This window comes from Coregonus clupeaformis, chromosome 14, assembly GCF_020615455.1.
Source record: "Coregonus clupeaformis isolate EN_2021a chromosome 14, ASM2061545v1, whole genome shotgun sequence".
NCBI classification, from domain to species: domain Eukaryota; kingdom Metazoa; phylum Chordata; class Actinopteri; order Salmoniformes; family Salmonidae; genus Coregonus; species Coregonus clupeaformis.
The window spans coordinates 34,904,859-35,040,711 of record NC_059205.1 but is presented as its reverse complement, the minus strand read 5'-3'; the positions used below and the strand labels follow the sequence as shown (position 1 = coordinate 35,040,711).

At 44.0% G+C, this 135,853-nt stretch overlaps 1 protein-coding gene and 1 pseudogene across 1 annotated transcript; both read left to right on the top strand.

Moving 5' to 3' along the window:
• Positions 1-26,736: 26,736 nt before the first annotated feature.
• On the top strand, positions 26,737-35,517 carry LOC121581315 (annotated as a pseudogene).
• A 15,697-nt stretch (positions 35,518-51,214) lies between these two features.
• Positions 51,215-135,360, top strand: LOC121580978 (rho GTPase-activating protein 21). The gene is given in 26 exon segments (XM_041896230.2): positions 51,215-51,436; positions 52,253-52,478; positions 69,853-70,047; positions 72,567-72,585; positions 81,345-81,437; positions 82,690-82,768; positions 82,869-82,923; positions 92,569-92,595; positions 94,825-95,040; positions 95,042-96,512; positions 110,124-110,273; positions 110,878-110,980; positions 111,106-111,151; positions 113,216-113,341; positions 113,584-113,877; positions 115,313-115,377; positions 115,532-115,662; positions 116,160-116,302; positions 122,178-122,339; positions 126,593-126,671; positions 126,835-126,908; positions 127,048-127,137; positions 127,247-127,414; positions 129,231-129,342; positions 132,043-132,074; positions 132,347-135,360. Coding segments are annotated over 25 exon segments (5,646 nt in total). The 5' UTR covers positions 51,215-51,436; positions 52,253-52,409; the 3' UTR covers positions 133,994-135,360.
• The last annotated feature ends 493 nt before the right edge of the window (positions 135,361-135,853 follow it).

Below are 135,853 nucleotides of genomic sequence, written 5' to 3'. Positions count from 1 at the left end.
TATGTGAGTATGGACACGGTGGTGTCCTGTGTGTTGTGTACGCACTAAGTTGTGGAAACATCAAGTCATTATGCCCTCGTTTTAATGTAATTTCCTCGTTCGCTCTCTCACTTCAAATTCATTTGGGTTTTTAGTTGCCAAATGTTACTGTTAACCAAAACCCTTATACTTGTTGATCTATTGTTGTTATTTTTATGTGTACTTTCTAGAGGTCGTAACCCGTCTAGCTACATTCACTCATGTACTTATATGTTAGATTTCTCACTGTACCTTTTGCCAACTGTCCCAATTCTGGTGCAGCAATCCTAACTGGGGAAAAATTTAATTGATAACCAACTGAACAATGCTGCCTAATTGAAAAGCCATTGTAGAAGAAACCATTTCTGGAGAAAATCTGTCTTTCAAGGATCTGTGTAGTAACTGTTTGTTTTTGAGTATATTGAATCAGAATCCAGTTAAACAGGGAAGTCATTATTTAAAACATGTCTTCAGTTACTCCTAGCTCTGCTGATGCAGGTAACACCAGGACTGAACTTACAGTAGCCATGATGCACAGGTCATGAGATGCTTTTTACCCTGTGAAATAGTTGAGAAGATACAATATTTTCCTGTGATTCATTGTTCAGCCACTGTTCAAGGCACTCTCATGCAATGGAACTATACTGTTCTTTAAACCCAGAGTTGATTAAATATAGCCAATTGAATATGTATTACAAAATGTTACAGTATATGACAGCATTCTTTCTTCCACTGTATCAAGAACCACAAACCTACATTATAATGTCACCTGCATCCTTGCTTTTCACTTCTTCAACTGACTTGTATCAGTCCTCAGAATTCATGAGCATTTTGAATGTTGATGTGCTAAAAGGTCTGTAATGTTCACAGCAAAACTAGAGATAGGAAAATTCCTTCAGACAAACAAAGTTTAATATTTGGACATTTGATATACTTGTCCTTATGTTGTGTGGACTATAGTTATTCTTTAGTATTTTGTCATTTACTTTTTATAGTATGCTATTGTATTTCATGGTTCCCATATTCTTGCCAATTAGCTCTCTCATGATGTGATTCTGTGAACATTTGCACATTGTACTTGACTTGCTTTGTTGAACCATAATTTCTACAGTTTCAACATTAAACTTATTATACTACTATATAATACATCAAGACAAAACAATGGCATTTTATTATTGAATATTTGAGCGAGAAAACAAGAATAATACACTGATGATTGCCAGTTTTGCAAAATCTTATAGTTTTTATATGTGATATAGATTTTAATGCACATATTGTAAATTCAGCTTCACAAACAATGTACTCTAACAAGTTCAACAAAGCTCACTGGCCAAATTGCCCTCTAATTCATTGATTTGTTGTGCCAAAGTAGAAGTATTCATAATTTATTCATGTTGAAAAACTCTCAATAAAACTGTCTGTAACTCCCGCATTAACTACAAGTGAATCTCAACTACTTTATACAGGGACCCTGAGCTCTACAATCCATTCGCTCCAGATCCAGATTTAGAAATATGCTTGTTTGCCAATAAATGCAATATGATAACACACTCCATATAATATAGCTTTTTTGTTTTGATAGCTGAAAAGAGAGGTTCAGCATTCAGCCATTTGTAAAATATATATATATTGCATGTAATTTGTTCTTTAATAAAATACTGCTGTGTTTTTGAACCATTTGTCAGACATTTACATATATGTTTCGAATAGTATTCTGGTTCACTTGGTCTTGTCAAAGTTATGACACAACATGCCAGGAGACCGGTGTACGGATATCAGAAAAATATTTGTATTCTATTTTTAACATTCTATCGCTTATTTATAGTCAAACGTGTATCTAATCATGGTTCAGGCATTTTCATTACTATTTGATGTGTAGGCCTACAGCATGCTTTGTTATATGACCTTAGGAGTCACATCTGACAAGGAGAGCATTGTGAAGGGTTTTGGCTCTCACAGTTTATATTTATGTGAGCATAACCCTTTGGTTATGGAAATGTTGAAGCCTGGAGTGTTTTGTTACACTACACGTGAAGGACATTCAATTTCAGTGTCTTCCAAGAGCTTTTGTGTCAATCAAAACCTCACACCGTTTAGTCAACCAATGGTCCCCCTTTGCCACATGTTATCTGACATTTCCACAGCTCTTTCAGTAGAAATAAACAGGGCTGCACACAGTACAAAGTGTCTGGCAGGATGTGCTCTTCAGAGAGCTTCCCTGGTAAAGGTCAGTTGAGCTGTAGCCAGGCGATGGACATCAGAGAGTCACACAGACGGAAGAAGACTATTGTCATCCAAAGCAGTGATAGTTTACAGTTTATCTGAATTGGCCAATGTGGGCAATTTGAAAAATAGAATAATTAACCATGGCTATGTTGATGTCCATGCTGCTATGCATATCAGTACTATGGTGTGGACATTATGAAGATAGTGAGAGATTTCTCCTCTCCACATACGGTTGATTGGATAAGGACTGGCAGATGGAAGGCTGAAACATCTCACAAGTCAAATCTTGTAAGACCCTTTCCAATAAAAAGAGGGGACATTATAGACCGTGTGTGTGCGCACGCACACCTGCATGTATGTCTAAGTGTGTGCGTGTGTGTGTGCTTACTAGCATGTGGAGGGTGTTATCTCCTGTATGTAGGTCAATCAGGAACTCAATCACTTCCTCTTGTTGTCTCGTACCCTTGAATGAAACAGGCAGTGGAGCTGGAGTGGCCATGTTGTTGTTGGGTAAAACCCCCTATACTACCAATTAAGACATTATTTGGCTGGACAGTGGCATGTCTGGCAGAATTAATTTCACAACTTCTGCATATTCATAATTGCCTAAATATAGTGTGTGATGGTGGGAGAAAGGGACAGTAGGCAGAGAGGGCTGTAGAATAGATAGACACTAGGCTTGACTGCTGAGCGATGGTGAAATGCCAGAGCCGGACTGCTCACCGGCCCCAGGGCTAAGAAGAAACGGGACTCTTTCTCTAAGAGCAGAGACGGCATCAAAACGATTTGACCACACACACTTGATCAGTGTCCAAACCTTGATCCCTCTCAACTCAGGCTAAATTAAAATGCTGAAAAAGAAAGGAGAGCATTGCCCATCACTTGATGTTCATTTATGGTATACTGTTTGTGACATGATCATAGTCTGAAGTCCATTCCACAGCACCGTACTTGACAGTTTACTGACACTCCCAGATTTGTCATGGCCCACAACAACCCTATCATTTCATTCAGGACATTCAATGACAATGGCCTGCAATGAATGTCACAACTCATTCCTTCCAGATATAAGAAGTGAACTCATGGAGAAGTATCAAAGCCACTAAAGTAATACCTTATGATCTAAAGTACAGTATATTCACTACTTCGGGTCCACGGCGTTGAAGAAAAAAACAGACAATCCAATGATTCTCAATTCCATTTGTATTTGGTCAAATGTACATAAATTCATGAGGTGGAAATAACTAATATCGCCAGGCACCCCTATTTGGAATAACCCCGCCTTACTTCCAATGTTTAAAGTCCTTGTTCCAAAATAGCATCATGAATTTTAAACATGTGTACTATGATGGATCTCTACTGTCATTCAATCAATTACAAGAAAGATTTGGATTATCCAAGGCCCATTTCTTTAAGTTCTTTCGTTTCATCTTATTCAATACATCTTATTCAATTGCTTCAACAGAATCTGGATGAACCTAAGGCATCTAGCATAGAAACAATACTGGAAGATGTTGCTACGCTAAAGAAGTTGATTGCCAAGCTATGTCAAGGGTTGATTGAAACTCTACCTGATGTTTCAGAACCTATAAGGAAAAGATTAGAAACCGATCTAAAGGAAGAAATTGAAGAGAACCATTGGTCACGGATATGTGAAAAGGCTCATACCTGTTCCTACAACTTAAGACATAAACTACTGCAATTTAAGATAATTCATAGTACTTACTACACTCCTGCCAGAATGCACGTAATGCACCCAGAAATGTCACATCTCTGTTGGAGATGCAAAAAGCACAAAGGAACCCTATTACATATGCTGTGGTCCTGTGACAAACTGACACCATTTTGGGATAATGTAGCCTATATGCTATAATTTCATTGTGTCTAGGAATTTGTATTCATCCACCTCCACAATTATGTCTGTTGGGAAATGTAAATGTTGGTGATCAATATCAGAGAAAGTTTTGTAATCTAGGTTTAATTTCTGCCAAAAAAATGTATAGCCATGAATTGGAAAGCATCATAACAAACTGGAGGACAGAACTATCTAGTTACATCCCTTTAGATACAGTGCCTTCAGAAAGTATTCATACCCCTTGACTTATTCCACATTTTGTTGTGTTACAGCCTGAATTCAAAATATTTTTTTTTCTCATCCATCTAAACACAATACCCATAATGACAAAGTGCAAACATGTTTTTAGAAATGTTTGCAAATGTATTGAAAATGAAATACAGAAATATCTTATTTACATAAGTATTCACACCCCTGAGTCAATACATGTTAGAATCACCTTTGGCAGCGATTACAGCTGTGAGTCTTTCTGGGTAAGTCTCTAAGGGCTTTGCACACCTGGATTGTACAATATTTGCACATTATTATTTTGAAAATTCTTCAGGCTCTGTCAAGATGGTTGCTGATCATTGCTAGACAGCCATTTTCAAGTCTTGCCATAGATTTACAAGTCGATTTAAGTCAAAACTGTAACTAGGCCACTCACAAACATTCAATGTCATCTTAGTAAGCAACTCCAGTGTATATTTGGCCTTGTGTTTTAGGTTATTGTCCTGCTGAAAGGTTAATTTGTCTCCCAGTGTCTGTTGGAAAGCAGACTGAACCAGTTTTTCCTCTAGGATTTTGCCTGTGCTTAGATCTATTCCATTTATTTTTATCCAAAAAAAAAAAAACTAGTCCTTGCTGATGACAAGCATACCCATAACATGATGCAGCCACCACCATGCTTGAAAATACGAAGAGTGGTACTCAGTGATGTGTTGGATTTTCCCCAAACATAGAAGCTTTGTATTCAGGACATAAAGATAATTTCTTTGCCACATTTTTTGCAGTTTTACTTTAGTGCCTTACTGCAAACAGGATACAGGTTTTGGAATATTTGTATTCTGTACAGGCTTCCTTCTTTTCACTCTGTCATTTAGGTTAGTATTGTGTAGTAACTACAATGTTGTTGATCCATCCTCAGTTTTCTCCTATCACAGCCATTTAAAGTCACCATTGAGTGGTTTTCTTCCTCTCCGGCAACTGAGTTAGGAAGGATGCCTGTATCTTTGTAGTGACTGGGTGTATTGATACACCATCCAAAGTGTAATTAATAGCTCCACCTTACTCAAAGGGATATTCAATGTCATCTTTTTTTACCAATAGGTGCCTTGTCTTTGTGGTTGGATCTGTGTTTGAAATGTATTGCTCGACTGAGGGACCTTAGAGATAATTGTATGTGTGGGGTACAGAGATGAGGTAGTCATTCAAAAATCATGTTAAACACTATTATTGCACACAGAGTGAGTCCATGCAACTGATTATGTGACTTGTTAAGCAAATGTTTCCTCCTGAACTTATTTAGGTTTGCCATAACAAAGGGGTTGCATACTTATTGATTCAAGACATTTCAGCTTTTCATTTTTTATTAATTTGTTAAAATTTCTAAAAACACAATTCCACTTTGACATTATGGGGTACTGTGTGTAAGTCAGTGACACAAAACCTGAATTTAATACATTTTAAATTCAGGCTATAACACAACGAAATGTGGAAAAAGTCAAGGGGTGTGAATACTTTCTGAAGGCACTGTATGTTATATCATAAACTTTAAAAACTGAGACATTTGACAGAATTTGGAGGACATATATTGATCACCTTGGATAATGTTTTGTATAGTGGGCGTTTTGTTTTTGTGTTTTTGTGTTATGTTGTTTGTGAAGTAGAAAAACTATTTTAAAAAATATATGTCAAGAAGTGAACTCATACAGACTACAAAGCTTTGAATCATTTCAATCATTTTCAGAACCCCTGGCTGCAACACTATATTCTATTAGTGTTAAGCTACTCCATTCTTTAGAGGTGACACACTAAACTGGCAGATAGAAATCAAATGTTTCTCACTGTTGACATCTGGCTCTCCAGCTGTCGTTATACCCCTGTTTAACAATTACAGCTGCTGTGGATGTGGATGGGCCCGCTCTGCGCTACACGGCGCAGGAGGGTGGCCCAGACACCTTGTCCAAACCTCTTAAACAACTCCCAGCAGATGCAACTAATGTGGAGCGACAGAGCTATTCCACAATGGATCTCCTGCTGCTAAACAAAATGAACAAAAATTATCCCGTACGGTTTTATGGGAGGGGAGAGGAGTCTTGGAATCTTAGAATTTGGCTCATTAGTTCAATCACAAAGATGGATAAAATTAAAGGTGGATTTATATGGTGAAATGTTTAAAAGGAATCATGGAAGAATAGTGTTTGGTATATGTGTGGGGCCAGTGGACCACTAAGCAGAGGTCTGCACTGCAGTTTGGTGTGTGTGTGTGTGTGTAGTGTGGCCCTGTATTCTCCATCTAGCAGAGGTCTAGCAGAGGTCCCTCTTGTGGTGAATGGGTGTACAACCACCACTACAGAAGGAGCTCTGTGCAAGTTTGTTTTCATACCGCAAGATGGCAATGTTAATCCACTTCCCTCAGTATAGAGCTCTCCAGCTTGCAGTCCTAAAAACCAGAAATTAGTTACCTTTGGTTTGTTCAGCCATTTCTATGGGGAAAATGAATGGGGAAAGAACAGGGTTTTGGAATAAAAACCGAAATATGGTCTGAGGTTAACACAGGCTTAGGAGATCTTATAAGTTTTGTTCTATGAGTTAACATGGCCTTTATGAATTATGAAGCCTTTTATGTGCTTTATGTGTTTTTTTAGTACATATTTTAAGTGACATTAGCTGATGAAGATTATCTCATAACAAAACATATAAGATCTCCAGACTCCAGAAACCCTACAAAAACTAGATGAATTTGCCCATAGGCTTTGCCCAACGAATCATGGCAGAGTTAGTGCCTACAAAAAGACACCAATAGTATTGATCTGGGAGTTTAGCATCTTTCAGATTATTATTGATACATCATTCGAATAATAATGTTACTTTTTTTTCTTTTTTTCAAGTTTAGCCATTCACCTATGACTTTCTCTAACGCTTGTATAGGGGATTCTTCCATTATACAATTGTTTCATGCACCGCCACTGAGGTAGCTCCCTGCCACAATCTCCAACTGACTACTACCTCTATGGAAACCAATTTGGGTTCCAGAAAAGTGTTTTCCTGGAAAACTAACATTGCAGACGATTCAACCATTCAAACTGGGGGAAAACACGGAGGAATTGTGGTAAATACAATGACATAGTTTGGAAAAGATAGCCTACTGTAGGCCTACTTGGCTATGGGATGCACCCTGAATTAGTGATCACTTTGATGTGGATACTTGCTGTGAAATATGTTACATATTAATGAATTGGCAACCTACTACAAACAAACTAAATGAGTTTGATTGTTTGTTACATTATTATTACACATGCCTGGTAGTTGCCTGGTATGGACCTCACTTGTCACTTAAACTGCATGCACATATTTGTATGACTGTTATATTTTCCCTCCTAGAGCAATCTTGACTGGCCAGGTTACAGTTTAGAGCCGTTTAACTCTCCAAAACACTACCCCTCCTTCTATGTGACCACTGACATAGGGAAACTACAAGACTTTCATTCGCCCAGTCCTCATATAGATGTAGGATCTTAATTTGATCACCCTGTTGCAGGAGAACTTTCCTGCAATGCAGGACATTTAAAAGGTGTACTGTATTTGAGGTTTAAAAAAGCTTCTGAAGTTTGTAATTAACACTCATTTGTAATTTTCCCCTAAGAAAAATGTAGCAACCCCTAAAACAATTGCTATTAATTATAATACACATAATAATTAACATTTCCTGTTTCTGCAGGATTATTTTCCTGCTGTGAGAAACTGGTCAAATTAAGATCCTACATCTGTAGTTCTCAGTGGTCAAACAGAAGAAAGGACAAAGAAAGGAAGTTATTTTTTATCAGGATATTATCAGTTTGAGTGAAGATACAATCAAATCAAATCACATTTTATTGGGTGAACAGGGAGTACAGGAGGGGGCTGAGCACGCACCCTTGTGGGGCCCCAGTGTTGAGGATGAGGCAGAGTGGAGATGTTGTTTTCAACCTTCACCACCTGGGGGCAGCCCGTCAGGAAGTCCAGGACCCAGTTGCACAGGACGTTCAGACCCAGGGTTCAGACCCAGGGCCTCGAGCTTAATGATGAGCTTGGAGGTTACTATGGTGTTGAATGCTGAGCTATAGTCAATGAACAGCATTCTTGCATACAGTAGGTATTCCTCTTGTCCAGATGGGATAGGGCAGTGTGCAGTGTGATGGCGATTGCATCGTCTGTGGATCTATTGGGGCGGTAAGCAAATTGAAGTGGGTCTAGGGTGACAGGTAAGGTAGAGGTGATATGATCCTTGACTAGTCTCTCAAAGCACATCACGATGACAGAGGTGAGTGCTACGGGGCGATAGTCATTTAGTTCAGTTACCTTTGATTTCTTGGGTACAGGAAAAATGGTGGCCATCTTGAAGCATGTGGGGACAGCAGACTGGGAGAGATTGAATAAGAAATGTCTTACTCACGTCGGCCACGGAGAAGTAGAGGCCACAGTCCTTGGTAGTGGGCCTCGTCAGTGGCACTATGTTATCCTCAAAGCGGGCAAAGAAGGTGTTTAGCTTGTCTGGAAGCGAGACGTCGGTGTCGGCGACGTGGCTGGTTTTCCTTTTGTAGTCCGTGATTGTCTGTAGACCCTGCCACATACGTCTCGTGTCTGAGTCGTTGAATTGCAACTCCACTTTGTCTTTATACTGATGTTTTGCCAGTTTAATTGCCTTGCGGAGTGAGTAGCTACGCTGTTTGTATTCTGCCATATTCCCAGTCACCTTGCCATGGTTAAATGCGATGGTTCGCGCTTTCAGTTTGAAGCCAATAGCCTACTGACAGTATACAGACAAACAGATAGAGAGATGGAGGGCAGCTTTGAGAGAGTTTGGATTGAGTAACACCCTCTTATCTTTCACATACTTGTGTTGCAGGACAGAGCGGCTTGCCCGTAACATCATGGGAAACCTGGGCGACCATGACATTGTGGTGTTATGTGTGCTGAAAGCCGGGGATCAGTTCTGTGCCGATCTGGTGGAGAGGATCAAAGCACTGAGCCGCAACTCACACCACACTCTGCCCATTAGTGTCAACTTCATCCCCCTCAAGAGTTATGTTGTAAGGACCTTAATAACCAACTTTTTCTTATTACAATGTAGAAAAGGGGATGCTGATGAGCATTTTTCTCCGCTAATACATGAGTAATAAAGGCCCAGTTCACTGAGCCGCGGAAATGACCAGTTCTCACTTAAAAAGTCAATGAAGTGTCTTGAAAGCAGTGGATATGATCATGGTGCTTCTCAGTAGTAGTTGTTGTTATTCTGAACTGGGAAAGATTTGGGCAGTGTCTCTAAACAACCAAAAGGTGGTAGTCTTCCCCACACTCAGCCTCCCAAGTTTTGGAGCTGAAATCAAAGACTGTGGTTAGTTATGGCCTTGATTAGATTTAATCCACAACATGGACATGTGACAAAGCTATGACCACATCTTTCCTCTTCAGTCAGGACTAGAATGTATCACTATTTCTGGCAAACTGCTGCTACCAATACTCCTTCCACCAATTAAAGTATATACATTATATTTGCGACATACAAAGTTTGTTTGCTTAAATAGCTGCTGATGTCATACTAGAAATATAGTATCATTGCTCATTGTCTTGGGAGAACAAGACAATGGCTTAGTTTGTCACAATCCTGCAGTGCCAGGGCCTCAAATCTCTCTCTGTGTGTGTGTGTGTGTGTGTGTGTGTGTGTGTGTGTGTGTGTGTGTGTGTGTGTGTATGTGCGTATGTGCGTCCAGCCATTAATGGGATCATAGGTCAGCGAGGGAGACGCTGCTGACATATAAATCAGACACACACACTGACACACCCTTTAGTGAGGCGTGGCTCGGATATCAGTGTGTAGGAACATGCTGAACCATTGATGAGTTATGAGATGGTGAGTTTAACTCATTGCTCTATTGCTTTTCTACACAGATCATTTTAGGACTGTGTGTGAAATCATTTACAGTTACTATGAGGTTTATTGTTTCTTTGAGACAGATACTGAGTATTGTACATAGAGTAAAACTGTGGATTGTTAAGTAATTGCGGCCTATGGAAAGTTGACACAATGTGTACTACTGATGTACTGTAGATACTAGCGAGAGATTCCAGTTTGTATCCATGTGGTTTACACTGTCTGGATTGAGGATTAAGATTAGTAATTATTTACTGTCTCGAAGAAATGAATGACTCTACTGAGCCCCAGACAGACAGACAAAGCATCAACTCAGCATGGCTTAATTTCTGCTTGACAACATTCTTCACCTGAAATGAAAGTACAGTACAGCACTACCACTGTATGTAGATACGTTTGTTTTTCACGCAGCATGTTTAGGGTTGGGATGTCTATTGTCTTCTCTTGAGCCTTGAGAATGCCTTAATTCATATTTGCGTCAAAAGTTCCTCAAACGCATGTCCATAAATTGCAGACATTGCAGGCGGACAGAGAGCCATAGAGAGAGAGAAGACAACACAGACTTTCTAGTCAGATAAGCAAGGCATTCTTTAGACATGCCTTGTGTAATCACTAATATAAAGTAATAAGTCACACACTGCTAGCATTAATAATCAGGAGGAGGAGGATCAAGCCCCTGGACGACTGAGTGGGAAGCTCTTGTTTTGCCCAAATGATTGGCCACCTTATTTCTTCTGCAACATGTGATGTCTGGTATTGGCTGGCTGTCCCTGCCTGCATAGGGCAATAGGTCAACAGTGGGAGGCATGCCTCTGATTGACTTTTTCAATATCAGGAATGTTCAGTTCCTCTGCAACTGGAAGAAAACAATACTTTTCATAACGGATCACTTTGTCTAGGGAAACCACTCATTGAGTAGTACTGTATTCTACTTCTAAAGCCATATGTCCCATGCCATGTTACAGACTTCGTAGTGCCTTTGTGTGGGCATAGGCATGTACTCCTTTTTGGATGCTTACCATTGTCAGAAATGTTTTTGTGTAACATTGTTTTAAGATTGATATTGTTCTATCACTCAATATATAATGTGCATAACTACAGGTAACAGCCAACATAAAGGAAACACTTGAGTAAATGAGAGATACAAAGTATATTGAAAGCAGGTGCTTCTACACGGGTGTGGTTCCTGAGTTAATTAAGCAATTAACATTCCATCATGCTTAGAGTCATGTATAAAAATGCTGGGCAGGCCTTATTTTGGCTACCATTGTCACACCAGCCTTCACTTTGGCTCCCCCTCCTGTCCAGCTCAGGCATTTCGGCGTCGCCGGCCTTCCGGCTGCTGCCGAACCTACTGCTGGCAAACGCCCTTGACTCATCAACCCTGGACTTGTCTCGCTATCATTACACACACCTTGTTCCCATCCCCACTCTACCACTGTATGTATACTCCCTCTGCCATTTGTCTTTGTCGGTCATTGTAAATGTTACTTGTTTTCCTGAGAGGAATCTCTCCTACTATTTCCTGAATACTTTATATTTTGTACTTTGGGTTCGCCCTGTGCCTTTTTGTTTATGAAGACATATTTTGAGCACAACAGCGTTTGGGTTTCGTCCCGCTTTGATCTATGGTGCTTAAATAAATTCAGTAGTTCTAAACCTGCGACTGCCTCCTGCCTACTCCTCTCTACACCAGTGACAGAATGATCGACCCAAGAAAACAGGAAGCAGCAGGACATCCCGACCTCTCCACTGTAGGAGCGAAGCTCCGCCACCACGACTCGTGCCTGGAACTCCTCGGGACTGCCATGGACGAGGTGCTCCGGGCCGTACGCCAACTGCAGGCTACACCACCACCTTCCCAGCTCCCCTGGAACACCTGTCCCAGTAGGAGAACCAGGCAAGGAAGCGACAGGCAGAGGAGCGCTCCTGCATCTTCCCAGGTAGGCGTGGACGTGCCTCGCTCCTCTCTGTCCACCCAGCCCGTCCTCCTCCCTGTCACCTTCCCTGACTATCCTGGACCCCCACTGAGTCCTGCCCTAGTGGACTCAGGTGCTGCAGGCAATTTCCTAGACCGATCAGTGGCCTTATCATTATGCATTCCTCTAGTCTCTTTACAACCCCCTATCCCAGTCCATGCTCCAGACAACCATCCACATGGAACAGGACTGGTGCGCCAGACCACGATTCCCATTTCCCATTTCCCCCCCAGTTATTCACAAACACCATGAACGCATCACTTTACTCATCTTAGACTCTCCTGCACACCCCGTCGTTTTAGGTTTCCCCTGGTTACAGTTGCATAACCCCAGTATATCGTGGACAGAGAGGAGGTTGTTGGGTTGGTTGCAGGAGTGTCAGGGGAGGTGTCTCTCTGTATCAATCTGTGCCACCTCTGTGGAAAGTCCGGACCAAGCCACCCACGTCCCTATCCCGGAGGAATACCGGGACCTACAGGTGGCCTTTTCGAAGACTCGTGCCACATGCCTGCCCCCTCATCGCCTATGGGACTGCACTATCAACCTACTGCCTGGTTCTACCCTCCCGCGGTGGCACATCTATCCTCTCTCGCATGCAGAGACCGAAGCCATGGAGGCCTACGTCCAGGAGGCGCTGGCCCAAGGATCCATCCATCTGTCCACCTCTCCGGCCTCCTCCAGCTTCTTTTTCGTGAAGAAGAGGGAAGGAGGTCTCCGCCCCTGTATCGATTACCGTACACTGAAGAAGGCTACTGTTAAATTCAGTTATCCCCTGCCTCTCATACCCACTGTGGTCGAACAGATGCACGGTGCTAAGTACTTTACTAAATTGGATTTACTCATTGCCTACAACCTGGTGTGCATCAGAGAGGGGGATCAATGGAAGACCGCCTTCAGCACCAGCACCGGGCACTACGAATACAGAGTAATGCCCTACGGCCTGACAAATGCACCCTCTGTGTTTCAATCATTCATTAACGAGGTGTTTAGAGACATGTTGGGTTGCTGTGTAGTGGTGTACATAGACGACATCTTGGTGTACTCCACTACACGCGAGCAACATGTCTCTCATGTCAGGTCCGTTTTGGAGAGGCTGATAGGGCATCATGTAAGGGTTGGTGTGAGGTGTGACCCAGGTGCGGTGCAGGATAGACAGTAGGTAGTAGGCAGAGATGGTGAAACAAGGATCTTTACTGGTGGTCCCAAAACCAGGATACAAAATAACGGACTTGTCACGATAAAATAAAGGAGGAGCAAATTGGTCTCCAAAAACAGGCTGACAGCAAACATACCAAATACTAACTACGACTGAAAACAACAATGAAACAGGGAGAAGACTTCTCAAGTACCTGTACATACGTCTCGCGATCAGACACTGAGTAGTACTGTTTGGCATCGAGAAACTAGCAGAGAAAACAGAGCAAGTGAGGGCATAAATACAGGTGAACAGGTAGACACAGGTGACACAAATAGAATGATGATTAGTCCAGACTGTGAGTGAGGAGGTGCCTAAGGTTGTCAGAGGATGACACATAGTGGGTCGCTCCGGAACTGCAACCTCCTCCTTTAACAGTGGGTCACACCAGCCTTCACTTTGGCTCCCCCTCCTGTGTTTGGCGTCGCCGGCATTCTAGCTGCTCCCTGACTTGTCTCGTCATCATTTTTTATTTTTTTTTATTTAACCTTTATTTAACCAGGTAAGCCAGTTGAGAACAAGTTCTCATTTACAACTGCGACCTGGCCAAGATAAAGCAAAGCAGTGCGATAAAAACAACAACACCGAGTTACATATGGGGTAAAACAAAACATAAAGTCAAAAATACCACAGAAAATATATATACAGTGTGTGCAAATATAGCAAGTTATGGAGGTAAGGCAATAAATAGGCCATAGTGCAAAATAATTACAATTAGTATTAACACTGGAATGATAGATGTGCAAGAGATGATGTGCAAATAGAGATACTGGGGTGCAAATGAGCAAAATAAATAACAATATGGGGATGAGGTAGTTGAGTGGGCTAATTTCAGAAGGGCTGTGTACAGGTTCAGTGATCGGTAAGGTGCTCTTAGTGAGGGAGATAAGAGTCTCCAGCTTCAGAGATTTTTGCAGTTAATTCCAGTCATTGGCAGCAGAGAACTGGAAGGAATGGCGGTCAAAGGAGGTGTTGGCTTTGGGGATGACCAGTGAGATATACCTGCTGGAGCGCATACTATGGGTGGGTGTTGCTATGGTGACCAATGAGCTAAGATAAGGCGGAGATTTGCCTAGCAGTGATTTATAGATGGCCTGGAGCCAGTGGGTTTGGCGACGAATATCTAGTGAGGACCAGCCAACAAGAGTGTACAGGTCACAGTGGTGGGTAGTATATGGGGCTTTGGTGACAAACGGATGGCACTGTGATAGACTACATCCAATTTTCTGAGTAGAGTGTTGGAGGCTATTTTGTAAATGACATCGCCGAAGTCAATGATCGGTAGGATAGTCCGTTTTACGAGGGCATGTTTGGCAGCATGAGTGAAGGAGGCTTTGTTGTGAAATAGGAAGCCGATTCTAGATTTAACTTTGGATTGGAGATGCTTAATGTGAGTCTGGAAGGAGAGTTTACAGTCTAACCAGACACCTAGGTATTTGTAGTTGTCCACATACTCTAGGTCAGACCCGTTGAGAGTAGTGATTCTAGTCGGGTGGGCGGGTGCCAGCAGCGTTCGATTGAAGAGCATGCATTTAGTTTTACTAGTGTTTAAGAGCAGTTGGAGGCTACGTAAGGAGTGTTGTATGGCATTGAAACTTGTTTGGAGGTTTGTTAACACAGTGTCCAATGAAGAGCCAGATGTATACAAAATGGTGTCGTCTGCGTAGAGGTGGATCTGAGAGTCACCAGCCGCAAGAGCGACATCATTGATATACACGGAGAAAAGAGTCGGCCCAAGAATTGAACCCTGTGGCACCCCCATAGAGACTGCCATAGGTCCGACAACAGGCCCTCCGATTTGACACATTGAACTCTATCTGAGAAGTAGTTGGTGAACCAGGTGAGACAGTCATTTGAGAAACCAAGGCTATTTAGTCTGCCAATAAGATTGTGGTGGTTGACAGAGTCGAAAGCCTTGGCCAGGTCGATGAAGACGGCTGCACAGTACTGTCTATTATCGATCGCGGTTATAATATCGTTTAGGACCTTGAGCATGGCTGAGGTGCACCCATGACCAGCTCGGAAACCGGATTGCATAGCGGAGAAGGTACGGTGGGATTCGAAATGGTCGGTGATCTGTTTGTTAACTTGGCTTTCAAAAACTTTCGAAAGGCAGGGCAGGATGGATATAGGTCTGTAACAGTTTGGATCTAGAGTGTCACCACCTTTGAAGAGGGGGGTGACCGTGGCAGCTTTCCAATCTCTGGGGATCTCAGACGTTACGAAAGAGAGGTTGAACAGGCTAGTAATAGGGGTTGCGACAATTTCGGCGACAATTTTTAGAAAGAAAGGGTCCAGATTGTCTAGCCCAGATGATTTGTAGGGGTCCAGATTTTGCAGCTCTTTCAGAACATCAGCTGTCTGAATTTGTGTGAAGGAGAAGCGGGGGGGGGGGCATGGGCAAGTTGCAGCGGAGGGTGCAGAGCTGGTGGCCGGGGTAGTGGTAGCCAGGTGGAAAGCATGGCCAGCCATAGCAAAATACTTGTTGAAATTCTCGATTATTGTAGATTTATCGGTGGTGATAGTGTTTCCTAGCCTAAGTACAGTGGGCAGCTGAGAGGAGGTGGTCTTATTCTCCATAGACTTTACAGTGTCCCAAAACATTTTGGAGTTAGTGCTATAGGATGCACATTTCTGTTTGAAAAAGCTAGCTTTGCTTTCCTAACTGCTTGTGTATATTGATTCCTAACTTCCCTGAAAAGTTGCATATCGTGGGGGCTATTCGATGCTAATGCAGTACGCCACAGGATGTTTTTGTGCTGGTCAAGGGCAGTCAAGACTGAGGAGAACCAGGGGCTATATCTGTTCTTAGTTCTGAATTTTTTTGAATGGGGCGTGCTTATTTAAGATTGAGAGGAAAGCACTTTTAAAGAACAACCAGGCATCCTCTACTGACGGAAAGAGATCGATATCCATCCAGGATACCTGGGCCAGGTCAATTAGGAAGGCCTGCTCGCTAAAGTGTTTTAGGGAGCATTTGACAGTGATGAGGGGTGGTCATAGACGTCGTCGGGTGAGGTTGTGTCTCTCTCTGGCGGGAGGTAAGCTTGGCTTATATGGCTTATATACATAGTTTAAGCTTTGTCGAGTAAAGCTTGAACTATGTACTTAGATTGTAGTTAGGTATTGTAGGTAGTTATCGTGGGTTGTTGTATGTAATTATTGTAGGTATTGTATTCGGCTGAGCCCGGTGAAGCACGAAGCTAGCTAACCCACTACCTGGACTAGCTAGCGGGTAGCTACTGGTAACTATTAGCAACTGTGGATAGTTGTTTCACGCCTGAGAGTACCTGTAATTACGCCAGCTAGCTGCCTACAATAATTACATACAATAATGCCTACCATTCAGCTGTTTTTCTAACCTCATTGTCTGAAGCGTTAACGTTAGGTAGTAAGTGGCTACTGTGCTCGAAATGTAGCTAGCTTGTTGCTACCTGGATAGCTACTAAACAATAGCTGGAACGACCTAGCGAACAGACGCGAACTGGCTGAGTCGATTCAGTGGCTAGCTTTGCACTTGGCTAGCTAACAGTAGCTGCTAGGGGTAAGTTATAACCTACATTTGTGTTTTGTTTTTACATACTGGTAGCCAGAGTCGTTCAAGGGAATTCGGGACATGGGTGACTAGTTAACGTTAGCTTGGTTCTCTCTGTGTGTTCGTGCCGTGGGAGGAGGGGTTTCTTCGTTGGCAGATAGCAATGGCTAGCTAGTATGCTAACTATTCTAGCTAACTAACTGGCTGAATAAGTTGACGACGGACTCGCTCAAGCTGTCGGGACCAACCCACAACGTTAGACACGGACACGAATGATCTGCTTGGCGTGTTGACACACTGGTAGTTTGTTGTGGCCGAGTATTGGTGCTAAACCGTTTTGTTGGAGTCCGGCATGCTAGTTGGCTGTGGCGTCATATGACTAGGTGCCCTGGATGGTTTTCACGGAAGAATACTGTACCAAGTTAGCTAGCTGAATAAACTAAGTTAGTCTATTCCTAGAAAATATTGAACCGCTGTAGTTTACAACAATTATAGTTTCTGAGGTGGAAGTTGGGAGAGTTATATTTGGGTGTTTCAGTGAAACGTAAGTGAGGGAGGCCCCGCTGTCTCGCTTTCCCAGATGTTTAGTTCATTTCATTCCGATCTCCTTTGCATTATTGTAGCCATTTTCTGTAGCCTGTCAACTATGCCTCTGTCTATCCCTGTTCTCTCCTCTCCGCACAGGCTATACAAACGCCTCACACCGCGTGGCTGCTGCCTCTCTAACCTGGTGGTCCCTGCAGTTCCAGGTCTCCGGCAGCCTCTGGAACTGTCGTTCTGCGGCCAACAAGGCAGAGTTCATCTCAGCCTTTGCTACCCTCAAGTCCCTCGACTTCTTGGCGCTGACGGAAACATGGATTACCACTGAAAACACTGCTACTCCTACTGCTCTCTCCTCGTCTGACCATGTGTTCTCGCATACCCCGAGAGCATCTGGTCAGCGGGGTGGTGGCACAGGAATCCTCATCTCTCCCAAGTGGACATTCTCTCTTTTTCCCCTGACCCATCTGTCTATCTCCTCATTTGAATTCCATGCTGTCACAGTCACTAGCCCATTCAAGCTTAACATCCTTGTCATTTATCGTCCTCCAGGTTCCCTTGGAGAGTTCATCAATGAGCTTGACGCCTTGATAAGTTCCTTTCCTGAGGTTGGCTCAACCCTCACAGTTCTGGGTGACTTCAATCTCCCTACGTCTACCTCATTTCTCTCTGCCTCCTTCTTTCCACTCCTCTCCTTTTTTGACCTCACCCTCTCACCGTCCCCCCCACTCACAAGGCAGGCAATACGCTTGACCTCATCTTTACTAGATTCTGTTCTTCTACTAATCTCACTGCAACTCCCCTCCATGTCTCCGACCACTACTTTGTATCCTTTTCTCTCTCGCTCTCCTCCAACACTACTCACTCTGCCCGTACTCAGATGGTAATGCGCCGTCGCAACCTTCGCTCTCTCTCTCCCGCTACTCTCTCCTCTTCCATCCTATCATCTCTTCCCTCTGCTCAATCCTTCTCCCTCCAATCTCCTGATTCTGCCTCCTCAACCCTCCTCTCCTCCCTTTCTGCATCCTTTGACTCTCTATGTCCCCTATCCTCCCGGCCGGCTCGGTCCTCCCCTCCTGCTCCGTGGCTTGACGACTCATTGCGAGCTCACAGAACAGGGCTCCGGGCAGCCGAGCGGAAATGGAGGAAAACTAGACTCCCTGCAGACCTGGCATCTTTTCACTCCCTCCTCTCTACATTTTCTTAATCTGTTTCTGCTGCTAAAGCCACTTTCTACCACTCTAAATTCCAAGCATCTGCCTCTAACCCTAGGAAGCTCTTTGCCACCTTCTCCTCCCTGCTGAATCCCCCCCCCCCCACCCCCCCACCCTTCTCCCTCTCTGTGGATGACTTCGTCAACCATTTTGAAAAGAAGGTTGACGACATCCGATCCTCGTTTGTTAAGTCAAATGACACTGCTGGTTCTGCTCACACTGCCCTACCCTATGCTTTGACTTCTTTTTCCCCTCTCTCTCCAGATTAAATCTTGTGACTTGTGACGGCCGGCCGCCCAACAACCTGCCCGCTTGACCCTATCCCCTCCTCTCTTCTCCAGACCATCTCCGGTGACCTTCTCCCTTACCTCACCTCGCTCATCAACTCATCCTTGACCGCTGGCTATGTCCCTTCCGTCTTCAAGAGAGCGAGAGTTGCACCCCTTCTCAAAAAACCAACACTCGATCCCTCTGATGTCAACAACTACAGACCAGTATCCCTTCTTTCTTTTCTCTCCAAAACTCTTGAGCGTGCCGTCTTTAGCCAACTCTCTTGCTATCTCTCTCAGAATTACCATCTTGATCCAAACCAGTCAGGTTTCAAGACTGGTCATTCAACTGAGACTGCTCTTCTCTGTGTCACGGAGGCTCTCCGCACTGCTAAAGCTAACTCTCTCTCCTCTGCTCTTGTCCTTCTAGACCTGTCTGCTGCCTTTGATACTGTGAAGCATCAGATCCTCCTCTCCACCCTCTCCGAGTTGGGCATCTCCGGCGCGGCTCAGTCTTGGATTGCGTCCTACCTGACCGGTCGCTCCTACCAAGTGGCGTGGCGAGAATCTGTCTCCGCACCACGTGCTCTCACCACTGGTGTCCCCCAGGGCTCAGTTCTAGGCCCTCTCCTATTCTCGCTATACACCAAGTCACTTGGCTCTGTCATATCCTCATATGGCCTCTCCTATCATTGCTGCGCAGACGACACACAACTAATCTTCTCCTTTCCCCCTTCTGATAACCAGGTGGTGAATCGCATCTCTGCATGTCTGGCAGACATATCAGTGTGGATGACGGATCACCACCTCAAGCTGAACCTCGACAAGACGGAGCTGCCCGTTCCATGATCTCACCATCATGGTTGACAACTCCGTTGTGTCCTCCTCCCAGAGTGCGAAGAGCCTTGGTGTGACCCTGGACAACACCCTGTCATTCTCCGCTAACATCAAGGCGGTGACCCGATCCTGTAGGTTCATGCTCTACAACATTCGGAGAGTATGACCCTGCCTTACACAGGAAGCGGCACAGGTCCTAATCCAGGCACTTGTCATCTCCTGTCTGGATTACTGCAACTCGCTGTTGGCTGGGCTCCCTGCCTGTGCCATTAAACCCCTACAACCCATCCAGAATCCCGTCTGGTGTTCAACCTTCCCAAGTTCTCTCACGTCACCCCGCTCCTCCGCACACTCCACTGGCTTCCAGTTGAAGCTCGCATCTGCTACAAGACCATGGTGCTTGCCTACGGAGCTGTGAGGGGAACGGCACCTCCGTACCTTGAGGCTCTGATCAGTCCCTATACCCAAACGAGGGCATTGCGTTCATCCACCTCTGGCCTGCTGGCCCCCCTACCTCTGCGGAAGCACAGTTCCTGCTCAGCCCAGTCAAAACTGTTCGCTGCTCTGGCACCCCAATGGTGGAACAAGCTCCCTCACGAACGCCAGGACAGCGGAGTCACTCACCACCTTCCGGAGACACTTGAAACCCCACCTCTTTAAGGAATACCTGGGATAGGATAAAGTAATCCTTCTACCCCACCTTACCCCACCCCAAAGAAAGAAAAAAAAACATATTGTAAAGTGGTTATCCCACTGGCTATAAGGTGAATGCACCAATTTGTAAGTCGCTCTGGATAAGAGCGTCTGCTAAATGACGTAAATGTAAAAAATGTAAATGTATGTTTGACCGCGGACCCGTTACGGACACAGGCAATAAGGCAGTGATCGCTGAGATCCTGGTTGAAGACAGCGGAGGTGTATTTAGAGGGTAAGTAAGTCAGGATGATATCTATGAGGGTGCCCATGTTTACGGATTTAGGGTTGTACCTGGTAGGTTCCTTGATAATTTGTGTGAGATTGAGGGCATCTAGTTTGGTTTGTAGGATGGCCGGGGTGTTAAGCATATCCCAGTTTAGGTCACCAAGCAGTACGAACTCTGAGGATAGATGGGGGGCAATCAATTCACATATGGTGTCCAGGGCACAGATGGGGGCTGAGGGGGCTCTGTAGCAAGCGGCATCAGTGAGAGACTTATTTCTGGAAAGGTGGATTTTTAGAAGTAGGAGCTCAAACTGTTTGGGCACAGACCTGGATAGTATGATAGAGCTCTACAGGCTATCTCTACAGTAGATTGCAACTCCACCCCCTTTGGCAGTTCTATCTAGACGGAAAATGTTGTAGTTGGGGATGGACATTTCTGAATTTTTGGTGTCCTTCCTAAGCCAGGATTCAGACACTGCTAGAACATCAGGGTTGGCGGAGTGTGCTAACGAAGTGAATAACTCAAACTTAGGAATGAGGCTTCTGATGTTAACGTGCAGAAAACCAAGGCTTTTACGGTTACAGAAGTCAACAAATGATAACTTCTGGGGAGTAGGAGTGATACTGGGGGCTGCAGGGCCTGGGTTAGCCTCTACATCACCAGAGGAACAGAGGAGGACTAGAATAAGGATATGGCTAAAGGCTTTAAGAACTGGTCTTCTAGTGCGTTGGGTACAGAGAATAAAGGGGGCAGATTTCCGGGCGTTGTAGAATAGATTCAGGGCATTATGTACAGACAAGGATATGGAAGGATATGAGTACAGTGGAGGTAAACCTAAGCGTTGGGTAACAATGAAAGAGATAGCATCACTGGAGGCATCGATTGAGCCGGTCTCGGCGTGTATGGGGGGGTGGAACAAAGGAGCTATTTGAGGCAGTTTGAGAATGACTTGGGGTTCTATATTGAAATTGTATAATAAGAACTAACTGGAACAGCAATAGGCAAGGAATATTGACATGGGAGAGAGGCATAAAGCAATCACAGGTGTTATTAGAGAGAGCTAAGACAAGAACTGGTAATGGCGATTGAAATTTTGGGCTGAGGCTAAACAGATAAACAGGACAGGGTACCGTGTAAAGGAACAGTCCAGCAGGCATCAGCTGTGCAGCTGAGTGATCATAAGGTCCAGTGAACAGCAATATGTGAGTCCAAGAGCAGTTCGAATTAGTGCTAAAGCACAGCGAGCAGGAAGCACGGCTGTTGTTTGCGTGTGCTAGCTGGCCGGGGCTAGCAGATGGATCTTCGTGGTCGTCGCAACGGGAAGCCTGTTGAAACCACAGACGATTACGTCGGCAGACCAGTCGTGATAGATCGGCGGGGCTCCGTGTCGACTCTAGGAGGTCCCGTCCGGTTGACAGAGAGGTAGATAGCCGGGAGATGTGCCTGACTCGAGGCTAGCTCCAGGCTGATTAGCCAACAACAACATTCATTTGGTTGCAGCTAGCTAGTTGCGATGATCAGGTGTTAAAGGTCCAGTGATTTAGTGATTCCGGCAGAAAATCCGATATGTTCTGGGTCGATAACGCGCTGTGCAGACAGTGCAGACTGGCCGATAATAGTCCAGGCTAGAGCTGGCTGGTAGGTAGTGCAGGCCACGGACAATGGTGAAAAACCGCTAACGGTGGCTAATAGCAAGTAGCTAGTTAGCTGGCTACTCCCGTCCGGTAGACAAAGAGGTAGATAGCCGGGATATGGGCCTGGCTCACGGCTAACTGGTGCTTGCTTCGGGGGCAGTGGTGATTAGCCTAAAGCAACATCCATTCGGTTGCGGCTAGCTAGTTGCGATCCAGTGTTAGGGTCCAGTGATTCAGTTATTCCGGCAGAAAATCCGATGTTCTGGGTGAAAACCGCTAACGGTGGCTAATAGCAAGTAGCTAGTTAGCTGGCTAGCTAGTTTCAACTGGAGATTCTAGATAAAGGTGAGTATATAATAGAATCCGTTCCACATTGAGTGAGGCGGGTTGCAGGAAAGTATATTTAGTAGAAGGATGAAAAGTGTGATAGGGAAATATGTACAAAAAATACAATAAATACAAAATAAACAGGCTATTTACACAGACACACAACAAAGAACACGACCGCACTGCTACGCCATCTTGAATGGATCTTGGATCATTGCACACACCTGGTTCCTATCCCCACTCTATCACTGTAGATATACTCCCTCTGCCATTTCTCTTTGTCGGTCATTGTAAATGTTACTTGTTTTGCTGAGAGGAATCTCTCCTACTATTTCCTGAGTACTTTATATTTTGCACTTTGGGTTCGCCCTGTGCCTTTTGTTTATGAAGTTATATTTTGAGCACAACAGCGTTTGGGTTTTGTCCTGATTTGATCTATGGTGCTTAAATAAATTCAGTAGTTCTAAACCTGCGACTGCCTCCTGCCTACTCCTCTCTACACCAGTGACAACCATGACTATGCCCCATAGGTTGACAATGCCCCCATCCACAGGGCACGAGTGGTTACTGAATGGTTTGATGAGCATGAAAACGGTGTAAACCATATGCCATGGCCATCTCAGTCAGCAGATCTCAACCCAATTGAACACTTACGGGAGATTTTGGAGTGGCGCCTCAGACAGCTTTTCCACCACCATCAACAAAACACCAAATCATTACATTTATTTTGGAAGAATGGTGTCGCATCCCTCCAATAGAGTTTCAGACACTTGTAGAATCTATGCCAAGGTGCGTTGAAGCTGTTCTGGCTCGTGGTGGCACAATGCCCTATTAAGACACTTTATGTTGGTGTTACCTGTATTTCACGTGGTTATGGAGTCGCTCCCATTTGAAGACTTTATTTCCAAAACGCTATATCCACCAATTTTCACATTTGTGTTTTTAATCAGAAATGATTGCTTATGGGCACCTTCATGTGTGTGTAAAATATTACTGTTCTCATTGCTGATCTTCAGAAAAAAATCATACCGCTTGACTTTTTCAAAATGTTCTTGTGTTACAGCCCAAATTTGAAATTGATTAAATTGAGTTTTTTTGTCACTGGCCTACACACAATACCCCATAATGTCAAAATGGAATTATGTTTTGGGAAATTTGTACAAATATTAAACCCCTTTGTTATGGCAAGCCTAATTTAAGTTCAGGAGTGAAAATGTGCTTAACAAGTCACATAATAAGTTACATTGACTCCCTCTGTGTGCAATAATAGTGTTAAACATGATTTTTTAATGACTACCTCATCTCTGTACCTCACACATACAATTATCTGTAAGGTCCCTCAGTCGAGCAGTGAATTTCAAACACAGGTTCAACCACAAAGACCAGGGAGGTTTTCCAATGCCTGGCACCTTTTGATTAGTAGATGGGTAAAAATAAAAAAGCATACATTGAATATCCCTTTGAGTATGGTGAAGTTATTAATTACACTTTTGATGGTGTATCAATACACCCAGTCACTACAAAGATACAGGCGTCCTTCCTAACTCAGTTGCCGGAAAGGAAGGCATCCGCTCAGGGATTTCACCATGAGGCCAATTGTGACTTTAAAACAGTTAGAGTTTAATGGCTGCGATAGGAGAAAACTGAGGATGGATCAACAACATTATAGTTACTCCACAATACTAATCTAAATGACAGAGTGAAAAGAAGGAAGCCTCTACAGAATAAAAAATATTCCAAAACATGCATCCTGTTTGCAACAAGGCACTAAAGTAATACTGCAAAAAATGTAGCAAAGCAATTAAACTTTTTGCCCTGAATACAAAGTGTTATGTTTGAGGCAAATCCAATACAACACATTACTGAGTACCACTCTCCATATTTTCAAGCATAGTGGTGGCTGCATCATGTTATGGGTAGGTTTATAATAGTTTAGGAAATGGTATGGAGCTAAGCAAAGGCAAAATCCTAGAGGAAAGCCTGGTTCAGTCTGCTTTCCACAAGACACTGGGAGATGAATTCACCTTTCAGCAGGACAATAACCTAAAACACAAGGCCAAATCTAAATGAGATATTTCTGTATTTCATTTTCAATACATTTGCTAACATTTCTAAAAACATGTTTTCACTATTTGTCATTATGAGGTAGTGTGTAGATGGTTGAGAAAAAATATATATTTAATCAATTTTAAATTCAGGCTGTAACACAACAAAATGTGGAATAAGTCAAGGGGTATGAATACTTTCTGAAGGCACTGTATATCCATTGTTTAGCTGGAATAGAATGTTCGCATCCTGTATATTTGACTGTGATGCATGGTTGTCTCACCTGGCTATCTTAAGATGAATGCACTTACTCTAAGTCGCTCTGGATAAGAGTATCTGCTAATTGACTTTTTCCACATTTTGTTATGTTACAGTTGTTAAATAAAACATTTTCCTCATCAATCTACACACAATACACAATAACGACAAAGGGAAAACAGGTTTTAGAAATGTTTGCAAATGTCTAAAAAAGATAAAAACAGAAATACCTTATTTACATAAGTATTCAGACCCTTTGCTATGAGACTCGAAATTTAGCTCAGGTGCATCCTGTTTCCATTGATCATCCTTGAGATGTTTCTACAACTTGATTGGAGTCCACGTGGTAAATTCAATTGATTGGACATGATTTGGAAAGACACACACCTGTCTATATAAGGTTGACAGTGCATGTCAGAGCAAAAACCAAGCCATGAGGTTGAAGGAATTGTCCGTAAAGCTCCGAGACAGGATTGTGTCAAGGCACAGATCTGGGGAAGGGTACCAAACATTTTTTGCAGTATTGAAGGTCCCCAAGAACACAGTGGCCTCCATCATTCTTAAATGGAAGAAGTGTGGAACCATCAATAGTCTTCCTAGAGTTGGCATCCTGGCCAAACTGAGCATTCGGGGGAGAAGGGCCTTGGTCAGGGAGGCGACCAAGACCCGATGGTCACTCTGACAGAGCTCCAGAGTTCCTTTGTGGAGATGGAAGAACCTTCCAGAAGGACAACCATCTCTGCAGCACTCCACCAATCAGGCCTTTATGGTAGAGTGGCCAGACGGAAGCCACTCCTCAGTAAAAGACACAACAGCCCGCTTGGAGTTTGCCAAAAGGCACCTAAAGGACTCTCATACCATGAGAAACAAGATTTTCTGGTCTGATGAAACCAATATTGAACTCTTTGGCCTGAATGCCAAGCATCACTTCTGGAGGAAACCTGGCACCATCCCTATGGTGAAGCATGCTGGTGGCTGCATAATGCTGTGGGGATGTTTTTCAGCGGCAGGGACTGGGAGACTAGTCAGGATTGAGGGAAAGATGAACGAGCAAAGTACAGAGAAATCCTTGATAAAAACCTGCTCAGGACCTCAGACTGGGGCGAAGGTTCACCTTCCAACAGGACAACGACCCTAAGCACACAGCCAAGACAACGCAGGAGGGCCTTCAGAACAAGTCTCTGAATGTCCTTGAGGGGCCCAGCCAGAGCCCGGACTTGAACCTGATTGAACATCTCTGGAGAGACCTGAAAATAGCTGTGCAGCGACGCTCCCCATTCAACCTGACAGAACTTGAGAGGATCTGGGAGAAGAGAGAAGCTTGAGAGAAGAATGGGAGAAACTCCCCAAATACAGGTGTGCCAAGCTTGAAGCGTCATACCCAAGAAGACTCAAGGTTGTAATCGCTGCCAAAGGTGCTTCAATAAAGGGTCTGAATACTTATATAAATGTGATAGTTCAGTTTTTTCTTTTTAATACATTTGCACACAAAAAAAAACTGTTTTTGCTTTGCCATTATGGGGAATTGTGTGTAGATTGATGAGAAAAAAAGTCAAATTGTCTGAATACTTTCCGAATGCACTGAATAGCGTTTTGGAATGAAACTCTTCATACTGTATGTACAGTACACATCGCAAATCCGTCTCAACCGAGTTGTTCAGTTAATGTTATCTTGGTATGCATGTGCAGCACTGTGGTATATTGTAGATAAGTCTTTACGCATTCCTACCCATGCAAAACTGCTTCCTTTCTCTTTTCTCTCTGACATGTGCTTAAAAAATAATATCCTAATCGTGGAGGTGAGTCAACATGCTTATTTCCTTCCTCTCCTCTATTTGAGTCTCAGAGTGCATCCATCAAATACACCATCACTTTCTCCAGATGTTTATCCAGGTCATGGGGAGCGGCTCTCATTCTCTGAATGTAGGTCTGAGTTTTACCAGACCAGGGTCGTATTCATTAGGCACCAAACAGAACAAAACAGAATGAAACAATGAATGACTACACAAACTTATCCAATAAGAAAAGCTCATTATCGTTTACCATTGCGAAATGTTTTTCTACGGTGTGCCCTAATGAATACGACCCTGAATAGGACAGTCAAAACTTTTCTAATTGATTGTATCAGTCTGTCCATTAGGGAAGTTTGATTGTCCCTTATCAGAATTGATTCAGAAACGTTCCTCTTAGCACAGTAATTGGGAGCCTATTATAGGGACCTCTACATTGGGAAAGATTCTCTTTGAAATGAATAAAAGCAATACTGTCATACAATGAGGGAAAAAAGTATTTGATCCCCTGCTGATTTTGTACGTTTGCCCACTGACAAAGACATGATCAGTCTAGAATTTTAATGGTAGGTTTATTTGAACAGTGAGAGACAGAATAACAACAAAAAAAATCCAGAAAAACCCATGTCAAAAATGTTATAAATTGATCTGCATTTAATGAGGGAAATAAGTATTTGACCCCTCTGCAAAACATGACTTAGTACATGGTGGCAAAACCCTTGTTGGCAATCACAGAGGTCAGACGTTTCTTGTAGTTGGCCACCAGGTTTGCACACATCTCAGGAGGGATTTTGTTCCACTCCTCTTTGCAGATCTTCTCCAAGTCATTAAGGTTTCGAGGCTGACGTTTGGCAACTCGAACCTTCAGCTCCCTCCACAGATTTTCTATGGGATTAAGGTCTGGAGACTGGCTAGGCCACTCCAGGACCTTAATGTGCTTCTTCTTGAGCCACTCCTTTGTTGCTTTGGCCATGTGTTTTGGGTCATTGTCATGCTGGAATACCCATACACGACCCATTTTCAATGCCCTGGCTGAGGGAAGGAGGTTCTCACCCAAGATTTGACGGTACATGGCCCCGTCCATCGTCCCTTTGATGCGGTGAAGTTGTCCTGTCCCCTTAGCAGAAAAACACCCCCAAAGCATAACGTTTCCACCTCCATGTTTGACAGTGGGGATGGTGTTCTTGGGGTCATAGGCAGCATTCCTCCTCCTCCAAACACGGCGAGTTGAGTTGATACCAAAGAGCTCGATTTTGGTCTCATCTGACCACAACACTTTCACCCAGTTCTCCTCTGAATCATTCAGATGTTCATTGGCAAACTTCAGACGGCCCTGTATATGTGCTTTCTTGAGCAGGGGGACCTTGCGGGCGCTGCAGGATTTCAGTCCTTCACAGCGTAGTGTGTTACCAATTGTTTTCTTGGTGACTATGGTCCCAGCTGCCTTGAGATCATTGACAAGATCCTCCCGTGTAGTTCTGGGCTGATTCCTCACCGTTCTCATGATCATTGCAACTCCACGACGTGAGATCTTGCATGGAGCCCCAGGCCGAGGGAGATTGACAGTTATTTTGTGTTTCTTGCATTTGCGAATAATCGCACCAACTGTTGTCACCTTCTCATCAAGCTGCTTGACGATGGTCTTGTAGCCCATTCCAGCCTTGTGTAGGTCTACAATCTTGCCCCTAACATCCTTGGAGAGCTCTTTGGTCTTGGCCATGGTGGAGTGCTTGGAATCTGATTGATTGATTGCTTCTGTGGACAGGTGTCTTTTATACAGGTAACAAACTGAGATTAGGAGCACTCCCTTTGTCACGATCGTCGGGAACAGAGGACCAATGCGCAGCGTTGAATGCAAACATATTTATTTAATCTGAAAGATAACACGAACAAAACAACAAAACGATAACGTGATGTCCTTAGCTCAAACACAACCTACTAGGAACACGGAACAAGATCCCACAAACACTGAGAGAAAACAGACTGTTTAAATATGGTTCCCAATCAGAGACAACCAGCAACAGCTGACACTCGTTGCCTCTGATTGGGAACCACTCTGGCCAACATAGAAATACAAGACCTAGAATGGAAAACAAAGAGCACAAAACATAGACTCTACACACCCTGGCTCAACATAAAAGAGTCCCTAGAGCCAGGGCGTGACAGTACCCCACCCCCCAAAGGCGCGGACTCCGACCGCGCCAACAGAACACCACAGGGGAGGGACCGGGTGGGCACTCCGCCTTGGCGGCGGATCCGGCTCTGGGCATGATTCCCACTCCCTCTCTAACCCCCCACAGTACCCCTGGTCCGGTCTGGCCCTGCTGGCCGGAGCTGGACTGAACACTGGTGGAGCGGATTGCTCTAGCTCCGACGTGGAGCAGCTGACCGGTACCGGACCAGGCACCGGTGGAACAGGCACGGGCCGTGTCGGACTGACGACGCACACCACTGGCTTGGTGTGGGGAGCAGGAACAGGCCGAGCCGGGCTGACGAAGCGCACCACTGACTTGGTGCGGAGAGCAGGAATGGACCGGGCCGGGCTGGCGACGCGCACCACTGACTTGGTGCGGGGAGCAGGAACAGACCGGGCCGGACTGGCGACGCGCACCATCGGCTTGGTGCGGGGAGCAGGAACAGGCCGGACCGGGCTGGCGACACGTACCATAGGCTCGGTGCGGGGAGCAGGAACAGGCCGGGCCGGGCTGGCGACGCGCACCATAGGCTTGGTGCGGGGAGCAGGAACAGACCGGGCCGGACTAGCGACGCGCACCATCGGCTTGGTGCGGGGAGCAGGAACAGGCCGGGCCGGGCTGGCGATGCACACCATAGGCTTGGTGCGGGGAGCAGGAACAGGCCGGACCGGGCTGGCGACGCGCACCATAGGCTTGGTGCGGGGAGCAGGAACAGGCCGGGCCGGGCTGGCGACGCGCACCATAGGCTTGGTGCGGGGAGCAGGAACAGGCCGGGCCGGGCTGGCGACGCGCACCATAGGCTCGGTGCGGGGAGCAGGAACAGGCCGGGCCGGGCTGACGACACGCACCACAGGCTCGATGCGAGGAACAGGAACAGGCCGGACCGTACTGGGGACACACACCACTGGCCCTATGCAGGGATCAGGAACGGGCCGGACCGGACTGGTAACACACCCCCAGTACCTCTCGCCGTGCCTCCACACTTTCCCTCTCCTCTGTGACCAGTGGCCCCCTTAACCTGGCGGCCTCCTCTGCAAACCCGCTGGACCGCTCCATCGCGGCCTCCTGCTGCCCCGTCGTCCACGGCGTGAGCCCCCCTAAAACATTTCTGGGGGTCTCTCCTCCCCGTGGGCCAGGCCTCTATAGTTCTCGCCCAACTCTCGCTCTTCTGCTTCCAACTCCAGCCACTCTGCTCTTCATTTGGCTTGACCCAGTCAAGACTCTTCCTCCACTGTTCCCAAGTCCACCCTCTCTGCTCTTCACTAGGCTTGACCCAGTCGAAGTTGCCACGGAGATCCGCTAGCGATTCCCCTGGCGATGGCTCCTGGACACGCTGCTTGGTCCAGTTTTGGTGGGATCTTCTGTCACGATCGTCGGGAACAGAGGACCAATGCGCAGCGTTGAATGCAAACATATTTATTTAATCTGAAAGATAACACGAACAAAACAACAAAACGATAACGTGACGTCCTTAGCTCAAACACAACCTACTAGGAACACGGAACAAGATCCCACAAACACTGAGGGAAAACAGACTGTTTAAATATGGTTCCCAATCAGAGACAACCAGCAACAGCTGACACTCGTTGCCTCTGATTGGGAACCACTCTGGCCAACATAGAAATACAAGACCTAGAATGGAAAACAAAGAGCACAAAACATAGACTCTACACACCCTGGCTCAACATAAAAGAGTCCCTAGAGCCAGGGCGTGACACCCTTTAAGAGTGTGCTCCTAATCTCAGCTCGTTACCTGTATAAAAGACACCTGGGAGCCAGAAATCTTTCTGATTGAGAGGGGGTCAAATACTTATTTCCCTCATTAAAATGCAAATCAATGTATAACATTTTTGACATGCGTTTTTCTGGATTTTTTTGTTGGTATTCTGTCTCTCACTGTTCAAATAAACCTACCATTAAAAGTATAGACTGATCATTTCTTTGTCAGTGGGCAAACGTACAAAATCAGCAGGGGATTAAATACTTTTTTACCTCACTGTACAATGAGTGCTTACTTTAAGCAGACATCTTTAGAACAAGCAAATGAATACAGCTGTGTCCATTAGTAGTCTATACAGAAACCTGAAGAAAATGTCAAAATACTGTTACAAAATGTACAGAATCAAAGCAAATGGCACTTCTAATAGAGACTGGGGCAGTCATTGGAAGTTCTTCTATGAGCCTCTTTTAGTCCTGTGCAGTTATGTTCTTTGTATCAAAGAATAGGTTTTCGTATTAAAAGGACATACACTCTCTCATTTCTAGTCTCACTCTCATCTAATGCACCTAATGTGTCATGAACTAGTTGGCCTATGTCATCGAATGCCATAAATGACTATATGACAAGAATGGCTCCATTGCATTTGTTGCATTGAGGGATTATAGGGAAATGTGTTCGATGACATCTCCCTCACAGTCACTCCCCTACACACACGAACATACACACACACGCCAGAACAATGAAGGGGTAGTTATGTGTCACATTATGAATAGAGGAGCCACACAAAACAGCTTCCCCTTCACCCCAAGCCCAACGACTGAAACCCCCAGTGTCACTAATGGTGTTCAGGGTCAGATGGGTTTCTGTGTTACCCTGGTTCACACTTTGGTTGTCCCCTTTTTAACTGTGGGTTCAGACTGCTCAGTGCGGCTGGGGCTACACACATAGCTACTGTACACACACGCACACATCATTTATTTTTTAGAGCACTCTTATTTGTTTTGTTAGTGTGAGATACCAGTGAGCTCTCAGCTTGGTGTATCTTTGACATTGAGTGTTGACAGCCACTCTCATAGTCATGCTGCTAAAGTTATTCTGTGTTTTTTGTCCCCCGCAGGCCATTGTAGACAGAGTCAAGACAATTATGACTCTCCTTAAACACGTGGAGGCCTTCATGCCCAAGATGATCAAAGTAGCATGGTGAGTCCTGGCATAGAAACACTAACACCACAACAGACCAGGTGACCCACACTGAGTCACTCAATTTCCTGTTTCCAGTCTAGACAGAAAGGAAGGAAGAAAGGAGCTTAGTTTCAGTGTACTACAGGTTGAAATATTGAAGATGTTTCAATACTATGCTTGTGTTGAGTGTGCCTCCTGTGTTTCTGTTTAAGTTTGCTGGTGAAGAGAGAGCCAAACGGTTCAGGTTGTCTCCCAGATTGTATGTAGCAGTTCTATAAATTGTTAATTTATGTTTTCATTATTATATGTTAGCTTCAATGCACCTTGGCATAGATTCTACAAGTGTCTGGAACTCTATTGCACACACACCCTTTAAACCCCTTATGCTCCTTTGAGACCCATGTTTCCTTTATTTTGGCAGTTACCTGTATAGAGTGCTTGCAGTTGCATCACAAATCACCTAGCAACTGCACCAGGCGCCATGTTGGAAGACCAAACTCAGTCTGTTGGAAGTCCTCCAATCGTCCACACGGCTGGCTGCGTTTTGCTACCACAGGAAACTTCGGGAAGATTGCCCATTATTTAGTTTTTCTAAGGACCCAAAAAACAGAGGCAGTGGGAGAACCTATTCAAGTAAGTAAATATATTTTGAAAGTGATCAAAAACGATGTGCACTGAACAAAAATATAAACGCAACATGTAGTGTTGGTCCCATGTTTCATGAGCTGCAGAGGAGTATTTCTGTCTGTAATAAAGCCCTTTTGTGGGGAAAAACTGATTCTGATTGGCTGGGCCTGGCTCCCCAGTGGGTGGGCCTGGCTGCCAAGTGGGTGGGCCTATGCCCTCTCAGGCCCACCCATGGCTGCACCCCTGCCCAGTCATGTAAAATCCATAGATTAGGGCCTAATGAATTTATTTCAATTGACAGATTTTCGTTAACTCAGTAAAATCTTTGAAATTGTTGCATGTTGCGTTTTATATTTTTGTTCAGTATATTATTAGCTAGCTAGCTTGCTACAGAAACTTAGTGTGCAGACTAACTCAAATGAGCTGCTAACGTAATGTTTGCTTGTTAGCTAACTTTACATACTGTATAGCTAGCTACGTGAATTAAATATCACCAGCTTGCTAACTTCATATTAGCTAGTTATCTATCTTGATGTATTTATCATTGTAACGCCAAATCCATTTGTAGCTAGGTAGCTAGCTAGCTAACAGCCATGGAAGAGGGTGAAAGGATTAGCTAGCACTTCCACTCCAGCTGTCATAAAAGATAGAGTAGGCTACTCTGGATAGGGCAGGTACAATACCTTTGTGAGAGGACATTATGAAACTATTCTCCAGTTCCAGGACAGAGAGATATAGCAACATAACATTCAGGGCTGTCTAACTTGAGTATAATGCAGCCTGTTTCTTTGTGATGTTTTCTGTCCTCAGATACAGAGAGCAATCTGCAGATGAAGAGGTCCCAATGAATGTCCCAAGAGAGTAAGGATGCATCCTTGTATGCCATGGATTATATGTGTACCTATGTTAGCAAATTTTGTGAACAAGTTTAAAAGTCACAGAATGTATAAACCTATTACAACTGGAGCAGGCCAACCGTTATCAATAAAACGTCACAATACGGTGCAGAGCGTTACATTTGGCTGCTGGGGGGCAAGGAGACCATCTAACTTTCAGGGGATAAAATAGATGGCTATATCGAAAATATTGTTGGATTTTCTTGCCATCTATAGTGGTGATGAAAGTAGTCTGACTAACAAATAGTTATAACATTATTTTAACGATCCCTTGAAAATGGTACATAGTTGGTACAGTTTTCAAGGGATCGTTAAATAATGTTATAACTATTTGGTTTTAATATCATCACTTCTTGAAGAGCCTAGTCAGAACTACACATTTCCGATTCTTCCACATTTAGCTCTATCATCAGAGTTATACGGCAAGTAACTGCATGCTTTTCATGATCAGTAGCTAAACATCAATTGATCATGTATTTTCAGATACGTGAAGGTAGCCTATACATTTAGCTAGCTAAGCAAACAACGTGTGATTTAGTTCGCTTAATCTGAGATTAGGCTTTTGGAGTTTGACATCTGCAAATCCTTGTCGTGGTAAATGTGTTAGTCAGACTACTTTCATCACCACTATAGATGGCAAGAAAATCCAACAATATTTTTGATATAGCCATCTAGTTTATCCCCTGAAAGTTAGATTGTTAACTAGCCATATTGACATGATCTGTTATTAGTTAGCCAATTTGATGTGGTCCATCAATCAATGTAGCAGTTCATGTCTATCATCTGTCAGCAATTGTGATTAAACACTCTTAAAAACAATGTTGAAAAGGGGATAATGTTAGCTGACTTCTCTAGGTAGGCCTACGTTGGTTGAAGAAAAAAGTACATTAGGTCTACTTACCACTATGTTTAGCCAACTAGGTTTATACCAGTAGCTTGCAAAGTAAACATTATCAGCTAACAGTACTATGGCAAATGCGACCTTCTGCTGTTTACAGGCAGAGCCCACAAAATATGGGAAATTAACCTAAACCACTCATACCTGTCAGGTATAGTTCACTTTTATTTTATATCACTCAAATATCCAATTAATGGTGGCCAATATTGAGAGATATTGTGAGGCTACCCTCACGTATCTGAAATTACATGATCATTTGATGTTTACTGATCATGAAAAGCATGCAGTTACTTGCTGTATAACTCTGATTCGAGCTAAATGTGTGCAATTGTTTTGCATGGAATAATTGGAAATGTGTAGTTCTGACTAAGCTTTTCAAGAGGTCCACAACCAAATAGTTCACATTTATTTAACAATCCCTTGAAATGGCACGCAGTTGTCAATGGTTTTAGCGGAGCTTGGGGTCTCCTTGCCCCCCAGCATGCAAATCGAACGCTCTGCACCTTTTTGTGTCCTTAATTCCATGTAAGAATTATCTGCTCATTTGATATTACCTGTAACATTACCAGTTACAGACCTAGCTCAGTTATAAAAGGTATGTTGGTTTTTGTTAACATTGCTGCAGGGCTAATCCCTCTGCCACATCTATTCCATTTCAGATGTTGGTTTTGAGATACCCAATCGTTTTATTGTTGGATATGCCTTAGACTACAATTAGTATTTCAGAAACCTCAATGTAAGTTCTTCTTTATTCAATGCTGATTTTAATTTCAGTGATACACTTGTAGCATTCTTCACTTGGTCCTCTTCAGGAAGATCATTCTATAATGGCCACCTATGGGCCCCTAATGATATGAATAATAACATAATGTCACAGGGACATAAAACAATTGGCCAAATGTAGCTCATATCTTTCATATGCATATGACTTTTTTTTTTCCTTCACCCTCAGCATATCTGTATGATCAGTGAAAGCAGTAAGCTGAAATACAAGGTCTAAGAAGAAGTGATGTTTATAGGATTCTGCAGAGGAAAAGTGTTTCCACAAGAAGCTTGGACACTTCCCATGAGACCCCATGCAGTGGCAACGGTTATCAAAACCAAAGACCCTCACTCTCACTCTCTGCTGGTTGGCCACACTCCGTTACACATCAGAACACCCCAGGGCTTAACCATAGACTCACCAATGGACTTGTTGCATAATAAGAACCTCCATAGTAATTTTTCTAACAAAGCTGTGAACCTGTAATTTGCTACAGTGAGGGAAAAAAGTATTTGATCCCCTGCTGATTTTGTACGTTTGCCCACTGACAAAGAAATAATCAGTCTATAATTTGAATGGTAGGTTTATTTGAACAGTGAGAGACAGAATAACAAAAAAAAATCCAGAAAAACGCATGTCAAAAATGTTATAAATTGATTTGCATTTTAATGAGGGAAATACGTATTTGACCCCCTCTCAATCAGAAAGATTTCTGGCTCCCAGGTGTCTTTTATACAGGTAACAAGCTGAGATTAGGAGCACACTCTTAAAGGGAGTGCTCCTAATCTCAGCTTGTTACCTGTATAAAAGACATCTGTCCACAGAAGCAATCAATCAATCAGATTCCAAACTCTCCACCATGGCCATGACCAAAGAGCTCCGCAAGGATGTCAGGGACAAGATTGTAGACCTACACAAGGCTGGAATGGGCTACAAGACCATCGCCAAGCAGCTGGGTGAGAAGGTGACAACAGTTGGTGCGATTATTCGAAAATGGAAGAAACACAAAAGACCTGTCAATCTCCCTTGGCCTGGGGCTCCATGCAAGATCTCACCCTGTGAGTTGCAATGATCATGAGAACAGTGAGGAATCAGCCCAGAACTACACGGGAGGATCTTGTCAATGATTTCAAGGCAGCTGGGACCATAGTCACCAAGAAAACAATTGGTAACACACTACGCCGTGAAGGACTGAAATCCTGCAGCGCCCGCAAGGTCCCCCTGCTCAAGAAAGCACATACAGTGGGGGAAAAAAGTATTTAGTCAGCCACAAATTGTGCAAGTTCTCCCACTTAAAAAGATGAGAGAGGCCTGTCATTTTCATCATAGGTACACGTCAACTATGACAGACAAATTTAGAAAGAAAATTCCAGAAAATCACATTGTAGGATTTTTAATGAATTTATTTGCAAATTATGGTGGAAAATAAGTATTTGGTCACCTACAAACAAGCAAGATTTCTGGCTCTCACAGACCTGTAACTTCTTCTTTAATAGGCTCCTCTGTCCTCCACTCGTTACCTTTATTAATGGCACCTGTTTGAACTTGTTATCAGTATAAAAGACACCTGTCCACAACCTCAAACAGTCACACTCCAAACTCCACTATGGCCAAGACCAAAGAGCTGTCAAAGGACACCAGAAACAAAATTGTAGACCTGCACCAGGCTGGGAAGACTGAATCTGCAATAGGTAAGCAGCTTGGTTTGAAGAGATCAACTGTGGGAGCAATTATTAGGAAATGGAAGACATACAAGACCACTGATAATCTCCCTCGATCTGGGGCTCCACGCAAGATCTCACCCCGTGGGGTCAAAATGATCACAAGAACGGTGAGCAAAAATCCCAGAACCACACGGGGGGACCTAGTGAATGCCATGCAGAGAGCTGGGACAAAAGGAACAAAGCCTACCATCAGTAACACACTACGCCGCCAGGGACTCAAATCCTGCAGTGCCAGACGTGTCCCCCTGCTTAAGCCAGTACATGTCCAGGCCCGTCTGAAGTTTGCTAGAGTGCATTTGGATGATCCAGAAGAGGATTGGGAGAATGTCATATGGTCAGATGAAACCAAAATATAACTTATTGGTAAAAACTCAACTCGTCGTGTTTGGAGGACAAAGAATGCTGAGTTGCATCCAAAGAACACCATACCTACTGTGAAGCATGGGGGTGGAAACATCATGCTTTAGGGCTGTTTTTCTGCAAAGGGACCAGGACGACTGATCCATGTAAAGGAAAGAATGAATGGGGCCATGTATCGTGAGATTTTGAGTGAAAACCTCCTTCCATCAGCAAGGGCATTGAAGATGAAACGTGGCTGGGTCTTTCAGCATGACAATGATCCCAAACACACCGCCCGGGCAACGAAGGAGTGGCTTCGTAAGAAGCATTTCAAGGTCCTGGAGTGGCCTAGCCAGTCTCCAGATCTCAACCCCATAGAAAATCTTTGAAGGGAGTTGAAAGTCTGTGTTGCCCAGCGACAGCCCCAAAACATCACTGCTCTAGAGGAGATCTGCATGGAGGAATGGGCCAAAATACCAGCAACAGTGTGTGAAAACCTTGTGAAGACTTACAGAAAACGTTTGACCTGTGTCATTGCCAACAAAGGGTATATAACAAAGTATTGAGAAACTTTTGTTATTGACCAAATACTTGTTTTCCACCATAATTCGCAAATAAATTAATAAAAAATCCTACAATGTGATTTTCTGGATTTTTTTTTCTCATTTTGTCTGTCATAGTTGACGTGTACCTATGATGAAAATTACAGGCCTCTCTCATCTTTTTAAGTGGGAGAACTTGCACAATTGGTGGCTGACTAAATACTTTTTTCCCCCACTGTATACAGGCCCATCTGAACTTTGCCAATGAACAGCTGAATGATTCAGAGGAGAACTGGGTGAAAGTGTTGTGGTCAGATGAGACCAAAATGGAGCTCTTTGGCATCAACTTAACTCGCCGTGTTTGGAGGAGGAGGAATGCTGCCTATGACCCCAAGAACACCATCCCCACCGTCAAACATGGAGGTGGAAACATTATGCTTTGGGGGTGTTTTTCTGCTAAGGGGACAGGACAACTTCACCGCATCAAAGGGACGATGGACGGGGCCATGCACCGTCAAATCTTGGGTGAGAACCTCCTTCCATCAGCCAGGGCATTGAAAATGGGTCGTCAATGGGTATTCCAGCATGACAATGACCCAAAACACACGGCCAAGGCAACAAAGGAGTGGCTCAAGAAGAAGCACATTAAGGTCCTGGAGTGGCCTAGCCAGTCTCCAGACCTTAATCCCGTAGAAAATCTGTGGAGGGAGCTGAAGGTTCGAGTTGCCAAACGTCAGGCTCGAAACCTTAATGACTTCGAGAAGATCTGCAAAGAGGAGTGGGACAAAATCCCTCCTGAAATGTGTGCAAACCTGGTGGCCAACTACAAGAAACGTCTGACCTCTGTGATTGCCAACAAGGGTTTTGCCACCAAGTACTAAGTCATGTTTTGCAGAGGGGTCAAATACTTATTTCCCTCATTAAAATGCAAATCAATTCATAAAATTTTTGACATGCGTTTTTCTGGATTTTTGTTGTTGTTATTTTGTCTTTCACTGTTCAGATAAACCTACCATTAAAATTATAGACTGATCTTGTCTTTGTCAGTGGGCAAACGTACAAAATCAGCAGGGGATCAAATACTTCTTTCCCTCACTGTATATACAATGTTCATGAAACCTGTCTGTATTAATGAAAAATATAATCAACTGACATTGTCATGTAGCATGTGTAGCCATACTGTATGTTTTATTCTAAATTGTGTATCTCAAGCTTACTGCTACTGTATAAGCAGTTTGTAGGACATATTTTGCCTATGTGAAGGTAGGTTGATTGAAAAAAGATACGACAATCATTCATATGAATTCATATTCCTTTTGTCCATTGAATTCAAATTCTGCTTTTCTGATAAAAGGGAATTGCACTGTTTTGTGAGGAGAATGTGCTTCACTGCCATTGGTCATCTCATTTTAATGATGTACTAAACTTAAATTCAGCCATGATATATAACAGGGTATGAGACATTGCAATTTTTTATTTTTATTATTTTATTTCACCTTTATTTAACCAGGTAAGCCAGTTGAGAACAAGTTCTCATTTACAACTGCGACCTGGCCAAGATAAAGCAAAGCAGTGCGGTAAAAACAACAACAACACAGAGTTACATATGGAATAAACAAAACGTACAGTCAATAACACAACAGAAAATCTATATACAGTGTGTGCAAATGTAGTAAGTTATGGAGGTAAGTCAATAAATAGGCCATAGTGCAAAATAATTACAATTATAATTTAGTATTAACACTGGAGTGATATATGTGCAGAAGATGATGTGCAAATAGAGATACTGGGGTGCAAATTAGCAAAATAAATAACAATGTAAATAACAATATGGGGATGAGGTAGTTGGGTGGGCTAATTACAGATGGGCTGTGTACAGGTGCAGTGAACTTTAAGGTGCTCTGACAACTGATGCTTAAAGTTAGTGAGGGAGATAAGTGTCTCCAGCTTCAGAGATTTTTGCAGTACGTTCCAGTCATTTGCAGCAGAGAACTGGAAGGAATGGCGGCCAAAGGAGGTGTTGGCTTTGGGGATGACCAGTGAGATATACCTGCTGGAACGCATACTACAGGTGGGTGTTGCTATGGTGACCAATTAGCTAAGATAAGGCGGGGATTTGCCTAGAAGTGATTTATAGATGACCTGGAGCCAGTGGGTTTGGTGACGAATATGTAGTGAGGGCCAGCCAACGAGAGCGTACAGGTCACAATGGTGGGTAGTATATGGGGCTTTGGTGACAAAACGGATGGCACTGTGATAGACTACATCCAATTTTCTGAGTAGAGTGTTGGAGGCTATTTTGTAAATGACATCGCCGAAGTCAAGGATCGGTAGGATAGTCCGTTTTACAAGGGCATGTTTAGCAGCATGAGTGAAGGAGGCTTTGTTGCGAAATAGGAAGCCGATTCTAGATTTAACTTTGGATTGGAGATGCTTAATGTGAGTCTGGAAGGAGAGTTTACAGTCTAACCAGACACCTAGGTATTTGTAGTTGTCCACATATTCTAAGTCAGACCCACCGAGAGTAGTGATTCTAGTCGGGCAGGCGGGTGCAAGCAGCGTTCGATTGAAGAGCATGCATTTAGTTTTACTAGCGTTTAAGAGCAGTTGGAGGCCACGGAAGGAGTGTTGTATGGCATTGAAGCTCGTTTGGAGGTTTGTTAACACTTTGTCCAATGAAGGGCCAGATGTATACAAAATGGTGTCGTCTGCGTAGAGGTGGATCTGAGAGTCACCAGCAGCAAGAGCGACATCATTGATATACACAGAGAATAGAGTCGGCCCGAGAATTGAACCCTGTGGCACCCCCATAGAGATTGCCAGAGGTCCAGACAACAGGCCCTCCGATTTGTGACATTGAACTCTATCTGAGAAGTAGTTGGTGAACCAGGCGAGGCAGTCATTTGAGAAACCAACGCTATTTAGTCTGCCAATAAGAATGCGGTGATTGACAGAGTCAAAAGCCTTGGCCAGGTCAATGAAGAAGGCTGCACAGTACTGTCTTTTATCGATCGCGGTTATTATATCGTTTAGGACCTTGAGCGTGGCTGAGGTACACCCATGACCAGCTCGGAAACCAGATTGCATAGCGGAGAAGGTACGGTGGGATTCGAAATGGTCGGTGATCTGTTTGTTAACTTGGCTTTCAAATACTTTCGAAAGGCAGGGCAGGATGGATATAGGTCTGTAACAGTTTGGATCTAGAGTGTCACCCCCTTTGAAGAGGGGGATGACCGCGGCAACTTTCCAATCTCCGGGGATCTCAGACGATACGAAAGAGAGGTTGAACAGGCTGGTAATAGGGGTTGCGACAATTTCGGCGGCTAATTTTAGAAAGAAAGGGTCCAGATTGTCTAGCCCAGCTGATTTGTAGGGGTCCAGATTTTGCAGCTCTTTCAGAACATCAGCTATCTGAATTTGGGTGAAGGAGAAGCGGGGTAACCAGTTCTGTAGGTAACCAGCTCTGTAATTTACTGTATACAAACACATACATCTATTTGCCATTTAGCAGGCGCTTTTAGCCAAAACGACTTACAGTCATACGTGCATCATTTTTTTTAGGTATGGGTGGTCCCGGGAATCAAACCCACTACCCCGGCATTGCAAGCACCATGTTCTACCAACTGCACTACAGAAGTCCAGTCAACACATGGTTTTTCCTTCATAGTAAATATAGTGTCTTTATGTATGCTTTTTGTACTTTACTTTGGTCACTATGGAGCTGCTCACCAGATTGAAACCCACTGTTCATCACGTCTCCCTTAGGCCAAACCATGTATCAAGCTGTTGATACATTCAAATCTGAAAGTCCTACCTTATTCAAGCAAAATAATTGTGTGATGATAGTATACCATAGTCATGGCATATTTCATATCCCTGAGCGACTATTACATGACAACACAACTCCAAAATTGTTGTCCTCATTTTCTGTCCTTTCCCAATATCTTGGTCATAAGCACCTGGTCTTCTTGGAAGCCATTTAGGGTTCTGGTTGTCTCACCTTGTAGTGGAGAAATGGGTCAAAGAGACAACTTTACAAGGTTTGAACTCGCCTCAGCAGACTTTGACCTGGTAAATGCACTGAAAAACTAGGCCAGCAGCAGAAAGACTAGAGATACTTAAAGGAACAAAAGAGAGCAAGTTGTGTGTGAACTGCTGGGCCCATTGTATACACCTGACATATTATTCTACAGTGTTTAAGCAGCGGGACAAGCAGTATTATAAAAACAAAAAGGCTTTGTCTGTTTACCTGCTAGTTAACTCTCTTATTGTATGTGATAAGTGATTGCCTCTCCATATAAAATGTTACAACAGATAATTGAGCCATTACTATCAATATCAACCTATTCCAGATGTATATATTGTTGGTTATGTCATGTTACTTACACCTCTAAAATAGAGCTGTGCCCCGCATGCCCATGAAATGTAAGTATCGCTTCTAGCCACCACAGCCCCTCGCAGAACCGTTGGAAGTAGAACTGGCAGCCGTTGGAAGTAGAACTGGCCAGGCAGGGCAGCATTGTGAAAGTCCCCTGGCCAGGATGACCTCCTTGACAAAAGCCACCAATCCCAGGAACAGGTGGTCCCTTCTGTTGGGAAGGAATGAAAGATACATTTGTCTGGGCCCTGAGAAAAACAGCACTTTTAAGTCCCTCCTTTCAGGTTTGTGCGTGCGTGCAAGTGTGTGAGTGTGAGTGTGCGTACAATGTAACAAACTATAACACAGACCATGTCATTTTAATTCCCCACTGATCTAACCAAACATATCTAAGTATTAAAGGTTAAACTAGCGCCTACATCAAATTACTCTGAAAAAGCTAAACGTAGAACCTTAATGCTATAATTCCAGTATAATTCAGTCAGAGAGCCCAGCCAGTGTATGTGCCAGATATTACTACGGAGGAAAACCAAAGAGGTTAATGATGATTGTATTAGATGGTGGGTAGGGGGAACTGTGCACGCCTATCTCTCATTCTCTCTATCACTCATACAGTGGGAATACACATTCCACAGCCACTGCTATCCACATGCCAATCCCTTCTCGACCCCACTGAACCAGCCACCTCGTGACTATTGTAATCTAGCCAAGCAGTTGCTGTTGTTGTATGGGTGTATGAGTGTTTGTATAGGTGTTTGTGTGTGACAGAGATAGAGAGAGATACAGACAAACATACAGTACCAGTCAAAAGTTTGGACACACCTACTCATTACATGGTTTTTCTTTATTTTTTACTATTTTCTACACTGTATAATAATAGTGAAGACATCACAACTATTAAATAAAACATATGGAATCATGTAGTAACCAAAAACATGTTAAACTAATCAAAATATATGTTATATTTGAGATTCTTCAAATAGCCACCCTTTGCCTTGACAGCTTTGCACACTCTTGGCATTCTCTCAACCAGCTTCACCTGGAATGCTTTTCCAACAGTCTTGAAGGAGTTCCGACATATGCTGAGCACTTGTTGGCTACTTTTCCTTCACTCTGCGGTCCAACTCATCCCAAACCATCTCAGTTGGGTTGAGGTCGGGTGATTGTGGAGGCCAGGTCATCTGATGCAGCACTCCATCACTCTCCTTCTTGGTAAAATAGCCCTTACACAGCCTGGAGGTGTGTTGGGTCATTGTCCTGTTGAAAAACAAATGATAGTCCCACTAAGCCCAAACCAAATGTGATGGCATATCGCTGCAGAATGCTGTGGTAGCCATGCTGGTTAAGTGTGCCTTGAATTCTAAATAAATCACAGACAGTGTCACCAGCAAAGCACCCCCACACCATAAAACCTCCTGCTCCATGCTTTACGGTGGGAAATACACATGCGGAGATCATCCGTTCACCCACAATGCGTCTCACAAAGCCACGGGAGTTTGAACCAAAAATCTCAAATTTGGACTCCAGACCAAAGGACAAATTTCCACTGGTCCAATGTCCATTGCTTGTGTTTCTTGGCCCAAGCAAGTCTCTTCTTCTTATTGGTGTCCTTTAGTAGTGGTTTCTTTGCAGCAATTCGACCATGAAGGCCTAATTCACACAGTCTCCTCTGAACAGTTGATGTTGAGATGTGTCTGTTACTTGAACTCTGTGAAGCATTTATTTGGGCTGCAATTTCTGAGGCTGGTAACTCTAATGTACTTATCCTCTGCAGCAGAGGTAACTCTGGGTCTTCCATTCCTGTGGCGGTCCTCATGAGAGCCAGTTTCATCATAGCGCTTGATGGTTTTTGCAACTGCACTTGAAGGAACTTTCAAAGTTCTTGAAATGTTCCGTATTGACCCAGCTAACAAGGAACATTTGTAACATTCCCCTTAAGTCTTCCAGAATAAGTATTATAGAGGTTATAAATATCAGGTCGCTATAGAGACATCATGGGAACATTAAAAACATTCCTTGGTAGTCCATGAAAGGTTCTGAATATCATGTTATTTTGGAGATATCCTAGGAACATTTCATAACGTTACATTTAGAGCTATGGTTTGTCTTCATATAACGTTACAATCGGAATGATAGAAATACATTTTGGAACATCGTCTGTAAGTTTCAAAATGATTTTGTTAGCTGGGGACTGACCTTCATGTCTTAAAGTAATGATGCACTGTTGTTTCTCTTTGCTTATTTGAGCTGTTCTTGCCATAATATGGAATTGGTCTTTTACCAACTAGGGCTATCTTCTGTATACCCCCCCTACCTTGTCAAAACACAACTGATTGGCTCAAACACATTAAGAAATAAATAAATTCCACAAATTAACTTTTAACTAGGCACACCTGTTAATTGAAATGCATTCCAGGTGACTACCTCATGAAGCTGGTTGAGAGAATGCCAAGAGTGTGCAAAACTGTCATCAAGGCAAAGGGTGGCTATTTGAAGAATCTCAAATATAAAATATATTTTGATTTGTTTAACACTTTTTTCATTACTACATGATTCCATATGTGTTATTTCATAGTTTTGATATCTTCACTATTATTATACAATGTAAAACATTGTACAAATAAAGAAAAACCCTTGAATGAGTAGGTGTGTCCAAACTTTTTACTGGTAGTGTACATTTTCATACCTTTTCGTATTTGTCCCCCGTGGGAATCAAACCCACAACCATAGCGTTGCAATGCTCTACCAACTGAGCCACATCATCACATCACATCATCACAAACCAATTGATGTTTGTTACAGGAGGGAGTTGCAGTTCCGGAGCGACCAACTAGGTGTCATCCTCCGACAACCTTAGGCACCTCCTTACTCACGGTCTGGACTAATCATTATCCTATTGGTGTCACCTGTGTATACCTGTTCACCTGTGTATTTATGTCCTCACTTCCCTGTGTTCCCTTGATCAGTTTTCTCTGCTAGTTTCTCTATGCTCAGCAGTACTAATCAGTGTCTGATTGGAGAAGTATGTACAGGTACTTGAGAAGTGTTCTCCCTGTTTCTTTATTATTTCAGTCGTAGTTACTATTTCGTATTTTGGCTGTCAGCCTGTTTTTGGAGACTTACTTGCTCCACCTTCCTTTTATTGTGTTAAGTCCGTTGTTTTGTATCCTGGCTTCGGGACCACCAGTAAAGATCCTTGTTTCCACCATCTCTGTCTACTGCCTACTGTCTATCCTGCACCGCACCTGGGTCACACCTCACACCAACCCTTACAGTTGTCTCAATGTACTCAATTACTGTATTGTGCATTGTGTTTCTTCATGGTGATGGAAGTCTACAGGTACAAACCCAGATGACCAGCCTATGTACAATACATGAATGTACATTTACATTAAGGCCGCGAAGGACATCCTACAGACACCCGACAAGGCCCAAATCCCCGTCATTCGCATGAGGAAGAGACGGAGATATCGTGGACGTAGGTCGGGGTGCCTTGTAAGGATCCGACGGCGAGCGAGTAAACTGCCGCTCCCATCAATCCTATTAGCCAATCTTTAATCATTTGAGAATAAATTGGATGACTTAAGATTACGGTTATCCTACCAACGGGACATTAAAAACTGTAATATCTTATGTTTCACCGAGTCGTGGCTGAACGACGACATGGACAACATACAACTAGCGGGCTATACGCTACATCGGCAGGATAGAACGGCTGACTCCGGTAAGACAAGGGGTGGCGGTCTGTGTATATTTGTAAACAACAGCTGGTGCACAAAATCAAATACTAATGAAGTCTCAAGGTTTTGCTCGCCTGAGGTAGAGTATCTTATGATAAGCTGTAGACCACACTATTTACCAAGAGAGTTTTCATCTATATTTTTCATAGCTGTCTATTTACCACCACAAACCAATGCTGGCATTAAGATTGCACTGAATGAGCTGTATAAGGCCATAAGTCAACAGGAAAACGCTCATCCAGAGGCAGCGCTCCTAGTGGCCGGGGACATTAATGCAGGGAAACTTAAATCAGTTCTACCTAATTTCTACCAGCATGTGAAATGTGCAACCAGAGGAAAAAAAACTCTAGACCACCTTTACTCCACACACAGAGACGCATACAAAGCTCTCCCTCGCCCTCCATTTGGCAAATCTGACCATAACTCTATCCTCCTGATTCCTGCTTATAAGCAAAAACTAAAGCAGGAAGCACCAGTGACTCGGTAAATAAAAAAGTGGTCAGATGACGCAGATGCTAAGCTACAGGACTGTTTTGCTAGCACAGACTGGAACATGTTCCGGGATTCTTCAGATAGCATTGAGGAGTACACCACATCAGTCACTGGCTTCATCAATAAGTGCATCGATGATGTCGTCCCCACAGTGACCGTACGTACATACTCCAACCAGAAGCCATGGATTACAGGCAACATCCGCACTGAGCTAAAGGGTAGAGCTGCCGCTTTCAAGGAGCGGGACTCTAACCCGGACGCTTATAAGAAATCCCGCTATGCCCTCCGACGAACCATCAAACAGGCAAAGAGTCAATACAAGACTAAGATTGAATCGTACTACACCGGCTCTGACGCTCGTCGGATGTGGCAGGGCTTGAAAACTATTACAGACTACAAAGGGAAGCACAGCCGCGAGCTGCCCAGTGACACAAGACTTCCAGACGAGCTAAACCACTTCTATGCTCGCTTCGAGGCAAGCAACACTGAAGCATGCATGAGAGCACCAGCTGTTCCGGATGACTATGTGATCACGCTCTCCGTAGCCGATGTGAGTAAGACTTTTAAGCAGGTCAACATTCACAAGGCCGCAGGGCCAGACGGATTACCAGGACGAGTACTCCGAGCATGTGCTGACCAAATGGCAAGTGTCTTCACTGACATTTTCAACATGTCCCTGACTGAGTCTGTAATACCAACATGTTTCAAACAGACCACCATAGTCCCCGTGGCCAAGGACTCTAAGATAACCTGCCTAAATGACTACCGACCCGTAGCACTGACGTCTGTAGCCATGAAGTACTTTGAAAGTCTGGTCATGGCTCACATCAACACCATTATCCCAGAAACCCTAGACCCACTCCAATTTGCATACCGCCCCAACAGATCCACAGATGATGCAATCTCTATTGCACTCCACACTGCCCTTTCCCACCTGGACAAGAGGAACACCTACGTGAGAATGCTATTCATTGACTATAGCTCAGCATTCAACACCATAGTGTACTCAAAGCTCATCACTAAGCTAAGGATCCTGGGACTAAACACCTCCCTCTGCAACTGGTAACAACACATCTGCCACACTGATCCTCAACACGGGGGCCCCTCAGGGGTGCGTGCTCAGTCCCCTCCTGTACTCCCTGTTCACCCATGACTGCATGGCCAGGCACGACTCCAACACCATCATTAAGTTTGCCGATGACACAACAGTGGTAGGCCTGATCACTGACAACGATGAGACAGCCTATAGGGAGGAGGTCAGAGACCTGGCCATGTGGTGCCAGGATAACAACCTCTCCCTCAACGTGATCAAGACAAAGGAGATGATTGTGGACTACAGGAAAAAAAAGAGGACTGAGCACGCCCCCGTTCTCATCGACGGGGCTGTAGTGGAACAGGTTGAGAGCTTCAAGTTCCTTGGTGTCCACATCACCAATGAACTATCATGGTCCAAACATACCAAGACAGTCATGAAGAGGGCACGACAAAGCCTATTCCCCCTCAGGAGACTGAAAAGATTTGGCATGGGTCCTCAGATCCTCCAAAAATTCTACAGCTGCACCATCGAGAGCATCCTGACTGGTTGCATCACCGCCTGGTATGGCAACTGCTTGGCCTCCGACCGTAAGGCACTACAGAGGGTAGTGCGTACGGCCCAGTACATCACTGGGGCCAAGCTTCCTGCCATCCAGGACCTCTATACCAGGCGGTGTCAGAGGAAGGCCCTCAAAATTGTAAAAGACTCCAGCCACCCTAGTCATGGACTGTTCTCTCTGCTACCGCACGGCAAGCGGTACAGGAGCGCCAAGTCTAGGTCCAAAAGGCTTCTCAACAGCTTCTACCCCCAAGCCATAAGACTCCTGAACAGCTAATCAAATGGCTACCCGGACTATTTGCACTGCCCCCCCACCCCCACCCCATCTTTTTACGCTGCTGCTACTCTTAATTATTTATGCATAGTCACTTTAACTCTACCCACATGCACATATTACCTCAACTACCTCAACTAGCCGGTGACCCCGCACATTGACTCTGCACCGGTACCCCCCTGTATATATAGCCTCCCTACTGTTATTTTATTTTACTTCTGCTCTTTTTTTCTCAACACTTTTTTGTTTTATTCTACTTTTTTTATTGAAAATAAATGCACTGTTGGTTAAGGGCTGTAAGTAAGCATTTCACTGTAATGTCTGCACCTGTTGTATTTTCGGCACATGTGGCCAATAACATTTGATTTGATTTGATTTGATGAAGAGGTTTGTAAGGATAATAAATTAATACTGCATAACAAGTGGTTGTTTCACATGTTATTTGATCAAGAAAAATATTTTAGTTGATGTGGATGTTTTGTGTCTTTGCCAATAACTTTGCACCTTTTGATGTAAATGTTTGAGGACAGGGTTTTGTTCTTTCTTGACCCATTAGAATGACAATTGCAGAGAAAGGGACAGGGCAACAGCTGTTACAAATCCAACTATTGAATCCTGTAAGATACTTTTCTTAATTATACAACTACCTTTTTTGCCAAAGCTGAGATGCTGAAAATAAATGTTGGTCCGCTAATACTAGTAAAGGCCCAGTGCACTACTTTTGTGAGAAAAAAAAATTCAACTTTTTTTAATTCCGATATTTTTTTCATTCTGATATTTCAGGGGGAGCCGCACACCCCCCCTCCCTGCTTCCCACGACTATATTAAGCAGCAATGATTTCTAATCCAAGATTCAAGAAGGACAAACTAGGAAGTTATCTTGAGGTCTTTCTTCAACATTTGAAAAGCAGACTTTTCTAAATGATCATGTAATGCTAACAACAGGTAGATTTCAGAACTATTTCAGTCCTTCCGAGTTTTATCACTTTGAGTGCCCCAAAAGTTAAAAAGTGTCTGCCTCACTAGCTAGGTTTCCATCCAATTGGTGACAGATTGTCATGTCAATAGTCTAAAATCTGCAGAAAGACAATATGCACATTTTCCCACTAGTGGGAAATTAATTTTACAGACACAATTATACCAAAACTACCTGTTTATTAACCACGTTTCCATCCACAGTTTTTTCCATCCACAGTTTTTATTCATATTAAAAAAATTAAGACAGCTGTGATGGAAACAGAACATTTCGGTACAATTTTATAAATGCAGACATAATTTGTTTGTTCGACATGGTGGGATCATTTTGTGTAAGTAACATTTATTTTGCGAGAAATGGCAGTGGAAACTCCTTTATGTGCAAATATTTATATAATAACCATCATATGGAAGTAAACTTGGAGTCATATTAAGATATGTGTGGTCCTCCCATGATGACTCCGGAAACCATGCAGTTTATTAGGCTACAGATGGAATAAGTTATAATAAACTTCACAGGGTGGTGAAAGTGCATGGTGATCTTGATGCTCCTTTCCAATCAAATTAAGGGTCTTATTCTGGTGACATGACGCTTGACTGCCGTTTGGCAAGTACAAATATTCTCACTCTTATCCATAATAATCGTATGCAGTCTAGTTTACCCGCACAACCTACCTGCACTGTGTCTGCGAGCTGTTGGCTAGAGAGCACGTGCCAAGACCAGAGTATGCACATTTGCTATTTAACACAACAGTTTTTGTGGCAAAACTATCGGTAGAGTTGAAAATGCAATGGAACCACATTGAACTTTAGATTTTTATTCGGTACATGAAAACTTCAGCGAAAAAGTACATTGTGTGCACTACATCATCACACACTGACTTTTATCCACAACAAGTCTACTTGGTGGAAACACACCACTTGTGGGAAAATTAGCAAATTATTTAATGCAGATTTTTGAATATTTGTGTTAAAATCTGTAGCCAATTGGATGGTAACCTAGCTAGTGGAATAACAAAAACACCACCTTTTTGCAGGCATGCTAGTTAGGTTAGTACAGGAGTTTCTCATGCAACTTTGTAAGGAGTCAAAGCAGAAGTAACTATGTTGATTATGATTGGCCAGGAGCCATGAGCGCTTTTGTCCCGAACCCATTATGGTGTTTTAGGTGTCAAGCTTATGGTCATGTGGCAGCAGTGTGTAGGATGGAGATTCCTAGATGTGATAAGTGTGCAGGAGGACATGAGACAAAGGAATGTGTAGTATTGGTTGAAAAAGTTGTGTGTGTGTAAACTGTAGAGGTACCCATGGTGCTGGAGATCAGATGTGTCCGGTGAGAGAAAGGCAGGTTGAGGTTGCCAGGATCAGAGTAGTGCAGAAGGTGTCATATGCTGAGGCAGTGAAGAGACTTGTAGAGGAAGATGGGTCCAGGGTGAGGGATCCCAAGAGGATCCCTGTGAGTAGGCCGAGGCCAATAGGGAGTGATAGGAATAACATGTGCTTCAGTAAGGTTGTTTTTTTGGCGTTCATGGCCATGGTTGTTAAATGGAACGCAGGAATGGAACACAAATCACAGAGGATAGATGTTGTGGTGGCAGCTGCAGAGTACTTGGGTGTACAAGATTTTACCGCAGAAGAGTTACAAGATGTTTTGAATTATAGTGTTCCGTCCTCCCAGTCTGCTGGCCTGGAGTAGGATCAGATGGGTCCAAAGTAGTGGAATAGTGGTTTTAATGGGTGCAGGGTTAGTTGGTAGGGCAATACATTTACATTTACATTTACGTCATTTAGCAGACGCTCTTATCCAGAGCGACTTACAAATTGGTGCATTCACCCTATAGCCAGTGGGTGAACCACTTTACAATATGTGTTTTTTTTTTTTTTTTTTTTTGGGGGGCGACGGGGTAGAATGATTACTTTATCCTATCCCAGGTGAAATTAAATAAATAAAATTAAATAAATAAAAAATGTATTTTACAGTGTAATAAAGTCATACTACGTAATAGTAGGCTGATACACAGCTAATACAGTAGGTGGCGGCATGCCCTATTACATTTGTTTGCGGACCGTTATAATACCAAAGAAGAAGAAGCCTGGCCGGGAGTGGCGCTGGCGAAAAGAGGATGGTCTTTGGGATTCTGGAAGGCTTAAACAAAATTCCAACTTCCAGCAGCCGCGTGTCTCCCCGGAGTTGGGATGGGATACAACTGTGACTGTATTTCGTTAGGATATGGAAATATGATTGAAATTTACACTGGACCAGAATATTTATTTGAGTAATTTTTATGGGAAATAAATACGTTTCAACACAGTCTGTAACGTCGCTTTTCACAACAGGTAGGTTAACTTTAGCCCATTACATAGCATGCTAACGTTAGCTAGCTACCTAGCTAACTTAGTCACATTGCACGGATACTTAGGTAATTTTTTGTATTATCGCCAACTACAAGCTACTGAAGAATAGTCAGCTAGCTTGCTAGCTAAACAGGTTCCACGCGTTTGTTTTTTAATGTTAAATGTATCTAGCTAACAAAACGTATGAGAACTCTTGCTGTATCGTGTCATCTGTAATTTGAACGTCCACCCACCCCACAACGAAGTTGTTTGTTGTTGTCGAGGAAAACTTTGGCTTCTTTGTATTGATCGGATCCAGCTACAGTAACGGAGTTCAGGCAGGGCAGGAGGAGAATCGGAGACCAACGTAACGACATGGCTATGTTCTTTACCACTTTACATATTTTACTTTATCTGATTTGAAAATTACTTAACGTATAGCACGGATACCCGTTAAATACGTCTCCGTTAGCTCTCGGTCCGAGCACAATAACTACAGGGTGGCAAGTTTTGCCTCACGAGTTAGTTACTAACGTTAGTCCGCGAGCGAGTCACATCGATCGGCTTTGCCTCCTGCCTGCCCACTTGTTGCTTGGCTTACTAGTAATAACCTAGCTAATCATTCATACGATAGTTTTGCTAAAGATTATTAGAAAGGCAATAGCAAGCTAATGTTTGCACTAACGTTGGTTATCATTTTCACATTTCAACAATGTTTATCAGTGTTTGTTAGCCAAACTTGGAATATAAAGTGTATTGTGTATTGAAATACAGCAGTCACTAATGCAATTCGTTCAAATCAACTTGTTTCACATTCAGCTCAACGATTTGGACAAGATACGAGAACATGGATTACAGTGTGAACTGGAGAGACGAACCCTAACGTTACTTGGAGGACTCGACTGCTGTCTATTTGCTGGGATCTATAGCTTTCGATGTGTGCACTAAAGGATTGTCACCTCTTGTGTGAAGTGAAATGATGGCATCACGTTGGAAAGGTCCATGTGATGAAGAGGAGAGACTGACCAGACCCTCTTTGTGCGAGGTACATAAGCCCCACTCAAATTCATGGCCAAAATTCCAACATCTTACCACCTTAAAGGTTGTTTTTGGGTGACCCAAAATTCTTGTCATGGAAATTGGGGTCCTGGAGATTATCCATTAGATGTAGGTTAAGCTACCTGTAACTGCCAAAATAAAGGAAACACTTGAGTAAATTAGGGGGATACAAAGTATAATAATAATATTATAATATGCCATTTAGCAGACGCTTTTATCCAAAGCGACTTACAGTCATGCGTGCATACATTTATTTGTGTATGCGTGGTCCCGGAAAGCAGATGTTCCTGAGTTAATTAAGCAATTATCATCCCATCATGCTTAGGGTCATGTATAAAAATGCCCAGTTGCCCATTATTTTGGCTACCATGGCTAGAAGAAAAGATGTCAGCTTCAAAATCTCCCCACTTGCAAATATTCCTCTAGCCTAGCTCTCAATCCAGTTAAGATCAGCCTGTTCCACCAACCTCTGCTCACTTAAGCCTAGTATAGGTTATTTTAATCCAATCTATGTCCATTTAACCCAGTAAAACCCATTTTATCATGTCATTTTGACCAATCAATGATATTGGAGTTAACTGCTGTCGCTGGATCAGACGGAACATACTATAGTGATGCATCCAGTGTAGATATTCTCCACAGTTAGTGTGTCATTAGAGTGAATGGGATGGTTTTCTCTGAGGAGCCCTAACCTATATAGGCTCTACTAGACAGATCCCCCTCTCCACTCCCGTGATCTGTACCTCATTAAAGCCCAGGGCTTAACTTGTTTAGCAGCCATTTACAGAGCATCATATGGCTCTCTGGATATCGGAAATTGGATAGAGGACAGTGCTTTCTTCCTGTATGCATTGGGTTGTCTGTTATGCTCAGTCTCTGGTAAATATAGAGATGGGTTAGCTTAGGCTATTGCCAGTTTCTTTTCTCCATTACACTGTAAAATCTGGACACTGTAAAGTGTTCTGCTTTCTTGCAGAATTAAACTAAAGGTCTGTCCTTTTGATGGCACTCCTAATAGGGATGTAATGATTCACCACATCAGTCCTGGTTCAAATGTTTAAGATATGAGTGCATCGGTCTGCAGGATTCCAAACCGATCCAAATGTAGCATGCATTTGTCAGAAAATCGATACAAAAGTTACGAAACGCCAGTTGACTATTTTTTGTTGTTGCTCAAATCACTTTCTTTCTACCTTCCTGAAAATAACTGTAATCTTTTATGACAACTGCATCCTCTCCTTTAGTGTCAAACTAAGCATGTCATTAGGTTGACAGTAATTGATCTACAAGTAATTTTGCCTGCCGAACAACCCCAGACAATATCAATAGCCTAGTTAAACTGTGCGCTGTGTGCAGCTTCATGCGCTGACCAACGAGAAGTAGGCCTATAACTGATCTGGCACATCTATGCATCACCTTCAGCATTCAAATGAAAAAAGTTGGTAAAAAAAAGCAAGGGAAACATTGCCCCCTCCCCCTAACTGATAGTGGGGTGGTAGATGGCCAATTTCCCTTATGGCTCAGCTCAGGTGCCTACATACACCATAGACATACTGTATACATTATTTACACACACACATATACAGATAAGTCTGCTCAGACAGATCCAGCTCAGAGAGGCCCAGCTGCAGATTTTAATTGAAAATGGAAAATGAATGTATGTATGCAACAAATGTTAGCGCATCAAATCTTATCGATTATTTCTTCTAATCACACCGAATCGTTTCAAACTAAAACGTATCGTTCCTGTACCGGAGCCCATGTATCTAGATACGTATCGAATCGTCTTGAAAGGGAAAGATGCACATCCTTAACTCTTAATAAAACTAGTGAATCAGACTTTAATGTTTCAATGAACTGAATGAGTTAATTGATGGCCACCGGAAAACGTTATATGTTTCAATTAAACTCCCATCACATTACAAAGCCGGATGATCAGTGTAGGGCTGGGCGATTTTATATAGAATTAATTAGTTTGTTGTCACGATACCAACATTTTACTAATGATATGATACCAGGCCAAGTATCACGATACTGAGTTGTGCAGAAAATCAGTGGCCCAGCGTCCTGTTCCCGTTTTCGAAACATTCGGCGCATGTGCTACGCAAAAACCTGTCACTGAAATTCACAGTTCTACTCAATACAACACATTGAATTTAACTTCACACTGTTCAGTGTATAATAGAATACTGCATAGAATGGCTGATTTGCTTATATTTGCAAAGGCCTACCTGTGATTTGGCTGGAGGAATGGGAGGAAGGAATATACATGCATAATGATCTGCATGTCATTGTGTCAGTAAGGGGAAAACACCTCATGAAACCTTTACTCTTCAGTTAACACACTGTCTCTCTCCCTCCCACAAACATACACACACACACTGCTCCCAACTTTTAAAACGTTAGGCACCAAACAGAATTTAAGGAGCACCAGAATTAAATATATATTTTTATATAGTTTAGGCTTACATTAGAACTATATGAATCCTACCTTTGACGCACATCTCATGAGTAGCAGACCCTTTTCCTTTCTTCCTGTGCCAATCACATTTGCCTAAACCTACTGTCAAGTTACCAGGTTGTTAGCTAGCTAGGAAGAAAAAAAGGTATCCGGGAATGTGGGTCATATTTTTTTAACCGTTTAGGCTAGAGACAAGCCGTTTTCTTTGCTGTAAAGCTGCAAGTATGCTTGTCGTGAAGCGGCGCTCCATTTTCCCTCTCTGACACTCAGAGGCTGCATGATGGTGAACTTGCAAAGTCTACTCCGACAGGTGATTAAATTATACAATGTATCAACATTGCTCGCTCTGCGTGCTGCTCCAATGTAACAAATGTACACATCTAACAACAGAAGACTCGTTAGGGTCTGCATCCCCGCTCGCCATCACGGCTAAATTATATATATTTTAAAACTGACACAGGAATAGGTGCGCGTGAAGAGCGGACAAAGAGAAGCAGGTGAGGGCTGGTAGGGGATGCGGCTGGATGATTACAGCTGCCACGTGATATGCGCATGAAAGTGAAGTGGATATTATTGGACCTGCGCTTACAAGCGACTAGTGGCTGTTGCTTAAATTCAACTGCATTTATAAACAAAACTGACATTATAAACATTTTATAACCGGCACCACCAGGTTCTTTAGATCGGTAGGGCTGAAAAATTAAGTAGTAGTATCATATGAAACGGTACTACAGTATTCTAAAATGTTTGCATTGTAGGTGTCATGACGTTTTGGTACCGTGATATTACTGTGGTACCGGTATACCGTGCAACACTAATTAGATTAATTCGAATGCATGTTTCAGCACAATGTTCTAAATGCCTGTATTGCAATAGAGGTTTACATTCTGTCCTGTTTTTATGAGTGTTTGACTTTTTGGTCTCCTCTGCTCCTTCTGTGCTGTGTGCACTGTGCACCTTCTCATTCGCACACAGACACCAAACCCCTTCCCACAACAATACACATTTTATGACTCCCAAAATGTAGAACAGTTCAGACCATGCTAAGACGAGAGTATCAATGAACATGACTGTGAAAAATTAATGCTGTTTCAGGGTTCGAACCACCTAGTTTATAATGTTCTATAATGCCTGCTATCAGAAGTTGGTCATTGTTAGTGGATGTGCATTATCCATGTTTCTGGTAAAATGTGTAACAAAAAGGGCATTTTCATAAACTTGAAAGCAAGATCAGTGATTATTGCAAAAAACAGTTTAAACTATTTTGATAAAATATTTAAATAATTGCTGGGTCTTGTGGTTGTGGAAGGCTTATATTTAGCCTAGGTATAATTTTACAAGCCCTGAATTCATTTGATTATTCCTGACTGTTTGAAATGCAGTGTATTAACCTTTTAATTGTGAAACAAAGCTTATATAGAGAAAACGTTAAAATGATGCATACTGTGAATCGCCCATTAGCTTGAAAAAACCAGAGACATAATTTTTTTGCCCATATCGCTTCGAGCTTGATGTTTTGAGCTTGATGAGTTCTACTGTGTGTGTATGTTTTTTGAGGGCTTTATACTTCTGCATGGTGGAAAACAATTGTCATGACATATAGTCTGTGCCGTCCAACCTTCAGCCAGGGAGTGGAAGCATCAGTGATGCTCACAGAAGATATGAAGGGGCTGCACGGCTACAGAGACTGCCTTTCCCATGCCAGGAACAACCACTTTCACTCATAGTTAAGGTAACCAGTGCTTGGCTGAGAAGTCACGCCAAGCTCAATCCCAATTGTCCTAGAAATGTTCCTTCCTCTAGGCTAATGTCTAAAATACCTCAAATTACTTTCAAACGTTCTTTCGGCACATGAGGATGATGTGGTAGGTCCTAATCATCTTAAAGGTCAGAAATCACAGGATGGAAAAACCTTCAACTTCTTTAAAAAAAATGCCCTGCTGCACCAAGATTACAGGGCCTGTAAAATGGTATTATATATTAGGCTACATAACGTACAAGGTAAGTGGGTAACTCAATGATACGTAAGCCAGCATTACAAGACAAAACATCCTAGGCACACACACACAAGAGGCTCTCTGCTCTGCATCATTATCGTAGGCCTTTCACAGTGAAGTGCTTGGTTTACACTAGATGTGGTGTAAAATGTGGCAGCCCACAGAGAGCTTTACTCTTTCACAGTTTAATACGGCCGTGTTTGATGTATTTAGGCCTGATGTCATGTGGTCTGTGCATGTGTCATGGCTTGATAAGCCTTTAAACATAGAGGCCATGCGTCAGTGAAAGACTAACAAGAGTGAAATGCCGTAATCCCTCGTCTGTTTGAAGAAAATACTAGCTGTTTGAAAATGAAGGGAGGACCTGGAGGAGTTTTCCAGGCTTAGCTTAGTATCGATGGTGCGCTTGTGCGTTGTAGTTCGTGTGTGTGTGACTGTGATGGAAGGGCTGCAGCTTCTGAACCTTACAAATGACCACATACAAATGTGTAAACACTCAGTCTCTAAAGCATGCTAGCTAATATTCCAATACAACATTTACATTTTACATTTATGTCATTTAGCAGACGCTCTTATCCAGAGCGACTTACAGTTAGTCCATACATTATTCTTTTTTATTTTCATACTGGACCCCCGTGGGAATCGAACCCACAACCCTGGCGTTGCAAACGCAATGTTATCCAACTGAGCTACCTCCCTGCCGGCCATTCCCTCCCCTACCCTGGACGACGCTGGGCCAATTGTGCGCCGCCCCATTGGTCTCCCGGTTGCGGCCGGCTACAGCAGAGCCTGGATTCGAACCAGGATCTCTAGTGGCACAGCTAGCACTGCGATGCAGTGCCTTAGACCACTGCGCCACTCGGGAGTAAAGCATTGTTCGATAACTAAGCCAGATAATGTTTTAAAGCATATTTCAAGTAATCTTATGTCTCATGTTGCCCGTATATGTTTAGTTATGTTATGTAACCTAAGAGTAATGTTTTCTATAATATGCTCAGGCAGCTCGCATTCAGTAAGTAGGGGCCATAGTACCGGCAGGGATTCCATTGAGGTCCTAAGCCCTGAGGCTGTTGTCATGAAGCTGATGTATGACTTCTGATGCTCTGCTCTCCATTCCACAATCTGATATGAAATGAACCGTAGCTTTGAGTTCAGTGCTTCACACACGTTCCGTGCTGCCACACCCAATGCAAATACTAAACACTGGCATTCTGGTAGTGATTCATAGACTGAATGGCGTGTGTGTGATGATCATTTATCCAGAATGGATTTGTGTGTGTTGTTTCTCTGTGGTTGTCTTTTGTAATTCATGTGTGATACATGAAGTTAGTGTTTGTGCTGAACTGGTAGTAACCAATGTGTTCTCCTTTGTCTCAACTAGAGGCAATAGATGCATCACCTCTTATTGATCCTCCCCATTAGGTTTGCATTGTAACCATCATGCTAGCTCCAGTTATAAGTATCAGTGTTTAACTGGAGAGGCAGTTCCTCTGCTTGGTTGTCTAGTCCTGCTGCTTCGGCTTTGGCTCAGCTGAGAGGAAGGAGGGCGAGAGCCGGTCAGGGAGACGATCGGGCGGTCAGGGAATGTTTGGCTGGAATTTATTTGCCGGGTCTGTCACCACAGCATTAACTGTGAGGGGCAATGATAGCCCTGCTAGGCATGCGTCTATCTGGACTAAGGAGCGGCCTGCCAACAACCCCCAGCCACATCTGAGGACTGGATATGGCTGGAATGAGATCCACTGCTAAATTAGATCTGGTGAACTGGGGTTGGCATGCCCCGAGGGGTGAGGCATTTGAAGCCTGCCCTTTCAGGACTATTTTAATTCATAAGGTTTTAATTTCTCAACAAGAGCTCTGTATAATTGAGAGAATATGGCTGTTACTGAATAGCCTACATATAGTTATAGGTAGGGGCAGATCAGCATAGCTAGGCTTAACTTACAGCAGAACCCGCATACTGCATAGCCTAATTATTCTCAAAAATTCCATGGATTTGAGTGGAATGTAAAGGAATGAATGTAGGACAAACACACCTCCACATGTACACACAAACAGGGAAGTTGTGCTAGTGCTGTGGAAACAACAGTCACAGCTGGGGCAGACACACAATCAGAAACCTGTTTGTCCAGTTAGTTTCCACCAAACCAAACTCACTCAGGTGTCACGCAGCTGCACCTGAAGCTCTATTTCACAGCAGCCCTTCTGCCATTGGCTCGTTCTCCCATGATAAGGTTGAGCCCCTGATGTCCCGTGTCCCTCTGTTCTGTTGAACTTCTGTTTTGTTGACCACAAAAAAGCTGGGTGAATTCATTTGAATTCAATCACTTCTTGACAGCACTAGGCTTGGCCGGTATACCAGGATATTTTGAAATCGCCACGGGATGGTTTTTCAATACCGTTGAAACTGTTTATTTTACATTTTTTATAAATATTTGTAGCTACTTTAAGTAAATACCTACAGTCAACTTGAGCAATACATTAGCAGATGAAGAAGATCACATTCTTCACGTCACCTGTCACACTATTTTTCATTAGGAAGCTTACTGGTAGTCCCCAGTCACGTGGTGTTTGTTTACAAGCACAGAACGATGAGAGACCAGAGCCTCTTGAGTCACTCACTGTTGTGCAGCACGCGCCAGGTGATCTAGTTACAGTATGGATTTCACAACTAAATGTTTGCCAGCTAGATATCTTTACTATTAAGTTAACTGTCTAAAATGTGCTAAATGCTCTGCAGTTGTGCATTTGGTTTGCTAATTTAGTAGCTAGTTAGCTATCTAGCTAAGTGGTAAGCTTCTTCCAAAATCAAGCTTTGCTTGGTGACAGCAGAGAATCCCCTCAAGAGCTTTGCTGTCTAATATTTGTTTGGTGTGTGCAGCAAACTGAGTAGCAGGCCTGGAATTTCATGATTTTAGTGGAAGGCCATTTGGCCTTCAAGAGGTGCCCAATCTGCTAAGGCACCAAGGCCATCTGCCAGGGCACCAAGACCATTAACCAAAGTAGCCAATTAAATTAATTTGAAAACCCCAAAACGGTAGCTATTATGTTAAGAAAAACGTGAGCGTATGTAAATGTACATAAATAATTAGCCTACATGTCGAAGTGTAGGTGATAGCCTATGTGAATTGGCTACAATCTGTCATGTCCAGACCGATGCTGACATGAGGGAGGCACCTGAAAATGTAGCCAAACTTTAATTAGACTTTTAATTACATACAGTGCATTCGGAAAGTATTCTGACCCCTTGTTTTTTCACACATTTTGTTACGTTACAGCCTTATTCTAAAATTGATTACATTTACACACACTACCCCATAATAACAAAGCAGAAACAGGTTTTCAGACATTTTTGCAAATGTATAAAAAAGTGATAATCACATTTACGTAAGTATTCAGACCCTGTACTCAGTACTTTGTTGAAGCACCTTTGGCAGCGATTACAGCCTAGAATCTTCTTGAGTATGACACTACAACCTTGGCACACCTGTATTTGGGGAGCTTCTTTCATTCCTCTCTGCAGATCCTCTCAAGCTCTGTCAGATTGAATGGGGAGCGTCACTGCACAGCTATTTTCAGGTCTCCAGAGATGTTCGATTGGGTTCAAGTCCGGGCTCTGGCTGGGCCACTCAAGGACTTTCAGAGACTTGTCCCGAAGCCACTCCTGCGTTGTCTTGGCTGTGTGCTTAGGGTCGTTGTCCTTCTGGAAGGTGAACCTTCGCCCCAGTCTGAGGTCCTGAGCGCTCTGGAGCAGGTTTTCATCAAGGATCTCTCTGTACTTTGCTCCGTTCATCTTTTCCTCGATCCTGACTAGTGTTCCAGTCCCTACCGCTGAAAAACATCCCCACAGAATGTTGGTACCCTTCCTCAGATCTGTGCCTCAGCACAATCCTGTCTCAGAGCTCTACAGACAATTCCTTCAACCTCATGGCTTGGTTTTTGCTCTGACATGCACTATCAGCTGTGGGACCATACATAGACATGTGTGTGCCTTTTTCAAATCATGTCCAATCAATTGAATTTACCACAGATGGACTCCAATCAAGTTGTAGAAACATCTCAAGGATGATCACTGGAAGTCTCATAGCAAAGGGTCTGAATACTTATGTAAATAAGGTATTTCTGTGTTTTATTTTTAATAAATGTGCAACAATTTCGAAAAACATGCGATATTGTGTGTAGATTGAGGGAAAATAATGATTTAATCAATTTTAGAATAAGGCTGTAACGTAACAAAATGTGGAAAAGGGAAGTGGTCTGTATACTTTCCGAATGCACTGTACAGTGCCTTTAGAAAGTATTCATACCCCTTGACTTATTACATCCTGAATTCAAAATGGATTAAATTGATTTTTTTCCCCTCCCCATCTATACACAATACCCTATAATGACAAAGTGAACACTTGTTTGTAGACATTTTTGCAAATTTATTGAAAATGAAATACAGAAATCTCATTTACATAAGTATTCACACCCCTGAGTCAATACTTTGTAGAATCACCTTTGGCAGTTATTACAGCTCTGAGTCTTTCTGTGTAAATCTGTAAGAGCTTTCCACACATGGATTGTTCAACATTTGCCCATTCATTTTTTTCACAATTCTAAAAGCTCTGTCAAATTAGTTGTTGATCATTGCTAGACAACCATTTTCAGTTCTTGCCATAGATTTGCAAGTAGATTTAAGTCAAAACTGTAACTTGGCCACTCGGGAACATTCACTGTCTTCTTGGTAAGCAAACTCCTGTGTAGACTTGGCCTTTAGATTTTAGGTTATTGTCCCCGGTTTTAGGTTACAATGGGGAAAAAAAGTATTTAGTCAGCCACCAATTGTGCAAGTTCTCCCACTTAAAAAGATGAGAGAGGCCTGTAATTTGCATCATAGGTACACGTCAACTATGACAGACAAATTGAGATTTTTCTTTTCAGAAAATCACATTGTAGGATTTTTTATGAATTTATTTGCAAATTATGGTGGAAAATAAGTATTTGGTCACCTACAAACAAGCAAGATTTCTGGCTCTCACAGACCTGTAACTTATTCTTTAAGAGGCTCCTCTGTCCTCCACCCGTTACCTGTATTAATGGCACCTGTTTGAACTTGTTATCAGTATAAAAGACACCTGTCCACAACCTCAGTCACACTCCAAACTCCACTATGGCCAAGACCAAAGAGCTGTCAAAGGACACCAGAAACAAAATTGTAGACCTGCACCAGGCTGGGAAGACTGAATCTGCAATAGGTAAGCAGCTTGGTTTGAAGAAATCAACTGTGGGAGCAATTATTAGGAAATGGAAGACATACAAGACCACTGATAATCTCCCTCGATCTGGGGCTCCACGCAAAATCTCACCCCGTGGGGTCAAAATGATCACAAGAACAGTGAGCAAAAATCCCAGAACCACACGGGGGGACCTAGTGAATGACCTGCAGAGAGCTGGGATCAAAGTAACAAAGCCTACCATCAGTAACACACTACGCCGCCAGGGACTCAAATCCTGCAGTGCCAGACGTGTCCCCCTGCTTAAGCCAGTACATGTCCAGGCCCGTCTGAAGTTTGCTAGAGTGCATTTGGATGATCCAGAAGAGGATTGGGAGAATGTCATATGGTCAGATGAAACCAAAATATAACTTATTGGTAAAAACTCAACTCGTCGTGTTTGGAGGACAAAGAATGCTGAGTTGCATCCAAAGAACACCATACCTACTGTGAAGCATGGGGGTGGAAACATCATGCTTTGGGGCTGTTTTTCTGCAAAGGGACCAGGACGACTGATCCGTGTAAAGGAAAGAATGAATGGGGCCATGTATCGTGAGATTTTTGAGTGAAAACCTCCTTCCATCAGCAAGGGCATTGAAGATGAAACGTGGCTAGGTCTTTCAGCATGACAATGATCCCAAACACACCGCCCGGGCAACGAAGGAGTGGCTTCGTAAGAAGCATTTCAAGGTCCTGGAGTGGCCTAGCCAGTCTCCAGATCTCAACCCCATAGAAAATCTTTGGAGGGAGTTGAAAGTCCGTGTTACCCAGCAACAGCCCCAAAACATCACTGCTCTAGAGGAGATCTGCATGGAGGAATGGGCCAAAATACCAGCAACAGTGTGTGAAAACCTTGTGAAGACTTACAGAAAACGTTTGACCTGTGTCATTGCCAACAAAGGGTATATAACAAAGTATTGAGAAACTTTTGTTATTGACCAAATACTTATTTTCCACCATAATTTGCAAATAAATTCATTAAAAATCCTCCAATGTGATTTTCTGGAAATATTTTCTTCATTTTGTCTGTCATAGTTGACGTGTACCTATGATGAAAATTACAGGCCTCTCTCATCTTTTTAAGTGGGAGAACTTGCACAATTGGTGGCTGACTAAATACTTTTTTTCCCCCACTGTATTTGTCAAACATGACTGCCTGTCACGATCGTTTATGGAAGATACGGACCAAGGCGCAGTGTGATAAGCGTAAATTTTATGAAGTACTTAACTCACGACAAAACAACAAACAAACGAAACGTGAAGTCCTAGGTTACACAAAACAAACCTTAACGGAACAAGATCCCACAACGACTGGTGCCAAACAGGCTGCCTAAGTATTGTCCCCAATCAGAGACAACGAGATACAGCTGCCTCTGATTGGGAACCACCCTGGCCAACATAGATCTAAACGACCTAGCACATCAACATAGAGAATACAACACAGAATCTACACACCCTGGCTCAACATTTCAGAGTCCCCAGAGCCAGGGCGGCGTGACAGTACCACCCCCCAAAGGGGAGCAGGAACGGGCCGGACCGGGCTGACGACGCGCACCACTGGCTTGGTGCGGGGAGCAGGAACGGGCCGGGCTGGACTGGGAACACGCACCACTGGCTTGGTGCGGGGTGCAGGAACAGGCCGGACCGGGCTGGCGACGCGCACTACTGACATGGTGCGGGGACCAGGAACGGGCCGCACCGGGCTGATGACGCGCACCACTGGCTTGGTGCGGGGAGCAGGAACGGGCCGGACCGGGCTGACGACGCGCACCACTGGCTTGGTGTGGGGAGCAGGAACGGGCCGGGCTGGACTGGGAACACGCACCACTGGCTTGGTGCGGGGTGCAGGAACAGGCCGGACCGGGCTGGCGACGCGCACCACTGGCTTGGTGCGAGGGGCAGGAACAGGCCAGACCGGGCTGGCGATGCGCACCACTGGCTTTGTGCGAGGGACAGGAACAGGCCGGGCTGGACTGGGAACGCGCACCACTGGCTTGGTGCGAGGGACAGGAACAGGCCGGGCTGGACTGGGAACACGCACCACTGGCTTGGTGCGGGGAGCAGGAACAGGCCGGGCTGGACTGGGAACACGCACCACTGGCTTGGTGCGGGGAGCCGGAATGGGCCGGGCCGGACTGTGGAGGTCTGGAGCGAAGAGCTGACACAACCCGTCCTGGCTGAATGTCTACTTCCACACAATACGTGTGAGGCATCAGCACAGGACGTACGGGGCTGTGCACTCGTACTGGCGCTACAGCACGTGGCACTGGCGCAGGATATACGGGACCGAGGAGGCGTACTGGAGACCACGAGCGTTGAGCCGGCACACCCCGTCCTGGCTGAATGCCCATCTTTGCACGACACGTGCGTGGTGCTAGCACAGGACGTACAAGACTGTGCCGGAACACTCGCGGCACAGTACGTGGCTCCGCATAACACAAAAAATGTTATTGGGGCTGTCTCTCGGGCTTCCTCCTCGGCCGGTACCCTCTGCGTTGCCGCTGCTCCTCTCTATAGCGCGCCTCCACAGTCTCCTCCCAAGGACGGCGATCCATTCCGGCCTGAATCTCCTCCCAAGTCCAGGATCCCTTCCCGTCCAGGATCTCCTCCCAGGTCCAGGCTGTCTGTTCCTGGACACGCTGCTTGGTCCTCTTTTGGTGGGATCTTCTGTCACGATCGTTTATGGAAGATACGGACCAAGGCGCAGCGTGATAAGCGTACATTTTATTAAGTACTTAACTCTCGACAAAACAACAAACAAACGAAACGTGAAGTCCCAGGTTACACAAAACAAACCTTAACGGAACAAGATCCCACAACGACTGGTGCCAAACAGGTGCCTAAGTATGGACCCCAATCAGAGACAACAAGATACAGCTGCCTCTGATTGGGAACCACCCTGGCCAACATAGATCTAAACGACCTAGCACATCAACATAGAAAATACAACACAGAAACTACACACCCTGGCTCAACATTTCAGAGTCCCCAGAGCCAGGGCGTGACACTGCCGTTTAGCCTACAGTGCCTTCAGAGCCTTCAGAAAGTATTCACACCACTTGACGTTTTCCACATTTTGTTGTGTTAGTCTGAATTTAAAATAGATTAAATTGAGATTGGCCTACACACCATACCCCATAATGTCAAAGCTGAAACGTCTTGTGTAGATGGAGCGGTCGGAACGCAATTGAGTGAGTGAGACATGAAGGTGAAAGGAAATTTAGGGAGCAGAACTGTGTGATGCTTGCTTTCTTTTTTGTTGTGTCCCGCAAATGCACATGTACAAATGGAATACTAGAATCAAAGCACATTAACATTGTCTTCAAGATACAATTTCGACCAAATAGTTTTACAGTATTTGAACAAAATGTGATCTCTGGTTATAGAACGATTTTTTTGTGGTCCGTTCGAGTACTTGATTACTCATGCCAATCCCTAGGCCGTAGAGGAAAATGGAGAACACCAACTTTCTATAGAGGGGTCATAATAGTTTGTAGGCCAAACCGTTCGGACGCTACAGACATTGTTGTGAGAAGACAGATTTTCGTTATGTCTCATGGTCTGACAAACACCGCTGTAGCTCTGCCACCTTTCACCGCAGATGTGGAAGGCCGACATCGGCGGGTGCGGTGGATTGAGATGCAGCCCAAGCAAAAAACATATCTCTAGCTTAGACTGAATCTTTAAAATATTATTATTATTTGGTACTTTTTACCCGTTTTTCTCCCCAATCTCGTGATAGTCAATTGGTTGTTACAGTCTTGTCCCATCGCTGCAACTCCCGTGCGGCCTCGGGAGAGGCGAAGGTCAAGAGCCATGCGTCCTCCGAAACACGACCCTGCCAAGCCGCACTGCTTCTTGACACACTGCCCGCTTAACCCGGAAACCAGCCGCACCAATGTGTCGGAGGAAACACTGTACAGCTGGCGACCGAAGCCAGCGTGCATGCTAGAGCGCGATTGGACAAGGACATCCCAGCGGGATGGAACCCGGATCTGTAGTGATGCCTCTAGCACCTGATCAGTGCCTTAGACTGCTGCACCACTCGGGAGGCCCTAAACAGACTGATTTTTATGGGGATTTTTGTATTATGCTAATTAGATTTCAGCTGTAGGGGGTTATTAAAGGTGCAACAGTCAGCAATAATCTAATTCAGGGTGTGAGACATGAGTCAAATATAAGCCCCACTAATAATTTAATTATTTTATCAAAATAGTTTAACCTGCTTTTTTGCAATCACTGATCTTGCTTTCAAGTCTGTCTATAAAAATGCCCTTTTTGTTGCACATTTAACCAGAACCATGCATAATGCACATAAATAATCATTACTAACTTCTTGTAGCAGGCATTATAGAAATTAACACAGGTCTCATAAACAATCTCTCAAGCACCACAGGCTAGTGAGTAGCCAGCTAATTTCAAGTTTAGCCAACTTCGATCTATTTGCTAGCTAACAAGACAGAATAGTTGAACTGTTATGAACACACCCTTCTGTCCGTATCCAACTGTTTGAGCAGCATGCTAGCCTGTCCACTTTGTTCAGATGTTGAAATCAATTGGCCTACCTTATTTCTCAGAATGAGACCGAGTTGCCAATTCCTTTTATATAATTGTGTTTTATGCTTATTGCACATTTATAAAACCGACTGGACAGCTAATATAACAGTCTTTGGCTAAAATGCTGCTAGCAGTACATGGTACTGCAATGCTGCGTGCGACAAACTGAGCATTCATTTTCCAGAATCAATGTTAATTGATACTCCTGTTTTAGTAGTGTCTGCTCTAAGCACAATTTGAGTAGTTGAGACATAAAAAGGGTATTGTTAGAAACGTCTCCTCTATTACAGTAAAATAATGTTTCAGTGTTTCAGTGTCAGTAATAACGATTTTTTGGACCAAACCTCAAATGCAAATAATGAGTTGAAACCGCTTGTCAGAGAGGAAGAAGTGATCTCTAGTGCTGAGCGATTAACAAAAATGTTGTATTTTTCTTTGTTTCAATTATTTTAATTCCATTTCATTCGCTTTTTTCCTTTTGAGCTCAATGCGCACATCGTACAGTTTCTCTAGAGGTAAATCAGATCCTGCCTGAACTGTACGATGTGGTAGGGAGTTTAGCGCATAAAATGTGGTAATTAACTACAATAACCATAATTCATTGTGCATCTACTTGTCCGGTCTGTGTTTCTTTTATGACTGCTGCTGAAGAGAGAAGAATGCAGATCATGAGGTGATATAGAGAGCAGCTGTTGCTTCATATCGCTACCTGAAAATACATGATCTAAGCGATTTAGTAGTTGGTATTCATCAGTCAAAGTATGCCTTATTTACTTTGAAGAACTACTAAAATAGTGATTTTGTCACACAGTATAGGCAGCAGCTCTATAGAGATGAGAGAATGACTTGGAATGAAATAATGAAGTCATCAAATAAAACAAATGTAATATACACAACTGACATAAATTATGGTTAATAAGTGATCATCAGTAATGGGCAGTCACTACCATCATGGGATTTTTATTAATTGTTTTATTCTGTGTTACTTCATTCAACCCACGTAATGCATAGTGCATTTAATGTTTAAAAAAAGTTTATCGAAATCGAAAACCGTGATTATTTCTTAATAATCTAACCGAAACCGAACCGACTGCAAAAAGCACTAATCGCTCAGCATTAGTGATCTCTCAACTTTGTTGACATAAGTGGCAAGGGGAGGGTGTGTGTGTGTAAACGGAGAGGAAGAGGTGAAGCGAGTGGTTTCACTCTCGCCAAAATCTATCCAAAATAAGTCCAATGCGTTTCTATTGGCTTATTTTGGACCTAAGCTTGTCGCCTGACTTCCCGCCTTTGGGACAACGACTCACATTGTTAGGGCGGAGACATGAGTATCTCGTCATTATATTCAGATCTCTGGTGTAACTGGGAAGGCGCACACAGCACAGAAGGAGCGAAGGAGATGAGACCAAAAAGACATGAGAACAAGCGGACATAAACGCTCATAAAAACTAAAAATACAAAAAACCTTGATTCTTGAGATACAGGCATTTGGAAAATCGCGTAAAAACATATATTCGAATTAACCCGGTGTCACAGGAAGGCCTCCCGAGCCACGTTCTGTTCACCCTGCTACCATCTAGCAGGTGGAGACGTTACAGGTGCATCAAAGCTGGGACGGAGAGAATGAAAAACAGCTTCTATCTCCAGGCCATCAGACTGTTCACCAGTCATCACCAGCCAGTTACCACCCGGTACTCTACCCTATACCTTAGGGACTGCTGCCCCATAAAATTATCACCTGCCAAATGCGGGTAAGATGTCTATTTCACCTGCCACGTTGGCGGGTGGTCAGGGCTCCACAGTGCGAGCATTTCACTCGCCTTTGTGAATAAAAATAGTCAAGTATGATCACATTTATAGTGAAATAAATGCTGCAGTAGCTGTTTTCAAAGTATTTCCGCCGTTTTGTTTCATAGCTTTTAAATTAATCGCACAAAGTCAAAGAACTACGAATTCTATATAGCCTATTCCACCTCGCGCTGCAAAACTGTCTGGCTGGGGGCTGTGCGCACATGAAGAGCTGAGTGAAATATTAATTTTCAGAAGCGCTGCGCACAGGCATAAACATTGGTCTAATTTACTTGAAACTAAAGTCTACTGAAGTGAGACTTTGTCCTTGTTTCTTGGCTATTTACATTTTGTTCACAAGCTAGGTTGTTTTTCAATGTATGAGTTTCAACTGCTAGGGAAGAGAAGAAAACGCTTCTACTAGTCAGACTCAATCTCACAGGCACAAACATGACTCAAATCACACTACCACGGTAACCTCCCGCCCTTAAAGGGGCAGGTGAACATTTTTGTACATTTTTGTCTCATCTGTGGTATTTTGGTTAAGACTCAGGTCACAGAAATGAAATAAACAATATACCACATTACTTCTTACTAGTAATACATTTGTTTTAGAAACATTACAAAGCATGCTCATCTGTTTTTGTGTGTGTTATGTTGGTGTAATTCTAGCGAAAAAAATATATATTTTGGTTTGTAAAAAATCTACCTGCCACAGTGGCTGGTGGACGAAAAAGTTAGTTTTATGCCATGGTGCAAAAGTCATTGAATGCTAGTCACTTTAATAATGTTTACATATTCTATAAACGTATGCTGTACATACCTTTGTACTCTATAGACACCACTTATTTATATCCCGGACTCTTGAGATCTCTTGTTTATTTTTTTTGGTTGCACTACTGGAGGCATTTGTGAATTTCCTCTAGATCCCATGTTTCTGATCACCTAGTCTAGACACATGATGTTGATTTAACTTTATTATTACTGTTGCTTATGAACCGTTATGTAGCAGGATACAGAATAGACACTCAGTCGTTGCCAGACTCATGTGATTCATTTTTCAAAATGAATAAATGCGTTCATACCACATGCATAGATTTTTGTCTCTTTGTGAACTTTGTACTACTTTCTCACAATTCTTGCCTTTCTAAGAATTTGAGTAGTCACCTGCAGTATATCTTATTTCAATCTGTCATACAGTTGTGTACAGTATAATAATTGCGCCTCTCTCCCGTCTCCCACCCGCCTTTCCTTGCTTTTCCCCCCTCCCCTTCTCTCTCTCTCCCCTTCTCCCCCCAGAATAACGTGCTGGAGTGGGGTGAGCGGGGTGATTCCCCTGCAGGCCTGTTCAACCTGCAGGGAGAGGAGGAGCCCTTCTCATGGCCGGGTCCCAAGACTATCCATCTGCGGCGCACCTCTCAGGGCTTCGGCTTCACCCTGCGCCACTTCATTGTCTACCCACCAGAGTCTGCCGTGCACCCTTACCCCTTCCCGGTAAGCACCACAGTCACGGTCACATGCGCTTCCATTCAGTTCTTTGACATTTGTTTAGCACTTCGTATGATGTCATTGTGGCAGAAGTTGCAACAAAATGTGAGTAATGCCCCAAACACAATTTGAGTAAAATCAGTAACTTAGATGTTGTCCACAAGAGGGCAGCAGTGTGTGTGCAAAGTTTCAGACTGATACATTCAAGAATGAGAGATCTACATAATATTTTGTATCAAGTCTCCCAGGTGTCCCTCACCAGTTTGCCCAAATGTACCCAAGTGGCCCAATTGGTCAATTGATACATTTCCAAGTACATAACTATCGAGAACATACAAAAATGCTATGGTAATAAAAAAATTACGTTTACACACTCCCAGGAATGTCATACATGATGGATCATTAGCTCCCTACATAAAAGGTACTAACCTTCACACCTCTAGATGGCCGGGCGGGGGTAGGTGTGGAGCCAGAGACAGCAGAGGGGAGGAGCTAGTTCCTACATTTTAATGAGTGGGGGGTGGAGGACTTGAATGTGGTGTCTTTGATGTTGGCTCCCACAGGTCATCTTACTCTCTACCACTATAGAGGATTTAAAACAAATCTGATAGAACTCAAGTTTACTATTACTTATTTTATTTAACCTTTATTTTAGCAGGGGGTGAGCACCGCATCAATACATCAAATATACAACACATATCTACACTGTGTGCACAATTATTAGGCAAGTTGTATGTTTGAGGATTAATTTGATTATTGAACAACTACAGTGCTCTCGGTCAATCCAAAATGTGAATAAACCTCAAACCTGAATATTTAAGAAAGTAAAAGTGAGGTTTTGGCTTTCTTTGGAGAATATCTATGTGTGCACAATTATTGGGCAGCTATTAGTGTGCCCAATTATTATGCAACTTAATAAAAAAACGAAAAGTTCCCCATCACACTTGCTTATTTTCATCTGTTAAAGTGAAAATAATAAACAAACAACTCAATTTACAAATAAACTTTTCTGACATAAAAAATAAAATCTGTGACCAATATAGCCAGACTTCTTTTCAATAACAGTCATAAGCCTTCCATCCATGGAGTCTGTCAGTTTCTTGATCTGTTGACGATCAACTTTTTGTGCAGCAGCAACCACAGCCTCCCAGACACTGGTCAGAGAGGTGTACTGTTTTCCTTCACCGTAAATCGACTGTTTAAGAAGGGACCACAAGTTCTCAATAGGGTTTAGGTAAGGTGAGGAAGGGGTCATTATTCTTTCATCTTTAAGGCCTTTACTGGCTAGCCACGTGACTTCGACGCATGCGATGGAGCATTGTCCTGCATAAAAATCATGGTCTTCTTGAAAGATGCAGACTTTTTCCTGTACCACTGCTTGAAGAAAGTGTCTTCTAAAAACTGGCAGTAGTTTGAGGCTATCTTCATCCCGAAAAGGTCCAACTAGCTCATCTTTAATAATACCAGCCCATACCAGTACCCCACCTCCACCTTGCTGGCGTCTGAGTCGAAGTGGAGCTCCGTGCCCGTTACTGATCCAGCCACGGGCCCATCCATCTGGTCCATCAAGAGTCACTCTCATCTCATCAGTCCATAAAACCTTTGAAAAATCTGTCTTCAGATATTTCTTGGCCGTCTTGACGTTTCAACTTATGTGTCTTGTTCAGTGGTGGTCGGGTTTCAGCCTTCCTTACCTTGGCCATGTCTCTGAGCACTGAACACCTTGTACTTCTGGGCACTCCTGGTAGGTTGCAGTTCTGGAATATGACAGCACTGGAGGATAATGGGTTCCTGGTAGCTTCACGTTTGATTCTTCTCAAATCTTTGGCAGTTAATTTGCGTCTTTTTTTCTCAACACGGTTCTTGCGACCCTGTTGACTATTTGCAACAAAACGTTTGATGGTTCTGTGATCACGCCCCAATATCTTTCAAGAGTGCTGCATCCCTCTGAAATACTTTTTAAAAATTGTTGACTTTTCAGAGTCAGTTAAATCAATTTTTTGGCACATTTTGCCTGAGGAAAAAAAGCTGCCTAATAATTATACACACCTTGATATAGGGTGTTGATCTCCTTAGGCAACACCCTCCCTCATTACACAAATACACATCACCTGATATGCTTAAATCCAATAAGTATCAAACAATAGCATGGTATTTATTCGCTGTAATAGCTACTGTAAAATGGACACTGCAGTTAAATTAACAATCATTTAAGCTTTCTGACCATATAAGACATGTCTGTCCCGGAAAGTTGGCTTTTGTTTGCAACGCCATTCTAGTCAAATATTGCATATTGAGCAGCAACTGTCCCGATTTCGGGACTCTGATCCAGTAGAGTTAAACAACTCCCTGACCTCTTTCAACTCCGATATCTTCATCATTGCTGGTGGCAAATAACAAAATGGCAGATTTTATCCGCACCAAAGGATGTATCATAACTGTTGGGATATCAGACATTACAGACCAATGCTGCATCTCTAAGGGCATTAAAACTCATGTTTGTTTTTTTTATTAATTTTTTACAGGAAGAGCATGGCCGCAGAGGTAAGTTGACAGTTACTTCCTCTCCCTGTCTGTCTGTCCTTCAGTACTGCATAGTCAGTCACTCTGTCTCTGCCTCCCACTTAGTATGATTTTTCCATCTGTTGATTTAGCTCTTTTACTGTACTTCCTTGTTATGCACATGGCACGATGTAGCTGTTGTGTTAGGGTGACCTTTGTAGAGGCCTGCCTGAAACTGTTTGGCCAGCAGCACCACCGGTTACTGTCCTCAACTGACCCTTGACCTTTATCTTTCCAACTGCACTTTGTTGTCAGTGTCAACCCTTTCACATCACTACAAAATGTTACCCAAAGCCCTTGTTTTTAGTTTTTTGCATTTTTAGATTGTGTGTTTGTAGGTGTGTGTGTGTGGGTGTTTTGTGCATGGGTGTTTTGTTGTTTTACGTTTAGGGCTGTGGCGGTCATGACATTTTTTCAGCCGGTGATTGTCAAGCAAATAACTGCCGGTCTAACGGTAATTGACCGTTAATTAACATAAACACATAATTTAGCATCTCCTGTCTTCCATGCATAGTCTACAAGCCACTGATGCAGACCTTTTGGAACATCTACATTTAAAAAAGTCTAATGAATCCATGTAATATAGCCTACACCATCACAATAAATCCATTATTTATTTTAGACAGGTCTAAGGAAACATGATATAAAGAAAATGTAGTCTACTCTGAGTTGTCCTTATGTTAGGCCCTGATCTGGCTATGCCATATGGCGGCGGGCTACACTAGTTCACTTAGCAGACAAGACTTGCTTAGAATTCCGTGGCATTATTTTATATTATTTTATAGTATGAAGAATACAATTGAACATAGCTGAATAACATAGAAAGGCTATTTTCTCCAAACGATTTGAGGGAGTGCGCACATGCGGCTATTCTGTGTTGAGCGGTTAACAAAGAAACAGGTACTCCTATATGCTTAATTTAGTTATTTATGTAACTTTAGTTGTGATACAAATGTTGGGCTATATGTTTAGATTTTTAGACATTCTAAGGCTGCATGATGCGACTCTAATGATGATTTGAAAAAAGGCAAATGAAAGGCATGAGCTCTGCTTTTGTTTTTTTTGCGCAGGCTGTACACACTTCATCAGTCTCCCATTCACAATTTGACAAGCACTTGATAATGCAAGGAATTTCCTGGGGCATCCCCTTTGTGTGGCCGTTGTGCCCTTGGGCTGAATATAGTAATTATAATTCCCTTCTCCCGGCAGTGCGCTTCGAAGCACCTCTCACTCACATGGCTCTCCGTCATGTGATCGGGTCTTTCTCACAGGCTACAAGTGAAGACAGACACATCGGGGACACAAATGCGCGCGTCCTTATCCAATTCCGAGGCGCATATTGAAGATATTGGAAGAACTGTCCACATTTACTTTTCGTCAGCCAACAAGATAAGTAGGCCTAACGAACAGCAACAGCACTAGCCTATGTCAATCTACTATCCACCATAGTACAAAAGTCGACCTATTCTGTGCAAGAAAGAAATATTCCAAATATAGTCTGGGACAGTTGTGGGATGCAATAGATCCCAAATTAATACAACCACTAGCATCAAAAAACTTTTTTTAAGTAATGAGGGTGATGCAACAGATCAGAACATTTAGCTTAAAATGTTGATAAATTATTAGGCTATTTCTTCACATTATAAGCGCAGCAATGCACACACGGCGGTAGGCTATAAGCGCGAATGTTCCATTAGCAGGAAAACACCATTCTCAAAAGTAACCGCAAATGTGATTTATGCATGTAGTCCTTTTATTATAAAGCTTTATTTTTATGGTGAAAATGATCTTCAAACCTTATCAAAACATATAGGCCTATGGGCTAGGCTACATGAGGTGTGAGACTATGATTTGAAAAGGTCTGGGGAAAAAAAGGCTTGCGCTGTTTCTTGCCTTAAGATGGGCATCATTCACAAGTGATAGGCTAATATTGTCACCCATCAGACTATTCTTGATTTAATCTTGTCTTTACATATACTAAATAATGTGTGAAATTTGTTTTGATTTAGAATGGACCATTATCATGCACCTCTCTCGAAACAGGGGCAGGGGGAAAAATACATGGAATCTATGCACTTAAATAGCGAATGGAGGACGCTTTTCCCATGGTTCATTTTCATGCCAGCCAGATAGGCTATACTCCTGTTGTAAAGAGAAGCAATGTGCTTAATATTAGGAAAGTTGAGAAATAAATATAGTAGGCCTAGCCTATAGAAAGCTGATGGGATCCTCCTCTTTTTAATAGAGGCCATCACTCTGTTTACTCTCACAAAATGCATAGCCTATAGAAATGTTGCGCAACATGAGCTCATGAGCTCTCATTAAGTGTTTGATTAGATTTTCGATTACATTTGCATTGATGTCAGAGTGATTAGAGGGACAATAGAGTGCTGAGTACCAGGCAGTTAGCAAGTTTGGTAGGCTACTAATGACCATCAGCAGCATCAGAGCTTGGAGAAGCCTAATTACTGTGACTAAACGGTCACATGGAATTTGACTGCCATCATGACTCTTGACTGCCGGTGTGGCGGTAATACGGTCACCGTAACAGCTCTAGTCCTGTTGAAGAAAGATTATAACCCTTAACCCCTTTCAATTCACAACAAAGTTACCCAAAGCCTTTGTTTTTAGGCTTTCATTTTTTTTGTAGAACACTACACCCGTTGAATAAAACTAATCATGCCCACATTCTGAGCAATCCGTTTGGCCTGTGGTCTGCTGTTCCAGTGTGTCTCGTCTCCTCCTAACACCACTATGGTAGTAGGTGTGTGTTTGGGATCTCCCTGTGGATTGTTTGTGTGTTTAAACTGTGTATATTTTGAGTGGGCTTTTGTTGACCATAGGGGTGTATTGCTGTTGCTGGAACCTGTCCAACTAGAGTTAATATCAGAGATGTGTTTTGACAACTTGAGCAGTAGAGTAATAATAAATAATAATAATATGCCATTTAGCAGACGCTTTTATCCAAAGCGACTTAGTCATGCGTGCATACATTTTTGTGTATGGGTGGTCCCGGGGATCGAACCCACTACCTTGGCGTTACAAGCGCCGTGCTCTACCAGCTGAGCTACAGAGGACCTACAGAGTAGGATATAGGCCTATGTCCAGGAAAGAAACAATGTATGTACAATCCAGAAATTTGAAGGCAAATAGTTTTATCTGTGTGCATATAAACTACGGTTAGTTTTTTTTTTAATCAGTGGAAATATGCTAGGGAAAAAATGTAGACTACATTCACCAAAGAAAGAGGGAGAATGTCTAAGTTCTCCTCTGAAGGATTGGATGAAGTAGGAAAATGTTCTGTTTTAAACATACTGTAAAGGAAAAATACAATGATATCTTTGACAGCCAGTGAGATTGTCCAGAGAGCGAGACCATAATAGCTTCCATGACTTGGTCTCACTCTGTCTAGCCCTCAGTCAGGTCAGGGGAAAATATGAAGTAATCCAGGCCTTGCATTTCATAATGCTGGACACTGGAAAGAGTGACAGACACAGGGACCAAATTGGCTGGCTGTGCTGTGACCCTGAGTTGTGAAAGCACAACCTGAGATGCTCCAACCAGGCGAAACGGCCATGGCTTGGCTGTGCTACCACTACAGGAAAGCTATAAACTAGGTTATTACATTAAAAAGCATGGAGCTCCGAGAGAGAGAGAGAGATCTTAAATCAATACTTTTGGTTTGCGTTCGTCAGTGTGCTTGTTTCAGGTTGTGGTTGCTGATGTCCTCAGGGGTCGCGTTAAGGCTGGTTTACAGTCAGTCTATCGACATGTCTGTAGACAATAGTCATAGCGACACCATGAACATACTATTGATGTCCGATATCAGACTTGTTGTTTTGAAAAGGTATAAACACAAAACGACAGCCTCTGCATGACATCAGCAGCCAGGTGCTCCAAATAGCATTCTTTCTCTATTTTAACACCAATAAACCCATCCGTTTAAAAATGTATTTGGTAAATGACAACCTAGCAAGCTAGGCAACTAAAAGCAATTTTCTAAACAATGTTTTGTTGCGTTGCTAGCTAGTTAGCTGGCTAGCCAGTTCAAATAATATCCAGAGGATAGCTGACAACGTCTGAACTTTAGCTACTTTTTATTCATTATTACAGGGAAATAAACCCACAACAACATTATTATTTGCAAGGTAATGGGCGAGCTTACAGAAATAACTTACTGCCACAGTGTTTTGAAATAAAAGTAGGTCATTCTATCAGAGAATTGTAGAACTCCTGCATCATCTTGTCACAGGCGGATTTGGTCTGGTTGCTGTGGCAGTCCGGTAACCACGACAACAGACATTGTGACAGTCGCAGAGATGTAAACTTTTTTCATGTCTGTGTGACAAGGAAACTGACAGTCGCAGCGACGGTCTACAGACATTCCACCAGGGTATAAATTAGATGTTGTTTTGAACAGCGACACTTGTCGCATTCTAATTGTCTACAGACATGTCATTAGACCAAGCATAACCGGCCTTTAGAGTTCAGAAATCAGCATTTTCAAAATGCTGACCATCAAAAAATATGCGTTTAAAACCATTTCACCTGCATTTTATATTGAAAGTAACGTTTTTTTTGTTGCTTCAATAGAGTTATCGGGGATGCAACTATACACTATATACACAAAAGTATGTGGACACCCCTTCAAATTAGGAGATTCAGCTATTTCAGCCACACCCGTTGCTGACAGGTGTATAACATCGAGCACACAGCCATGCAATTTCCATAGACAAACATTGGCAATAGAATGGCCTTACTGAAGAGCTCAGTAATTAATTAATTACATTTTCTCCCCAATTTTGTGATATACAATTGCAATCCAATTACGATCTTGTCTCATCGCTGCAACTCCCCAACGGGCTCGGGAGAGGCGAAGTTCGAGACATGCGTACTCCGAAACATCAGTGCCCCACCTCACTAATGCGCTTGTGACTGAATGGAAGCAAGTCCCCACAGCAATGTTCCAACATCTAGTGGAAAGCCTTCCCAGAAGAGTGGGGGCTGAGGATGTCCACATACTTTTGGTCATGTAGTGTCGTTTTCCTTCACAGAAGATACATTGGTGCAATACATTTGGCAGAAAATAGCTTAATTTCCATCAGATGACAACAGAAGTGCAACACTATTTGGCTAGCAGCCACACAAGTAAATTAGCTTACAATGAAAAAGCAAGGTATCTTTTCCAAAAACGATGTATGGCCATCATATTTCTGTTTATCATACAAAAAATGTAGCCAGCTACATTTCCTAATGTTTTACTTGAAGTTAATCTTGCATTTTACTAGAGAAAAGTAGGCTACACTGAGAAAAGTACCAGAGAAAAAGTAGCTACACATCAGTCAGCACTGTCTGCTGAGAGAATGCCCGTTCGTGAATTCTCATCCAAGTGGAGAAGTGCAACTGAAGCACAACATGTGTCTGATGCCAAGCTGAAATTACAATGCAAAGCAATGTACATCTGCATTAATAAAACACAGCAAGATATTTCTTACGTAAACCCTGTGTCATGTTGGTTCTCTTCAATCTCTCTACTGTCATATTACTGTATATTGTACAGTATAGGTGTCACATTATATTCCCAGGTGTGTGTGTGTGTGGAGACTAGTTTGCTGACTCTGGGTTATCCCAGGACAGCCATTGTGAATGAGAGAGAATCCCTTTGTTTACCACGTGGTGGCTAAAACAAAGGGCACGTTCGACATTGCAGCTGACCTTTTAAAGGCGAGTTGAGACGAACTAATCTACAAGTCACCTTGCATGCGTCATAAATAATTACTCAATATTATGTGTCAGTCACAATTTACCCATGATACTTCACGGTTTTGACGCTCTCGAACACGGCCAAAGGCTTCATGAAAATGGCTACCATTGTGAACCTGCCCCAGTGTTGCATCATTGGAAGCCCAGCGAGTCTCCCACAGCACACCTGATTGACTAGGGGATCACACATGTCTCTGGGGCACCCTCTACTGGCCATTTTATTTTATTTGACTTACTAAGTTCCATCATTCCCTACTGCGAACAACTTCAGGTGGTTCTAATAAAAATCACTATGTAGAGGAAATGAAAAGGAAAGGGTCAAGATTTCAACTGGCTCCTCACTCCAAATGATTTACGCTGTCTGGGACTGACTGAGCTCATCTTAGTGTTGAGGAATACAGAGAATGGTCGCAGCAACAGTCGTTGAGTCAGTACTAGTTATCAAATCACTGGATCATTTATTATGAGGGAGCCCCCTGCACCTCTCTGTTTCAGAGAGGTTGGGTTAAATGCGGAAGACCCGTTTGGGTTGAATGCGTTCAGTTGTACAACTGACTAGGTATCCCCTTTCCCTTCCCAAACAAATATGCTGTTGCAGCTTTACATGACACATTAGGATACTTGTGAGAAACAATAGGTTTGTTTGAACATGCTGGCCAGGTGATGGTGATGCGTGTGTAGCACGCTAGCCTTGTCTTGCATAGCTCTTCCAAGAAAGGTTCAGTGGCTCACCTCTAAGGTGAGCACCTGTTATTACTGTTAACAGATCTGTCGTCTCTCGATCTCTCACACACCCACTGAGGGAGAAAGAGTGGGCACTCAGGGTCTATCAAACACTCACACTCCCATCTTTCTCACTCAATCACTTGGCTTTCTCTCTCTATATATATATACATGTCTTTCTTCCCTAGCTTCTCTCCCTCCCTATCAGACACATACGACTATGCGCTTATTCTGTATTGAAAAACCTGTATGGCAAATGATCTTGCTTCCACATTCGGTGCTTACCAGTGTTAAGTCATGATTACCATTAAGACTTCAATATAAGATACTCACAACATTCCTATTTATTTGGAGTTTCATCAATTATAATTTTTCCCCCCAATTTACAGAATGATAAGTCGTTGGACAGAGCTTTGCGTCTAGTGAGCCTGGAGCTGTTCTTCTGTTTATAGGGAAGGAGTGGGAGTTGTGCAGCTGAGCTCACTCTCTGCTCACTCTCTGCTCTCCCTCCCTCCCTCCCGCTCATTCTCTCTTCTCTCATTTGCTTTCCTCTCCTCTGCAGCCATGCAGCTGCTAGGAGACAGGAGCAGAATGAGCAAACAGGTTCTCCTACTAAACTCGGACTATTCATTTCCCAAATCTCCACTAGCTCGGCTACCATATTAGGAGGCTTTTTCCTACTTGGTTGAGTTCTCATTCAGACCTGTTGTATTGTGGACAGCCGATGTGACACAGACAGAGAAACCACACTGTTCTTCTCTCTGCTGTCATTGCTTTAATTCACATGCCTCTGAATGTTGTGACAGTCTCTCATTCTCTATTGCTCTCTAAATCTCTTTCTCAAGGTCTTTCCCTTTCGCTATCTCTCTTGCTAGCGCTCGCTCTCTCTCTCTTCATCTCTTTCTCCATCTCTAGCTTTCTCTCTCACGTTCTCTCACGCTTTCTCTCGCGCTCTTTCTCCATCTCTCTCTCTCGCTCTCTCGAGTGTTCTCTCACGCTCTTTCTCTCTCGCGCTCTCTCTCTCTCTCGCGCGCGCTCATCAGGAAATGTTTTCGAAACAATTTATGGTTGTCTGGTAGCCATTGTCCTGTTGTCCCGGCAGCTTCACATTCAGAGTGCGTCCCAGTCTGGGTCGTGTTGAACTGAGAGTTATAGGTGGAGCAGTATAGCCTGGGTCCTCTGCTCTTAGTATAGGGTATTGTAGGTCTGCTAATGTAATCTGAGGTCAACAATGTTTCATTCTAAAGGGAAATTTAATCTGACTACCACCCTTCTAGTCTCTTTATGACAGGGCTCTCCAACCTTGTTCCTGGAGAGCTACCGTCCTGTAGGTTTTCGCTCCAACCCTAATCTAGCGCACCTGATTTTAATAATTAGCCAGTTGATAAGCTGAATCAGGTTAGTTACAACTGGTGTTGGAGCGAGAACCTACAGGATGGTAGCTCTCCAAGAACAGGGTTAAAGAACCCTGCTTTATGATAATATCCTATAGTACTAAAATAAAAAATCCACTCAAACTATCTTTAGGTATTTTTTTCATTAGTCCACTGTTGATACAATCCCAAAATGTTTTGCATGTCAGCAGTCACGTTTTCAAGATATTGGACTTTGAAGAAGCAAAGTGTCACTTGCCACATCATCATCATGATGCGTTTTGCATTATGCTGCATTTTGCGTAATTGTGATGTAACTGCTCTGTCGCAGCTGGCCGCGACCGGGAGACTCATGGGCGGCGCACAATTGGCCCAGCGTTGTCCAGGGTAGGGGAGGGAATGGCCGGCAGGGATGTAGCTCAGTTGGTAGAGCATGGCGTTTGCAACGCCAGGGTTGTGGGTTCGATTCCCACGGGGGGCCAGTATAAAAAAATAAAATAAAAAAATATGTATTCACTAACTGTAAGTCGCTCTGGATAAGAGCGTCTGCTAAATGACTAAAATGTAAAATGTAAATGTATGGCAAGTGACACTGCATTGTTGGGAAAGTAAGCATTTCACGGTAAAGTCCACACCTGTTGTATTCGGTGCATGTGACAAATAACATTTGATTTGACATGCAAAACATTTTGGGGCTGTCAACAGTGGACTAATGGAAAAAATACGAAAATATTTTTGAGTGGCCAGATACTTTATGTAGTATGGCTGTGATAATTAATTTACTGACTATACTGTGTTACTGTTATGAGCAGAGGCGGTATGTCACTACCATGTGACCTCCAGAGGAATGTGTTGATGATGACACTTTGCCTTTGTTGTCAGGGAGACAACGGAACAGGCTGGAGCCAATGGACACCATCTTTGTGAAGCAAGTGAATGAGGGTGGTCCCGCCCACGGAGCTGGACTCTGCACAGGTAACTGACTACATCTCCAAAAGCAACAGACAGGAGCTCTACCTTCCTATGTGTATGTGTGGACAGGCGACATCATACAAATTATTATATCATATTGGAGTAATTTTTTAAAAAGACAACCTTGCTGTAGTTTACCTTAAACCTTACTGTATTCGTTATGATAATAGAACTAGTGACACATTTGACATTATAATGTTGGATAAAAGCATCAACAAAATGGCATATATATATATATATACACTGAGTGTACAAAACATTAGGAACGCCTGCTCTTTCCATGACATAGACTGACCAGGTGAAAGCTATGATCCCTTATTAATGTCACCTGTTAAATCCACTTCAATTAGTGTAGATGTAGGGGAGGAGATGGGTTAAATAATTATGTTTAAGCCTTGAGACAATTGAGACATGGATTGTGTATGTGTTCCATTCAGATGGTGAATGGGCAAGACAAAATATTTAAGTGCCTTTGAACGGGGTATGGTATTAGGTGTTCCTAATGTTTTATACACTGTGTATATAGGGCTGTACATAATGATTTGTTTTCACCTAAATGTAGTATATTGGGTGTAGTCTTCTCAGTGGTTCCTCTGTGTGGAGGGTTAGTAAAGGCACAGAGCTCAGCTCCCCCTAGGCACTCAGTTACTGTAAACACACATCAGATGACTGATCAGAGCTGTTTCCTCTGCTCTCCTCTGACTGTCAGCCTAGCAGGAAAGCTGCCTCTTACTGAGGGCTTAGCTACTTTCCTCTACCTCCCAGCACAGGTTCATCTCTTCAAAGACACATAGGGAAGATCTCAATTGCATACTCCTCGCGTCCTCTCTCCTCGTCTCCTTCTCAAAATCCATTGGATAAGAATCTCTGACTTTCTTCTCCAATGGGTTTTAAAAAGGAGACACCATTGCTGGTTGCTAAAATTCAAATAATTTCAGTTTGTCACAAAACAACCAATGGATAGTGTAGATAATCATTGTACAATCTAAACCGCTGTGAAAGTTATTTTCATTAAACCAAAACATTTTGTATTTTCAGCTGTTTGAAACTGGTATACAAACCCGAAAGTAAAAGACGCAAAAACGAAACTTTAGAACGGGAAGCATAGAACTAGAGCACAGAACATATATACCGCTCTCTTAGATTTGCTCTCAATGAGAATGACAGATCTATAACTAACATTTCTATGTGAATTTGGTCAGGTCACCCAAAATGTTACATATTGCCGCTTTAAACTCTTTCTTATTGTCAACAGGAGACCGGATAGTAAAGGTAAATGGAGAAAGTATCATTGGGAAAACGTACTCTCAGGTCATAGCCTTGATCCAAAACAGGTGAGCTCTCAAATATTAATATTTCCCATTGTTGTCAGTGACTGATTTCCTGCTGGTCTGTTGTAGTTTACAATGTTTGACTTTATCTGTTATTTTACAGTGATGCCTCTCTTGAACTCTGTGTGATGCCAAAAGATGAAGACATACTGCAGCTGGTTAGTTTTTAAAGATCATTACTCCATTGATTTAATCTCTTCCTATATTTGCCCACTGTAAAACAGAAGTAGAGTTTATTTCCACTTCTACATCAACTTACTTGCTATTTATGTGATCAAGGCTTAGAAAGCTGCTCTAGTTTCTCTGTGAAGGGTGTGGGGACAGCAGTACTGCTCCAGAGGGGAGAGGCAGTACTCTGGTGAAACCCTCTCCCTTCAGAGTGCTCTATCTGGGCCTCCTAACCAGGCCACCACACCCTGTCCTCTCCAAGTGCTGCTACTTCTTCTCTGCTGCAGGGCTGGCCTCATTCTGGGAACTGGAAGGGTCACTTTGCAAACAACAAAGTCATAAATAAACACACACTCACTCAGACACTTTATAACTGAGGCAAGATAATGAGATGTTTCTAACTTACTGAGGGGAGAAATGATTTAGGATGTAAGCGGCTGGGTACTGGCCTAAATGCATACATAAACTACAGCATGCTACAGACTGGGCCTTGGTTGCTTCCTGCCAGTCTCTCGGTCTCTCGCCCACTCTCCAGAGCATGTGACAGGCAGGCTTCCAGGCTTGGGCGGTATCCAGATTGTCATAACTTCATACCGACCTTTTGCCATACTGGGATATTCGGTAATACTGGCACTGAACACAAGTGGCGCTGTTTTCAATCCCCACTGAGCCTTTGTAATCAATGCAATGCTAACAAGTACATGTAACATCCCATAGACAATGCTAACTAAATGCTAACTAGTGCGTTGTGATAGTCCCTGACCTAAACCATTTGTAAGACAGACATCCCAGCTCATAAATTTACACAAGTAACAAAAAAATACTACTCACAGTTTGCTACACGCACAAAACAAATATTAGACGGCAAGGCTCTTGATCCAGGAGGGGATTCTTTGCTGTTACCAAGCGAAGCTTGATTTTGGAAGAAGCTAACCACTTAGCTAGATAGCTACTAAATTAGCAAACCAAATGCACAATTGCAGAGCATTTAGCAAATTTTAGACAGTTAACTTAATAGTTATAAGATATCTAGCTGGCAAACATTTAGTTGTGAATTCCATACTGTAACTAGATCACCTGGCGCGTGCTGCACAACAGTGAGTGACTCACAAGGCTCAGGTCTCTCATCGTTCTGTGCTTGTAAATAAACACCACATCAAATCAAATTTTATTTGCCACATGGATTATTATTATTATTATTACTACATGCGCCGAATACAACAGGTGTAGACATTACCGTGAAATTCTTACTTACAGCCCTTAACCAACAATGCAACAAAAAAGTGTTGAGGAAAAAAAGAGCAGAAGTAAAATAAAATAACAGTAGGGAGGCTATATACAGGGGGGTACCGGTGCAGAGTCAATGTGCAGGGGCACCGGCTAGTTGAGGTAGTTGAGGTAATATGTGCATGTGGGTAGAGTTAAAGTGACTATGCATAAATAATTAACAGAGTAGCTAGCAGCAGCGTAAAAAGATGGGGTGGGGGTGGGGGGGCAGTGCAAATAGTCCGGGTAGCCATTTGATTAGCTGTTCAGGAGTCTTATGGCTTGGGGGTAGAAGCTGTTGAGAAGCCTTTTGGACCTAGACTTGGCGCTCCGGTACCGCTTGCCGTGCGGTAGCAGAGAGAACAGTCTATGACTAGGGTGGCTGGAGTCTTTGACAATTTTGAGGGCCTTCCTCTGATACCGCCTGGTATAGAGGTCCTGGGTGGCAGGAAGCTTGGCCCCAGTGATGTACTGGGCCGTACGCGCTACCCTCTGTAGTGCCTTGCGGTCGGAGGCCGAGCAGTTGCCATACCAGGCGGTGATGCAACCAGTCAGGATGCTCTCAATGGTGCAGCTGTAGAACCTTTTGAGGATCTGAGGACCCATGCCAAATATTTTAAGTCTCCTGAGGGGGAATAGGCTTTGTCGTGCCCTCTTCACGACTGTCTTGGTGTGTTTGGACCATGATAGTTTGTTGGTAATGTGGACACCAAGGAACTTGAAGCTCTCAACCTGTTCCACTACAGCCCCGTCGATGAGAATGGGGGCGTGCGCAGTCCTCTTTTTTTTCCTGTAGTCCACAATCATCTCCTTTGTCTTGGTCACGTTGAGGGAGAGGTTGTTATCCTGGCACCACACGGCCAGGTCTCTTTCCTCCTTCCTATAGGCTGTCTCATCGATGTCGGTGATCAGGCCTACCACTGTTGTGTCGTCGGCAAACTTAATGATGGTGTTGGAGTCGTGCCTGGCCATGCAGTCATGGGTGAACAGGGAGTACTGGAGGGGAATGAGCACGCACCCCTGAGGGGCCCCCGTGTTGAGGATCAGCATGGCAGATGTGTTGTTACCTACCCTTACCACCTGGGGGCGGCCCGTCAGGAAGTCCAGGATCCAGTTGCAGAGGGAGGTGTTTAGTCCCAGGATCCTTAGCTTAGTGATGAGCTTTGAGGTCACTATGGTGTTGAACGCTGAGCTGTAGTCAATGAATAGCATTCTCACGTAGGTGTTCCTCTTGTCCAGGTGGGAAAGGGCAGTGTGGAGTGCAATAGAGATTGCATCATCTGTGGATCTGTTGGGGCGGTATGCAAATTGGAGTGGGTCTAGGGTTTCTGGGATAATGGTGTTGATGTGAGCCATGACCAGCACTTCATGGCTACAGACGTCACTGCTACGGGTCGGTAGTCATTTAGGCAGGTTCTTAGTGTCCTTGGGCACGGGAACTATGGTGGTCTGCTTGAAACATGTTGGTATTACAGACTCAGTCAGGGACATTTTGAAAATGTCAGTGAAGACACTTGCCAGTTGGTCAGCACATGCTCGGAGTACTGGTCCTGGTAATCCGTCTGGCCCTGCGGCCTTGTGAATGTTGACCTGCTTAAGTCTTACTCACATCGGCTACGGAGAGCGTGATCACATAGTCATCCGGGACAGCTGGTGCTCTCATGCATGCTTCAGTGTTGCTTGCCTCGAAGCGAGCATAGAAGTGGTTTAGCTCGTCTGGTAGGCTTTTGTCACTGGGCAGCTCGCGGCTGTGCTTCCATTTGTAGTCTGTAATAGTTTTCAAGCCCTGCCACATCCGACGAGCGTCAGAGCCGGTGCAGTACGATTCAATCTTAGTCCTGTATTGACTCTTTGCCTGTTTGATGGTTCGTCGGAGGGCATAGCGGGATTTCTAATAAGCGTCCGGGTTAGAGTCCCGCTCCTTGAAAGCGGCAGCTCTACCCTTTAGCTCAGTGCGGATGTTGCCCGTAATCCATGGCTTCTGGTTGGGGTATGTACGTACGGTCACTTTGGGGACAACGTCATCGATGCACTTATTGATGAAGCCAGTGACTGATGTGGTGTACTCCTCAATGCTATCTGAAGAATCCCGGAACATGTTCCAGTCTGTGCTAGCAAAATAGTCCTGTAGCTTAGTATATGCGTCATCTGACCACATTTTTATTAACCGAGTCACTGGTGCTTCCTGCTTTAGTTTTTGCTTATAAGCAGGAATCAGGAGGATAGAGTTATGGTCAGATTTGCCAAATGGAGGTGGTCTAGAGTTTTTTTCCCTCTGGTTGCACATTTAACATGCTGGTAGAAATGAGGTAGAACGGATTTAAGTTTCCCTACATTAAAGTCGGCCACTAGGAGCGCTGCCTCTGGTTGAGCGTTTTCCTGTTTACTTATGGCCTTATACAGCTCATTGAGTGCAATCTTAATGCCAGCATTGGTTTGTGGTGGTAAATAGACAGCTATGAAAAATATAGATGAAAACTCTCTTGGTAAATAGTGTGGTCTACAGCTTATTATAAGATACTCTACCTCAGGCGAGCAAAACCTCAGGCGAGACTTCCTTACTATTTGATTTTGTGCACCAGCTGTTGTTTACAAATACACACAGACCGCCACCCCTTGTCTTACCGGAGTCAGCCGTTCTATCCTGCCGATGTGGCGTATATCCCGTCAGCTGTATGTTGTCCATGTCGTCGTTCAGCCACGACTCAGTGAAACATAAGATATTATACTTTTTAAGGTCTCGTTCGTAGTATAACCGTAATATTAGGTCATCTAATTTATTTTCAAATGATTGAAGATTGGCTAATAGGATTGACGGAAGGGGCAGTTTACTCACTCTTCGTCGGATCCTTACAAGGCACGCCGACCTACGTCCACGATATCTCAGTCTCTTTCTCCTGCGAATGACGGGGATTTGGGCCTTGTCGGGTGTCTGTAGGATATCCTTCTATCCTACATGACTGCTGACTACCGGTAATAATGAAAAATGATGTGACCGGTGAAATGATGAAAGCAATCTACTTTATCTCCTAACGTATTGCACAAGTTGACTGCCATGTATTTACTTAAAAAGTAGCTACAAATATTACGATTATATATTTTTTAAATAAAATAAATAGTTTCAATTGTATTGAAAAACCATCCCATGGCTATTTCCAAATACTCCGGTATAAGGTATACCGCCAAGCCTATTCACAGCCATTCACCCATAGCCAAACAGCCAGAGGAGGAAACAGGTTTGAATTGTGTCAATTGGTTGGTTTGTACAAGGAATCTTCAGTACAACAGCCAGACCAAGCCAGGACATTCTCTATTGCTTTTACTCATAATGTTTGGGTACTCATGTAATGTTTTGACTGTCTGAGCATTGGTGGAGTAATTTATCTATCATGGATGAGAACTACAGTACCAGTCAAAGGTTTGGACACGCCTTCTCATTTAAGGGTTTTTCTTTATTTTTACTATTTTCTACATTGTAGAATAATAGTGAAGACATCAAATCTATGAAATAACACATATGGAATCATGTAGTAACCAAAAAAGTGTTAAACAAATCAAAATATATTTTAGATTTTAGATTCTTCAATGTAGCCACCCTTTGCCTTGATGACAGCTTTGCACACTCTTGGCATTCTCTCAACCAGCTTCACCTGGAATGCTTTTCCAACCGTCTTGAAGCAGTTCCCACATATGCTGAGCACTTGTTGGCCAACTCATCCCAAACCATCTCATTTGGGTTGAGGTCGGGGGATTGTGGAGGTTGGTCATCTGATACAGCACTCCATCACTGTCCTTCTTGGACAAATAGCCCTTACACAGCCTGGAGGTGTGTTTTGGGTCATTGTCCTGTTGAAAAACAAATTATAGTCCTACTAAGCGCAAACCAGATGGGATGGCGTATCGCTGCAGAATGCTGTGGTAGCCATACTGGTTAAGTGTGCTTTGAATTCTAAATAAATCACTGACAGTGTCACCAGCAAAGCACCTCCATACCATCACACCTCCTCCTCCATGCTTCACGGTGGGAACCACACATGCGGACATCATCCTTTCACCCTCACAAAGACACGGTGGTTAGAACCAAAAATCTCAAATTTGGACTCGTCAGACCAGAGGACAGATTTCCACCGGTCTAATGTCCATTGCTCGTGTTTCTTGGAAAGACCTACAAGAAAGTCTTCTTATAGCCGTCATTTAGTAGCGGTTTCTTTGCAGCAATTCGACCATGAAGGCCTGATTCATGCAGTCTCCTCTGAACAGTTGATGTTGAGATGTCTGTTACTTGAACTCTGTGAAGCATTTATTTGGGCTGCAATCTGAGGTGCAGTTAACTCTAATTAACTTATCCTCTGCAGCAGAGGTAACTCTGGGTCTTCCTTTTCTGTGGCAGTCCTCATGAGAGCCAGTTTCATAGCGCTTGATGGCTTTTGCGACTGCAGTTGAAGAACTTTCAATGTTCTTGGAGTTTCCCGTATTGACTGACCTTTACGTCTTAAAGTAATGATGGACTGTCGTTTCTCTTTGCTTATTTGAGCTGTTCTTGCCATAATATGGACTTGGTCTTTTACCAAATAGGGCTATCTTCTGTATACCACCCCTACCTTGTCACAACACAACTGATAGGCTCAAACGCATTTAGAAGGGAAGAAATTCCACAAATTAACTTTTAAGAAGGCACACCTGTTAATTGAAATGCATTCCTTGTGAGTACCTCATGAAGCTGGTTGACAGAATGCCCAGAGTGTGTAAAGCTGTCATCAAGGCAAAGGGTGGCTATTTTGAAGAATCTCAAATATAAAATATATTTTGTTTTGTTTAACACTTTTTTGGTTACTACATGATTCCATATGTGTTATTTCATAGTTTTGATGTCTTCACTATTATTCTACAATGTAGAAAATAGTAAAAATAATGAAAAACCCTTGAATGAGTAGGTGTCCAAACTTTTCACTGGTGCTGTATGTAAATGCAACATGTAACAATTTAATTTTTTGTTTTACTGAGTTACAGTTCATGTAGGGAAATTAGTCAATTGAAATAAATTCATTAGGCCCTAATCTATTGATTTCACATGACTGGGAATACAGATATGCATCTGTTGGTCACAGATACCTTAAAAAATAGGTAGGGGCGTGGATCAGAAAACCAGTCAGTATCTGGTGTAACCATCATTTGCATCATGCAGCGCAACACATCTCCTTCGGATATTGATCAGGCTTTGGATTGCGGTCCGTGGAATGTTGTCCCACTCTTCTTCAATGGCTGTGCGAAGTTGCTGGATATTGGCGGGAACTGGAACACGTCAATCCAGAGCATCCCAAACATGCTCATTGGGTGATATGTCTGGTGAGTATGCAGGCCATCGAAGAACTGGGAAATGTTCAGCTTCCAGGAATTGTGTTCAAATCCTTGCGACATTGAGCTGTGCATTATCATGCTGAAACATGAGGTGATGGCAGTGGATGAATGGCACGACAATGGGCCTTAGGATCTCATCACAGTATCTCTGTGCATTCAAATTGCCATCAATAAAATGCAATTGTGTTCGTTGTCCGTAGCTTATGCCTGCCCATACCATAACCCCACCGCCACCATGGGACACTCTGTTCACAACGTTGACATCAGCAAACCGCTCGCCCACATGACGCCATACACGTGGTCTGAAGTTGAGGCCGGTTAGACGTACTGCCAAATTCTCTTTAAAATGATGTTGGAGGCGGCTTATGGTAGAGAAATTAACATTCAATTCTCTGGCAACAGCTCTGGTTGTTATTCCTGCAGTCTCCTGCAGTCAGCATGCCAATTGCACACTCCCTCAAAACTTAAGACATCTGTGGCATTGTGTTGTGTGACAAAATTGCACATTTTAGTGGCCTTTGTTTTGCCAGCACAAGGTGCACCTGTGTAATGATCATGCTGTTTAATCAGCTTCTTGATATTCCACACCTGTCAGGTGGATGGATTATCTTGGCAAAGGAGAAATGATCACTAACAGGGATATAAACAAATTTGTGCACAAAATTTGAGAGAAAAGTTTTTTTGTGCGTATGGAAAATGTCTGGGATCTTTTATTTCAGCTCATGAAACATGGGACCAACACTTTACATGTTGCATTTATATTTTTGTTCAGTGTATATTGGACAAATTAGTAGATGAATTCCCTTACTAACTGTGAACTCCACACGCAATAATGAAGGTTGTGCCAGTTCATATTAATGCATACCATTTCTGTTAGTACAGTTCTATGGAGAAAGGTTGGCGGTGTTAACACAGGTTCCACCCTAGTTGCCTTGTCACACCTAGCCTATTGTCAACTGTAGCACAAAATGCCCCTATCAGCTCAATGAATCCACCTCTATTGTCTAACTGCTGAGCCTATTAACACAGGCTTGTGTTGGAATGTTTACCTTACCAAAGGCTGTGGCCACTCCCTATGTCTAGTAGCACAGAATAGCTAGAGAGAGATTACAAAGGTATTGGCCATGGCGGCATTGCTGCGCAAAATCTGTGTCGGATATAAATAGTTGAGCTTGATCTTTGTTCACCACCAGGGCTGAGCTGAGAGGTTCAGCTTGCAATGTGCTACCATTTCATTTTAAATTAACACAGGGGGTAGGCAGAACTAGGCTGATCAATTGATGCCAGTGGCCTTTCAGTTTATTATTAAGAGCTGAATCTGGTTATTTCACTGGAAAAGGGAAAGGCAGGTTTTGCAAATTTGCATTATCACATTTTTCTGATGCAGTGACTGTAGGAAATTAATTTAGGCCACATAGTGGCATTGTGGGAGTTGAAATGAGTTTTGTGCTCTTGGCAGCCAGTCTCATGGACTTGTTTATTCTCTCATCTTCTCCTTCCTTCCCCTCTGTCTCTCTCTCCATCTCTTTCTCTCTAGCTGTTCCTGCAGTGCAGACTAGTCTTGCCTTACATGTCTCCCTGTGTAGCTGTGATTTGAGTGCAGTTGAAGGAAGCCCAAATGACGCTACCTCTAAAAATTTAAACTGCTTGTTCCTCCACTCTCATCATTAACTTTTCATGCACACAGCACACTAACTACTGGTGCTTGGTATGCATTCTGCTGCAGGTTCAGTAGGAAGGTAAACTCAGTTCTCTGAGCAGCTACGTATCTGTGCATAATGAACACAATGTGTACAAGTAACAGAAAGAGTAGTACTGGATCATACAATGGGTAAACTGGCCTGTTAAGATATTTCACAGGAAGCCTGAATTAAAACGCTTCATTGCCTGATGCCCTCAAGCTGGTATGCGTCATCCTAGAAAAGCAGAGCTTGTAAACATCCCTATTCCCTCTGCTTCCTTCTCTCCCTTCCCATCGGCTCTGCCCTCTCCCGCTCCCCCTTCTCTCTTCCTATCCTCCGCTTCTCTTCTCTCCTCCCTCCTCCCCTTTCCTGAACTGTGTTGCACATCTGTTGTGCTAGCTAGCGGCCACCGGTCCACAGTGCTAGGCTAGTGGAGCGTATGAAAGGGCTGGCCGCCGCGGAGGTAGCGTAACGAGCTACTGATGTAGCCGTCCAGACGGGGGCTGTTAGCCGGTGCTGGAGGATTAGGATTAGCTGGAGTGACTGACATACAGAGAGACCCTCGTACACACACAGGCTGCAACAGGTTACAGCGTTACATATCAATAGCAGCAACATCATTGGCTTAGCATGAGAGAGCGACTCTGAGTGAGGTAGCCGGGGAAGGAAAGCGGGAGGGATGGAGGGAGGTTCTGAAGCAATATATCATCAAACCAGCTGTAGTCAGCTGACTGCCTCTGTGTTGTGAACAGGTTGATGCCGTTGAGAGGAAGAGAGGGAGGGAGCAGAAGGGAAGGGGCAGCAGTACCATCTGAGCTGAATGTATAATACAGCAGCTGCTTCCGTCATGTGAGCAATACCAAAGGGAGAGAGAGCGAGGCAGGGATAGAGAGTGGAGGCAGCAGCTCATTCATTGAGTGGTGTAACCTGGCTTCTGCAGTCAGATGGAGGGAGCAACAGAGAGATGGAGTACTCACAGTGCTGTGGAAGGCAGCAGGCTACCTCTTCTCCTGTCACCTACACCTCGCCCAGGACAGACTGGCTCACGCAGGTGGCATCGCTAATATGACAGTCCTGCCACTGCCAATGTCGCTTTCTCTCGATGCCGCTGCTGCAGCTATGATGGATTTTTAGCGCTTCGACTCAAGCCCTGGCATCGGTGTTCGAGACGAACACTTCTTTCTCCAACGTCGATCTGTTCCCTTTTCTTTTTTATAATGTGTGTGATTTGCTCTGCTGCTAGCCTTTTCCCTGTTCTTCTTCTCTCCTCCTCTCTCCCCTCGCCGCCGCCTCTCACTGCTCTCATTTTCTCTCCTGCTGTAACGGCAGCCTTTTTCACAGGAGCCCACTGATCTGGTAAGCAAGCAACAGCAGGGAGGATAACAATCACTTGAGGTTGGCATGTTGATGTTGTGTTCCCCCGTCTCATTTTTCCGTTGTCATGCATGTTGTAATTTTTGTTTGAGGTAATGTACTGTTCTTACGTAGCTGCTTTGTTAGCTAGCGGTGTCATTCATTCGATTGCCATGTTAGTAGGCTAATTGTTGCTATGTAGCCCTTAGCTACGGGCAGGAGGCAGTGATTCACCGTGCCCGCAGTACCTGTTAGATCAGGCAGCAGACAGAGCTGGCACCTTGGAGCCTCGCCCCTTTCTTATGCTCCAAGCCATCTATTCCAGCCTATGTGCTTAATGGCACCCTATTCCCTATATAGTGCAGTAGTTTTGGTCAAAAGTAGAGCATTCTATAGGGAATAGGGTTCTATGGCTTTGGTCAAAAGTAGTGCACTACATAGGGAATAGAGTGCCATTTGGGAGGCAGCCAGTGATAAAGGCCTTGGCCCCTGAACTTTCCACTAGTGCTCTAGCTATTGTTGAAGGGAGGGGCGAGCTCTTGTAGAACTGATTGTAGATACACTGGAAGCTTGCATAGCTTTACGTAAGAATCGTAATACGACACCAGGTGGTTGGGTTTAAAGTCCACCCAATTTTGACGTGTCATTTTTTGTGCTTGCTAGTTGCAAGGCAAACAGGAAACACATATGGAATGGCGTTTGACAAATGGACGAGGCTGCTCAGCCAGCTGTACGGAATCTACCACTATGGAATCTATGCGTGTGTGATCATCGTCTGCTGGCGTGTCGCTGAAGGAGTGTTGAGCTAACGTTTGCGTTGTTAAGCTGCCTGGGAGTATGAGAACGGAGGTTAGGTTTAGCATGGCGAGGACGGCTGTAGGTGCTGGGCTTCCTCTGCCCCCCTCTATCTCTGTGAGTCTTAGATCTCGCTTTAACAGTGCCAGTGCTGTCAGCCACAAGGTGGGTAAACCTAACAGATAGGTTACCTTCCTGTTCACTGTTTGGTCTTGCATGCCAGTCTCGCTCTTTTCTTCTTTCTTCCAACACATCTGTTGCTTCTTGTCCACTCTATTCAATCACAGATCACCTGACTAGCTATTCCCGCTGGCTGGCTGGCTACTCAGTAAGGTTGGACAGAATAGGACTGTTTCTGTTTGCTCTTACATATCTTAAATAACAGAAATCAGTGGAAATCAAGTTCCTTGAAAAAAATGTCCATCATTGGATAATTTGCTCAAGACCGTTTAGCCTATTTTTTTGACATTGGTGTCATGCTTTTTTGCTACATTTCCCCCTGTGTGTGTACTATAAAGGTGTTCATTACTTGAACCCAGAAGTGTTCATTGCTTAAATCCACAGTGGTATGTTTTTCCTGTCTTCTATGTGGGTGTGTGCACTGTGTGGCAGCACAGCATGCTCTCTTTGCATAGTGAACAGTTAGCTAACTCTCTGGGTACTGTTATCTAAATACGGAGCGAGCAGATGAACACCAGTGACTCTCCTAACTTGCTACACGCCTCCACACTCTCACACTGCAACATGCTGCTCCCTGTTTGCCTGTCTTTCCTACCCACACATGTGACAGCTAGCATTATTAAACATTCACTACCACAGTTCTTTACCATCCCTTAGAGTTGCAATGTTGAATATGACATTTTGCTGATCCTATTTTGCGCCCTTCCCATTACATTGACATTTTAGTCATTTAGCAGACGCTCTTATCCAGAGCGACTTACAGTTAGTGAGTGCATACATTTTTCATATATATATATATTTTTCATACTTTTTTCATACTGGCCCCCCGTGGGAATCGAACCCACAACCCTGGCGTTGCAAGCGCTATGCTCTACCAACTGAGCTACAGGAGGCTAAAGTTGTATTTTTTAGTGATCCAATTGACATTTTAGTCATTTAGCAGGCGCTCTTATCCAGAGCGACTTACAATTAGTGAGTGCATACATTTTTCATACTGGCCCTAACTCTAAGATGTTTTCAGTGCTGAAGGGTCAAGTCTAGATATAAGCAGTGTAGAGTAGAGCTTACAAATCTGCAAACATTGAAGGGGTTAGGACCAAGAGGGATGGGTAGGACCAAGAGGGATGGTTAGGGCCAATGGGAATGGTTAGGGCCAAGGGGAATGGTTAGGGCCAAGGGGAAGGGGTAGGGAGTGAATTGGAATCAGCGGACACCATTATTGTATCTCACCCTCTTCTCTCTTCTTTCTCGCTCCAGGCCTACTCCCAGGATGCGTACCTCCGAGGCCACAGTGCCTACAGTGGAATTGCCCGTCACATCCCCGAACCGCCCCCCATATGTTACCCCAGAGTAGACTGTAAGCCCCCGGGGATGGCCCAGGCTACAGAGACCCCCTCCCCGGTGGGGGTACAGGGAGCATGCCGGGGGCCTGGGGGGGCACCACCACCCGACCTGGGGTACCGCATAGAGATCTCCCGTGCCCCCGTCCCCTCCTCCTCCTGCACACCCGTACCCCAAATCACAGACTGTGGCATGCATGCGCAACGACAGCGTGAGGACTGTGGTAGTTCCTCCAGAGCTGGGCCATATGGGCCGTATGAGACCAGCTCACAGAGTAGAGTACGGCCTGGTAGGGCCCCCTGACCCTGACATCATCAGAGGGCGACCTGGGTCTGTGTCCCACTACCCCCTGCCACGGAAAACCGACATCTACCCTTCTGGTGCGAGCCGCCTCAATTACGGCACCCCACCACCCCACTACCCACCCAACTCTAACTCCCCCAACCCCGGCGCTCACCAAAATATTGACTGGCGGACGTACCAGACGTACAGGGAGTACATCGACAACAAGGGTATCCATGCCTACGGCAGCCGGACCATCCAGGAGAGACTAGAGAGCCTGCGAGCCGCCAGTCAGAACACCTTCAACTCCTCCCACTACATCCCCCAGGGGGGCTGGGGGCCCGACCCCAAAGGCCTCCGACGCAGGAGCACTTCCCACGACCGCGCCTACCACGGACCCCCACCCGCCTTCCACCACATGCCCCCTCGCAGCTCGTCCCAGGACCGTATGAGTGTGGCGGAGCGGGGGGTCCACTCCAGGAACTGGCCCCCTCGTAGCGTGTCCCAGGATGGGTTTACCCACAAGGTCCGGGCCCACTCCTCTGACTATGACTATGTGGACCCTTTGGATCTGGGCCGGTCCATGGTGGACAGACGGGGCTACGGTAGCAGGGCGGACCAGAGTACACGCCCCAGCAGGCAGAGCCTCTCCAAACAGGCTGTCCATCATCGACCCCCTGCAGGGTACGGTAGGGACAGTCTCCGGGGGGCACCAATGTCTAACCCTGCCCTCTACACTAAAGGACCAGAGCAGCTCCAGCACCAGCCGCACAGTGCCCCTAACATGCCCCAAGACAGACCCTATCACCTGGGGAAGAATATCAGCTTGGAGCAATCCCACACTGACCAAAGAGCTGGTGTGAACCATGTGAGCCAGAGTAGGGGACGGGCAGAGACCATGCAGCCGCCAGGGGAGGTGCCAAGGAGAGAGGTGGCAGCGGTGGTTGGGCATAGGTCCTCTTCCCTCTCCGCTCCCCATCAGAGACCGCAGAGGCCTGGGATCCTCAAAACCTCTTACCAGCACCCTCGCCCAGAGCCCCAGGTGAACGGGCGTGGCGCCTTAGCCTCAGAGTCAGGTGTGGTGCTCAGGGAGAAGCCTCCTGGGTCGGGAAAGAATCCCAGCCCCCTACGCCACCCTTCCTACATCCTGGCGGTGAACGAGGAGGACTACTCGGAACCAGTGGCGGGTGCGGTGTGCTGGCTGCCCAACGATGCGCGGCGGGAGATGCACATGCGGCGGCTGAGCGAGAAGCAGGAAAAGCACCAGACTTCCTGCTCCTCCAGCAACCTGGACGAATCCCTCGACTCCATCCCCTTCATCGGTAAGAGACACAGCACTAACTTCACGGTTGCATCCCAAATTGCTTCCCATTCTCTATTTGGTACACTACTGTACTTCAACATTTGTACATTTTATAGGGAATAAGGTGCCATAGTTCTGTGAAAGTTCCAAGAACATTCGTTAGGTTCTGGCAAATGTCCAGTTGTGCTGATGATTATACAAGGTTTGTATAAAACATTTGCCTAATGTTGCAAGAACTTTCCCACAACGTTGCTCTCACATTTTGTTGTGGCAGTATGTTCTAAAAACATTACTGGTAAATTGTGTTATTACATTACCTTATATATATATAAATAATATATGCCATTTAGCTGACACTTTTATCCAAAGCGTGCATACATTTTACGTATGGGTGGTCCTGGGAATCGAACCCACTATCCTGGCGTTGCAAGTGTCATGCTTGTTTTGGGGAATCTTCTGTGGTGGCTGTTACAGATGTCGTGCACAACATTTTAGTGAATGTTAGAAGATTCCAAAGATATTTCATTGAAAAAATGTCATTATTATTATTTTATTTTTTTATGTTATCAGTCTGTTAGATAAAACCCTAACTAGAACTTAATGGGAATCTTAGCTAATGTTCTGGGAATGTTCCCGGTTTGCTGGGTAGGTCCCGATGTACAGATTGGGAGGGAAAGGAACATGACAGGGGAGGAAGGGAGGGGATGGTGTTCTAGTCTGGATTAGCAGACTAGAGCAGTTTTTTGCAATTTGAAAATCATTAGATTTAGCAACATGTTTTATAGTGTTTTTCATTACATCCATGATGTTTACCACCAAATCAATCTCCTTGGCTAGATGTACAGTAGTATGTTAAGGCGTTTTGGTGGCAGGCAGGAGAGTGTCGCTGGTGGTTTGTCTTAGTTTAGCTGCACAAGAGTGGGACGGTATGTGGATGGGTGTGAGTGAGAGTTTACACTACTCCATTAGTTTGTAGGATGTTGTCTTCTGTAATAATAATTTAAAAAATAGTCGCACACTCTAAATATGCTCCCAACAATTATGGGTAAACACCCTTTTTGGGGTGTGCATCAACTCAGGCTGTTCACAGGATTTCATCTTCCCCAAAAGTTTCTGTTCTCTTGATTTTCCCCATCACTATGAGTAGAACAATGGTAAACCATGATGTTGATGGTGGTAGGAACATTTGTCCTCAGAAGTGCTCTCTAAATGTCACTCCAACTAAAGTCAGAGTGTAAAAGGATTATTTTTCATGTTTGTGCATTTTCCTTTTATCTCCTTCATTTTGCTGAAAAAGCTTTTCTCTCAGCATTTTTGCATTGCACAAACAGCTGAAGTATACTTCATTTCCTTAAAGGGACAGTAGCCTGTTCTGACTATCCTATCCTTACACCGAGCTCAGACCCTGCCATATGCATGTTATTTTGTTTTAGGAGTCAGACAGTCAAGTTATTTTCTTAAATCGTGTGGACAACCAGGACATTGATTTATTATTACCTATTTGAAGAGTTGGGTCAGGATGTACTCTAGCTAAAATACATCAACATATTTTACTGGGCCATTTGGATCAGTAAGGTAGAACGCTCCTGTTTGCTGATCCACATAGTGTTCTGGAAGGACACTGAAGAACATTGGGCCCGATTCCGACTTTTGTACACCTTTCCTACGCACGACTTTCCTATGTTCTAATTTCAGTTTATGTGATAAAACAAGCAAGTTAGTATAGTGTAGAGAATCATTGTACCATCTAAATCGCTGTGAAATATATTTTCCATAACCAGAAATAATATATTTTCAGCTGTTTGAAGCTGGTGTACAAAACTGAAAGTAAAAGATGCAAAAAACTAAAGTTAAGAATGGGAAGCATAGAAATAGTGCACATAGAACAGATCTACCACTTCTTAGACTTGCTTTCAATTAGTGACAGATCTATAACACACATTTCTATGTGGATTTGGACGGGTTGCCAAAAAAGTTACATATTGCAGCTTTAATTCAACCACTGAAAACCCTCCCACTTGCTGACCAACAGATTTTCTTGTGTAGTTTCATTCAATAGGGCTTTCATTACATTTATCTTAAGCCATCTCTTTAAATAGGAGGAATGCTGCCTATGACCCCAAGAACACCATCCCCACCGTCAAACATGGAGGTGGAAACATTATGCTTTGGGGGTGTTTTTCTGCTAAGGGGACAGGACAACTTCACCGCATCAAAGGGACGATGGACGGGGCCATGTACCGTCAAATCTTGGGTGAGAACCTCCTTCCCTCAGCCAGGGCATTGAAAATGGGTCGTGGATGGGTATTCCAGCATGACAATGACCCAAAACACACGGCCAAGGCAACAAAGGAGTGGCTCAAGAAGAAGCACATTAAGGTCCTGGAGTGGCCTAGCCAGTCTCCAGACCTTAATCCCATAGAAAATCTGTGGAGGGAGCTGAAGGTTCGAGTTGCCAAACGTCAGCCTCGAAACCTTAATGACTTGGAGAAGATCTGCAAAGAGGAGTGGAACAAAATCCCTCCTGAGATGTGTGCAAACTTGGTGGCCAACTACAAGAAACGTCTGACCTCTGTGATTGCCAACAAGGGTTTTGCCACCAAGTACTAAGTCATGTTTTGCGGAGGGGTCAAATACTTATTTCCCTCATTAAAATGCAAATCAATTTATAACATTTTTGACATGCGTTTTTCAGGATTTTTGTGTTGTTATTCTGTCTCTCACTGTTCAAATAAACCTACCATTAAAATTATAGACTGATCATGTCTTTGTCAGTGGGCAAATGTACAAAATCAGCAGGGGATCAAATACTTTTTTCCCTCACTGTACATATTCCCTCCATTGTAGGGGATTAAAGTATTGGGACAAATTTACTTACGTATAATGTGTGTGGAGCCAGACACAGCAGGGCGTCAAACTGTAGAACCCAGTTCCTACATTTGAATATAAAAAATTGATTTTATCAAACGAAACTATGCTACGTTTTATCTCTGGGACCCTCAGGATGACAAATCAGAGCAAGATTACTGAATGTACAGTATCAGTCAAAAGTTTGGACACACCTACTCATTCAAGGGTTTTTCTTAATTTTACTATTTTTTACATTGTAGAATAATAGTGAAGACATCAAAACTATTAAATAACACACATGGAATCATATAGTAACCAAAAAAGTGTTAAACAAATCAAAATATGTTATATTTTAGATTCTTCAAAGTAGCCACCCTTTGCCTTGATGGCAGCTTTGCACACTCTTGGCATTCTCTCAACCAGCTTCACCTGGAATGCTTTTCCAACAGTCTTGAAGGAGTTCCAACATATGCTGAGCACTTGTTGGATGCTTTTCCTTCACTCTACCGTCCGACTCATCCCAAACCATCTCAATTGGGTTGAGGTCGGGGGATTGTGGAGGCCAGGTCATCTGATGCAGCACTGCATCACTCTCCTTCTTGGTAAAATAGCCCTTACACAGTCTGGAGGCTCATTGTAATGGAATAAATGGAACGGTATCAAACATATGGAAACCACATATGACTCCGTTCCATTGATTCCATTCCAGCCATTCCAATGAGCCCGTCCTCCTATAGCTCCTCTCACCAGCCACCACTGGTACTGAAGCACCTTGTGTTACTAAACTTACTGAAGGCATTGTTAAAATGATTCAAGGCTGCTCGTGAATTTGTCCGTTAGAGACAATGCAATGTTGTCTCTCATTTCTTGTGAAAGCCCCTCTACACAGCACTAATCCAGTTTCACGTTTTATTAGTCATATATACGGGATACGCATGGTATGAAAAATGTATGCACTCACTAACTGTAAGTCACTCTGGATAAGAGCGTCTGCTAAATGACTAAAATGTAAAAATGTATACATCGTCCAAGGAAATGCTTACTTGCAGGTTCCTTTTCGACAATGCAACAACAATAAGAAATAATAAAAGATAAGAATACGAACATAAAGTAAATGGCAGTAGAATAGAATAATACATTTTAGCATAAGTATAATACAGGAAGGCACAATTTATAGTCCAATATTTAGATGTGTATTGGGGATGGGGGGCAAGTGTTTAAATTGAGCAGTATAATAAGAGTCTGGTAGCAGCAGTTGTGATGTGTGTGTGTGTGTGTGTAGCATGAATGTATGTGTCGGTGTGGGTGTGTGCATGAGTGAGTGCATTTGTGCTAGGGTGCGGAGAATCAGAGCAGGTGGTCAGTTCAAGTGTTCAGCAGTTTGATGGCTTGTAGATAGAAACTGTCTCTGACCTCATGCTCCGATACCGTCTGCCCGACAGTAAGGGAGAGACCAGCTCGTGGCTGGGGTGTGTGGGGTTTTTGATGATGCTGCGTGCCTTCCTCAGGCACCATTTTGATTAGATGTCCTGGATGGGTGGGAGCGCGGTCCCAGTGATGTACTGAGCTGTCTTCACCACCCGCTGGAGGGCCGTACCAGGCCGTTATGCAACCAGTCAGGATGCTCTCGATGGTGCAGTGGTAGTATTTGGAGAGGACCCGGGGCGGTGTGCCAAATTTCTTCAGCCGCCTTAGGAAGTATAGACGCTGTTGACAAGAGTGGTGGTGGTGTTGGTCCATGACAAGTCCTCATTGATGTGGATGCCGGGGAACTTAAAACTCGTGACTCTTTCTACTGCAGTTCCGTTGATGTGGATCGGGCCATGTTCCCTCCTCGCCATGTTCCCTCCTCTGCTTCCTGTATTCAACAATCAACTCCTTTGTTTTGCTGAAGTTGAGGGAGAGGTTGTCATGACACCACACTGCCAGTTCACTTACCTCCTCCCTATAGGCTGACTCTTTGTTGGTTATCAGGCCTACAATCGTGGTGTCGTCAGTAATCTTGATGGAGTTGGTGTCGTGCAAAGCCGCTCAGTCGTGGGTGAACAGGGAGTACAGCAGAGGACTGAGGACACACCCCTGGGGGACCCTGTGTTAAGAGTCAGTGTGGAGAAGGTGTTGCCAATCCTCGCATCCTGTGGCCTGCCCGTCAGGAAGTCCAGGATCCAGTTGCAGAGGGTGGTGTCCACACCCAGGGCTCTGAGCTTGGTGTCGAGCTTGGAGGGAACAATTGTGTTGAATTCTGAACTGTAGTCCATGAACTGCATTCTCACATAGGTGTTTCTCTTGTCCAGATGTGTTACGGCCGTGTGAATAGCGATGGAAATGGTATCTTCCATGGATCTGTTGGAGCGGTAGGGAAATTGGAGTAGGTCCAGTGTACCTGGCATGCTGGACTTGATGTGGTCCATGACCAGCCTCTCGAAGCACTTCATGATGATCGAGGTGAGCGTGACGGTGCGGTAGTCATTTGGGCACGTCACCTTGTTTTTCTTGGGCACTGGGACAATGGTGGTCTCCTTAAAGCAGGTGGGGACTACAGCCTGGGACAGGTTGAAGATGTCCAAGATGACTCCCCTCCATCTGGTCAGCACACACTCTGAGGATGCGGCTAAGGATGCCATCTGGGCTTTGTGTGTTCACTCTTGAGAGTTTTCCTCACGTCAGCCTCGGAGAGCGAAATCACCTGGTCGTCTGGAGCAGCGAGTGTCTTCCTGGATGGCTCGGTATTGTCTGCTTCGAAGCGAGCATATAATGTGTTAAACTCGTCTGGGAGGAATGCTTCGGTGGGCACAACACAGCTGGATTTGCCTTTTGTAGGCTGTGATAGTCTGTAGTCCTTGCCACGTGCAACGCGAGTCTTGAGTTGTCAAACATCAATTCAAGTTTGAGTCTGTGTTGTCTTTTTGCATCCCTAATGGATTTGCAGAGCTCGTGCCTGCTTGCCTTTACGCTTCGCACGCCACTGAGTTATCGGGGTTCGTTCTGCTGCCATTGAATGCTGCAGTGGATGGGTACATGTCCGGATTGTTATTGTGGGTGCAACATCAACACATTTCTTAATGAAGCCTGTGACTGACAATGTACAGTGCTTTCAGAAAGTATTAATACCCCTTGTCTTATTCCATATTTTGTTGTTACAGGCTGAATTCAAAATTGATTAAATATGTTTTTTCTCTCACGCATCTATCTACACACAATACCCCATAATGACAAAGTAAAAACATGTTTTTAGAAATGTTTGCAAATGTATTGAAAATGAAGTTTAGAAATATCTAATTTACATAAGTATTCACACCCCTGAGTCAATACATGTTTGAATCACCTTTGACAGTGATTACAGCTGTGAGTCTTTCTGGGTAAGTCTCTAAGAGCTTTGCACACCTGGATGTACAATATTTGCCCATGATTCTTTTCCCGTCAATTGCATGAAGAAAATAAGGAAATACAGGGAGCGGAGATCAGGGTGCCTTGTGAGAATTCGTTGGCGAGTGGGTAACCCGCCTCTACCATCCGTTCTTTTAGCCAACATGTAATCACTGGAGAATAAACTGGATGAGCTCCGTTCGAGACTATCCTACCAATGGGACATAAAAAACTGTAGTGTCTTATGTTTCACAGAGTCGTGGCTGAACGACAACATGGATAATATACAGTTGGCTGGGTTTTCCGTGCGTCAGCAGGACAGAACAGCTACGTCCGGTAAGACGAGGGGAGGGTGTGTGTGTGTATTTGTCAATTACAGCTGGTGCGCGATGTCTAATATTAAGGTAGTCTCGAGGTATTGCTCGCCTGAGGTAGAATACCTCATGATAAGCTGTAGACCACACTATCTACCAAGAGAGTTTTCATCTATATTTTTCTTAGCCATCTATTTACCACCACAAACCGACGCTGGCACTAAGCCCGCACTCAACGAGCTGTATAAGACCAAACAAACAAGAAGATGCTCATCCAGAAGCGGCGCTCATAGTGGCCGGGGACATTAATGCAGGCAAACTAAAATCTGTTTTACCTCATTTCTACCAGCATCTCACGTGCAACCAGAGGGAAAAAAACTCTAGACCACCTTTTATCCACACACAGAGACTCATATAAAGCTCTCCCTCGCCCTCCATTTGGAAAATCTGACCATAATTATATCCTCCTGATTCCTGCTTACAAGCAAAAACTAAAGCAGGAAGTACTAGTGACTCGCTCAATACGGAAGTGGTCAGATGACGCGGATGCTACGCTACAGGACTGTTTTGCTAGCACAGACTGGAATATGTTCGGGATTCATCCAATGGCATTGAGGAGTATATCACCTCAGTCACCGGCTTCATCAATAAGTGCATTGACGAAGTCGTCCCCACAGTGACCGTACATACATATCCCAACCAGAAGCCATGGATTACAGGCAACATCCGCACCGAGCTAACGGCTAGAGCTTCCGCTTTTAAGGAGCGGGAAATTTAATCCGGACGCTAATAAGAAATCCCTCTATGCCGTCAGATGAACCATCGTCGGATGTGGCAGGGCTTGCAAACTAATACGGACTACAAAGGGAAACCCAGCCGCGAGCTGCCCAGTGACGCGAGCCTACCAGACGGTCTAAATACCTTTTTAATGCTCGCTTTGAGGCAAGCAACACTGAAGCATGCATGAGAGCACCAGCTGTTCCAGATGACTCTGTGATTGACCTTTAAACAGGTCAACGTTCACAATGCCGTGGGGCCATACGGATTACCAGGACGTGTACTCAGAGCATAAGCGGACCAACTGGCAAGTGTCTTAACTGACATTTTCAACCTCTCCCTGACCGAGTCTGTAATACCTACATGTTTCAAGCAGACCACCATAGTCCCTGTGCCCAAGAAAGTGAAGGTAACCTGCCTAAATGACTACCGCCCCGTAGCACTCACGTCGGTAGCCATAAAGTGCTTTGAAAGGCTGGTCATGGCTCACATCAACACCATCATCCCGGAAACCCTAGACCCACTCCAATTCGCATACCGCCCCAACTGATCCACAGATTACGCAATCTCAATCGCACTACACACTGCCCTTTCCCACCTGGACAAAAGGAACACCTACGTGAGAATGCTGTTCATTGACTACAGCTCAGCTTTCAACACCATAGTGCCCAAAAATCTCATCACTAAGCTAAGGACCCTGGGACTAAACACCTCCCTCTGCAACTGTATCCTGGACTTCCTGACGGCCGCCCCCAGGTGGTGAACGTAGGCAACAACACATCAGCCACGCTGATCCTCAACACGGGGGGCCCCTCAGGGGTGTGTGCTTAGTCCCTTCCTGTTCCCCCACGACTGCGTGGCCAAGCACAACTCCAACACCATCAGTAAGTTTGCTGACAACACAACGGTGGTAGGTCTGATCACCAACAACTATGAGACAGCCTATAGGGAGGAGGTCAGACCTGGCAGTGTAGTGTCAGGACAGAAACCTCTCCTTACACGTGAGCAAGACAAATGAGATGATCGTGGACTACAGGGGAAAAAAAGAGGACTGAGCACGCCCCCATTCTCATCGACGGGGCTGTAGTGGAACAGGTTGAGAGCTTCAAGTTCCTTGGTGTCCACCTCACCAACAAACTAGCATGGTCCAAACACACCAAGAAAGTCGTGAAGAGGGCAAGACAACGCCTTTTCCCTCCCTAGATCCTCAAAAAGTTATACAGCTGCACCATCGAGAGCATCCTGACCGGTTGCATCACCGCCTAGTATGGCAACTGCTCCGTAAGGCGCTACAGATGGTAGTGCATATGGCCCAGTACATCACTGGGGCCAAGCTTCCTGCCATCCAGGCCCTATATACTAGGCAGTGTCGGAGATAGGCCCAAAAAATTGTCAAAGACTGTTCTCTCTGCTACCGCATGGCAAGCGGTACCGGAGCACCAAGTCTAGGTCCAAAAGGCTCCTTAATATAGCCTCATTATTGTTATTTTATTTTCTTAACTCTATTTTCCTAAAACTGTTTTGTTGGTTAAGGGCTTGTAAGTAAGCATTCAGCGCATGTGACAAATAACATTTGATTTGATTTAACTTGTTCTCTGTAAAATCGTAGGGCTTTGGAATCGTGATATTGCGTACTTTCGAGAAAAATAAACAGATTTCTCAACTCACCCTGACTTTGAGAAGGGATTACATGACGATTAGCTCAGCAACTGCGTGACGCAGCATGACAACGTGATCGCGATTGGTCGACAGTCTGCTGTGTGAGGAGTTATACGTTTCTCCATTCATTGCCCAATGGGATTCCTATATATTTTCTCTAGCTCTGGCTTGTTATTTTACATTTACATTTTAGTAATTTAGCAGACACTCTTATCCAGAGCGACTTACAGTTAGTGAATACATTTTTATAATGTTTTTATACTGGCCCCCCGTGGGAATCGAACCCACAACCCTGGCATTGCAAACGCCATGCTCTATCAACTGAGCTACATCCCTGCCGGCCATTCCCTCCCCTACCCTGGACGATGCTGGGCCAATTGTGCGCCGCCCATGAGTCTCCCGGTCGCGGCCGGCTGCGACAGAGCCTGGATTCGAACCAGGATCTCTAGTGGCACAGTTAGCACTGCGATGCAGTGCCTTAGACCACTGCGCCACTCAGGAGACCGACATTGACCGACATTGTTATCACAATGTACTGTCTGTTGTTATGACAAGCACATGCTAGCTGTTCATTACGAAAATGTTTTCTTACTTAAACCATAATGTCAATGACACTGTTATTCAATACAAAATGCTATATATTTAAACTGCAAATGGAATGCGCTGAGGAGTGAAATGTTAATGCAGTAAATGGCTTGCCGAACTGGTTTTAGTCACACGTTCTAATTTAGCTAGCTAGCTAACATTATCTCATCATGAATGACACACATGGCCTGAATGATCTATCTGTGCCAACTAACTAAATAAGCCCACTAACATAATAGGCCCAGACAGTAAGTGTTATTTTTGTATGAAGGATGAGTCCGGGGTGACTTTGGCGCCAGTCCAGTGTTTGCACATAAGTAGCACAGATTGCTTGCTTGCTAGCTAGCTAGGCTAACTACCTTGCTGGCTAGATGGAACCTAACTACATTGCTGATTTGCTAGCCAGCTAATGTTAACCGAGTGAGCATGTGATGAGGACAGGGCTGCTTGATTGGTGAAGTGTACTTTTGATTATTTACTTATTCAAATACACTGGCTGTGGCAAGCTACTCACCGTCAAAACACCATGCCCACTTTCTGATTCTCACGTCGGGACTTACGGGCTGAATTATGTTCAATGAATAGCTTGTATAGCGCCCTCTTGAGGCAACCATAGGAAAATTATATAATTGACCACAAATGACCACACATATTTGTTCATTCTATGTATATAATATTGGTGCTTTATTGGTGCAATAAAGACCGATACAAATATTTATGTGAAAGGCTAATATCAACCAACAATATCAGTCAAACGATTTATCGGTCGGGCTCAAATATTTACCCGTCTACCAATAGGTGCCCTTTGCAAAGCATTGGAATACCTCCCTGGTCTTTGGTTGAATCTGCGTTTGAAATTCACTGCTCGACTGAGGGACCTTATAGTTAATTGTATGTATGGGGTACAGAGATGAGGTAGTCATTCAAGAATCATGTTAAACACTTATTGCACACTGAGTGAGTCCATGCAACTTATTATGTAACTTGTTAAGCAAATGTTTACTCCTGAACTTATTTAGGCTTGCCATGACAATGGGGTTGAATACTTATTGACTCAAGACATTTCAGCTTTTCATTTTGAAAAAGATAGTTAAAATTTCAAAAAACATAATTCAAATCAAATCAAATCAAATTGTATTGGTCACATGCGCCGAATACAACAGGTGCAGACATTACAGTGAAATGCTTACTTACAGGGACCTTATAGTTAATTGTAGTTATAGTTAATTAGACTTAGTGTGTAGGCCAGTGACAAAATAAATCTAAATGTAATCCATTTTAAATCCAAACTGTAACACAACTAAATGTGGAAAAAGTCAATCGGTGTGAAAACTTTCTGAAGGCATTCCTCAATGTTGATGGATCTGTCTTGGGTGGATGAATCTTGGAACATATTCTCAAAACAATCCTGCAGCATTCAGTCTGCCTCTTGTCCACCGCCTCACGGGGAGTAGTAACAGCACGCTGGATACTTTTGTGGGGCAGAATACGGGTTTGTGATATTTGGGAAAATATGTTTTAGACAGGCTTGGTTAAAGTCACCCGTGACTGCTTCCGGGTAAGAGGATTCTTGCTGGCTAATGATCTTGTGAAGTTCGCTGAGTGCCGTCGTTGTTTGCTCGTGGCGGTATGTACACAGCTGTGATGATAACACACGTGAATTCCCTCTGCATATAGTGGGGTCGGCATTTTAGCATCTCCAGGTCAGGTGAACAGGAGCTGATGTCCCTCTGCGATTGAAGCCCTGCTCTGAGTTTACTAAGTTTATTTCCCAGCGATTAGACATTAGCCATCAGGATACTAGGAAGAGGAGGCCGTGTAGCCCGTCTTTTCAGTCTAGCTTTGAATCCCCCTTTCCTTCCTCTTCTTCGTCGCCGGCGTTGCCTTAGGTAATCTCGGCCAGGAGCAGCAGGTAAGCCCACTATGCGGGCAAGAAAGGAGTGAATGTAGTAATCCAGATCTGGGAGGCTGAGAGTGTGTAGCTTCCCATTCATAATCCAGAAGTGTTTGTCGGTCGTAGGAAATTATTGCACGAACATTCTGAGCAAACAAAGTAATAATTTATGCAAAAATAGTCATAAAAAAGCAAAGTCGAGCTGGAATCGGCAATAGATGCGCGCCTCCCTCCGTGTCGACACTTGATACCAAACTGCCTTACTTACACTGTCTCCCGTGATGTTGATGATGATGATGATCTTTATTTAACGAGCTAGAAATCTATTTCTGTATCATCTAGCAATTACATGTCTGCCTGTCATGGTCTGTCCGTACCACCACTGCTGGTAGTGTATCAGGCAGGCAGGGCCAAGCCAGGTGCAGACAAAGCAGGCAGTTACAGTGAGGAGGGAGGGTGATGGGGCAGCCACAGCACCACCACTCCGGGCCTGGTGCCCATGATGTGATCCAGAGAACAGAGGTCTGATTGACCAGGCCTGAGCAGCCCCTTAGGCTCCCATCAATGACCCGTTTGAAAGGTCAGGCAGGCAGGCCACTGTCTGTACGGTAGGGGCTCTCAGCTCTCGTCATGTGAGGTCAGATTCCATTCCCATGGCCCGCCCTGGCAGTGGCAGACAGTGGCTGAGCCGGTTGGTCACTAGTCTTCTTTAGCCTTCTTTAGCTCTGGTCCAGGTCACATTATTTTCTTTCCCTCTTGGATCTAACAGCTGATAAGTGTCAATGTCTGGGTTTTATTGGAATCTAAAAAATGACGGGTGTTACTGGAATAAGGTCATCCATCGCCTGCTGGATTTTAGTATTTCGTTTTTAATATTTGAGAAACATGAATTTAAGTTTCATTTAAATGTTTTGAGGGTCTTCAAATACGATCCCTCGTTGAGGATTTATCTTGCAAAGTTTCACTTTTGAACTTTGCAAGGAACTTCAGGACTCGTGGATTGGGACCAGCACTACCAGAGAAGCTGGGATGTTCTTTGCATCCCAGAGTGAGGATCTCCGGTACCGGGCCAGTCCAATTATGGTCAGGCCAGGCTAGGTGTAGTGAGGGTCATCCCCCAGGACTGGTAATCCCTCCCTGGGCAGCATGCTGCTGGTGGACAGGCTGGGCATGGGGCTGGGGCCCTGGGCTTGGCTGGACAAGGGGGGCTGGTGCAGGGCCTGCCAGGAGTGTGAGCGCCGCTACCTGACGCTGGAAGAACCAGACGGTGTGTTGAGTTCCACAGATGGGGGAAGAGGGCAGTGTGTAACCTATAAGAAGTCCAGTTTCTTGTATGCAGTTATTTTGCTTCTCAAAAAGTTGGGTTATTGGTGGTATGTTATTGTAGCTTGTATAACGGATGCTCTTTGAAGTTGACGCCATCAATGGGGTTGTTGTACATTTGGCCCATGTTGTATAGCTGTATTCGGTGAATATTAGATCTAAAGATTTGAGAGGGGGTGTTTGTGTCCACAGAGAGGGTGAATCTGCTTATGGGATAGGCCTATATTGGTGATGGATGCCTATGGGGTTACATTGGCGATGTTCCTTCACACCCCTTCTCCTTGGCCCTGGTTGAGATGAGAGATGGGCGCAGCCTGGGATGCTGGAAGGAACTAGGGCAGTGGCTTTTAAATTTAGCTCCACAAGCCCCAAGGCTGCAGGCAGAGAGCAGCTTTGCACTCTGAGCTGTTTTGGGCTCGGCGGGCCAGGGTTGGGCGGAGTTGGAGATGCTGCTCTAATCAGCAGTTAACAACTTTCACACTTTTCTTTTCAAAAAACGGGCCATGTCAGAAAGAGAGACGGAGGGAGGGAGGGAGGGAGAGCGAGAGAGACGTCCTCTTTCCTAGCAGCTGTGTTGTTGTAGTGCCATAAGAGGGTTACATTGGGACTCTTCTTTAATGCTGCAGTGGTCTACTTGCTGATGATACATAACTGGAGTATCTCAGGAAGCTGAATTATTATTTAAAACAAATTTGTTGCAACGTAATCAGAAGTTTAGGTACATTTTATCCATTATGATCATGAGGAAGATCGGTGATGATAATGGTGAGATGGAGGAACGATGATGATGACAGTGATGAAGTGCTACTTAACATATATTTGTCCATCATGTAATACCTAAGCTTGTGTTGTGTGGTTGCAGACGAGCTGGCTAGCCCTAGTGTTGACCATGAGGCCACGTCCATTCCTGCTTCCGCCCTGATATCTGCCGCTCCAGCCATAACTACAGTCCCCCCTAGCCCAAGCTCCTCCCCGTGCCCTCTCATGCGCCGACAGCTATCACATGACCAAGGTAAGAGGCACTCTGGGGGCGGGGCTCCTGGTTGTCATGGTTAAGGTGAAGATACAGCACTGTCAGTTGCTGTGTTGTCAATGCCATTGTTGTCTGTTTCAGTCATTGGTGGCATCTGAAACATGGCACTCTATTCTGTATGCAATGCACTACTTGACCAGATCCCCAATCCCCATAGGCCCTGGTCAAAAGTAGTGCACTATATAGGGAATACTACAGTGCCATCTCAGCCGCCTTCATTGCGTTGTTACTGTCTTGATGTTTCTGGCACATAATAGCTGTGGCACATAATAGATGTGATAGAACTCAGTGCTGGAGTTTTCTGAGGAAGCATGACATTGACCCAGTTCTTTATACAGGCTTGAAAGCAGCAATGATGTCTCCTCCATCAGTGCTAAATCACTTCAGAATAAAATTGGCAACGTGTCATTGTTTAAATAACCCACTTTGGGCTGTGCATTTGATATTAACACAATTCTCTCCTGTGATATTGAGCCCTAAAGCTACCTCAGAGAGCACCACCACTGACCCTCACCAATAACATTCAGCTATGACACATCACTCTGTTTACACACTGTCCTTGTGTTTATGTTCCGGTCTCAAGAGTCTCTCAGAAATGCTATTCTGGAGTCTGATGCCGAGGCCAAACAAGAGAGGTCCAAATCCTGCGACGAGGGCCTGGATAACTACAGAGAGGAAGGCAGAGGGTGAGTCCCTTTTTACATTTGGAGATGTGGGATTTGGTTTTATTTTCATGATACTGTTTTCCAATCGTTTTTTGTTCATCCTCCTAATATTCGTTTTTTGTCTCCCTTCTCCTCTCTGTCTCCAGCCGATCAAACAGTAAACACATGCCCAGTCTGAGAGGCCTGAGAAAGGTGAGGAAACTGCTCGATACAGGGTTTATTAACCACAACATGTTGACTTTGTTTATAACAACTATAAAGGATTATAACAGCTCTATAATGGTTTAACTAAGCCATGTTGGCTGTGTTTATACAGCCAGTATAACGGCTATTAAACATACAGTACCAGTCAAAAGTTTGGACACACCTTCTCATTCAAGGGTTTTTCTTTATTTTTACTATTTTCTACATTGTAGAATAATAGTAAAGACATCAAAACTATGAAATAACACGTATATTAAATCAAAATATATTTTAGATTCTTCAAAGTAGCCACCCTTTGCCTTGATGACAGCTTTGCACACTCTTGGCATTCTCTCAATCAGCTTCATGAGGAATGATTTTCCAATAGTCTAGAAGGAGTTCCCACATATGCAGAGCATTTGTTGGCTGCTTTTCCTTCACTCTGCGGTCCAACTCATCCCAAACCATCTCTATTGGGTTGAGGTCGGGTGATTGTGGAGGCCAGGTCATCTGATAAAGCACTCCATCACTCTCCTTCTTGGTCAAATAGCCCTTACACCGCCTGGAGGTGTGTTGGGTCATTGTCCTGTTGAAAAACAAATGATAGTCCCACTAAGTGCAAACGAGATGGGATGGCGTATCACTGCAGAATGCTGTGGTAGCCATGCTGGTTAAGTGTGCCTTGAATTCAAAAAAAAAAGCACAGACAGTGTCACCAGCAAAGCACCCCCATACCTTCACACCTCCTCCATGCTTCACGGTGGGAACCACACATGTGGAGATCATCCGTTCACCTACTCTGCGTCTCACAAAGACACGGCGGTTGGAACCAAAAATCTCTCATTTGGACTCATCAGACCAAAGGGACAGATTTCCACCGGTCTAATGTCCATTGCTTGTGTTTCTTGGCCCAAACAAGTCTCTTCTTCTTATTGGTGTCCTTTAGTAGTGGTGTCTTTGCAGCAATTCGACCATGAAGGCTTGATTCACGTAGTCTCCTCTGAACAGTTGATGTTGAGATGTGTCTGTTACTTGAACTCTGAAACATTTATTTGGGCTGCAATCTGAGGTGCAGCTAACTCTAATGAACTTATCCTCTGCAGCAGAGGTAACTCTGGGTCTTCCTTTTCTGTGGTGGTCCTCATGAGAGCCAGTTTCATCATAGAGCTTGGTGGTTTTTGCTACTGCACTTGAAGAAACTTTCAAAGTTCTTGACATTTTCCGGATTGACTGACCTTCATGTCTTAAAGTAATGATGGACTGTCGTTTCTCTTTGCTTATTTGAGCTGTTCTTGCAATAATATGGACTTGGTATTTTACCAAATAGGTCTATCTTCTGTATACCACCCCTACCTTGTCACAATACAACTGATTGGCTCAAACTCATTAAGAAGGAAGTAAATTCCACAAATTAACTTTTAACAAGGCAACCTGTTAATTGAAATACATTCCAGGTGACTACCTCATGAAGCTGGTTGAGAGAATGCCAAGAGTGTGCAAAGCTGTCATCAAGGCAAAGGGTGGCTACTTTGAAGAATCTCAAATATAAAATATATTTTGATTTGTTTAACACTTTTTTGGTTACTACATGATTCCATATGTGTTATTTCATAGTTTTGATGTCTTCACTATTATTCTACAATGTAGAAAATAGTAAAAATAAAGAAAAACTCTTGAATGAGTAGGTGTTCAAACTTTTGACTGGTACTGTATGTGGGCAAGAAGCCGGTAATATCTATCCCTAATCATAGTGCCTAACGGTGGGACAAGCTGCTACTTTTATGCAACTGGTTGTTTGAAAACAATCTTTGTACTTTCCCTGTGCTTTTGAAAGGTTTCCTAATCACATTGACAGGATGTGTTGTATGGTTTCCTGGCTTTGCCTGACTCATCTTGATTTCAACACCCATAATGAACTCACCTGTCATTGTGATTTTGCTACAGTAGTCAGACAGGCTTTGATGCTCCTGAGATACCAGTAGAAAGGGACTCCCTGGGGGTTTTAGCTATTTTCTTTAAGAGCACAGGCTCTCTCTTCCTACTGATTACTCATATTCGTGTGTGTGTGTGTAGGCTCTGGATGGATACAAGTCATCTGATGACTCTGGGTCCAGAAGGGACTCCTCTTCAGATATATTCAGTGACTCTTCTAAAGAAGGCTGGCTCAACTTCAGGCAGATCAACACTGAGAAGAGCAAGGTATATTTTCACACTTATACCCTTGTCCTACTGCCAAATCATGTGGGGCTCTACTGTGCTGGTCTGGTTACGTATCCACCATAGTTGCTGGAAAGGACAATGTGAAATAAAAATATCCACAATCGTGTGAAAAGGTATATCACGCACACCCACCCACTGTGCAAACTCTTTTGATCTTCATGCAGGGCCTTAACTCAACATTTCTCTCTCTCCCTCATCTCTTTCTTTCCATCTGTCTCTAGCGTGGGGGTTTGAGGTCGTGGAAGCAGATGTACGCCGTGCTGCGAGGCCACGGCCTCACGCTTTACAAGGACAAGAGGGACGGCGTCTCCCACGCCTCCTCCCAGTCCGACGATGACCCACAGCCAATCAGTATCAAGGCCTGCCTGATTGACATATCCTACAGCGACACGAAACGGAAGAACGTGCTGCGTCTGACCACGTCAGACTGCGAGTATCTGTTCCAGGCTGAGGGCAGGGATGACATGCTGTCATGGATCAGAGTCATCCAGGAGAATAGTAATCTGGATGATGAGGTGGGTTCTGCCTGGCAACACTGCATTACTGTGTTACTAAGGTCATCATATGATTATAAGCATTTTGCTGCACTACGATAACACCTGCAAAACTGTGTACGCGACCAATAAACGTTGTTTGATTTTGATTGTAATAGGTCTATCCCACATTTGATCATTCTTTGCTAAGCCCATGTTTTTATCCAAAGGGACTCGCATACAGTAGCTAGAATTTTACTACCCACATTTTTGGCAGGCCCTGCCTTAACTGCAAGGCAGATGTATCAAATGCCAGTATGCTATTTTGCAGCCATCACTTGTGAATAGCCTAGCCTGCATCGGGGCTTAGGCTACAAATCTTCTATTTCATTTACATTAGTCATTCTCACTGTCCTTGGTCACTAGTAGAAGCAATAGCTTTTGGGTGAGAGACACGGCTCCCTTTTGTTAACATTTACATTTTAGTCATTTAGCAGACGCTCTTATCCAGAGCGACTTACAGTTAGTGATTACATATTCTTTTTATACTGGCCCCCCGTGGGAATCGAACCCACAACCCTGGCGTTGCAAACGCCATGCTCTATCAACTGAGCTACATCCCTGCCGCCCATTCCCTCCCCTACCCTAGACGACGCTGGGCCAATTGTGCGCCGCCCATGAGTCTCCCGGTCGCGGCCGGCTACGACAGAGCCTGGATTCGAACCAGGATCTCTAGTGGCACAGTTAGCACTGCGATGCAGTGCCTTAGACCACTGCACCACTCAGGAGTTCAACCATACCTCTCCTTGGGTTTATGGCAATGAAGTTTGTCCCGGTTGCCTTGGTGTTTACCCCACAAATAAGACTGTCTAGTGTCCTGTTTTGTGGGTACAATCACTACTAGAGTCTATTTATTATATCAAACCATTTAAACATTTGAGTCCTTATGCTTACTGTATGTAGGATCACTAGGATACAGAAAATACATAAACATCCCCTGCTGGACCCTAACAAGAATGTGTTTTTTCTTGGCTTTATGTTAACTTGTCTGTTGGTTGTGAAATGAGCTAACAGTGTACTTGTTTGTTCAGCTGTTTGCCCCTTCTCAGTTAGCCTTCGGTCTTTGTCTGTGGTCTCAGTCTCCCACAGAGTCTTTCATTACTGGGGAGAACCCATGACTTCCTAAATAGCTCAAACAGGATTCAGTGTGGTTAACTGCTAAATCCTATTCACTTAGAACTATCTGAAAAAAACTTAAGATATTTGATAAGACAAGATATACTTGAGAAATCTGAATGTGTTGGTAGTTCAAAGGTATGTGAACTAAAGATGTATTACATACTGCTCAGCCATTTAAAAAAGTTTGGGTTAACATCCATCATGATTTTTCATTTCCAAAATCGTTAATTCCATTTGTACTTAGCTTGTGTTCCAGTTATGTTAAAACTGATAGTTTGTTGTCCATGTTGTGTTTCAGAATGCTGGTGTAACCAGCCAGGACCTGATCAGCAGAAAAATCAAAGAGTACAACACCATGATGAGGTATGCAGCAACACACACACGCCCTCTTTATTTGACCCACAATGCAACATCATTTTACACCCACTTCTATGCACAAGTCCTTAAAGTCACATATAGTATAATTTAATGTACTATAATATTACATTTTTTGTGTGTATATCTGTGTTTGATCCAGTGCCCCCAGCAGCAAGACTGAGCCTTCCCCCAAAACCTCCCGGCAGTCCCTCAGTATCAGACACACCCTCCTGGGGGGGAAGGGAGAGGGCAAGAGCCAGAGCCCCCACTCACCCAAAACAGGAGAGAGAGGTAAGGCCACTATTACAACAACAAAGAAGTTACTGCAAACAATGAACACAGTTCCCCCCCTCCCAGACATCACTGCACAAATATGTACTGCCATTTTTTTTACCCAGCTGCTCACCTCAGTTTGCACACTCCTTACCTCCGTTTAGTAAACAATAACAAATGCGCCTGGGGCGACCAGTGATGCTGTTTCACCTTTCACGGATCTCAGCTTTAAAGCAAGGGATTACATTCAGCACAGGTAGACATGCTGTGTCCTTTACATGCAGCTGAAAAGGAGGACATAATGGTGAGGTTTGAAGCTATACTACACAGTAAAGTTGCACATTACACGAGAACGGGAGACAATAAATATGGTAGGATTACATGTGGAAATACAGTATGTTATTGAAACCGTGTGTCTTTTACTGTATGCACAAGCAGCAGTTGACCTTCCAGTAGCTAGTGTGGTTTGAGTGTGGATTACCTCTCAGATGGCTGCTTTGTGTGTGTTCTGTCAGATGAATCCAGTCCTCCACGGGATAAGGCTGCCTGGAGGAGGGGTATCCCCGGCATCATGAGGAAACCCTTTGAGAAGAAGACCACTGCTGGGGTCACCTTTGGGGTGCGCCTCGATGACTGCCCACCTGCACAAACCAACAGGGTAAGAGAGAGAGTGTGTATGTGTGTGTTTACATGTGAGAAAGACATGGAAATGATGTTGTTGAATGAATTGAGTATATGTTTTGTTTCCCTGTGATAGTTGAGTAGTGTGATCTTGAAGGGAAACTACCTCTAGACACTATTTGGGGTGTTTTTCCAGTCTCCCTACATAGGGGGTGTTTCAGACATAATTATGCACCATAGTGCAATTGTGTTATTTTCGCGTTGAGAGAGTTCAACCAATGACATCATTGGTGGATTGAGCCTGCTTTCTGATCTAAAAATGAATGGAGTCATGTTTTGTAGCAATTATTGTGGCCTTTGTGTTTCTCTGATTGCACGGTCACGCTAGCAGCGAGGAGATATGGTTGTCCTTGTTCAATAGAGCCATTGGACTTGTCTCAACGATGTTCCTATCTGCCACGACATAGCAGGATATCTAGGTTGACTCATTTTCCCTGGCTTTGTAAAGACAACAGCCTGACGGGAGCCCTACTTCCTCATCCAATTGTGTTCCCACCCTCGAAGGCAGGCTTTTCAAAACGGGGGCAATACTCGTTTCTACAGGTTCACAGGAGCTATGTTACTGTGCACTGTCTATCCGAGATTGCTAAATAATTACAATGGCTGCATCTGATGATTCCTCTTTCCAAGAAGAGCTGGACAACGAAACCGTTTTTGATGTTATTTTACATAGGGACATACAGCCCTATTCATTTGAGCCGGAATAGGAGTTGAGACAGCGACAATAAGAATTGCGAGACCAGCAAGCAGCGATGGGGAGCCACTGTCAGACTCCGACTGGTGGTGCCTAAGCGGTTGCTGTCCAGCCATGCCGACAGAAGAATGTCTGTGCTGCAACGAATTCGATCGCGGGCGGTTCTTACTGGAGAGAGTCACTGCAGACCCCTTGGGTCGTGTGTGTGTGTGTGACAGACCATCTAAGCTTTGACGCACATATGGATAGAGGGGTGCTGGAGATGTTCTTCAGAACCTCCAAGATCAACTGGGGTTGGCAGCCTTGTCCAGCTGGACCAGGAGAGCAAATGCCAAACAAGTAAGTGGTTTTGCTGTTGGTAGCTAGCTAGCAATATAAGCTCTCATTTTACATGAGGCAGTGTTGTTCAGTACAGTATAACTTCGTGATCGTAAAGGGGCTTGCTAGTACCACTACTATCCAAGCTAACCATGTTGAGTGAGCTAGCTTTGTTTACTATACCAAAAAAGTACTGTAGCCTAACGTTGTAGCTAGCTAATGTTAGCTAGCCTAGCTAGCCTCAGTGAATCTCATTTGGAACTAAACTGGATAAATGTTTTGATAACGAAGAGTAAAGAAATGACTTTGGCTTTATGACTCATATTAGACTTTGAGTAACTATACCTGTGTGTTGTAGGTAGCTAGCTAGCTATCATGTGTCTGTGAGATATGTAATATTCTGCATCTTGCTGCAACAGTAGGAATACAAAGAGTACACAAAGATTGCCCATGAAAGTCTAATAGCGTTTTTGGCATTCTCTTACAGACAATACAGCTTGGTGGCCTACAGATTGTTTTGGGAGTTTGTTCTACATGGGGAGAAGCTAGGTAGAGGACACTGAATCCCCTTGCCTGCATGTGTTGTTTGGGCCATTAAGCAATTTATCCCTCACACAATGGACAGTATGTTGGCTACAAAGAAGTGGTTGACTCAAAGAGGAGATGTGAAGGGTCCCATAACAACAGTCTCCCCTTGTATCAAAGTGACTACGAACACCTCACTGCACCCCCCAAACAGCACATATGCAAGTATTCCCATTGTGGAACTGTAGTATTTATTATAGGTGTTAGTATATTTTTATTCTACTGTATATACGTCATACATTGCCATAACTGTTCCTGCATACTACTGTGTCACCTTGATCTCCAGAGCAAATAACCTTTGTCTTGAATACAAGCCATTTCTACTTAATTGCTACATTGTCAGATTAATCTACTATTTTATTGAAATATGTTTACTTGCCAACAAATGAAAGTTGAAATGATACACCAACTCCCTGCGTATTTTTTTAGCAGCAAGATTGTAGCTAGTTACTTCCAAATACATTTCATGTATATCACAATGAATTGATACATAAGTTGAAGTCATCACTTTATTGGTTTCTGATGCAGCTGGAGTCATTTAACTGTACACTTGAAAAAAAGACAGCTTGATGTTGATGCTGCTGCAGATGTTGATGGGATCAGACACTGTAAATAGAACACATAGGCCAGTCACGTTAGCCTCTGCGGTAGTTAGTTAGCTAACGGTTAGATATGGTCCAGTAGGCTGTAGCTAACGTAACTAAGTGGTCAGATGACGCAGATGCTAAGCTACAGGACTGTTTTGCTAGCACAGACTGGAACATGTTCCGGGATTCTTCAGATAGCATTTAGGAGTACACCACATCAGTCACTGGCTTCATCAATAAGTGCATCGATGACGTTGTCCCCACAGTGACCGTACGTACCCCAACCAGAAGCCATGGATTAGAGGCAACATCCGCACTGAGCTAAAGGGTAGAGCTGCCGCTTTCAAGGAGCTGGACTCTAACCTGAACGCTTATAAGAAATCCCGCTATGCCCTCCGACAAACAGGCAAAAAGTCAATACAGGACTAAGATTGAATCGTACTACACCGGCTCTGACGCTCGTCGGATGTGACAGGGCTTGAAAACTATTACAGACTACAAAGGGAAGCACAGCCGCGAGCTGCCCAGTGACACAAGCCTACCAGATGAGCTAAACCACTTCTATACTCGTTTCGATGCAAGCAACACTGAAGCATGCATGAGAGCACCAGCTGTTCCGGATGACTATGTGATCACGCTCTCTGTAGCCGATGTGAGTAAGACTTTTAAGCAGGTCAACATTCACAAGGCCGTAGGGCCAGACGGATTACCAGGACGTGTACTCCGAGCATGTGCTGACCAACTGGCAAGTGTCTTCACTGACATTTTCAACATGTCTGACTGAGTCTGTAATACCAACGTGTTTCAAGCAGACCACCATAGTCCCTGTGCCCAAGGACACTAAGATAACCTGCCTAAATGACTACCGACCCGTAGCACTGACGTCTGTAGCCATGAAGTGCTTTGAAAGGCTGGTCATGGCTCACATCAACACCATTATCCCAGAAACCCTAGACCCACTCCAATTTGCATACCGCCCCAACAGATCCACAAATGATGCAATCTCTATTGCACTCTACACTGCCCTTTCCCACCTGGACAAGAGGAACACCTACGTGAGAATGCTATTCATTGACTACAGCTCAGCGTTCAACACCATAGTGCCCTCAAAGCTCATCACTAAGCTAAGGATCCTGGGACTAAACACCTCCCTCTGCAACTGGATCCTGGACTTCCTGACGGGCCGCCCCCAAGTGGTAAGGGAAGGTAACAATACATCTGCCACACTGATCCTCAACACATGCTCAGTCCCCTCCTGTACTCCCTGTTCACCCATGACTGCATGGCCAGGCACGACTCCAACACCATCATTAAGTTTGCCGACGACACAACAGTGGTAGGCCTAATCACCGACAACGATGAGACAGCCTATAGGGAGGAGGTCAGAGACCTGGCCGTGTGGTGCCAGGATAACAACCTCTCCCTTAACGTGACCAAGACAAAGGAGATGATTGTGGACTACAGAAAAAAAAGAGGAATGAGCACGCCCCCATTCTCATCGACAGGGCTGTAGTGGAACAGGTTGAGAGCTTCAAGTTCCTTGGTGTCCACATCACCAACGAACTATCATGGTCCAAACACACCAAGACAGTCGTGAAGAAGGCACGACAAAGCCTATTCCCCCTCAGGAGACTGAAAAGATTTGGCATGGGTCCTCAGATCCTCAAATAAGCTCTACAGCTGCACCATCGAGAGCATCCTGACTTGTTGCATCACTCCTGGTATGGCAACTACTCGGCCTCCGACCGCAAGGCACTACAGAGGGTAGTGCGTACGGCCCAGTACATCACTGGGGCCAAGCTTCCTGCCATCCAGGACCTCTATACCAGGCGGTGTCAGAGGAAGGCCCTCAAAATTGTCAGACTCCAGCCACCCTAGTCATAGACTGTTCTCTCTGCTACCGCACAGCAAGCAGTACCAGAGCGCCAAGTCTAGGTCCAAAAGGCTTCTCAACAGCTTCTACCCCCAAGCCATAAGACTCCTGAACAGCTAATCATGGCTACCCAGACTATTTGCACTGCCCCCCCACCCCCACCCCATCTTTTTACGCTGCTGCTACTCTGTTAATTATTTATGCATAGTCACTTTAACTCTACCCACATGTACATATTACCTCAACTACCTCAGCTAGCCGGTGCCCCCGCACATTGACTCTGCACCGGTACCCCCCTGTAGCCTCCCTACTGTTATTTTATTTTACTTCTGCTCTTTTTTTTCTCAACAGTTTTGTTGTTGTTTTATTTTACTTTTTTATTACCAAATAAATTCATTGTTGGTTAAGGGCTGTAAGTAAGCATTTCACGGTAATGTCTACACCTGTTGTATTCGGCGCATGTGGCAAATAAAATTTGATTTGATTTTCAAAGTTACACAGCTGGTTAATTACATTGATTTGCTTTAGAATGTCTAGCCAGCGTATTATGAAATCTAGCTAGCTAGATTTTGGTTCAGATAAACAAATGTAGTTCGCTAGCTAAATTGGCTACGTTACCTCTGCTCGACTTCTAAGGTAACCGATGAAATGTTACCCCAGCAGCCTGTGCTTGCTTGTAGTTTGCACATCCAGATACTGAGCACCACACCATGACTAAACTTTACAGCTGTTGTCTAAATAAAAATAAATGGCTATTCGCAAGCTGATGTTCTATGAACAAGTGGCTGGTCCTGTGAGTAACGTTAGCTACGCTACCTGTATCTCCTAAATACCTGTATCTCCATCTCCCATTCGCAACTGGATCCACCTTGACAGGGGCAGTACTACGTCCTGAAATCACTTTGAATTATGGATATTGTGGTTTGCTTGAACCAGGAAATGTAGATGTCCAATTTCTACCGGTGAGATGCATAAACACTCGTATTTGCGTGTAGTGAGGAAATTCCCGATTTGTAAGACTCATTATATGTTAATAACATATTAATGGACACATAAACACACAGACTGGGGTGTAACACTGCCTAGTGTGATGACAACACAGCGTCTTGCATATCTGTACAATACAATAACCCCTACATCTTCATTCCTTTGTTTTCTTATGTAATTTATTTGAGGTGTATATATTGATCTGTAATGATGTACTATACTCTGGCATTGCATTGACAAACTGAAATACTGTCATGTTTCTCTGAGCTAATAAAATGCTTTTAAAGGATATCTGGATTAGACTGGAATGGACTGGTTTGGTCTTGTTGATGTGACACTGTGTAGTGGGGATGAGAGGAGAGGGATGGTTGGATACGGGAGGAGGAGAGGATAGGAAGAGAGAGAGGTGATCGTTGGGAAAGAGAGGTGGTTCATGTGCCATCCTGCCCTTTAGGCTGGCATGTCAGAAGCCTTGTGTGTGTGTGTAGTCCCGTGTAGCTCAGTTGGTATAGGATGGCGCTTGCAACGCCAGGGTTGTGGGTTCGTTTCCCACGGGGGACCAGTATAAATAAATAAAATAATTATGCACTCACTAACTGTAAGTCACTCTGGATAAGAGCGTCTGCTAAATGACTAAAATGTAAATGTAATGGACAGACATATACAGTGAAAGAGCAGCAGTTAAATTTCCCTTTTAATGTGTGAGGTATAAATTCTACTTTGTGTATATGAAAGTGGTGTCTGTTTATTTGTTTCTTGGTTCATCCAATATGTATAATGCTAAAGACTTTATGTTTGTGTTGTGTAGTTTGTTCCCCTCATTGTGGATGTGTGCTGTAAGCTGGTAGAGGAAAGAGGGCTGGAGTACACTGGGATCTACAGAGTACCAGGAAACAATGCTGCCATCTCCAGCATGCAGGAGGAGCTGGACAATAAAGGACTGATGAGTGACATCGACATCCAAGAAGAAGTGAGTGACACATGTATACAGTGCCTTCAGAAAGTTGTTCATACCCCTTAACTTAGTCCACATTTTGTTGTTAGAGCCTGAATTCCAAATGGATTTAAAGAATAATAATTCTCACCCATCTACACACAATACCCCATAATGCCAGTGAAAACATGTTTTTAGAAATTTTAGCAAATGTATTGAAAATGAAATACAGAAATATCTAATTTACACAAGTATTCATACCCCAGAGTCAGTACTTTGTAGAAGCACCTTTGGCAGCGATTACAGCTGTGAGTCTTTCTGGGTAAGTCTCTAAGCGCTTTCCACACCTGGATTGTGCAACATTTGACCATTTATTTGTTTCAAATTTCTTCAAGCTCTGTCAAATTGGTTGTTGATCATTGCTAGACAACCATTTTCAGGTCTTGCCATACATTTTCAAGTGGATTTAAGTCAAAACTGTAACTCAGCCACTCAGGAACATTCACTTGGTAAATAACTCCAGTGTAGATTTGGACTTGTGTTTTAGGTTATTGTCCTGCTGAAAGGTGAATTCATCCCCCAGTGTCTGGTGGAAAGCAGACTGAACCAGGTTATCCTATAGGATTTTGCTTGTGTTTATTTTTTATCCTGAAAAACTCCCCAGTCCTTAATGATTACAAGCATACTCATTACATGATGCAGCCACTTCCTATGTTTGGAAATATGGAGTGGAACTCAGTAATGTGTTGTATTGGATTTGCCCCAAACATAACACTTTGTGTAGAGAGTTTTCATCTATTTTTCGTTGGTCTCTATTTACCACATCAAACCGATGCTGGCACTAAGACCGCACTCAACGAGCTGTATAGGGCAATAAGCAAACAAGAAAATGCTCATCCAGAGGCGGCGCTCCTAGTGGCCGGTGATTTTAATGCATGAAAACTGAAATCTGTTGTACCTAATTTCTACCAGCATGTCACCTGTGCAACTAGATGGAGAAAAAAACCTTTTGATTACCTTTACTCCACACACAGAGACGCATACAAAGCTCTCCCTCGCCCTCCATTTGGCAAATCGGACCATAACTCTATCCTCCTGATTTCTGCTTACAAGCAAAAACTCAAACAGGAAGCGGATGCTAAGCTACAGGACTATTTTACTAGCACAGACTGGAATATGTTCTGGGATTCGTCCGATGGCATTGAGGAGTTTACCACATCAGTCACCATCTTCATTAATAAGTCCATCAACGATGTTGTCCCCATAGTGACTATACGTACATATCCCAACCAGAAGCCATGGAATACAGGCAGCAACCGTACTGAGCTAAAGGCTAGAGCTGCCGCTTTCAAAGAGCGGGACACTAATCCGGACCCTTCCCGCTACGCCCTCCGATGAACCATCAAACAGTCAAAGTGTCAATACAGGACTAAGATCGAATCCTACTACACCGGCTCTTGAAGCTTGTCGGATGTGGCAGGGATTGCAAACTATCACAGATATGAAAGGGAAGCACAGCCGAGAGCTGCCCAGTGACGCGAGCCTACCAGATGAGCTAAATGCCTTCTATGCTCGCTTTGAGGCAAGCAACACTGAACCATGCGTGAGTGCACCAGCTGTTCCGGACATCTGCATGATCACACTCTCCGTAGTCTGTGAGTAAGACCTTTAAACAGGGTATCATTCACAAGGCTGCAGGGCCAGACGGATTACCAGGACGCGTACCCCCGAGCATGCGCTTACCAGCTGGCAAGTGTCTTCACTGACATTTTCAACCTCTGACTTAGTCTTTAATACCTACATGTTTCAAGCAAACCACCATAGTCCCTGTGCCTAGGAACGCTAAGGAAACCTGTTTAAATGACTACCACCCTGTAGCACTCACATCTGTAGCCATGAAATGCTTTGAAAGGCAGTTCATGGCTTACATCAACACCATCATCCCAGAAACCCTGGACCCACTCCAATACGCATACCGCCTCAACAGATCCACAGATGATGCGATCCCACCTGGACAAAAGGAACACCTATGTGAGAATGCTGTTCATTGACTACAGCTTAGCGTTCAACACCATACTGCCCTTCAAGCTCATCACTAAGCTAAGGACCCTGGGACTGAACACCTCCCTCTGCAACCGGATCCTGGACTTCCTGACGGGCAGTCCCCAGGTGGTGAGGGTAGGCAACAACACATCTGCCACGCTGACCCTCAACACAGGGGCCCCTTGGGTGCGTGCTCAGTCCCCTCCTGTACTCCCTGTTTACTTACGACTGCGTGACCGCGCACAAATCCAACACCATCATTAAGTTTGGCGACGACACGCCGGTGGAAGGCCTGATCACTGACGATGATGAGGCGGCTTATAGGGAGGAGGTAAGAGACCTGGCAGTGCGATGCCAGGACAAAAACCTCTCCCTCAACAGGGGCAAGACAAAGGAACTTATCATGGACTACAAGAAATGGAGGGCCGAACACGGCCCCGTTCACATCGACGGGGCTGTAGTGGAGCGGGTTGAAATCTTCAAGTTCCTCGGTGCCACATCACTAAGGACCTATCATGGTCCAAACACACCAACAGTCGTGAAGAGGGCATAACAATGCCTCTTCCCCCTCAGGAGGCTAAAAAGATTTGGCATGGGCCCTCAGATCCTCAAAAAGTTATATAGCTGCACCATTGAGAGCATCTTGACTGGCTGCATCACCGCTTGGTATGCAACTGCTCGGCATCCGACAACAAGGTGCTACAGAGGGTAGTGCATACGGCCCAGTATAACACTGGTGCCAAACTCCCTGCCATCCAGGACGTCTATTCCAGGCGTTGTCAGAGAAAGGCCCTAAAAATTGTCAAGGACTCTAGCCACCTAGTACAGACTGTTCTCTCTGCTACCGCACCTGAACAGTTAATCAAATGGCAGTTTACATTGACCCCCTATATTATTTATTTATGTATTTATCTTAATTGCTTTGCACTGACTTCCTTGCATTGGCTCTATGCACACTCACTGGACTCAACCCACACACTCACACATACTACACTGACACTCTAACACACACATATACATACACAAATAATACATACGCTCACACACACAAAACACACACATGCATATTGACGCACCACACACACATACTCACACACTGACACTTTCACACTTCACATACGCTGCTGCTACTCTGTTTATTATACTGAATATCCTGATTGCTTAGTCACTTTTACCCGTACCCATATGTACATATACTGTGTTACCTCAACTACTTTGTACCGCTGCACATTGACACGGTACTGGTACTCCTTGTATATAGCCTCGTTATTGTTTTTGCTGCCATTTCCTTTTTTCTGTAAATTCTACACCTGTTGTATTCGGCGCATGTGACTGAATTTGATTTGAGTTTCTATTCAGGACTAAAAGTTCATTGCTTTGCCACATTTTTTGCAGTATTACTTTAGTGCCTTGTTGCAAACAGGATGCGTGTTTTGGAATATTTTTTATTCTGTACAGGCCTCATTTTCCTTCTGTCATTTACATTAGTATTGTGGAGTAACTACAATGTTGTTGATCCATCCTCAGTTTTCTCCTATCACAGCCATTAAACTCTGTATCTGTTTTAAAATCACCATTGGCCTCATGGTGAAATCCCTGAGCGGTTTCCTTCCTCTCAGTCAACTGAGTTAGAAACGGCCCCTGTATCTTTGTAGTGAATGGCTGTATTGCTACACCATCCAAAGTGTAATAAATAACTGCACCATGCTCAAAGGGATATTAAATGTCTGCTTTTCAATTTTTAATTTTTAATCTTCAATAGGAGCCCTTCTTTGCGAGGCATTGGAAATTCTCCCTGGTCTTTGTGGTTGAATCTATGTTTGAAATTCCCTGCTTGACTGAGGGACCTTACAGATAATTGTATGTGTGGGGTACAGAGATGAGGTAGTCATTAAAAAATCATGTTAAACACTATTATTGCGCAGACTTAATACGCACATTTTTACTCCTGAACTTAATTAGGCTTGCCATAACAAAGGGGTTGAAAACTTATTGACTCAAGACATTTCAACTTTTCATTTTGAATTAATTTGTAAAAATTTCAAAAAACATAATTCCACTTTTTATTTTCAAAATGAATTTTCAAAAAACATAAAAACACTATTTAATCCATTTTAAATTCAGGCTGTAACACAACAAAATGTGGAAAAACTCGATGGGTGTGAATACTTTCTGAAAGCACTGTATCTCTCCCATACCTCACAATAATGTATTTAATGCTTTTTCTCTCTTGCTCTCCCTGACAGAAATGGAGGGACCTCAACGTGATCAGTAGTTTACTGAAATCCTTCTTCCGTAAACTTCCCGAGCCCCTTTTCACAAATGGTGAGTCACTGAACACACAGTGTAAATGCATGTCTGTAAAGAAGAGAAAGTTGGTTAAGGAAGTTGTTAATAAATCAATGTATTTATTTGTAGTATGCCTTATTGCTCCATTTTCAGTCTTGTTCACTAAAGAAACTAAGTGATCCTTGTATTCCTTTTACAGAAAAATATGCAGATTTTATTGAAGCCAATCGAACTGAAGACTCAGTGGAGAGGTTAAAAGAACTGAAGAGGCTGGTAAGTTACAGCTCATGCTATGAGGGTTTATGTTAGATCTGTAGGAATAAGAGCTTTATGTAGCCTACCGTTTGAATTGAATTTGGATTTTTGAATTGTTGCATTCTAGTATTGAAGGTTGGTTCTCTTCTCTTCACAGATTCTTGAATTGCCTGATCATCACTATGAAACCCTCAAATTTCTCTCTGGACACCTCAAGTTGGTCTCCGAAAACTGTGAGAAAAATAAGGTATGTCAGCTTGAGGGTTTAAAAGTATTTTGAAATGGAGCCTTTTAATGGAGAGGCCTAGTGAATATGGACTGGACTGGAAGCCATTCTTGCTCCTCTCTCCCCCCAGATGGAGCCTCGTAACCTGGCCATCGTGTTTGGTCCAACCCTGGTCAGAACCTCGGAGGACAACATGACCAACATGGTCAACCACATGCCAGACCAGTGCAAGATAGTGGAGAACCTCATTCAGCAGTACGACTGGTTCTTCACTGAGGAGGGGGATGATGACCCTGTTGTACGTAGCATCTCGCTCACTCTCTCACATCTAAACACACTCATGTACTCTCAGCTGGTAATGGCACAGAATGTTAAATTGTGTGATGTACAGTGGGGAAAAAAAGTATTTAGTCAGCCACCAATTGTGCAAGTTCTCCCACTTAAAAAGATGAGAGAGGCCTGTAATTTTCATCATGGGTACACGTCAACTATGACAGACAAAATGAGAAAATAAATTCCAGAAAATCACATTGTAGGATTTTTAATGAATTTATTTGCAAATTATGGTGGAAAATAAGTATTTGGTCTATAACAAAAGTTTCTCAATACTTTGTTATATACCCTTTGTTGGCAATGGCACAGGTCAAACGTTTTCTATCTTCACAAGGTTTTCACACACTGTTGCTGGTATTTTGGCCCATTCCTCCATGCAGATCTCCTCTAGAGCAGTGATGTTTTGGGGCTGTCGCTGGGCAACACGGACTTTCAACTCCCTCCAAAGATTTTCTATGGGGTTGAGATCTGGAGACTGGCTAGGCCACTCCAGGACCTTGAAATGCTTCTTACGAAGCCACTCCTTCGTTGCCCGGGCGGTGTGTTTGGGATCATTGTCATGCCTGAAAGACCCAGCCACGTTTCATCTTCAATGCCCTTGCTGATGGAAGGAGGTTTTCACTCAAAATCTCACAATACATGGCCCCATTCATTCTTTCCTTTACACGGATCAGTCGTCCTGGTCCCTTTGCAGAAAAACAGCCCCAAAGCATGATGTTTCCACCCCCATGCTTCACAGTAGGTATGGTGTTCTTTGGATGCAACTCAGCATTCTTTGTCCTCCAAACACGACGAGTTGAGTTTTTACCAAAAAGTTATATTTTGGTTTCATCTGACCATATGACATTCTCCCAATCCTCTTCTGGATCATCCAAATGCACTCTAGCAAACTTCAGACGGGCCTGGACATGTACTGGCTTAAGCAGGGGGACACGTCTGGCACTGCAGGATTTGAGTCCCTGGCGGCGTAGTGTGTTACTGATGGTAGGCTTTGTTACTTTGGTCCCAGCTCTCTGCAGGTCATTCACTAGGTCCCCCCGTGTGGTTCTGGGATTTTTGCTCACCGTTCTTGTGATCATTTTGACCCCACGGGGTGAGATCTTGCGTGGAGCCCCAGATCGAGGGAGATTATCAGTGGTCTTGTATGTCTTCCATTTCCTAATAATTGCTCCCACAGTTGATTTCTTCAAACCAAGCTGCTTACCTATTGCAGATTCAGTCTTCCCAGCCTGGTGCAGGTCTACAATTTTGTTTCTGATGTCCATTGACAGCTCTTTGGTCTTGGCCATAGTGGAGTTTGGAGTGTGACTGTTTGAGGTTGTGGACAGGTGTCTTTTATACTGATAACAAGTTCAAACAGGTGCCATTAATACAGGTAACGAGTGGAGGACAGAGGAGCCTCTTAAAGAAGAAGTTACAGGTCTGTGAGAGCCAGAAATCTTGCTTGTTTGTAGGTGACCAAATACTTATTTTCCACCATAATTTGCAAATAAATTCATTAAAAATCCTACAATGTGATTTTCTGGATTTTTTTCTCTCAATTTGTCTGTCATAGTTGATGTGTACCTATGATGAAAATTACAGGACTCTCTCATCATTTTAAGTGGGAGAACTTGCACAATTGGTGGCTGACTAAATACTTTTTTCCCCCACTGTAGTTGATGTTTGTTGATGTTGCAGGTTGCCTAAAGTGTTTTTAGATTCTCTCTCCATCCCTCTTTCCTCCTCTACTTCAACACTATCTCCATTCATATCCCTCGTTGAATCTCTCTCTCCTCTAGACCTCAGTGGAACAGGAGAGTACAGTGCAGTCTCAGCCTGTGCCCAACATCGACCACCTGCTGTCCAACATCGGCCGTACCACAACCACCACCTCGCCTGGGGAAGTCTCAGGTAACTCACCTGAAGCTCACTGATAGCACTCCTGTTAGTTTGACTACATATACCAGATTTACCAAAGTATAAAACAAAGTATACTAATGAGCTTCAGGGAAAGTGATCCAGGAAATGTGTGTGTATGTTTAGAGATGTACCTGCATGTGTTTGTTAGTCCTAAAGTAAGAGGCTTCTTGTTTGCTTTCCATCAGATGATCAAATGCTAAAGTTAAGGAAGCCTACTGAAAAGTCTTGTGCTTTTGTAAAGGCAAGCTATTTTAGCAATCCTTCAAAGGAAGGATTTTGGGTTATCCAATTGGAAATTGCTAAAAATAGTTTGCAAATCTTGTTAAGCGTTTTGTTTTGGATAAAGGTCTGTTTCGTTATGTCATTATTATTTTTTATTTGTTATATCTCTTTCCCAGTTCCATCTTATGCTTTCTTAAGTTTTCTTTGCTCGCCATTTCTCTCCCCGTGCTTTCCTCCTTATGTTGAGATGACGACTCCTTTTCTTTCAGTTATTTTCTTCCCCCCCACCCTCCTCCTCCCACATAAACCCGGCATGTTCTTTCCCCAAAAACAACAACAACAAACAAACAAAACAACAAAGTGGAAGTGTTAACCCTTCTGACCCCTACCCTTGGTTTGTGTGTAGTGTGTTTTTTTCTTCCCTGTCCCTGTCCAGCACTCACACATTGACCCAATCTGACACAGGCCAAGGGGGCGGCGTCTGTCACTCGCTGATGTCACTGGTGGACTCTGTAATGTCAGTGGTGGACAGCTGGGACTGTAGGAAGAAGGACGATGAGTGTTGTCCCCAGTGTAGCTGCCTAGTCTGCAGAAACCCTCAGCTCTGTTAAATTGGGGTGAAACATGAAGGAGAGAAAAAAAAGAAAAACGGAAAGAAAGAGAAGTCGATGTTTTGTCATTTCCTGTCGGTGTGCACGTTTTTCATATTTCCCCAAACATCGAAATACCTAATAACCTGAAGGTTACATACAGAGCAGTGCCTGCTGTACTTTCTACTGAAAGCCTTTCTGCTGTCTCTTGTTGTCTCTAAAGCTGATCGCGAGGACAAGTAGCATGGTACGGTCAAACTATGGTTTCACTACCGCCCGCTCATGTGGCATTACTGTCATGGCTTCTGAGGGGGGGTTGTAGTGTTGGAGTGGTGTTGGGCTGAGCTGGCTGTTGTCAAACACACTAAAATGACATCTAGGAGAGATCAGCACCTCGTTAGACACACACACACACACACACACACACACACACACTGACTAGGGTGATTAGATGGATACCAGTGAGGTGGTAAGCAAAGTGGCTCTGATGGCTTTTGCTCCTTCAGCCCCTTTCTGCCTTCCTGTCACGTTTGACTCTCAATCTCACATTTGGGATTGACACCATAGGGTGAATCTCAAACATATTTTGTTCTTGCGTGCTTTCTCCTCGTCTCCTCAAAACGTCAGATGGAAGCAAGGACAGCATTGGAGGAGAAGGTCTGAGGAGATCTCTCCTTGCCTTCCCTCTGACGTTTTGTGAACGAGGTGAGGAGAGGAAGGAAAAAATCTAGGAAAGAGATTCACCCCTGGTCTTATCAATGAACCACTGTTCTTTCAGCATCAGAAACACCAACTACAGCCAAACACTGCCACCTAGCTACCTCCTTGTCCTTCACGGCTACATACTTCTACCCAAATGCACCAACCATCCACATCTATCAAACACCCATCTCCCCCATCAAAAGCCTTGCGTTGCACACTGATATACACACCAGAGTTTGGGTCACTTCCACCTAAATTCCAGTTGATTCAGGTAAATAACATTTCCTATATGGAGATATTCCATGTCCAATTCAGCTGACAAGAATTGAAATGGAATTGACCCCAACTCGGGCACACACAACTCGAAGTTAAGCGCACACACTTAAGTCGTACCCTCCACACTATTGTGACTTGATAGTGGTAGTATTGATGCGGTAGGGAATGGTTTCTTTGACATTTTTTCTTTGATAAGGTTTTTGTACGATCCTTGTTTTGTAGTGTTTATGGTCGTCAGTCATATTCAATTGACTTAAACCAAAATGTTCAAGAGTGCTGCAGGGATTGTAAAATAGAGTTCTAGACATATTGCACAACCTGTCCATTCTACTATGGCTAACTTGCATGGGTGGAACTACTGACATAACACTGCTCTGTCCCCTTAACTCTGGTTGTGAATACTTCCTCTGTGATTGATGTCTCTCAGTTAGGATATAATGCCCTGTTGCTGGTGGCTGTCTATGTACTGTAACCATCTGTGACTGATGTAACCGTCTGTGACTGATGTAACCTGTGGTCCGTGATGTGTTGATGTCGTCCCATTGGGTACATCCTGTTTTGAGCATGAGCTGCTTCCTGTCCTAATGCACACTGCCGGGTTTCTTCTTCCTCCTCCTCTTCCTCTCATCCCTCCATTACTGGCCTCCTCTTCTCTTCTTCCACTCATGGACAGTGTCTTTCTTCAGCGTTTCCTTCCTCCATCTCTGTGGGCTACAAATATCTCCAGTCTGTTGAATCTACTGCCCCCTCATGGTGCAGGTTTCTGTCTCTTCTTCACGCTACCCTGTGATCTGCCTACAGTCTCTGTCCTCCTCTCTCTCTCCCTCTCCCTTGATACTTGTTGTTCAGATTATATATGTCTTAAAGGATGTTACTAATGCCCCTCTCCTCTCTCACAAAGATTCAACATGTAGTGACTCCTCCAAATCAAAGGTAAGTGGTACCGGGGTGTCTGGCCGTCTCTTGCTTGCTATTAGATGTTAATTACCTTCACTAAGAAATAATATCTAAAACGCCTTGTCCTGCTCACTGTGGAATGTTCAACCGTTTACATTTTAGCCATTTAGCAGATGCTCTTATCTATAGTGATTAGCAATTGACCATGCCGTTTCAGAGCAGACTTAGAATATGTTTGTGGCGAAATTCCTCATTTAAGAACAATTATGTGTTTTAATGTAACTGGACGTCCTGTTGCTCTGTCCTAGCAGGGCTTGTGGGGGTCTGGGAAGGACCAGTGTAGCAGGGAGATGCTGCTCTCCTCCTTCTTTGTCAGTCGCAAACGTAAGAAGCCCAAGGACAAGGTTCAGCCCAGCAGCTCTGACGACGACCTGGACGCCGTGTTGGCTAAGAAAGAGGAGCCAGAACAGAGCCACCGGGACCTCCACCCCGCCTGGTCCCCAGAGAGCCAGACAGAGGAGGAGGAGAGGGAGGCCAGCGAGAGAGGGGAACAGCCAGGGGACAGGTTCCAAACCAACGGGAAAGAGTCTCGTTCAGACAGCCTTATGTCTCAGCCCTCTCCCAAACACACCCCCAGCCTCCATACCTCCTCTACCCGCTCCCCCTATGCCTCACCCTCCCCCTCCCAGTCCCCCAGCCTTGGCTATCGCAGCCAGGTGACCCACCAGTTGTCCCTGTCGGACCCCCCCTCCAACTACGATGAGGTCTCAGACCTGGGCACCATGAACAGCACCAGCTCCCAGGCGTCTGTCACAGGTCCCAGGGTGCGGCATGGCAGGACAGGGGGCCTGGGGCCAGAGACGGTGGCCAGCGGCCTGGGGGCAGAGGTCAGCTCCATCACCTCAGACTACTCCACCACCTCCTCTATGACCTTCCTGACAGGGGCCGAGCTGAGCACGCTCAGTCCAGAGGTACGCTCGGTGGCTGAGAGCAGGGGAGGAGACGACGCTGATGATGAGCGTAGTGAGCTGATTAGTGAGGGCCGGCCCATGGAGACGGACAGCGAAAGCGACCTATCAGTGTTTGTTGGGGGCGGGAAGGAGGCAGGGCCGGTGGAGGAGATCTGCCAATCAGACGTGCCGGACGCACCCAGGCCCCTCCCCTCCTACAGACTCATTGAATGTGACTCTCTCTCTAGAAAGAAGTCAGCAGCACGGCAGAAGATTGACAGCGAGTCCTCATTGGATGGAGGGCGGAGCGACAAGGACTCCAATAGGCTGTCTTGCGTTCTGGGGGCAGTTAAGGAGCGTTCCACTGGCAGCCTTAGCTCCTCCTCCCGCAGCGAGTCAGAGATGGGGACTGAGCCTGCATGGCGTCTCAAGATCACAGACCGTCTTAAGTTCCGAATGCGGACGTCTGCGGACGACATGTTCGGGGTGGGCACCCAGCGGAGCCGCTCTCCAGAGGGACGCAGGGACAAGAAGAAGAACATCAGACGCAGACACACCATGGGAGGCCAGAGGGACTTTGCTGAGCTGTCTGTGATGGGGGACTGGCAGGAGGGCATGGGGATGGGCGGGGGCTCGCGGGCGGAGCTGTCGGCCGTGGACCGGCTGAAGCCCAAGTGTTCTTCCCAGGACTTCTCCATCCGGGAGTGGATTGCCCGCGAGCGCCACCGCACCTCCAACCCAGAGGTCAGCCTGGACTTAACTGAACACCAGGGGGCGCTACTCCACCTCCGCAGCCCCGACCCCCAGGACCCCAACCACCCCCAGGCCCAGGAGGCCCCGTCGTCTTCCCTCTCAGACCCCCTCTCACCACACCAAGCTCCAGCTGAGCTGCTGAATGGAGACACAGGCCCCCAGAATAAAAGCCTGAGCCTGTCAGCCACCGCACACCCACACAAACTCTCTGGCGCCCAGGTGGTCCACTCTCGCTTCTACCAGTACCTGTGAGAGGGGGTGTCTGGGTGGGAGTGTGTGTGTGTCTACTGTCTGTATGTCTGTGAGATGTGTATGTGTTTGATCGTCTGTGTCTATGAGACCCATGGATGTGGGTGATGTTATGTAAATGACCAGTGAGCATGTTCAGGTACTGTGAAGTGACGTCTGAGTGTGTGTACGCAGAGTCTGTTAGTTGGTGTGTGTTTGTTTGTACGCTTAAAATAATGTTTACTGCACAGGGGTGGTTTGTCTTACTCAAACACAAGGCATGGAACAAAACATTAAATTGATGTTGATACATTTTCTCCTTTTTCATGACAAATGAAAGAGTTTGGGATGGGCGTTGGGGTAGAGAAATCATCACTCCTAACAGAAATTCCTGTTTTGCTGAAGGTAGTGACTCAAGGGCCTCTTGCTCATGGATGAACTGATGAGTCTGTGAAGGTTGATTGGTGTAAGGAAGTTTTAAACATGGCTGGCGTTAAAGATTGTGAAAAGGTTAGCTAAGTGGCTTTAAGATACAGTAACTGACTAGTAGGATGATTAGGAGGTACAAGGAACGATTTTAAAAGTATTGCAGGGGAACTGTATTTGTTGTAAGAGGGTCTGTTGGTTAAAAGTGAGTCCTTCAGTAACCAAATGAAGAATGTACAACGTGCTTGCTGTAATTCTGACTAAAGCTTTAGTTGCTTGTGTTCTCATTTGAAATTGTAGATCTCCCCCTTCCTCTCTCTCTTTCTCTACTTGTGAGCTTTTATTTTTTTCGGGATAGCCTGTGTTTTGGACTGCCATATGTGTTCTGTTGCCGCCGTCAAGTGGCCTCAAGGTGCATTGTGACAAGACACAGGACTAACGACGTCATGAAAATACAAAAATAACTTTTTATTCCACCCTTCTTTTAAGTGATAGAAAAGGAGCAGTAAACAAATACTTCCCTCTATTGCAATATGTTGTGTATTTGTTGATGTGCTTGTGGTTTCATGCTTCAGTCAGTTACTGGCATCGGACTGCCAAAAAAAATTTGAGAGGGAGAAGAATGTGAATAATCAAATCTGAAATCATGTTTCTTCGCAATAGAAAGTGCCTCAATGAACTGTAAAGGGTGCCATATCGTCTTTGTTGAGATGCATAAAGATGTTACTATGAAATACATTTATATCGTCGACTAACACTGTCATTCTACAGGTTCTATCTTAAATGGAGAAGAACGCCGGGCTTCCATTCCTTAGGCATTCCACTCTGGTCTTAACATGTTTTATACTTTTCTTTTTTCTTTTCTTTTTTGCATTTTGGATTCTAACAGAACTTGAATTTTTAAATATTTCTGTAAAAAAAAAAAAGTAACTTAAATGTGTATATAAATGCCATGTTTTAGCTGCTTTTTTGTTTCATGTCCATCAAATTGACATATTTTTCGTAAGGTAAAAAGTACAGTATTGTGAGATGTTGCTGATGAAGCCTGATGGTATGTGTGGGTGTTAGTCTAGTGGTTATCTAGGGAGAGATGAGAGATCCCTCCCTGCATATGAAGAGGCTTCATTGAGCTGCTGGACCATTTGTATCAATATACCCTGTTCTCTCCCTGAGTGGAGGGGGCACGGGCTCCTAAAACACTGGAAATAAATCTTATCAATGGCTAAAAGGGCACGGCTGGTGTTTCAGAATCTACTGCACTCCATGGTTAGCATTGTTCTGTTTCTTGCATAGTGTCCTACCAGATACAAGCAACATCAGTTAACCTCTACGGGATCGGTGTCCTGTATACGGGACGGATGAGCTAACGTGCACTAATGTGATTAGCATGACTGTTGTAAGTAACCGCAAACTTTCCAGGACATAGACTTAAATGGGCAGAAAGCTTTAAATTATTGG